We start from the raw sequence: 144,179 nt of genomic DNA, 5'->3' as shown, positions 1-144,179 counted from the left end.
AAAATGCTTTACTAACACTGCATCTATCTCCTCATGGGATTGATGAATTTGGCCATTCTCGTCCTTAATTGAAGAGATTCTGTTGTGAATTATGTTGGCGATGGTAGATCTGTGGAAAAATTTAGTATTTCGTTCTCCTTCTTTTAACCATTGAACCCTAGATTTTTGTTTCCAAAAAATTTCTTCTTGTTTACACATCATTTCCCATTCTTGGTGATATTTCTCTACTTGATCATTTTTGTCTTTATCAAAACCATTCTTGATCAAAGCTTGATTGAGCTCTAGGATTTTGTTTTCCACCATTTTTTTACTTATGAAAATATTGCCAAATTCCTTTTGGTTCCATTCCTTTAGCTTCTGCTTGATGTGTTTTAATCTTTTATGTAGCAGGAACATAGATGATCCCTGAATCTGCAGGTCTTTAGCCCACCATTTACCAATGTTGCTGATGAAATCCGGGTGTGAAAGCCATATGTTTTCAAACCTGAACGGTTTGTTTATTGGGTGCCAATGCCCTTGATCTCCATTTGAATCGGCCAGTGATCTGAGCCTCCAAAAGGAAGAATATCTGCTATTATTTCCTTATCTATAAGCATGAGCTCTTCAGAGATCATGAATCTGTTTAGCTTGGAAGCTACCTGGGAATCCCCTCCTCTTTTTTATTCCATGTGCAAAGACCATTGTTAGTCTCAATATCCACCAACTTCATGTTTTCAGAAAAACATTGGAAAGCTAAGGAATCTTTGTTTAGTGCTCTTGTACCCCTTTTTTTCTCCGAGAGAGATCTAATCATGTTGAAATCTCCTCCTATAACCCACGGTAGCCTTGCAAATGTGTTTTGAAGGTCCACTAAGGAGTCAATAAACTTGATTTTGTCATCTAACCTTTTAGGGCCATAAACATTCGTTACAAGATAAGTGTCCCTGTCTCCTACAGGCAGTATAACAACTGATAAATAATTTCTTGATGCCTTCGCATCAATAATACCTATTTTTTGGGGATTCTAGAGGATGAGGATACCCCCTGCTGTATTTTTTGCTTTGAATTCTATAAACTCAAATCTGCTGAGCCACTTACTGTGGATTTGTCTTATCTTTTGAATAGAGCATTTCGTTTCTTGGACAAAAATTATATCCGAAGCTACCTGTTTTTTTCTGTTATTCAAAATTCTCTGTTTTCTTTTGCTTCCTAGACCTCTGATGTTCCAAGTTGTAAACTTCATAATTATAGATTGGTAAAGGAGTAACTGGTTAGATCTTTCATCTTACCTGAGTCTATCATGAGCTTTCCACATTCCATTAATAGCTCATTTTGCTTTTTTCTGCCCCTTTTTTTCCCCGGGTTTCTTGGAGCTAATCTTGGAGCTGATTTTACTACTTTCATTCCATGGTTGCTCTGTTTTTCAATGCTGTTATCTTCTACCAAGCCCTTTTCCTGAGTTTTCCATAAGAATAACTGCTTTATTCTATTGCATTCTTCTTGTGGTAGAGATTCTACCCCACCCATTGCTCCCTTACTTAAGAACCCATCCAGATCTAGGTTTTCCCTGTCAAGAATCTCTTGTAACTCATTGTCTTCCATTTCCATCTCACTCTGGGTCATTTCCTGATCCATATCCATCTCTACTTCACTCATCATGATCCATTTCTGTTTTTCTTTTACCTGTTCCTTTACCTATTCTTCTTCCTTCTCCTGCTTATCATTTTCATCCTTCATTACTTGATTTTCAACTGTTGTATCTTCCTCCTCTTCGAGAACATGGAACTAATTCGGCCTCACTTTTTGGTCTCCACTTTGGTGTTGTTTTGGCCTTTTTTGGCCGTTTTTACCTTTGTGAGCTACTTTGTGAAAACCATTTGTTTCTTTCATTGTGTTAGGTTTGCTTTTGTTCTCTTCCTTACTGAGAGGGCAGTCTCGAAGAAGGTGCCCGTGTTCATGACATTTTCGACATCTAAATGGAATATGCTCGTAGTCAACCGTCTGCACCCATTCCTCATCATAAACCTCTAATATGACCTCATTTGGAAGTGCTCCAGATAGGTCCATCTCTACACAAATCCTAGCGAAGGAGGTGTATTTTCCCCTTCTTGTGGCTTCAGAAGTTTTGACATACCTCCCTAATTTATTGCCTATGGCTGTTAGTGATTCTATTTTCCAATAATCTAGAGGTAGTGAATAGAGTCTTACCCAAACCGGGACTGAGGTGAAGGTTTCTGCTCTGGCACAAAGTTCATCATCCACGGCCGCATATAGAGCCCTGCTGCTGCATAAAAGTAGGGTCCACCTTCAAACACTCTGTCTTTGTCCTCAATGCTTGCGAACACCACAGTGAAAAAAACCCTTGGATCCTAGATGAAGATCAATGTTTCCTTTAGGCTTCCAATGGTATCTGTGTTGGCATTATGATTCTGGTTTGGCTCTATGGTACAGGTGTTTTACTTGATGGCAACTCACTCAAGTGGCAAAACTCTTTTCAGGCTCTTAAAATGATGGAAAATAAGAGGTTCACAGGTGCATCGTTCAAAAGGTGCGGACCCGCAAGTTCACCGTCCAGGGAGTGCGGACATACCCATAGGTTCACCGTTCATAAGGTGCGGTCCCCCAGTTCACTCACTCCAATGCAGAGAAGCGCACTCACGTGGGGTATCCTATGTTTGGCCCTTGGTATTTAGCCCATCTTTTACGATCCTATGGTTTTGGCCCATGGTATAGGATCTAATTTATTGAACCCCGGTTTGGATCCCTTGTATTGGTTTTTGATGGTTTTGTCCCATGGTGTGGATAAGGGTTTGACTATAAAAAGGGGAAGGAGATCACTTGGCTGGTCACTTGTGAAAAATTGAATATCTTAAGATCTGAAATTTTGGGTGTTTGGTTTTACAAAGCTAAGATCTAAATCAAGGAGAAATCTTAAGGCAAATCTATTGATAAGTCGTGAACTCTTGGGCGCATGATCAGATCTGTGGATCTGACTGACTGTGGCACATTGGAGGACTGTTAATTTGGCCCTAATCAGAGGTTCGCAGGCGATCCACGGCGTAGGTGTGGGGGTACGCAGTGCAGGAGAAGATGCAGTGCGGGGGTACGCAGCGCATCAGAAGGCGCAGTGCGAGGTACGCAGCGCAGAAGAAAGCAAAGTGTGGAGATACGCAGAGGCACAGAAGGAACAGTGCGGAGGTACGCGGTCTGACACACAGTGCAGTGCGTATCTGAGTTGAGGTACGCAGTTCAGCAGAAGGGGAAGTTGCGGTGGTACGCAGAGCAGCAGAAGGATACAGTGCGGATCTGCGCAGTTCAGGCACAGAAAGGCTGCAGATACCCGCAGGTTTATATTGGTGAAGTTGCGGACCTGTCTTGAAACATTTATTGGCTGTCTTTTATCTATTGTTGCAGAGTTCTGGGTTTAGATTTCTGGTATTACTTTTCTGTTTACAACATTCTGAGTAGTTGGGTGATTCATTGGTTGTATAAGGAGATTGGGTGATTTGCATGTACTTGATGATTATTTGATCTTCTTGGATCCAGTCTGAAAATTAATGAAATGTGGTCCTTAAAGAAGTAGAAGAGAAAAGGGGGTTGTAGCTCCCTTCCAGGAGAGACTGGAAAACGAGAGAGAGTTGTAGCTCTCTGTAGGTAGTAGCCTGCGTACTGGTAAAAGACTGCAACAGTACAAAATCCTTGTAAAAGAAGTTTCTAAATTGAAAGAAGATAGAGACATATTGCAGCAGGTGGTTTTCACCCACATTGGGTTTCCACCTTATATCTGGTGTTCTTTGGTGTGCTTATCTATTTTTCTGGTTCTTGTTCATTATTATATGGTACTGACATACAAATTAATGATCAATATCTGAAGAATAAATTAAAGTATAAATCTGGAAGGCATATTGAAAAGAATTTAATAATACTGATTCACCCCTCCTCTCAGTATTATTTCCAACAATTGGTATCAGAGCAGGTTCTTCAGAAGAAGCTTGATCGCTTGAAGAAAGATCTTTCATCATGAGAAACTACAAGAGGGAAGCATCAATCAGGCCACCGATTTTTGATGGGACAAACTTCGTTTATTGGAAGGTAAGAGTTACTGCCTATCTTCAATCTCTTGGTACAAAAGTCTGGGATATCATAGATACAGGGTATACTTTTCCTTCAGCAACTCCTACAGATCTGGCTGAGAAGAAGAAATATGAAACAAATGCAAAGGTGGTCAATACTCTATTAGGATGCCTATCTTAATCAGAATTTGTCAAGGTAATGCAGTTTAAATCTGCAAAAGAGATATGGGACAAGATTGTTCTGAGCTATGAAGGAGATGATCAGGTAAAAAGAGCAAAACTTCAAACCCTCAGGATTCAGTATGAAAATCTCAGGATGTATAATGATGAAAGTGTGGCTAACTACTTTCTTCGTGTAGATGAGATTGTTAATTGTATGAAAAATTTGGGTGAAGAAATAAAAGAGGCTGTTGTGGTTGAAAAAGTTCTAAGATCTTTGTCCCCTAGGTTTGAATCTAAAGTTTTGGCAATAGAAGAAAAAAAGAATCTACAAAGCCTTCAAATGTCACAGCTGCACGGAATTCTAACTGCTTATGAAATGAGGAAAGGAGGTCCATCAGACAGGAGAGAAGCTGCCTTCAAGGCTTCAGGCAAAGGCGAGTACTACGAGTCAGGACACGTGTCAGAAGAAGAAGAAGAATCAAATTTTGTCTGAAATCTTCAACAGGGTATTGGACGGTTCCGAGGTAAGTTACCTTTCAAATGCTTTGCTTGTGGGAGAGTCGGTCACTATGCTGCCAAATGTCCTCACAAGGATAAGATTGACAAAGGAAAGGAACCTGTTAGATGGAACAAGAAACAGAATGCAACTAAGAAAAGTTACTACACTCATGAAGACAGTGATGGCCTATCAAATAGTGACGAAGATGAACGAGGTAATGATTATAAACTTTTAATGGCCTTTGAAGATGATGATTACATGGATGCTATAGATGTGGATGACTTTTATGTAGAGATTTCTAGACTCAAGACATGTTTAGAAGAAAAGAATGTGATCATTGATACTCTGCAATTTCAACTTGATGAAAAAGAAAAATCTCTTGAGAAGTTAGAATGTGAAATTGTTGGCCTTAGAAAAGAAATTGAGAAAACAAAGGTTCTTAATCTTAAGTTTGTTAAAGGATCTGAAACTCTGGATGAGATTATCAATGTACATCGTTCTCCACTAATCAAGACAAGTCTAGGTTATAATGGAGAAACATCTCAAGCATCCACCTCAAAGAGTTATCTTGATGCAGCAAGGAGGAATGAGAAAAAGCCCAATGGAGATCATCAGGTAAAGCAGGGTTGAATTACATCAAGAACAAATAGAGACTACCAGGTAAACCAGGGGCAATCCATCTTAAGGGTGAACAAAAGCTACAACCAGCTACAGGTAAAAACTTCTCAATTTGCTTCAAGAATGGATGACAATAGAAATTACAATCATTTGGCTGGTAGATTTGATAATCGCAGAAGTTTCTTCAATGGCCAATGTTTCTCTTGCCATAACTTTGGTCACAAAGCAGCTCAATGTGTTGCCTATAAGACAATCATGACTAGAAAAGCTCAAAAACAAAGAAGTATGACCGGGATTACGAAAAAGACCTATAACAATTTTTCGGCCCTTGAAAATGAAATTGAATGTTCTATTTGTAATAACTTTGGTCATGAAGATTCTGAATGCAGGAGCAGGTTTCGGCAGACAAAGGAACAAGCCTCAAGCACCCGAACATGGAGAATAAAGGAACCACAACCAGAAAGATGTGGGATAGCTTTTTATGCAGAAGGACAGGAAAATCTATGGTACATCGACAACGGATGTTCGAAGCATATGACAGGTGATAAAGAAAAACTTGAATCATATACTGCTTTAGAAAAGGGTAAGAAAGTTTCTTTTGGAAATGATACCCCTGCAACCATAAAAGGAAAAGGCACTGCTCACTTGAAAGAAAAGGTCAAAGCTGGAAATGTTTGTATGTTGATGGCTTGAAGCATAATCTACTGAGTGTTAGTCAGATGTGCAATCAAGGAACCGAGGTATTTCGATCAAATTGATGTAGCGTTCGTGATCTTGATATAGGAAAAACAGTGATCAAAGGCAGAAGAACTCCAAATAATCTATAAATATTTGAAGAAGGACAACAACAATGCTATTTGAGCAAAGATGATGAACATTGGTTATGGCACCGAAGGTTGGGGCATCTAAGCTTTTCAAAAATAAGGAAAGCATGCAAATACCAAGCAGTTCGTGGTCTTCCAGATATCAAAATTCTAGACAACACCATATGCAAATCATGTCAGTGTGGTAAGAAAACCAGAACTAACTTCCCTGAGAAGGAAGGATCAGCCAGCCGGCCTCTTGAACTAGTCCATACAGATGTATGTGGTCCATTTAGGATAAGGTCACCTCGAGGAGAAGAATACTTTATATTATTCATTGACGACTTCTCCAGGATGGTTTGGTTGGGACTTATGAAACACAATGATGAAGCATTCGAAAAATTCAAATCTTTCAAAGCCTTGGCTGAAAACGAATCAGATCACAAAATTAAGTGCCTCAGGTCCGACAGAGGTGGGGAGTTTACCTCAAATGAATTTTTTGATTTCTATGAAGAACATGGAATAAGAAGGGAATTCTCTACAGCTATGACTCCTCAGCAAAATGGAGTGGTGGAAAGGATGAACAGAATGGTCCAACAAATGGCTCGTGCTATGCTTGATGAGTCTGGGACTCCCGCAACCTTCTGGGGTGAAGCTGCATTTGCTGCGGTTGTTATTCTCAACAAAACAAATGTCCGAGTGAACATCACTCAAACTCCTCATGAGCTCTGGTATGGTGAGACTCCTTCAGTAAAGCATTTCAAAATTTTTGGGAGAAAATGCTATATCAAGAACACTGATGAACAGCTTGGAAAACTTGAACCTAGAGCAGATGAAGGCATTCTCCTTGGTTATTCTCCCCACAACAAAGCATATAAGTGTTACAATAAAAGACTTGGAAGAATTGTTGACAACATTGATGTAGTGGTTGATGAAAAGGATACATCCCTAGGCAAGTAAATACGAAAATATCGAAGAGGATGAAGACTACTCTCCAAATCAGACAAATGATGAAGAAGAACCTCAAGAGGCACCTGAGGAGCAAATAAGGATAGAAGAGAAGACTCCATCCAGGTACGTTCAAAAGAATCATCCAAAATCTCAAATTTTGGGGCAGAAAGAAGCAAGTGTACAAACAAGAAGAACAATTGCAGAAGCCTCAAGCTATTTGGCATTGCTCTTCTCCACTGAACCACAAAATGTAAGAGAGGCATGCAAAGATGAATGTTGGGTCAAGGCGATGGATGAAGAACTTGAGCAGATCGAAAAGAACAACACTTGGGAGTTGGTTCCTAGACCAAAAGATAAGAATGTCATAGGGACAAAATGGATCTTCAAAAATAAGTTGAATGAAAATGGAGAAGTAATTAGAAACAAGGCCAGACTTGTGTGTAAAGGGTATGCTCAACAAGAAGGAATAGACTTCGAAGAAAATTTTGCTCCCGTTGCTAGACTTGAGGCCATCCGAATGTTCCTTGCTCTCTCAAGCTTTCAGAAGTTCAAAGTTTTTCAAATGGATGTGAAATCAGCCTTTCTGAATGGGGACTTAGAAGAAGAAGTGTACATTGAGCAACCAGATGGTTTCATCCTTGGGAATGATCCAAATCTTGTATGCAGACTAAAGAAGGCTCTCTATGGTCTCTAACAGGCTCCAAGGGCTTGGTACTACCATTTGGACAAATATCTTCATCAACAAGGTTTTTCAAAGGGGTCAGCAGATAGCAATCTTTACATAAAAATTGAAAATGACAAATTACTAATACTTTTTGTGTATGTAGATGATATTATCTTTGGCAGCAATGAAGAAGCTATGAGTCAAAGCTTTGCCTTGGTAATGCAGAAAGAATTCGAAATGTCTTTGCTTGGAGAACTGACATATTTTCTTGGATTGCAAATCCAACAAAATGAAGGCGGGATCTTCTTGTCTCAAACCAAGTATCTCAAGCAGATTTTGAAGAAATATGGCATGGAAGATGCAAAACCAGTATGTACCCCCATGGTCACAGGATGTAGCCTCAGTGCAAATGATGAATCAGCAGCAGTGCATCAACCAACCTACAGATCTATGATTGGAAGTCTACTTTATTTGACAGGTACCCGACCAGACATCATGCATGCAGTGGGAATAGTTGGAAGATTTCAGGAAAATCCAAAGGAAACTCATCTTCAGACAGTGAAGAGAATTTTCAAGTACCTTCAAGGAACTCAAAACTATGGCTTATGGTATCCTAGAGATTCAGATCTCACACTTCATGCTTATACAGATGCAGATTGGGCGGAAGCGTGGATGACAGGAAGAGCACAAGTGGTGGTGCATTCTTTATGGGTTCCAGATTAGTATCTTGGTTCAGCAAGAAACAGAGTTCGATTGCTTTATCTACAGCTGAAGCGGAATATGTGGCTGCTGCATCTTGTTGCACTCAACTCCTTTGGATGATGCAGACCTTGCAGGATTTTCAGATCACTTGTACTCCACCTATCTCCATCTTATGTGATAATACAAGTGCAATCAGCATTTCAAAGAACCCCGTCATGCATTCAAAGACCAAGCAGATACCGATCAAGTATCACTTTCTCAGGGAACAAGTGCTTGAACAAAAGGTCAAGTTGGAGTATGTTCCTTCTAAGGAACAAGTTGCTGATATACTCACCAAACCATTGCCTAGGGAGACCTTTGAATACCTCAGGAAAAAGCTGGGGGTTGTTGATGCATCATCCTGTTGTTGAATCTCATATGTTTTAGAGATTTTTGGCTGTACGCAAGGTTCATATGGGGTATACGCGTACATTTGTTGGTTTATGGATTGGTCGAAGATCGCATAGCACTGGTTCAGGGGGAGCACATATAATGCATTGTTGGCATTATGGTAGCACAGAAAGCGAACATGGATGCTGATCTGAATATCATTGCAATATGTCTCTTTCATTCATGGTGTATGGTGGATTATGGTTTGCAGATCTGGTTTACAGTCAGGGGGAGCATGATCAGTAGAACAAAGACTTAAGCATGGTCTCAGGGGGAGCATAACCCTTTGCCCTTGATGTCAAAGGGGGAGAATGACGATGAGGATCTTGAATCTTGAGGTTGCCATCAAGTCCAAAGGGGGAGATTGTTGGCATTATAATTCTGGTTTGGCTCTATGGTACAGGTGTTATACTTGATGGCAACTCACTCAAGTGGCAAAACTCTTTTCAGGCTCTTAAAATGATGGAAAATAAGAGGTTCGCAGGTGCATCGTTCAAAAGGTGCAGACCCGCAGGTTCGCCGTCCAGGGAGTGCGGACATACCCACAGGTTCACCGTTCATAAGGTGCGGTCCCCCAGTTCACTCACTCCAATGCAGAGAAGCGCACTCATGTGGGATATCCTATGTTTGGCCCTTGGTATTTAGCCAGTCTTTTACGATCCTATGGTTTTGGCTCGTGGTATAGGATCTAATTTATTGAACCCCGGTTTGGATCCCTTGTATTGGTTTTTGATGGTTTTGTCCCATGGTGTGGATAAGGGTTTGACTATAAAAAGGGGAAGGAGATCACTTGGCTGGTCACTTGTGAAAAATTGAATATCTTAAGATCTGAAATTTTGGGTGTTTGGTTTTACAAAGCTAAGATCTAAATCAAGGAGAAATCTTAAGGCGAATCTATTGATAAGTCGTGAACTCTCGGGTGCATGATCAGATCTGTGGATCTGACTGACTGTGGCACATTGGAGGACTGTTAATTTGGCCCTAATCAGAGGTTCGTAGGCGATCCACGGCGTAGGTGCGGGGGTACGCAGTGCAGGAGAAGACGCAGTGCGGGGGTACGCAACGCATCAGAAGGCGCAGTGTGAGGTACGCAGTGCAGAAGAAAGCAAAGTGCAGAGATACGTAGAGGCACAGAAGGAACAATGCAGAGGTACGCGGTCTGACACACAGTGCAGTGCGTATCTGAGTTGAGGTACGCAGTTCAGCAGAAGGGGAAGTTGCGGTGGTACGCAGAGCAGTAGAAGGATACAGTGCGGATCTGCGCAGTTCAGGCACAGAAAGGCTGCGGATACCCGCAGGTTTATATTGGTGAAGTTGCGGACCTGTCTTGAAACATTTATTGGCTGTCTTTTATCTATTTTTGCAGAGTTCTGGGTTTAGATTTCTGGTATTACTTTTCTGTTTACAGCATTCTGAGTAGTTGGGTGATTCATTGGTTGTATAAGGAGATTGGGTGATTTGCATGTACTTGATGATTATTTGATCTTCTTGGATCCAGTCTGAAAATTAATGAAACGTGGTCCTTAAAGAAGTAGAAGAGCAAAGGGGGTTGTAGCTCCCTTCCAGGAGAGACTGGAAAATGAGAGAGAGTTGTAGCTCTCTGCAGGTTGTAGCCTGCGTACTGGTAAAGGACTGCACCAATACAAAATCCTTGTAAAAGAAGTTTCTAAATTGAAAGAAGATAGAGACATATTGCAGCAGGTGGTTTTCACCCACATTGGGTTTCCACCTTATATCTGGTGTTCTTTGGTGTGCTTATCTATTTTTCTGGTTCTTGTTCATTATTATATGGTACTGACATACAAATTAATGATCAATATCTGAAGAATAAATTAAAGTATAAATCTGGAAGGCATATTGAAAAGAATTTGATAATACTAATTCACCCCCCCTCTCAGTATTATTTCCAACAATTGGTATCAGAGCAGGTTCTTCAGAAGAAGCTTGATCATTTGAAGAAAGATCTTGCATCATGAGCAACTACGAGAGGGAAGCATCAATCAGGCCACCGATTTTTGATGGGACAAACTTCGTTTATTGGAAGGTAAGAGTTACTGCCTATCTTCAATCTCTTGGTACAGAAGTCTGGGATATCATAGATACAGGGTATACTTTTCCTTCAGCAACTCCTATAGATCCGGCTGAGAAGAAGAAATATGAAACAAATGCAAAGGTGGTCAATACTCTATTAGGATGCCTATCTCATTCAGAATTTGTCAAGGTAATGCAGTTTAAATCTGCAAAAGAGATATGGGACAAGATTTTTCTGAGCTATGAAGGAGATGATCAGGTAAAAAGAGCAAAACTTCAAACCCTTAGGATTCAGGATGTATAATGATGAAAGTGTGGCTAACTATTTTCTTCGTGTAGATGAGATTGTTAATTGTATGAAAAATTTGGGTGAAGAAATAAAAGAGGCTGTTGTGGTTGAAAAAGTTCTAAGATCTTTGTCCCCTAGGTTTGAATCTAAAGTTTTGGCTATAGAAGAAAAAGAGAATCTACAAAGCCTTAAAATGTCACAGCTGCCCGGAATTATAACTGCTTATGAAATGAGGAAAGGAGGTCCATCAGACAGGAGAGAAGCTGCCTTCAAGGCTTCAGGCAAAGGCGAGTACTACGAGTTAGGAAACGTGTCAGAAGAAGAAGAAGAATCAAATTTTGTCAGAAATCTTCAACGGGGTACTGGACGGTTCCGAGGTAAGTTACCTTTCAAATGCTTTGCTTGTGGGAGAGTTAGTCACTATGCTGCCAAATGTCCTCACAAGGATAAGATTGACAAAGGAAAGGATCCTGTTAGATGGAACAAGAAACAGAATGCAACTAAGAAAAGTTACTACACTCATGAAGACAGTGATGGCCTATCAAATAGTGACGAAGATGAACGAGGTAATGATTATAAACTTTTAATGGCCTTTGAAGATGATGATTACATGGATGCTATAGATGTGGATGACTTTTATGTAGAGATTTCTAGAATCAAGACATGTTTAGAAGAAAAGAATGTGATCATTGATACTTTGCAATTTCAACTTGATGAAAAAGAAAAATCTCTTGAGAAGTTAAGATGTGAAATTGTTGGCCTTAGAAAAGAAATTGAGAAAACAAAGGTTCTTAATCTTAAGTTTGTTAAAGGATCTAAAAATCTGGATGAGATTATCAATGTACAACGTTCTCCACTAATCAAGACAGGTCTAGGTTATAATGGAGAAACATCTCAAGCATCCACCTCAAAGAGTTATCTTGATGCAGCAAGGAGGAATGAGCAAAAGCCCAATGGAGATCATCAGGTAAAGCAGGGACGAATTACATCAAGAACAAATAGAGACTACCAGGGAAACCAGGAGCAATCCATCTTAAGGGTGAACAAAAGCTACAACCAGCCATAGGTAAAAACTTCTCAATTTGCTTCAAGAATGGATGACAATAGAAATTACAATCATTTTGCTGGTAGATTTGATAATCGCAGAAGTTTCTTCAATGGCCAATGTTTCTCTTGCCATAACTTTGGTCACAAAGTAGCTCAATGTGTTGCCTATAAGACAATCATGACTAGAGAAGCTCAAAAACAAAGAAGTATGACCGGGATTACGAAAAGGACCTATAACAATTTTTCGGCCCTTGAAAATGAAATTGAATGTTCTATTTGTAATAACTTTGGTCATGAAGATTCTGAATGCAGGAGTAGGTTTCGGCAGACAAAGGAACAAGCCTCAAGCACCCGAACATGGAGAATAAAGGAACCACAACCAGAAAGATGTGGGATAGCTTTTTATGCAGAAGGACAGGAAAATCTATGGTACATCGACAGCGGATGTTCGAAGCATATGACAGGTGATAAAGAAAAACTTGAATCATATACTGCTTTAGAAAAGGGTAAGAAAGTTTCTTTTGGAAATGATACCCCTGCAACCATAAAAGGAAAAGGCACTGCTCACTTGAAAGAAAAGGTCAAAGCTGGAAATGTTTTGTATGTTGATGGCTTGAAGCATAATCTACTGAGTGTCAGTCAGATGTGTGATCAAGGAACCGAGGTAATATTTCGATCAAATGGATGTAGCGTTCGTGATCTTGATACAGGAAAAACAGTGATCAAAGGCAGAAGAACTCCAAATAATCTATACATATTTGAAGAAGGACAACAACAATGCTATTTGAGCAAAGATGATGAACATTGGTTATGGCACCGGAGGTTGGGGCATCTAAGCTTTTCACAAATAAGGAAAGCATGCAAATACCAAGCAGTTCGTGGTCTTCTAGATATCAAAATTCCAGACAACACCATATGCAAATCATGTCAGTTTGGTAAGCAAACCAGAACTAACTTCCCTAAGAAGGAAGGATCAGCCAGCAGGCCTCTTGAACTAGTCCATACAGATGTATGTGGTCCATTTAGGACAAGGTCACCTCGAGGAGAAGAATACTTTATATTATTCATTGACGACTTCTCCAGGATGGTTTGGTTGGGACTTATGAAACACAAGGATGAAGCATTCGAAAAATTCAAATCTTTCAAAGCCTTGGCTAAAAACGAATCAGATCACAAAATTAAGTGCCTCAGGTCCGACAGAGGTGGGGAGTTTACCTCAAATGAATTTTTTGATTTCTGTGAAGAACATGGAATAAGAAGGGAATTCTCTACAGCTAGGACTCCTCAGCAAAATGGAGTGGTGGAAAGGATGAACAGAACGGTCCAACAAATGGCTCGTGCTATGCTTGATGAGTCTGGGACTCCCGCAACCTTCTGGGGTGAAGCTGCATTTGCTGCGGTTGTTATTCTCAACAAAACAAATGTCCGAGTGAACAACACTCAAACTCCTCATGAGCTCTGGTATGGTGAGACTCCTTCGGTAAAGCATTTCAAAATTTTTGGGAGAAAATGCTATATCAAGAACACTGATGAACAACTTGGCAAACTTGAACCTAGAGCAGATGAAGGCATTCTCCTTGGTTACATGACTTAGATCTGATCTACACAAAATTGAACGTATCAAAGAATGAAGGGATATATTCATAAGATATCAACTGCAAGATCTGGGAGAGATGATAAGAAGATAATCATCATTGTTCTAAATGCACTAACTGATGAACAAGGTAACAAATGTCCATGAGGATAAGAAAGTTGCCTCATTCAAAAACTTGTGGTTTCTATGCAAGATAGAAGAAGATAAGTTGAGGGAAAAAGTGTTGAAGATTAATGGATTCAAACATTTGCAGGAAGGAAAGGAAAGTTTGGTCCTTGGAAAAGAAAGAAGAGCATAGTTGAGATTCAATTCCACGGATGTAAAAAATTATGGACATTACAGGAAAGATTGTCTTAAAGGGACAATATCAAAACAAGAGAAGAAGTCCACATCATCGAAGAAGTGGAGGAAGCTAAAAAGAAGTCCAAGAAAAGAGGAAGTAAGAAATATCTACTATGACTAATATAGTCTCACTCACAAAAGGTCTGAGATAGCTTATAAATATTATGTTATAGGATATGGCTATAATAAATAATAATATGCATCGTGGCATCATGGAAGCATTAGAAATAAGAGTTCGTGACATCACCATAGGAAACATGAAGGATGTCAAGAAAAAAATCCATGGTAGTCAAATATGAAGGATATAGCTCTTGGGAACCTCATTGCAAACTTAAGGAAAGGAATAAGTCATCCAAGACAAGGCTCATGATACATCAAGTCAAAAGGAAACATCTTCCGGATAGGGATATGCAATATCCTCAAAATTCTCTGATGGAATCCTCATCAGAGGGTTCACCGATCTAGAGAGGAAGCAAGTGTTTCACCAAGGACTCCAACTTGTGGAGTTCATAGCATGATGGTATGATGACATAAGATATGAAGTAGATCAAGGGGTTGAAGATATTTTCAATCAAGGAAGCTGATGAAAGAAGCCTAGATGACCTAAAGGTAAATGAGATATGTATGCTTGTATTTAATATTGTAATGTCATATCATATGGTTGTAGATAACATGGATCAATACTTATATATTGAGAATCATGATCAAGGGACAATGATCTCCTCCTCTGAAAGGACGTAGGAAGGCATAAGTCACACTAGACGAAATCAACATAATATTTCCTCATATGAAATATGATGTGGTTGACTACAATTAAGGAAATCTGATTGGAAGATCCTGGGAATGGAAGGTGTGAAGAAAGGAAGGAAGAGATCACGAGATATGCAACCATGACAAAGGAAATCAACATCAAAAAGACCAAGAAGATTTGACTAGGAAATCTCTCGGAAAGATATGAAGACTCTGATGGAAGTCTGAAAAAGATGGAGACCCTTGACAATGGATATCTTTGCGAGATGTGTCTACATGTATGAAGGATGCTGATACCTACAAGAAGATGTCATGATGAAAGACCATCACAAAGGTAATTTTGATTTAAGTATTCATTTCTTATATTTGTCCAAATATTTGGATGGGCTTATGCATGATTGCCAAAGGGAAGAACTGTGGATGTCTTCCTAGAGGACCATGTAGAAAGATGTAATATATTTTTTAAGAATAAATCATGATGAATGTAGCATGACATGAAGCAAGAAAAAATGTAGACTGATCAATTACTTTCTGATGAAAGGAATGATGACATGACTAACTAATGGGTGAAAGTGATGGATGGTCTGTGCCCTATGAAGAAGTCCCAAAAATATGAAGACTCAGTGACAAAGAAATTCCTGACATCGAAGGAAGGAGTTCTTCAAAGCAGCTAGTTGTTCCATTATCTCCACCCAAGGAGCCGCCATAGGTTCCTAATTAAGAGGGAGCCTAGAAACAAGTTTCTTACTTAGAAAAAACTTGGAAATTCCTAAGCTGAGAGGGAGCTTAGTTACATTCCTTGTGTAGGAATGAGTACATTTATTTATTGGAATAAATATGTCCTCTCTAATTAAGAGGGAGAGATAGACACATCATTCTTATCTTCACTTGGGAATACAAAATGGAGGATTGGGTAATCATTTGGCATCCGATACTCTTTGAGGATGATATAGGGCATCCAAGATAAGAGTAGTCGTGGAGGACCAATATTATTTGAGGACTGGGAATCCAAGATAAAAATAGTCCTCATGGAACACACCCTGAGAACTCGGTAGGGTATGTTCCGGGAGAGACAATGATGAGAGTGTCTATAAATCATTGGTCTCGCCAGCATTGAGCTCAGATCTTGTGGAGAGATATATCTGTTAGTCAAGGCCTTGATATGTGAAAATGTTGGTTGATATGATGCTATACAAATGAGTTACCAATCCGACTATATTCTTATGAGAAGTTCTTAAGATTGAGAATGACCCAGTACCATTATGAATACCTCCTTATTTAAGAGGGAGTGTTGAAAAATGTAACTAGGTTTAGTATTCATAATGACATGTAATTGTGACTTTTGTAAATGATGTAATGAAGAAAATAAAATTGTTATTTTAAGCCTTGCTTCACGGGTTTCATGAGCAAGCGATTTTATTTTAGATGGATCCCATTAATAGCCTTGGGATTTATCATTAGAGTCATAGAATTAATGTCATGTATGAAGATCTCTTCTTGAGAATGTATATGAGTCAATAAAGGTGTCTAGAAGCTCTCCAACAACAAGAACTAGTTCCACTCTTCATGTTGGCCTTAAAATGAATAAGGATATCATGTAGGCTCACAATAAAGAGACACGTCCCTTCATACACTCAAGTTGGCTTATTTATGATGGACAACCACTATTATAGGAATCAATGTACTTCACATTTCTTAAGTTCATAAATTTGGATGGGTAATAATAATAAACAATTCAGATATCTAGAACAAAGACTAATTCAAATGAAAGGAGAAATGAGTAAAAATTATGATGGAACAACGAAAAGGTCTAAGGGCTAGCTACAAGTACAATGATTCAGATATCTCTCTCTGAAGTTCAGATGAGGCTACAATCATCAAAGTTCAGATCTTTGAATTCAGATAGACAGAGGTGAAATAAGGTTCAGATACATCTCTGTGTTTTCGGATGGTCAGTGGCAAGATATCTATGTGGAAACTACAATACAATGATGTCTCATAGTCAAGGGAATATGGATCCCTCTGAGATTCAGATCACAGAGAAGGGATAACAATTCAGATAAGTTAGCAAGGAATGATGAAGAGACAACAAAATTTTGGAGTTATTGTTCAGTGTTGTATCACTGTGTTTTAGTGCTACTGCAGAGGTCACATTTTGGTGACACTACATTGACATGCCTCGGCGCCATCTTTAGTGCATCAACAACTCATTGAAGAGATGATCTCAGTGTTAATTAAGTCGAAGAAGATGAGGAATTAAGAAGAAAAAAAGAGCAGAGAACTAATGTCTTGGTCTTGGAGTGGTTTATATGTTGAGGGTCTTGGTCTTGGCATTCGTCAATTGGAATCTCTATAAGAAGAATTTGTGCGGGTTTTCCTCTCAAAGAGTGAGAGGTTTTGGCCCTAGTTGATAGCTTACTTGTTTTGTCTCTTGTCTATTTTTTTCATGCATTCGTTACTATTTGATGAAGAAGAACACTAATAATCTAACATGAAGAAGATCCTAATCTAAACAAGTAAAAAACATTCACAAGCAATTGCTAATAGAAGAGAAATCATCTAATGCTAATGCCCTAGATTTATTGTTAGGATATTCCGACACATAGGAAATAGTTAAGTATAACTTGGTCTAATGTAGAGTTAGGTAAAGTGTGTTTCTTTACTATGTACATTTGTAACTTACAATCCGATGGTCATGATATGTTCTAGATATTAAGTGATCCGATGGTTCATTCTCTCCTCGGTATTACCGGCACTTGATCTGTGGCATAACACCCAATTGGTCCATGATCTCTATTTAAAGAGCATGGAGGGTCATTTGTAGGGTCACCGTTCATGAGAGAAGCTTATGTAATTTTTATTTTTTTTTAATAAATTATCTTAAGTGGCCGCGTTGGCTCAGGTCGTGGACTGTTTCCCTCTTTGAGGGTTTTAACCACGTCAAGAATACTAGTGTATTAATTTGTGATCTGTTTTTGAGTGGTGTCCTTTGGTCTTCTATTTGAGGAACTTAAACTATAAATTCATACATGGTATCAGAGCTATTTGAGGGCCGCATCCATTTGTGATCCAAATCCGAAGCCAGTGCAAGTGCATTCGACTGTCATTTCCTAAATCTATTGTTTCTGACTGTTTTCAGGCCGAGGACTGCTCTATTGTGTTAGGAGCATCTGTTCCAGTGAGGAACCCATTTCATTTTATGTGAAAAGGTTTCCGGTAGCCCTAGCTACATCATTTTTAAGATATGGATGTATACTTTATTTGCAGTTTTAGTTATTCATTTCTCTGTTTATTTCAGTTTATTTAGCTCCCTGTTTTTTATTACCGGATCTATACCTTTCATTTTTGCGTATGCTCTTTGCCCCGCGACTCTGTGTGACCTGGGAAAATAAGAAATGCTCTTTTCCGCTGTGCCTTAGTGTGATCTCGGAAAATCAGAAACATTGAGGAAAATATTTAGTTTTCGGTGAAAACTAACTTCAAGCCATAAGCTTTGGTTTTTTTTGCATGCCTGTGTTGGTTGTGTGGTTTTTTGTTTTGCAGGCAAAAATAGTTTTTTCAAGTAAGCACGCACCCTAAAGCTTCAATGAATAAAAAAAAAAAACCTTCATTTTTTCCAAAACTTACAAACCTTTTAAACTAGCTCACTTGGTCCAAAGTTGCTTTATGAAAATAGAGGTCCTGGGTTCAAGTCTTTCTTTTTGTCGAGTTAATTTTTCAAAAAACGCATGTAACTTATGTTTTAAAGTTACTTTATGTAAAAGTGTTGTCACCCATTATAAAAGGTGAGTCACTTATAATTCTAAAGTCTCTTTATCTTTTATTTAAGTTACAATTTAGTAAGTATCTCATAAAGTACCATTGTAAAAATGACTTTCACTTATTTATAAAAGTGGGTCACATAAAATATCTTTTTAAAGTGAGCTAATTAGATTAAGTTTGGAAAGGGGGAGGGGATTTTTTTTTTTTAATATAACATTATCATTCACTTCTGCACATTCATGCACTTCGTCGACATCTTCAACAAATTTTCTTCAAAAAGCCATAACTTCTTCATTCAGAAGCAATTTTCAGAGCTGTTTTTTTTTTAATCGTCCTAATTTTTTGAGATATTTCCATTAGAAAGCTTAATTTCAACATCTACAGCTTCAGTTCCTATTAAAATGGAAAGTCCATGCCACATTATTCTTGAGAGCATCAACTACTTCCAATGGTGGTCTTACATTGTGGATTTACTTAGAAGTAAAGGTCTTTACCGAATAGCCTCAGGTCAAGAAACCAAACCTAAAGATGAAGATAAGGCAGCCAAATGGGAAAATAGGAAAGATCAAACACGTGGGTTGGTAGGGATGTCTATTTCTCCAAACCTTAGATTCCATATCGCAGAACTTAATACCCCTAATGAAGAAATGAAACAACTCACTAAAGTTTTTGGAATTAAAAATGAAATTAGAGCCCATCAACTTGAAAATGAGTTGCTTACGTTGGACCCCAATAATTTTTCTTCCATTGAAGATTTTTTTTCCAAGTTCAAAACCCTTAGACTTCTCTTGGAAGGTGTTAAGGTTAAGAAAGAAGATGGTAGCCTTATCTATTCGATTCTTACTTTGTTGGGACCAACCTACTTCGTGTTCGTTTCCACCTTCCATTCTACTAGATAAGCCTTTATTTCTCAAGGACAAGACTACAAGTCCCCCTCTTTTGATGCCTTTTGTGATTCTTTAATAAGAGAACAAGAAAAACTCTTACATCTTGGTATTCTTAATCTTGGAAACTCTTCTAAGAAAGCCTTAGCCGCCTAGTAACAATCAAATTCAAAGAATCCTAAGAAGCAATATCCTAAAAAGAATGGTCCTAAGCCAAACAAGGGTCCTAAGTAATTTCAGTCTCAAAATGAAAAATCATTTCAACAAAATGATAAGGCAAATAATGACAAAGGGAAGAACACTGATAGACATTGCCACTTTTGTAATCGATATGGCCACTTAGAATCCAAATGCTTTAAGAAGATGGAAGCCTTGGAAGCAATAATGAAGAAGCATAACATCCATTTGGAGCACTCTTCAACTTCAACTTCATCTTCAGGAATAACACTTTATGCATGCGGTTGTCAAGCATCTTGGTCTGGTTATGCACTAAATGTATCTTCTTCTTCTCATTCTCATGAGTGGCTCATTGATTCTGGAGCTTATTATCACATAGCCAAAAGCAAAGCTATGTTTTCTTCTTTAAAGGTTTGTAACACCAAAAATATATATGTTGGTGATGATAGATCTCTTAGTGTTGTAGGGACTAGAACTGTTCATCTAGACAATGGTCAATTTAATGATCTATTATGGGTTCCAACCTTATCTTGCAACCTTCTATCTGTATATCAGATAACTCATTCAGGTGAAGATAAAACTGTTGAATTTTCACATCATGATGTTGTAATTAAGAACCTAAGAGATCCTAAACACATTTTAGCTACTGGCATTGCTGATGATTCTACATGGTTGTATAAGTTTAACAACTTTGGGTCATCAACTCTTCCCTCGGTATTTGTCGCTCATAATGATGAAGTGAGAAAACTTTGGCATGAGCGACTTGGTCACTTAAACTATCACTCCCTGCAAAATCTATGTAAAGAAAATATGGCGACAGGTCTCCCTATGGTATCTTGCAGAGATGGTGTTTGTTCTGGATGTGTACTTGGAAAGCATCATCAGGATAGTTTTGAAAAACGTGCCTCTTGGCACGCCTCAACCCCTTTACAACTTGTGCATAGTGATTTATGTGGTCCACTTCCAGTTGTTTCATTCTTTGGCTATAAGTATTTCTTGACTTTCATTGATGATTTCTCCAGATGCACTTGGGTATACTTCTTAAAACTCAAGAGTGAAGTCTTTTTCATGTTCTTGGCCTTTAAGGCCTTTGTTGAGAAACAATCTAGACATCAAATTCATCAACTTTTTCACTGAGCATGGAATTCAAATGCAACATACTGTTCCATATACTCCACAACAAAATGGTGTAGCTGAAAGGAAGGATCACACCTTAAAGGAAATGGCTAATTGTATGATTCAATCTAAAGGACTTAGTCTTAATTTTTGGGTAGAAGCAATTAACTGTGAAAATTACATGGTAAATCGCACTCCTACTAATGTTTTAAAGAATATCACTCTGGAAGAAGCATGGAGCTCAATTAAACCAGATGTAAGTCACTTTCGTGTTTTTGGAAGTGAAGCATGGGCCTATATTCTAGTTGAGAAACATAAAGCTTTAGAACCGAAGAGTGAAAAATGTATTTTTGTTGGATATTCTGAAGATGTCAAAGGATATATAATTATTTCACTTAAGTCCAAAATTGTTATCATTAGATGAGATGTAAAGTTCGTTGTAAATATATCGGCCTACGAGCCTAGTTTGATGGATGTGCCACCTCTCTCTATCCCTTATACTTCTAAAAATATTTCTTCTTTAGATGATGAGAGCGAGGATGACAATCCTCCCCACCTTCTCAGGATCCTCTTTCAACTCCTCAGCTTCCAAAATGGGTCCGTGCTACTTGGGATGTAGCAGGTGCTCTTGCAGGTGATCCTACATATCAGCAACATACACGTTCTCAGTTCAATAGAGCCTCTTCTTTACTGGCTCAATCTTCAACGAATTATGATCTTGACACCTTTGCAGAAGCTTCAAGCCATCCAGATTGGGACACAACTATGAATGAATAATATCATTCATTATTGGCAAATGATACATGGGATCTTGTTCCTCTTCCAAAGGGACAAAAACTTGTTAGATGAAAATGGGTTTACAGAACCAAGTTTGGACCAGATGGAAAAGTTGATAAACATAAAACTTGTCTTGTTGCTAAGGGTTTTTCACAAGTTGAAGGCATTGAATATACTGAAACCTTCTCCCCTGTTGCCAAAATGAACTCTATCCGCCTTGTTCTTTCCCTCGTTGCTTCTTTCAAATGGGAAGTCCATCAGATGGATGTTAAATCTGCCTTCTTGCATGGGGACTTGCATGAAGAAATCTATATGGAACAATCTCTTGGCTATATATAAACAGACTCTAGCCTTGTATGTCGGCTTAAGAAATCCCTTTATGGTCTCAAGCAAGCCCCTCGGGCTTGGTATGCCGAAATAGATAGCTTTATTTTAGATACTGGCTTTTCTAGGTGTCATTCTGACAACAATGTCTACACCAAGAAAGTGGGTAAGTCTCTTATCATTCTTGTTCTTTATGTTGATGGTATTATCCTTACTGGTAGTGATCCCAACCTTATAAACCATGTGAAGTCAAACCTTAAAAAGAAGTTTGAAATGACAGACTTACGACACTTGCATTATTTTCTTGGTCTTCAAGTCTTGCAATCCAAGGAAGGTATTTCCCTTTCCCAGTCCAAGTATGCCTATGATCTTCTATGCCACTTTCACATGGAAGACTGTAAGCCAACCTCTTCTCCCTTTCAGTCTGGAGCCAAAATTTCAGTCACTTGTACTTCTCCTGAAGTTGATTCTACCTTATACCGTCAGCTTGTAGGAAAACTTTTGTATCTGACCCATACCTGTCCTGACCTTTCCTTTACTGTTGGCCTTATTGCTCGGTTTATGCAAAACCCACATGAAAGTCATTGGAAAGCATCTAAAATAATACTTCATTATGTTCGAGGTACAATTTAGTTTGGGATTCATTACAATGCAGAAGCATCTACTCTATTGGTTGGTTTCACTGATTCCGATTGGGTTACTGACCCTGATGATTGGAAGTCTATTGCAGGTTATGTGTTCACTCTTGGTTCTGGACCTATTACATGGGCTTGCAAGAAACAAAGTGTCATTTCCCTTTCTTCAGCAGAAGCAGAGTATCGTGGCGCCATAGAAGCTAGTGAGGAAGCCCTGTGGCTTCATCAGATCCTGTCAGAGTTTGTCTTTTAGCAGCAACATCCGACTACACTTTGGTGTGATAATAAAAGTGCCATTCAACTATGCAAAGATCCAATCCAACATCAGCGTAGAAAACACATTGGACTACACATGCACTTCATCAGAAAGTTCATTCATGACCATGTTCTTGAAGTGTAATATTGTTCAATCGATGATCAAGTTGCAGACATCTTTACAAAGGCTTTCGCAGAGGCGAAGTTTACTAAACTTCGATTTATGGTTGGAGTTTAGGAAGTTGTCACTAAGGGGGGATAGGTTCTAATGCCTCCTTCCTTCTCATATTGTGTCATATTTTTACATCCTTCAATCCTATCCCAAGTTGTTCTTAAGGGGGGATGTTAGGATATTCCGACACATAAGAAATAGTTAAGTATAACTTGGTCTAGTGTAGAGTTAGGTAAAGTGTGTTTCTTTACCCTGTAAATTTGTAACTTACAATCTGATGGTCACGATATGTTCTAGACATGAAGTGATCCGACGGTTCATTCTCTCCTCGGTATTACCGACACTTGATCCGTGGATTAACACTCGATTGGTCCATGATCTCTATTTAAAGAGCATGGAAGGTCATTTGTAGGTTGACAATTCATGAGATAAGCTTATGTAATTTTTATTTATTTTATTAATAAATTGCCTGAAGTGGTCGCGTGGGTGTTGGGACTCAGAAATGTCATATTTTCATCCACCTTTTTCTTCACTATTCCTTACATTTCATCATCCCATTAACCTTTTATCATATCATTTTCATAAATACATTTGGGTTTCACCTTCTTATTTTCCATTTTATTCATTTTTGTATTACAAGTGAATTTATGATTAAATATTAGAAAATATACATATTTTTATATATATCTCAAGAATATGTGAGTTTTGTGATGTGTAGGAAATATGTGAAGAATTAATATCTCCTCCACCATATTAAGGAGATAATTATGCAAGCCTATTCCTAAGGAGAAAATCATGGAGAATTTGGTTGGCATATCTTATCCTATTCCTAAGGAGAAAATCATGGAGGATTTGGTTGGCATATCTTATCCAATTCCTAAGGAGAAGATCATGGAGGATTTGGTTGGCATATCTTATCCACGATATGTGAGAGATTTATGGAGGATTCAAAGGGATCATATTTTGTAATAATGGGAAAGTAGTTAAAAATGGTTGCAATATTTATGGAACTAAAGAGAGATTAGTGGATGATCATTATGAGTTTGTTACTCATCCCATTGTATAAATAGGAGTACAATCTCCTCCGTTTGTAATCTAGAAGTTTTTGTAGTCTTAGAATTTTGGAGCATGTAATCTTAGAAGCTTAGAGTTGTAATCTTAGAGTTGGTTTGTAATGGAGATTTTGAAATAAAGGATCATACTTCAATTTTGCTTCTACATCTGAGTCTCCATTGAAGTGGTGTGCTTGTGGAGTTATGGAGGGCCCCCATGGCCTCACTTGCATGCTTATTTGTTTATAATTTATTTTATGTTTTTGTTTGATTTCAGCTTTCAAGTTTTGTTAAATGTTCTAATATTGGAAGAGTCTTATTTGAAGGTGTTCTTGTAAGAGAACCGTAAGATCTCATACAATTATTAGATCTAGGTTTATTTCATTTCAGCTTTTAATTTCTTATTAGATGTTCTAATGTTGGAAGAGATCTTGTAGAATATGTTCTTGTAAGAGAATCATAGATCTCAAACAATTGTTAGATCTAAGTTTGATTAGTTATTGAAAGAGATCTTAATGAATATTTCCTTGTAAGGGGACTTTAAGATCTTGGACAAATTAGGAATCTTTCTAGATCTATATATTTTAGATAAGCACTTCTAAGTTTACCTTCTCGGGTTGACATTAAATTAAACTCTAATTTGCATCCGCATTTTAGACCACACAGTTGGCTCAGGCCGTGGATTGTTTCCCTCTTTGAGGTTTTTAACCACGTCAATAACACTGGTGTATTAATCCGTGATCTGTTTGTGAGTGGTGTCCTTTGGTGTTCTATCTAAGGAACTTACCCTGTAAATTCCTACATTTATCAACATAAAGAAACCTGATTTGATACCAAATGATCCATAAATTTCCGTGGATATTCCAATGGACAGTTCATCACAACAAATCTGATAATATTATATTACAATTTTGAATTTTTACACTATTACAGTTTTATTAAACTTCTAAATCTGTAAATTTAAAGTTAATTAGTGCATGCATGCAAATGGAAATTATGCAGAAAAGTAAAGAGCGAAAAATAATGTCACACACACACATAAGACATAATATATGCTCTGGGAACCCTTTCAGGAGAAAACCCAACTGGAAGGTGAGGCGCTTCACTCTCTTTATCTCTCAGGAAATGTGGTTGCAGGTACAAATAAGTAATGCATGTGGCCCGTAGGCTAATACAGTGCACAAATCCTCTCTGTGTGATCTACCTCCTATCTAGCTTTGATATATTTTCTCAAATATGGAACAAAATTCTCTCGAAAGAATGGAATTTGTCTTCCTCCTAGTGGCTCGGTTATCACACAACCTGATAGCCTACTTGTGGTTAAGTTTGCTACATCAAATCTTAACTAGAGTTACAATATAAACTATTCTAGAGTCTTTTACATAAAAAAAATGCTTATATCCCCTTTTCCATGAATAATGGCGGTTGACATGGCATCCCCCAAAACTATAGGTGTGAAAATAGGAAGGTCAACTTCTGAGTGGCATAAATTTTGCATACAGACTTCGATTAATGCACTTTTTTTGTAGCTGGAAATATATCTCTGTGTAGAATAGCATGGAAAGGTTCCATTCTAAAGCGGAAATTTTTATCCCCCAAAAATGTTGTTTGATGCCTCAAAACACTCCTAGAAGGTTATAGACCTTGTTTTTCCAATCTGGGTCCCACCGGTAAAAAATGGTCTTGTGAGCTGATTCCTCCACTTTTTCCACTCCAAATGCATAAAGATGGATGAAAAAAAAATATAATGATCCAATCCATATCAATATATTTGGCATTTTAGTTTGATATGGATGACATTAAGAGTTTTGAGACACTAAGCGTTGGCCATGACGTCTCAAGAATATTATAGGAACGAAAACTAGTGCCTTGAGGAATACACTGAATCTTCTCTAGCAGAAAAGCCATGAACAAGTCTTCAAACCGACATATGAGTCCTTTGCAAGAATTTAAGTAGAATATAGGAACCATGAGTAATTTTCCTTAGGATATTATCAAATAGTTTGGGATCAAGAGCCCTAAGAAAGGTCTTAAACTAATACAAAACTCCTTTCTAAGGGTTCTTTATAATCCTTCTGGCAGGATGCATGCCCCATGAGTAATTTTTATGCAATATAAATGGTTTTTAAGGTTCAAACATGGTCAAAGGGTAAAATTAAGACCACAAACCATAATTTAACCATCTCATTATCAAGAATCATGGAAAAAATTAGAAAACCCAACATGAGCTGTCACGAGGGGATCTTTAGCATATGAGTTGGATATATGCATCAAGATGCTTTGTGCACTATTGATGGGTCTTGGGTGTTTAACCATGACCATGGAATGTAAATACAAACATTATGCATATAACTTACCCAACTCCCTTGCTAAGTTATAACACTAAAAATATAGCTTTTATACCATTATGTAAATATGTATACTGTTTAAGGTTTCAATTTTTCCATTAATATGTAAAACTATAAATATGGTCATGATAATTTAGTAATTAATGGTATGTGGTAAGGTTACTTATTGAAATTGTTGCGAAGGGAAGGCATGTTTGTTGAAAATCTCAAGGATGTGGAAATGTTTTGAGGAAAAATTGTGTTCTTATTTGAATTGTTTTAGCGCTTCCCAAACCTTGAAGGATGGCCCATGCATGCCTCTAATGTGCCTTCCACAATGATTTTAATCAATGTTGACAAAGTGTGATTTCCATTAATATCATATCATGAACAACATGTGCAAACCATAATAAATGCACTCTCTAGTGGATCTTTGTGATTAGAATTGGATAAGGACACCATTAGAAGGCCATGTGCACCGATGATGGCTCATGGAAACCTAAGTAAGGTTAAGGAATGAAAAAATTTCCTTTGGATTTTAATAATTCTTCGTAAGATTAATAATAATGAATGAGTCCTCAAAACAATAGATGAGTTCTTTTTAGTGGTTCCTTGCAAATCTCAAACTAGGAGACATCCACGACATGCACCATGAATAGGTTTTGTGCATTGGAAATGAATGTCATGATTTAAACATGTTTTGGAGGGGAAAAAAGGGCCTTAAGCTTGAACTTAATATTCTTAAGCTAAATTCCATGAACAACACCTCGAAACCATGATAGAAGCCCTTTGTAAGCCGTCTTTGGAATTGAGTTGAATATGGATGCTATTACAAAGTATTGACTACTAGGGATGCGTCTTAGGTCCTTGACCATAATTAAGAATGGGAAATAAGTGCCTATAGCAATAAACCTTATTTATTAGGCCCAAAATACAAGGAACAAGCCTTGAACTTCCACATATGACCTCTATATGGAATCATTCACCTCCATGTGATGCCATGACTATATTATTTGTAACTAGGAATGGGTCTTAAGGTTTAATCAAACTTAAGGGAGGATAATAAGGGCCTTTCTTTATTGGTGAATTTTATCATGCTCAAGCAATGTAAATAACATCTACAATCCATGAACCATATTAGGCTATAGTTTCATGAATGCATTCTTGAATAACTACATGGTCCCCCTATACTGTATCTCTAACCCACTAGAGGGATATGAGTGCCATGTTTAAACCATAACATAGGCCCTAAACAAGAATGTGTCTTGGACCCACACTAGAATTGTTCTTAGGACCATGATTGGTGTTCTTTAGCATTTGAGTGGGACATAGATTACATTAATATGTTTTATGTAGTGAAAATGCGTCTCATGGCCTAAACATGGTTAAGGGGGAAAATAAGAGGCTTTATCCATAATTGAACCTTTTGAGCTTAAATTTCATGGTTAAGGGAGGAAATAACTTAGGCCATAGGTCCTAAACATAGCTTATTGTTCTTGGTTTCCATAAATTATACCTACAACCCATAATACAACCACTCTTAGGGGATCTTTAACATATGAGTTTAATAAAGATGATATTAAGAGTTTTTAGACACTAAGAATTGGCCATGAGGTATTAACAATATTATAGTAAGGAAAACTAACGCCTTGATGTATAATTTAATCTTCTCCAGTAGAAGAGCCATGAACAACTCCTTAAACCCCTACATAATTCCATTGTAAGCCTTTGAGTAGAATATAAGAACCATGAGAGTAGGGAGCTCTGCATCAAGCACGATGAACTAGGGTTTACAACAGGGTTTCAGAGCTGGTCACCATGGAGGGACAAGGAGGGGGGAGTTCCATTTCCTCCTATAGTCATGTAGTTTCGAACCGCTTCAAGAAGCCAATGGAGACAGGAACAGGGAGCATCAACATTGAGAAATAGGGAAACATCAGATCTCAGGATCAGGAACAGGAAGAGAATCACGAGGAAGGCAGAAGAGAAAAGAGAACAGGAGGAGGCAGTCAAAGAGTGGAGCACGAGAAAATGACAGGAATATGGAAACCTAGGTCAACCATCACACCCCGGGTTGTTTTAAGTGACCTAGTGCTTCAGTTGCAAAGAGATCACATGGCGACTTATGCAGTAATATGCAAATTTATGGGAATATGGTCAACTAAGAAGGCTTTGTATGATTGGATAAAGAACCACTAGAAACCTAAGGGAGAAATAAATCTTCACCTTGGGTCCAAGGGTTTCTTCACAGTTGTGTTCACAAACTTAGAGAACAAAGACAGAGTATTCGAAGGAGGACCATATGTTTACACGGTTGCAAGCCTCTATGTGCAATCATGGGTGATGAATTTTGTCCCGGAACGAGAGACATTCACATTAGTGTCGGTATGGATAAGACTCTACTCCCTACCTTTAGATTATTGGCTACAAGAATCCTTAAAAGCCATAGGCAATAAACTAGGTCATTTTTAAAAAATATCAGATGCGACTCTGTGAGGGAAATACACCTCCTTTGCCTGAATATGCGTAGAAATGGACCTATCTGGAGCACTTCTGGACGAAATCACTCTATAAGTTTATGATGAAGAATAGGTGCAGGCAGTGGACTATGAACATGTCCCATTCAGATGCCACAAATGTCATGAACACGGGCACCTCTTCAGAGACTACCCATTGAACAAGATGGAGAAAAATATTAAAACCAACACAAGCAAGGATACTGAAGGCTTTACCAAGGTGGGAGGAAGAGGGAAAGGAAGGAAAAAGAACCAAAAGAAAACCATTGAGGAGCAACAACCAAGTTATAACAACTTCAAAATATTAGAAGAAGAAGATGGGAATAATGGGACGAACTAGGTAATGGAGGATAGTCCTGCAGAAAAGGGAAAAGATGATAACATGGAGGATACACCTGAAAAAAATAAACAAAAGGAGGATTTGCCTAGCACTATGGGACTTGACAGGGACCATGAGATGACCCCAAGCGAGGTTGGAACAGAGGACCATGAGCTACAGGAAATTCTTGAAAGGGAGAATCTCGATCTAGAAAAGTTCCTGGAGCAGGGAATTACCAAAGGGGTTGATTCCCTACCACAAGAGGAGTATGATAGAGTACAACAGCTCTTCCTTTGGAGATCTCAAGAAAAGGGCTCTAGAGTCAAAAGAAACCATGATAGCTAGGAAAACAAAGGGGTTAAAACTATGGAGGCAACACTGGGACATGATACCAAGAATCCAGGTAGGAAAAGAGGAAGAAAAAGACAGAAAGAGCTACTAATAGAGTGTGGGAAAATCATGATCAACTTAGGTAAGATGAAAGATCTTACCAGTTACTCTTTTACAAACCTTTCTTAATGAAGCTCACCACATGGAATATTAGGGGACTGGGAAGTAAAAGGAAACAAAGAAATCTTAGTAATAGAATAAAAGAAGAAAAACCAAATATGATGTTTATCCAAGAAACAAAATGTTCAATAGATAGCATAAGAGAAATACACAACAAATGGCTCATCAAGTATGAATATCTAGAAGTTAAAGTAGACAACACAACAGGAGGAATTCTTACACTTTGGAAGCCCCAGAAGCTTGGAATCTCCTAGATGTTGAAGCATCTAGGAACTACCTATCGATGCTAATCCAACCTTTGGGTGACAAGGAAGTCTATTTGTTCACAAATGTCTATGGTCCTCAAAAACTTGAAGACAAACTCAAGCTTCTCATCTCTCTGGAGGAGCTAAGAGAAAGATATCCTGATATGCCCTGGATTCTGGGAGGGGAATTTAGTATGATCAGATCTCTTACGGAAAAAAAAGGTGGGACCAGAACACTAGGTAGAGACTCCATAGCCTTTCAGAACTTCCTAAATGACATGAGGCTAGTGGATACGGAGACAAAAAATGGCACCTTTACCTGGAATAACAAAAGGGGAGGGGCTTCTCAAGTTGCCTCTAAGATTGATAGATTTATAATCTCTGAGGACCTCATTCTCACAAGCCTTGACTTGTCTACTTTAATCCTCCCTTTTGGAGGCTCGGATCACTGGCCCATCCAACTAGAAGCTTCTTTTATAGGCACTTCGAGAAATAGACCTTTCAGGTTTGAGAATATTTGGCTCACACACCCTGACTTCATAAGCAATATTGAAAAATGGTGGACAGAAGACATGACCGTTCAGGGAACTACTATGTTCCTTCTACACCAGAGATTGAAACACATCAAACTCTAGCTAAAAGATTGGAACGAAAATGAGTTTGGCAATATATTCAAAGCCAAAAAAGAAGTTGAATAGAAACTATAGGGAAGTAACCAAGTCCTCATCTTAGATGGTTTTACCGAGGAAAGGAAAATACAAGCTAACTCTCTCCAATAGGAATGGGAGGAAAAATGCAAGCAAGAGGAGATATTTTGGAGACAGAAATTGAGAGTGCAATGGTTAAAAGAAGGAGAAAGAAACACAAAGTTTTTTCACAAGTCAAACATGGAACACAACTCTCATAAAAGGATTTCAAAACTCATAGATACTCAAGGAAAATAGCTCAACACCCACTAAGAAATAGAATCTTCTCTGGTTCAACGTTTCCAAAGCATAGCAGAGGAGCCTCTCATAGACAGATCACAATTTATCAAAAACTTCACAAAGCGCATTCCTAGGTTGGTAACTAGAGAAGACAATTGCAATCTTAACAAGCCAGTGACCGAAGAGGAGGTCAAAGAAGTTATCAAAGAGATGCAAAATGGGAAAGCTCCAGGCCCGGATGGGTTCAATGTAGACTTATTTAAAGCATGTTGGGAAACAGTCAAACATGATATCCTTGAGGTAGTGGAGGACTCGAGGAGGAATAAAATTGTCTTGAGGGAGCTTAATGCCTCTTTAATAACTTTGATTCCAAAGTAGGAAAAATCTATGACACCTGATAGATTTAGACCCATAACTTTATGCAATGTGGTGTACAAAATTATATCCAAAGTAAATGCAAACAGGCTCAAGCCCCTTCTACCAACTCTTGTGTCTGAGGAACAAACTGGATATGTGGAAGGAAGGAAAATTCTAAACAACATCATCCAAGCTCATGAGGTGGTAGATTCTCTCAAGAGCAATAAGCAAATAGGTATGATCATCCAACTTGACCTAGCAAAAGCTTATGATAAGCTAAGCTAGGCCTATATCAGGGAAGTACTAAAAGCGTATGGCTTTGACCACAACTGGATAAGATGGGTAATGGCCCTTGTTACCACAGTTAGTTTTTAAATCCTGCTTAATGGCTCTCCATCCAAAACTTTTAGGCCTTCGAGAGGCCTCAGACAAGGCGATCCGCTCTCCCCCTTCCTCTTTATTCTCATGATGGAAGGTTTAGGCTATGTGATCAAATCAGCCAAGGCAGAAGGAAAAATCCATGGTCTTAAACTCACCATGAATGGGGATGCCTTGACTCACCAACAATTTGTCGATGACGCTATGCTGCAGGGTACACCCACGGTCAAGGAAGCTAAAGCTTTCAAGCAAATACTGAACGACTTTGCTATGGCTGCTGGGACAGAGGTAAGTCTTACCAAGTCAAAGATTTTCTTTTTTAATATTGGCATTACTATTCAGAGAAACCTCACTAGAATTCTGGGCTTTCAAAGAGATCAGCTACCCTCTAAATATTTGGGTATTCCCCTAATGGACAAACTTTTGAGCAAGGCTGTTTGGGAGTCAATCACTAATAAACTCCAGGACAAAGTCTGAAAATGGACAAGTAGGTCTTTGAATCTAGCAGTTCGGCTAGTGCTAACTAAAGCTTTCCTACAAATTGTTCCTATCTTCATGTTTTCAGCCCTTCCTGCTCCTAAAGGAATTGTGCAACAGATCAAAAATATCCAAAGAGACTTTCTTTGGGGCAAAGGGGAAGAGAAAAATAAATGGGCTTTAGTTGCATGGGATAAGGTCTGTAAACATAAGACAAATGGAGTTTTGGGAGTTCATGACCCTGAAACCCTACGCAGAGTTTTGGGGGAAAAATTGTGGTGGAGATGGCTAAAGGAACCGGTACCCCCATGGGCCAAGATTTGGAAACATAAGTATGCAAATAGTTGGCAAGAAAGGGATCTCATTCGAATGTTTATGCTCATCGAAGGCTCCCACATTTGGAACAAAGCATGGGAGAATAGAGCCATTATACAGAAACACAGTTTCTGGGAGATCAGAGATGGAAACCTAGCTTGGGTTTGGGAGGACAACTGGCAACAAGAACCTATTCTGTTAAGAGAAGAACTAGCATATCTCAAGAATGACACTGATAATAAAGGCCTACTTAGGGTAAGTGACTTCTGGGATTAGGCCAGGAACAAGGGAAAATGGAGAACATAGAAGGAACTGGTTTATAGTGAAGAGACCCCTCTGAAGGCCCGGGTAGAAGCTCTTGCAATGATCTTGGAACAGAGAAATATTTTGACATCAACATCGTCAGACCAATTGAGATGGGGCAGAAACAACGAAGGCAACTTCAACCTTAAAGAAGCCAAGAGATTGACCCTATGGTTTGACTTACCAAACCCTGATAAGGTATGGAAGGACCTATGGCAGAACCCGCACTTGATGAAAATCAAAATGTTCATGTGGTCGGTGCATCATAAGAAAATTCTGACTTGGGATAACCTTCAGAGAAGAGGTGTAGCAGGCCCATCCAAATGCTAGCTATGTGAATTACAGGAAGAAACAATGGAACACCTTCTCAATCTTTTCCCTTTCACCTCCACCTTGTGGAATTGGGTGGCTTCAGTCTTTAGACAAACAGATAGGGAAATTTTCAGCATCACTGGAACTTTGAAGAATTGGAGGAGAAACTTCTCTCATTATGAAATAACCAACAAAGCTTGGAATTTGGTTCCAGGATTTCTAATATGGGATGTCTGGAAAGAACGCAAAAATAGGATTTTTAAGAATAGAATGGCTTCATCCCAGAGCATCATAGATCAGATCATTAGACAGCTCAAAGAGACTGTAGGCATCCTTATAAAGAAACACCCGAGAACCCACCTCAAGACCAGGATGTTCAAATACTTTTGCATCTAGATCTTTAGGTGTCTTTCACCTAGGGCATAAGCAAGATTGTTAGTCACATAACAGAAGATAAGGACTTCTGGCAACCTCCTCCACATGGATTTTTGAAATTCAATATAGATGGAGCCTCTAAAGGAAACCCTGGGGTGGCTGGTTATGGCAGAGTCATAAGAGATGAGCAGGGATACACAAAAATCATCTTTCATAGTTTTTTGGGGAAAGCCACTAATAATATGGTAGAACTCATGGCGCTAGAGAAATGCCTAGAAATATTAATTGAATCAAATTTGCATCACACCATCATCGAAGCTGACTCTGAATTCATAATCAATTCGGTCAAGAAAATATGCAATGGCACAGCACGAGAAAGAGTGTTGAAACACTAGCAGTTATTGCAGGTATATCAACGTATCCAATCCCACTTGAAAACACTGAGAACCCTCAATTTTGTTCATGTTCGTAGAACTGTTAATAGGCTAGCAGATCGGTTGGCGAATGAAGGGGTACTCTGTTCAAAAATTAATAGAAGATATAACTGGATGTCGACCCCCCAGGAAAAGTGCGCGAAGACTGTCAGCAACAAGCTAACATAGACCGAGAGTACTTTCAGAGCTTGAGAAATAAGCAAAGCAAAGACTAATGGAAACTGAAGAAAGAGGACCATTCACAGGGAAGAAGCAGAAGGTAAACATCAGGCAGGTTGGAAGGTTCCTGACCAAAGATGGCCCGGATCTCTATCATCCTATGGATTTTGGGTTGGAAAATACGTGTAGGTTAACTCTACAATTGGACCCGAAAAAATATAGATTGGTGGCCTATTCTTTCTTCGGGTCCGAAAGAAATGTTAAAGGGTGGGCTATTTGGTTTTAGGTGGGTCTTCAAGAACAAGTATAAACTAGATGGCTCACTTGACAAGCATAAATCAAGGCTTGTGGAAAATTATTTTTCACAAAAAAGTGTCAATTATGAAGAGACATTTTCCCCCACAATAAAATGAGCCACCATCCAGACTCTCTTTGCCTTGGTAGCTCAAAATGGATGGAAATTCCATTAAATGGATGTAAATACTGCTTCTTAAATGGAGACTTGAAAGAAAATGTATTTGTCTCAACCATAAGGTTTTGTTGTGTAGGGACAAGAACAAAGTATGCAAACTCATCAAATCCTTGTATAGCCTAAAATAAGCTCCATGAGCCTGGTATGAAAATTTGACTGAGCATCTTCTAAAATTAAATTTCAAACACTTTAATATTGATGATGCATATTTATTTATCAAGAAAGTTGGAAACCTTATTGTCTCTCTTGTGGTATATGTAGATCGTTTGATAATAAGGAACAATGACCATTATATTGCATCCATAAAGAAAGAATTGAAGAAAGGATTTGAGATGACATATTTGGGACAACTTCATTATTACTTGGACATTAAAGTGACCCAATATCCAAGATATATATTCCTCTCTAGAAAGAAGTACATTGGAGAATTGTTGAACAAGTTTGGCATGGATGAATGCAATCCTTTGTCTGCTCTAATGGAACAAAATATGAAACTACATCTAAAGAAGGAAATCAATTTGAGGATTCAACTAAGCATAGACAACTTGTGCGAAGTATTATCTACCTCACAACTACCAGACCATATATTTCATTTGTTTTTGGAATCCTTTCTAGGTTTATTCAAAAGCCTTGTGAAGGACATTGGTTTGTTGCAAAAAGAGCTCTAAAGTACTTGAAAATAACTCAATATTTTGGACTCAAATATTCACAGTGGATGACTTCAGCTTGACTAGATATTATGATTCAGACTTTGATGGAGATAAGGGGAATGGAGTGTCCGCTTTAGGTTATTTTATTAGTCTTGGATTAGGATTTGTCTCCTGAAGGTCATACAAATAGTCAATTCTAGTAGATTCACAATAGAGGAAGAATATGTGGCAGTCACATAAGCAACCAAGGAGATTGTGTGGCTCAGGAAAATTATTGAATATTTGCAGGAGAAATAGCTGAACTCTACTCCTCTTCTGATCAATAATAATTCTACAATTAAATTGGCCAAGAATCCAAAATTCCATGATTGAACCAATCATATCAACACAAATAATCATTTGATTCGACACCATGCAGTGACCAAGACTATTCACCTACAACATTGTTCCACAAATGAGAAAATTGTAGACGTATTCACCAAAGCACCTAGAAGAGAAAAGATTGAAAGATTCAGAATGATGCTTGGACTCACAAACATCCCTTCAGATTGGGGGGGGTGGGATCTTATATACGTAATCCTCATGGATTAGGCAAAACTGTGTAAATATGTAAACAAAGAAATTTAAGTAGTTAGAATGGGAAGAGACCTACGAATTTGAATTCCAAAGGTCACACCTCTTCATGTATATAATGATACTCACATTAATGCAAGATATAACTTTTAGAGCTATTTTCCTATGCCTGATAGTAATGTATAAAAAATAAATAAATAATCACAAGAATTTATGCAACATTAAACTCCATAACCTTACAAATTTATCTATTAGATTCCACGATTTTGTAACTCCATAAATGTATCTATTATATTTTATATTAAAACAATTAAAATATGTATTTACTTTAAACAAAATAATGATTTTAAATTACAAATCAAATTATAATAAAAATAATGTTAGATCATATTTCAATTCATAAATAATGTAAAACTTTCCTAATTTTTCACATGTTGGTAGCTCAGGACGACCACAATAGTCATTATATGTTCCACGACCATGAAAATCCCATGTGTATTCCTTGACATTTGAACATAATGCATTGAAATTCCTTAAAAAAACAAAAAGATGAAATGCACAAGTATAAATAGAAGTAACAAACAATTGAATAATTGATATATAAAAATATGCATATAATGGGACTACAAATATTCCATGACTTTATAATTTAATACCTTGAAATGAATGCAACATTTTACTCTGATTTGAGAGATGGGATAAACATAATTATATGATGCAATTACTACACCATGACTCCTATATTACAACATGAGCCAACAAATTCCAACTACAATTATGGATGATACAACAACTATGGATGGTCTATAATGAAGTAGATATTGTACCCCTGTACTATGCACCATAGACCCATGATGATAGTGCAAAACTTGCATGACACTGTAGAATCACCTTATTTCTTGAAGTAGTGGTGGTGATCCAGTGAGCCCTCTTAGAAACGATAAGCCTCATTAAATGGTGTTTTAGATAAGCCTCATAATAAGGTATTTTTATAAAACAACTCTACTTTTGTACTTTCAAAGATAATCATTAGTATCCATCCCAATACCCTAACCCCAAATTAGCTCATAAGTGTCACTCACAGATTGTCATCAATACCCATCATAGTACCCTCACCCTACATTAGCTTATGAGTACCACTCTATGAAGTTTCCTTCTTATCATCCAATACCACAGGGCCATTAAGAATTAGACTAGGATACTGATGTGTAGGTCCAATGTCTCCTAAAAAACTAGCACAAGAATCAATCAATAATATTATCTAATTCTAACTTATTTTAAGATAATTGGATGCCATTTTCTCTTCATTTTTACCATGATTGAAACATATCAACGTGCATGGATAGATTTGTTCACAAGGCTTGTAAAGCAAGTTATATGATCTTTGAGAAATTTAACAAAGATTTTTTTTCATTATTCAATAGTTTAATTTGTTTGAATCTTTATTGTTGTTGGCACATCAAAGATGTCTATATATTATTAATATATGAGAAATATTTTACATAGCTAAAGTGTTGAAATCTATTAACATTCATTATCTATTTTTAAAGTAAATATACTTCTAAATTATTATATGATAAAGATAAAGGTATAATCTTATTTAGATGCCTAAAATACAATCATGATAGTGTTCCACGATTACCATAGTTTTGATGAGGCTTTGGAGATTAGGAACATCAATATTGTAACTTATATTTTGAGTTTTGAATTTTGATCTTGACAATCTCCTTTTTGGCAACTTCTGGTGATAAAAACACTTCCTTTTTCAATTTTCGATCTGCATTGGTTGTCTCTAATTCTAATGATATCACTTGAATTTGATTTTTCAATTTCAAGACATTAGCCTCCAAATTATTCTATTAAGATAAGTGTTCTGCACTCCTATTCTTTCATAGAAGTTTTGATATTAAATCTTTCCTCGACTTTGAGCATGTCGCATTTAGGTGCCGCAAGTGCCATGAACATGGGCACCTATATAGAGATTGCCCATTAAACAAACTGGAAAGCAACAAAAAAACCACCACAAGCAAAGATCCCGAAGGTTTCATTAAGGTGGGGGGTAAGGGGAAAGGAGGAAAACGACACCAAAAGAAAGTCAATGAGGACGGACAACTGAGCCATAATAGTATAAAATCTTAGAAGAAAAAATGAGAAACAAATTGGAAAACTAGAAATCGGAGACTAAGACCAATGAGAAGGATAGGGATACTAGCATGGAGGACATACCAGAGAATAGCCAGAAATAGGATGATCTACCAAGCATTGTGGAGCTCAGTAGGGACCATGAGATGACCCCAAGTGAGGCGGAACAGAGCATCATGAACTACAAGAGATTCTTGAGAAGGAAAACTTGGATCTAGAAAAGTTTCTAGAATAGGGTATCACCAAAGGAGTTGACTCCCTACCAAAAGAGGAGTTTGATAGGGTTCAACAACTCTTCCTATGGAGATCCCAACTGAAAAGCTCTGGAGTCAAAAGAAACCATGAAAGCCAAGAAAATAGAGGGATGAAGACAATGGAGGAAACACCGGGGCACTCTTCCAAGAACCCAGGAAGGAAAAGAGGAAGGAAAGAATAGAATGAGCTGCTAACAGAATGTGGAAAACTCATGATCAACACAGGTAAGATGAAAGATCTAACCAGTTACTCTTTTAAAAATCTTTCTTAATGAAGTTTACAACCTAGAATATTAGGGGCCTAGGAAGTAAAAGGAAACAAAGATATCTCAGCATTAGAATAAAAGAAGGAAAACCAGACATGGTTTTCATTCAGGAAACAAAATGCTCGATGGATAAAATCAAAGAAATACACAGCAAATGGTTGAGTAGGTATGAGTATCTAGAGGTTAAGGCAGATAACTTGACAGGAGGGATTCTCACGCTCTGGGATCCCCAAAAACTTGGAATCCTTGACGCAGAAGCGTCCAAGAACTATCTTTCGCTGGTAATACAACCTATGGGTGATAAGGAGAGTTACATGATTACAAATGTCTATGGTCCTCAAAAACTAGAAGACAAAATCAAGCTTCTAACTTCCCTTGAGGAGCTAAGAGAGAGATATCCTAATATACCCTGGATTCTGGTAGGGGATTTCAATATGATCAAATCTCTTACAGAGAAAAAAGGGGGTACCAGAACACTAGGCAGAGACTCCATTGCCTTCCAGAACTTCATAAATAACATGATATTAGTGGATGCTGAAATAATAAATGGCACCTTCACCTGGAACAACAAGAGAGGAGGGGCTTCTCAAGTTGCCTCTAAACTAGACAGATTCATGATCTCAGAGGACCTATTTCTCACAGGCCCTGACATGTCAGCTTTAATCCTTCCTTTTGGAGGCTCAGACCACTGGCTAGTCCAACTTGAAGCCACTTTTATGGGCACACCGAGGAACAGACCTTTCAGGTTTGAAAATGTCTGGCTTTCTCACCCTGACTTCACCAACAATATTGATAAATGGTGGATGGAAGAGTTTCCCTTTCAAGGCACCAAAATGTTCATGCTACAAAAAAGACTTAAACACATTAAAGTCAGACTCAAAGATTGGAAAAAAAACAGTTTGGTAACATTTTCGAAGCCAAAAAAGAAGTTGAACAAAAACTTCAGGGGATTAATCAACTTATGATCACAGATGGCTTTAACAAGGAAAGGAAATCTCAAGAAGATGTTCTTAAGAAGGAATGGGATGACAGGTGCAGGAAAGAGGAGATTTTCTGGAGACAGAAATCGAGAGTACAGTGGATTAAAGAAGGGGAAAGAAACACAAAGTTTTTTCACAAGTAAACTTTGAGTCACAGGTCACACAACATAATTCTAAAACTCAAAGACTCTCAAGGGAAAGAGCTCGTCACCCACAAAGAAATGGAATATTTCCTAGTACAACATTTACATAGCATTGCAAAGGAGCCTTTCTTAGATAGGTCACAGTTCATTAACAAATTCACAAGGTACATTCCCAAGCTTGTCACAAGGGAAGACAATCATAATCTCAATAGGCCAGTATCCAAAGATGAGGTCAGTGAAGTTATCAATGAGATGAAAAATGGGAAAGCTCCTGGCCTAGATGGTTTCAATGTGGAAGTTTTTAAAGCATGCTGGAAAACAGTCAAACAAGACATCCTTGAGGTGGTGGAAGACTCAAGAAGATCCAGATCGGTCCTGAAGGCTCTTAATGCCTCTTTCATAACTTTGATTCCAAAGCAGGAGAAAGCCATCACACCGGATAGATTCAGATCCATCGCTTTATGTAATGTGGTGTACAAAATAATCTCAAAAGTGATTGCTAACAGATTCAAGCCCCTTCTTCCAACTCTCATCTCAGAGGAGAAAACTGGTTATGTGGAAGGAAGACAAATTCTCAACAATATCATACAAGCTCATGAGATGGTACACTCTCTGAAATGCAATAAGCAAGCTAGTATGATCATACAGCTTGACCTAGCGAAAGCTTATGACAATCTATGCTGGACTTATATCAGGGCAATGTTGAAAGCTTATGGTTTTGACCACAATTGGATCAGATGGGTTATGGCCCTTGCATCCATGGCCAGTTTCTCAATCTTGCTTAATGGCTCGCCCTCAAGAACCTTCATGCCCTCTAGGGGACTAAGACAAGGAGATCCGCTCTCCCCCTTCCTCTTTGTGCTCATGATGGAAGGGCTAGGCAGAGCAATAAAAATGACAAGTACTGAGGGAAGAATCAAGGGTTTGAAACTCACCACAGATGGAGCAACCTCAACTCACCAAAAATTTGTGAATGACACTATGCTACAGGGCATTCCCACAATCAAGGATGCCAAAGCTTTTAAACAAATCTTGAATGACTTTTCTATGGCCGCTGGTACAGAGGTAAGCCTGGACAAATCAAAAGTTTTCTTTTTTAACACTGACATTGCTATTCAGAGAAATCTTACCAGAATTCTAGGGTTCCAAAGGGATCAATTACCCTCTAAATACCTGGGAATGCCCCTTACAAACAAACCTCTAAGCAAGTGAGTGTGGGAGCCGGTCGTTAATAAACTTCAGGATAAGGTCAAGAAATGGACATGCAGATATTTAAACTTAGCAGGGCACCTTGTGCTCACAAAAGCTATCCTACAGGCCATACCCATTTTCATAATGTCTGCTCTTCTTGTTCCTAAAGGAGTTTTACAACAGATCAGGAACATTCAAAGAGATTTTCTTTGGGGTAGAGGGGAAGAGAAAAAGAAGTGGGCTTTGGTAGCTTGGGACAAGTTATGCAAACCTAAGGCCCATGGAGGATTAGGGCTTCATGACCTCAAAAGCCTCAGCAGAGTTTCAGGTGCAAAGCTTTGGTGGAGGTGGCTAAAGGAATCGACAACCCCATGGGCCAAGCTTTGGAAACAGAAATATGCAAGAAATTGGTAGGAAAGGGATCATATTCGAATGTTTGGGATTATCAAGGGCTCCCACATTTGGAATCTTGCTTGGGAAAATATAGGTATTGTCCAGCACAGCTTCTGGGAGATCCGAGATGGGAACTTGGCAAGATTCCGGGAGGACAACTGGCAGCAAGAACCAAACCTGGCTAGGGAAGAACTAACTGATCTCAAGAATGACACTGACAAAAAAGGTTTATGCATGGTAAGTGACTTCTGGGAGCAAGTAAGGAACAATGGCAAATGGAGAATATGGGAGGATCTAGGCTACAAGGAAGAGAGCCCTTTGAAAGCTCAGGCAAACTCTCTTGCTATGGACTTGGAACAAAGGAAAATTTTGGTATCATCCTCACCTGACCAACTAAGATGGGGAAGAAACACAGAAGGTAACTTTAACCTAAAAGAAGCCAAACAAATAGCTCTAGGATTCGATTATCAAAACCCTGATAAGGCATGGAAGAACCTCTGGCAAAACCAGCATTGGATGAAGATAAAGTTGTTCATGTGGTTAGTTCAACAAAAGAAAATTCTAACTTGGGAAAATCTTTTGAAGAAAGGTTTTTTTGGCCCATCCAAATACTATGTGTGTGGCACAAAAGAGGAGATGATGGAACACTTACTCAACCTTTGCCCCTTCACCTCAACATTGTGGGATTGGGTGGCCTCAGTCTTCAGGCAAACTAATAGAGATGGCCTCGGTGTTACTAACACTTAGAGGAATTGGAGAAGGAACTTCTTAGGTAATGAGATCATCAACAACACTTAGACTCTAGTTCCAGGCTTCTTAATCTGGGACGTCTGGAAAGAACGCAATGGCATGAATTTCAAGGGAAAAACTAGCTCAACCCAAAAAATTATTGCACAAATATTAAGATAACTCAAAGACACTGTTGGTGCCATGTTAGGGAGACCTCCTGAGAACTCGACTCAGCCCCAGGACACTCGTATATTGTTGCAGTTGGGTCTCCATTCGCTATTTCCCCATAGCATACACAAGGATGTGAGCTGGATAGACGTTGGTAAAGATTTTTGGCATCATCCTCATGGTTTCTTGAAAATTAACATAGATGGAGCCTTTAAAGGAAACCCAGGGATGGCTGGTTTTGGCAGGGTCATCAGAGATGAGCAGGGGTGCATAAAGGACATTTTTCATAATCATTTGGGAACTACCACAAATAACATGGCGAAGCTCATGGCCTTAGAGCAGTTCCTGGAAATACTAATTGAGTCAAATTATCATAATGTCATCATTGAAGGAGACTCGGAATTGGTTTTTAATGCGGCCAAGAAGATTTGCAATGGAAAAGCACCTGGAAAAATTTCAAAACATTGGTGACTCTTGCAGATATTTTAGTGTATTCATTCCCACCTTCAAACCCTAAGAACAACTAGATTTGTTCATGTGTGAAGAAAAGCCAATATGCTAGCTGATCGTTTGGCGAATGAAGGGGTGTTTTGCAAAGAAATTTACAGCAGGCATGCATGGGATTCGACACCCTCAGGAAAATTGCGTGAGGATTGTCAAAGACAAGCGGACAAAGACATGGAAAAATTCCAAACTATTAGGACTGAACAAGAAGGAAGACTAGTGGAAGCAAGAGAAAGAGGAAGTGGAAGTCATTTTTAACCGTTAATTTTCAAAGAAGAAGAAAAGGAAAAAAAGGGGGAAGATAAATGCTTAAAACAGAGCTTTACACAGGGGAGAAGCACTTAATAAACATCAGGTCTCTTCGTTGGTTATCAGCCACGAATCTTGACAGCCTGTGTAATCTAATGGCCATTGGGCGAAAAAAATCGAAGGTTAACCAACAAAGCGGACCTGATGCTCTTTAGTCTAATGGTTTATAATCCTCATGAGTCCGTAAAGGCAATTATAGACTGTGTAGGTTTTAGCTCTGATATCTCGGAGGACCGTCAGATCAATCGCTGATTTCTACAAGCAATTGGAGCTTAAGTTTCAAAATGGACCCGAACTTTTATAAACCAATGTCTCACAATCATTTCGGGTCTGTGAACCGGGTAAAAGGGGCGCAGGTTGCCGAGGTGAGAGTGTTTGTGATCGTTGGATCACACGAGATCTTAGATGGTTTCAGGTTTGTTTCGGGTTATGGATTTGGTTACCATTTATAGGGTTAGCCCTTGTTGATCCTTACTTTATAAAGCCATGTAACATATGTAATCTTTCTTGCAGTTAATAGAAGGCTCCACTCATCTTTGACAAAAGAAAAAAAAACTATTATAAATATATCTTCTTTCATTTCTCTCTACTTTTCTTAATTTTTGATAAAAAATTTATTCAACATGTACTATTTTTTTTTGAATGTACATAAAGAATAATATTTTAATTAGTTTTTTTCTCACTTATTTATATATATTTTATAATATTTAGTATTATAAAATTTGCATAACTAAAAAATATAATATTACCATTTATATTTCATTAAATGAAAAAATAAATTTTAAATTCTTATATTTATTTGAAATTCTCTTTTAAAACAATAATAAGAATCTCTAGAAAATTACTAATTTCAAAATATAAGTTACCACTATTACATTAGATACAACTTTTGGTAAATACCACTAATAAACCGACCATAACATATCTCTAAAAACTTAAATGCACACACTTGAGAAACAAATTATTCATCAAACTACTTAATCTAAAATCTTTTAACATTTTTTAAAAATAAATTTATATAATATTTTATAAACTATTTTTAATTAATTTAATTTAAACAATATATTTTTAATAATAAATAAAAAATTAAAATTAATTAAATAAAAAAATTATAATTAATATCATATAATCCATTAAGTATTCTATTCATCAACCATATAACATTTTATTCAATATTAACTCCATAACCTTACAACTTTATATATCCAATTCCACAATTTTGTAACTACATAATTGTATTTCTTATATTTTATATTAAAATACAATACATGTATACTTCAAACAAAATGATAACTTTAAATTACAAATCATATTGTAATTCATTAAAAGGAATGATACACCATATTTCAACTCATAAATAATGTAAAATATTCATAATATGTTCCATGACTACAAATTCCATGTATATTCCATCGTATTTGAGTGTAGACAAATCTCATCACAAGGCGTTTTAGAAAACAATTTTACTTTTGCAGTTTCACAAACAATTATGAGTACTCATCCCAATACCCCGACCCCAAATTAGCTCATGAGTAACCATGGAACAAGATTCTTATTCACAAAAATTTACCTCCACTTTACCATAGAGATTCTAGTTCATAAATAAAATTTATTACAATACTATGACTTATCAATATCGTATGCTCAAAAAATTATAACTCACTTCATAACACTATACTTATATCTTAATTTTTGATAAGTTAAAATTAAAGATGAGGGCTCCGTTCCTCTTCCATAAGTTATGTTTTTAGTCTTATAATAATGGATATAGATAACTCTAATTTGGTATTTCAATACGATGTAATGTTTTGTATAACACTCAATATTTTGGGCACTAGTGATATATGGTTTACATGAGACAATTTGTTTGCACTGTGACTGACATCAGGGATATATGGTTTACATGAAACAATTTGTTTTGAGTGTGATGGACATCGCTCTTATGCTGCGATCTATTTTGAACTATTTTGAACAATCTCTAATATATGTATTGGATGTTTTTTTCATAATATATCAATGTTTTTTTCCAAAGGGTTAAATCCCTACCATCCACCTAAGAATTATTGAAAATTATTAAAATTGTATTTGCATAATTAACATTCGTTATCTGTTTGTAAGGTGAATATATTTCTAATTGTTATATGCAAATAATTTTAATTAATCATTTTGAGATCATGTCCTAGTGAGTAGCTCAATTGGTGATCCAAGAAACATGAGTCTTGAGATAATTGAGAGATTCAAATCCCCGGATTGTGACTCCATTTTATGAAAAAAAAAGGCAAGTCATAAACCTTAGTTTCCAACTCCATAATACTTTACATCTTCATTTATCCTTTTTTAAATTTACATTTAAATTTTTTACTAACATTTTTATTTGAAAGCACTTCCTCCAAATTATTAGTCATATACAAAATAATCATAAATGATTAAATCTTTCTTTTGTTATCTAATTAATTTTTCCTATCTAATATCTTAGATATCTAATTTATCCATAGAAATATGAAAAATTAAAAAAATGAAACAACTTTACTTCATAACAATAATTATAATTAAAAAAATCAGAATCCCACAATATACCTCGGTATTCCTCATCCTTCTTTTCAAGTTCTTTTCTCAATTTTTTCTCAGCACCCTGCAATTGAGTGTTTGAGAAATCGCCGTCCTTCTTTCCAAGTTCTCTCAATTCTTTCTCAGCCTTCTTGAATTCTTCATTCATTTTCCTTGCAGATTCAATTTCTGATACCAACTGGGCCTTCAAAGATTCCGCTTCAGTCCTTAGCTCTCTGTTTGTCTCGCTCAGTGAGCCTTTCTCGCTGGACACCAACTCAAGGTTAGCTTCTAGCTCTGCAAACCTGCTCAGCATTTTCTCCTTCTCCAAATTCCAAGCATCCTCTGATATTTGGCTACTGCTGGTGATTTGGTCAGTCTCTTTTTTGGCTGCTATAATCTGGGATAAAAGCACTTCCTTTTCACATTTCGCATGTTTAGCGGTTACCTCTAAGTCTGCAGATATCTCTTCAATTTTATCTTTCAACTGCAAAACAGTTGCCTCCAGATTCTTTTGATCAATATTAACTGCTCTACACTCCTCTTCTTTCGCAGAAATTTCGGAATTCAATTGTTTCTCAGCTTCCTGCAGTTGCCTGTGTATTTGAGAAATCGCAGCTTCGTATTCGGCATCTTTCTTTGCAAGTTCTTTTCTCAATTCTTTCTCAACCTCCTTCCATTCTTCAGTCATTTTCCTTGTAGACTCAATTTCTAATCCTAATGCAGTGACATTTGTGGACAAAACAGCTTTTTCTTCTCTTAAGCCAGTGATTTCTTTCAGAAGGATTTGATTGAAGTCGGTCAACTTCGATACTTTATCATCTCCTCGCGTGGAAGAGGGATCATTTGCAGCTTTAACTTGTTGTTGCTCACATCTCTTCCTCCCGCCCTTCTTATTGCCCGCCATCTTGTTCGCTTGCGAGGTCGGCCTGCGTGCGCCAGGAATTAGGGATAGGGATTAGTGTAAATCGATTTTAAGTATCAAAATTCGGAATTAATGATAAAATTTGCTTTCATATTACTCAAACTCACAGAACCAGAACCAGAATACAAACATTAGGAATAATAGCTTAAAAACTGTCCAAATACAGAGTCGATACAGAGCAATTTAAGACAACGAAGTCCAAATTTTCGCAAATAACAAATCAAACTTTCGCAACTTCTAAATCTCTCAAAATTCCAAAACAAGTAAGAATCTAAAATTTCAAATTTAAATATAATTCTTTGATCTCTCTTCGTACAAAAGCAGAAAAAAGAAAAAGATATGGTATACTGAAATAAATACCTCTTTCGCGAAAAAGAATGGCTTCTACTCTTCAAGCCTCGACGACTTACTGCCGAAAAGCCTCTCGCCCTTCGCAAATTCTACTGTCACTCCCCTGCCAAATCGCCCTTTGCAGATTCAGTTGTTGCTCAACTAGCTCAAATTTTGGAATGGCTTCTTCTCTTCAAGCCTCGACGACACACTGCCAAAAAGCCTCTTGCCCTTGCAAATTCTAGTGTCACTTCCCCGCAAAATCACCCTTTGCAGATTCAACTGTCACTCACCTGCGAAATAGCCTTTTGGAAGTTTACTGCGGAAGCTTCAAGGTGAGACCTCCGAAGAAATAGAAGCCAATCACTCCGAAAGCTATTACTGTCTGGTGCATCACACGGACATCTGGCTTGTCTATATATATATGACTAATCGATCGTTTTAAGGTTAGAAAACGTATTAATTTTGTTTGGGGAGGGAAGTGTCGACCCAATGCAAGTATGCGATTCAAGCAAAGGCGAATTTAGGGGTTTTAACCTTTGGATTAAAAAAATGGTGAAGGTTATGAAGGTATATATATTTTAACCTCTTTTGGTTTTGAAATGGTGATTTTTTAGGAGGAAATCTATGCTCTTAACCATTAGGCCCTCTCATTAAGGGATATGGATAGTGATAATACAATAATTAAATTATATATATATATATATATAACATTTGATACTAAGTATATTTTAGGTCAATTTTTCAATTTATATATTTTTAAAATTTTCAATTTTAACAAATAAAATTATAAATATAGTCATGGTCATTTAGTAATTAATGATACGTGTATAAAGTCGCTTTTTGAAATTGTTGTAAAAGGAATGCATGTTTTTTGAAAATATCAAGAATATGCAAATGTTTTAGGAAAACCTTATTCCTATTTGAATTGCTTCAACGCTTCCTAATCTTGATGGATGACCTATACAGGTGTCTTTGTTAGCTTCCACATTAATTTCAATCCATGTTACAAAGTGTGCTTTCCATTAAAACCACATCATGAACAACATGTGCAAATCATAATAAACAATCTAGGGGATCTTTGCAATTAGACTTGGATATGGACACCATTACAAGGTTATGTGCATCAAGGATGGCTCATCGATCCATAAGCATGGTTACGGAAGTAAAAAAATGCTTTTTGATTTTATTATTCTTCCCAAGCTCAAGAGAAATGAATGAGTCCTCAAAGAAACAAATGATTTCTTTGTAGTGGTTCCTTGTAAATTTCCAACTAGGAGACATCCATCATGAGTAGGTTTTGTGAGTTGGAAATCGATGTCACAATTTAAACATGTTCTAGAGGGGAAATAAGGGCTTTAAGCCTAAAATCAATATTCTTAAGCTCAAATTCCATGAACAACATCTAAAAACCATGTCAGAAGCCCTCTCTAGGTAGTATTTGAGGTTTGAGTTGAATATGGATTCTATTACAAAGTCTTGACCATAAATAATGGGTCTTAAGTCCTTTGCCAAAGTTAAGAATGGGAAACAAGATCCTGAAGCCCTAAACCTTGCTTCATGCTTAGGATCCAAGGAATAATCCTTAAATAATCACATGGGACTTTATACAACATATTCACCTACATGTGACACCATGGATATATTATTTATGAACTAGGAGTGCTTCTCAAGGTTTAATCAAGTTGAAGGTAGGACAATAATTACCTTTCTTTTTCAGTGAAGCTTCTCATACTCAAGAGTTATGAACAACATCTACAACCCATCAACCATATTTTAGGCTATAGTTCCATTAATGCATCCTTTAATAACTACATGGAACCCTATTATCTCTAGCCCATTAGAGGGATATGAGTGCCATGATTAAACCACAACATAGGCCCTAAACAATAATGTGTCTTGGGTCCACACTAACAATGCCTCTTAAGACCATGGTTGGTGTTTTTTAGCATTTGAGTGGATGCACATGCCATGAATATGTTTTACATAGTGGAAATGTGTCTTATCACCTAAATATATGGTTAAGGGGGGGAAAGGTGCTTCATCCCTAATTGAACCTTATTGAGCTTAAATTCCATGGTTAGGGGAGGAAAACACTTGCACCATATGACCTAAACATATCTTCTTGTTCCTAATTTCGACACCTACAACCCATAACACAACCACTCTTAGGGGATCTTATCCATAAACTGTTGTGGAGATTCCACTAGACAGTTCGTCACAACAAATATGATAATATTATATTAAAATTCTGAATTTTTACACAGTTACAATTTTATTATACTTCTAGATATGTAAATCTAACTGTAATTAGTGCATGCATGAGAATTGAAATTATACATAAAAGTATAGAATGAAAAATAAGCTCACACACACACATAAGACACAAGATATGCTCTGGGAAATCCTTTCGGGAGAAAACCCAGCTAGAAGGTGAGGCTACTTCGCTCTCTTTCTCTGTTTGGAAATGTGGTTGCAGGTACAAAGAAGTAATGCCTGTGGCCCATGGGTTGTTACAATGTACAAATCCTCTCTATGTGCTCTACCTCCTCTCTCTCTTGGATATCTGTTTTTAACTATGGAACAAAATTCTCTCAAAAGAATGGAATGCCTCTTCCTCCTAGTGGATCAGTTATAAGACAACCCGATAGCCTACTAGTGGTTAAGTTTGACTACATCAACTCTTAAATAGAGTTACAACATAGACTCTTCTAGAGTATTTTACATCAAAAGCACGTGGCTAGCCCCTTTTCCATGATTAATGGGGGCTGACGCGACATCCTCTCGAACTATAGGTGTGAAAATAGGAAGGTCAACTTTTAAGTGAATAACTTTTGCATATGGACTCCGATTGACGTAATTCTTACGCCATTGGAAATATATCTATGTGTAGAATAGCATTGAAAGATGCTGCATTAAAGCAATAAAGTTTTACCCCCTCTAAAATTTCGTTTGATGCCTCAAAACGATCCCGTAAGGTTTCAAACCAAGTTTTTGCCAATCTCAGTCTTGCTGGTAAAAACGGTCACGTGAGCTGATTCCTCCACTTTTTCCACTCCGAATGCATCAATATGGATGAAAACAATATAATGATCAAATACAGATCACACCTCCCCATTTTGAGAGGATTTTTGTCCCAAAAAGATTTTACTAAATGAGGTGAGGAAATTTTTCCTCCACCTTCTCTCTAGTGTACCATTTAGCTTTGCTTGGAAGTTGTCCCTTTAACCCAATTTGCCAAAGGTCAGGTTGCTCCTGTCTTGTAGTTCTTGACCTCTTCTGCAAAAATATATCTTCTGTCAACTCTTCCTGAGTGTCTGGTACCAAATCCTCCACAGAAGGTGGGACCTGTTCCTCTTCCTAATCTAACATGGAAGGCTCATAGAGTTTCAAGTTATCCACATTCACAATTGAGAAAATGTGTATATACAGTGGTAAAATGAGTCGATAGGCATTATCACCCACCTTTTCCAGTATCTCAAAGGGACCATATCTAAGAGCCTTCATTTTCCTACCAGGCCCTTACAACCTCTCCTTGTTCAACTATAGCCATACTCTATCTCCCACCTTGAATGATTTATCTGTTTTGTGCTAATCATCCCTGGCCATATACTTCTCTTGTGACTTTTGTAGTGTTTCTTGTACTTGTAGATGGATCTTCTTGATCCTCTCTATAAAATTTTTAGCCCTCAAAGCATCTCTTGTAAGATCTTCCCTCACTCCTCCTTTTTGCCCATATTCAATATCCAAAGGTGAAGGTAGAAAATATCCTAAACAAGTTTCAAATGGGGACTTTCCTATAGAAGTGTGGATTTCTATGTCGTAAGAATGTTGTATATATACCAAATTTTCATCCCAAGTTTTCAGATGCTTCTGGTTGTATTCCCTCAGAAGCTGCACCAAAGTCCTATTGACTACTTTTATCTTCCCATCTGTTTGTGGATGGAATGTTGTAGATCTCTTCAATTTCGTGTCCATATATTCCCACAATGTAGTCCAAAATGCATTGAGAAATCTTGTATCCATGTTTGAAATGATGCGCCTTAGTATGCAAAAGTGCACCTAGACCTGTCCAAAGAACAAGTTTGATGCTTCTTGTCCGTTAATGGTATTTTCATAGGGCACCAGAACACACATCTTGTTGAACCTATCAACTACCACGAACATGTAGTCATGTCCCTTCCCAGTTTTCGGTAAACTTTCCACAAATTCCATGGAAATTATTTGATTCGGATTTAAACAGGAACGCAACAAATTACAGAGATAACCATAAATACAAAGATGCAACAGAAATAATACTTCATTTCATTAATGTAAAATACTGAAATATGCTTACAAACAGAAATGGAAATCAACCAGCTAGGGCGTTGGTAGCTTATCTCTGAGAAGAGATGTGGTGGCTACATGCCTCTAAACTGTGTTACAATGAGGCTCGAAGGCCCATTTATTATTGAGAAATGATGGAAAACCCTAAACATCCAAAAACCTAACCCTAGGAGATGAGGCACCAAACTATGGGCCCCGTTTTGGGTAAATTGGTACATCAACTTCCTAGGGTCGTAACTTTGGCATACAATCTTCGTTTGACGCGCACAATACCTCGTTAGAAATATCTATCCGAGGAATGACCAATGTTGCTCCCATTTTTCCCAAAAAATATTGTTTATGGCCTTAAAATGGCTTCGGAAGTTCAGGGCTCGAAAAATTGATAAAAATAGTAAATTGTGCTACAATTAAGGAAACTGGAAAATTGAAAGAGATAGTTGTGGGGGTCCATGTGGGATAGGTGGGTGGCCACCAACATACACCTGGATCATTCCTGCCCCCTTAGGAAGAAATGGTCCCCATTGCGTTGAGTTCCTCCATGAGATGAGGAAACTTCTACTAAAATTGGTCCCTGGTGAGCTGTTCTGCAACCTCTGATGTGTCCAGTAATGGTGGGAAGCTTGGCCGAGGGTGGTCCACTTTGAACACTCGGTGCAAGCGAAGGAATAGGGAATGCTATGCTCCAAAGCATTGTTTCCCATAGCCTTGGCACTATTGTAAGGACCATATCAGAGTGGTCTGAGCTTCTCATGGGCTCTGGTAAGGTGTTCCTTCTGCAGATGCAACTAGAATTTATCGCCCACCTGAAACTTGTGTGGTACCTGATGCTGATCATGTAGCTGCTTGTACTTGGCATTTTCCAGAATGGAGTGGTGATAGATCGGCCCGTTGGGTAGAGGTTCTTTGGAAGTCAGATCAAACGACTGCTTGACCTAACAGTGCAACGAGACCCCTATGGGTGAGGAGAAGATGTCCCTATCTTCTTTCATGATCGTATCCACCTGCTTCTGCTACGTGGAGGAACCCTTCCCGGGGGCCATGGATGTGGCTATGATCTTCCCCTTACTTTGAGAGCAAACCAGATAGAAAATAAAATTCCTAGTCTGGGAGATGATCTTATTTCCTTTCTTAGCAGAGATCAAAGAAGTGGCGGTAGGTGGGGCTACCTCCGGTATCTTATATAGTGTATTAAACAAATAAATAATAACAACGCAAGGCCTTAACTCCTACACAACATGTCGCTTCCACAAGTATGGTTGGCATAATAATACATCACAAACATCAAGCAGTGCAACATCACACAATACCTCATCTGTGAAGGGCTTGATACTGTAGGGAAGGCGGCACTGCTGGCAGACTCAGAGATCTCGTCCTTGGTGAAGCCACTTGATGCTGTATGGTTGCGGGTGTGGTATGGTTGGTAGTCCCAGCCGCTTCACGACCTCTGCTGAAATGAGGTTGTTTTGGCTCTCACTGTCAACAATGAACTGTAGCAGTGAACCATTCACCTACATCTGTGAGTGGAAAAGACACTCCCCCTCCTCTGGATCTTCGGGCTCATTATTTTGTACCTTGGCAGTGGCAACAATAGCGTTGGGCTCTGTATCAATGATTTTCTTCCCTTTGTCAGGTTCTAACTTAGGGTCGGAACATGCATCTGATTCTGAAGCCTTCAACTCGGCCACCAACGATTGCTTGGTCCGACACTCACTTGTGTTATAAGTGGGGCTCTTATGGAAATCACTCCACTTTCTTGTGTCCTTCTTTGACTTTGTGGTGTTGTTATTTTCTTGCGGCTTCGACGGGTTGTCTTAGGTTACCCCGCCTTGGCTTTGTCTTTTGTCCTTTAGATTCGCAGATCCAAAGTCTCGCTTCTTTTTTTTAAACTTCAGCTCGATCTTGATAGCGTATCTGTACGCCGTACAGAGCGAGGAGATGTTCAGGAACTCCATCTCATCCTGGATGTACCTGTGTAGGAAGCCGCAGTATTTGAGTACCAAATGCAGCTCATAATCCTTGATACCTAACTTTGTGCGAAGGATATGAAAAATATTTGTGAACTTCAGCACATCTTGGTCCCTTCCCTGCTGTAATGTGGTCCATTTGATGTATTTGTCCTCATAGCTCTTGACAAGGTAGTACTGCTCCTTGATGGCATCTCGGAATGCATTCCAAGTGGGTGCGGCTGAAAGTAGTGAGCCCATACTTTCATCCTTCTTCTCGCAATAGGTTTCCCACCAGTCTTTGACGTGGGGTGTTGCTTTGAGAAGTGCAAAAGTGATCTTTTCCCGTTTGGAAAAATCATGAACAAAAAAATAACCTTCTATCAGATTTAACTATTTATCTACGACATCTACATCTATTTGACCATCAAATATGGGGATTTCAAAGTTAAGTTTTACCTTAAAGGATGTGGCATTTCCAGAGTAGCTGTTGGAAGCAGATGTGTCACTCCTGGGTAGCCGTTGAAGGATCTGAGCAAGGTTTTCCATCATCCTGTTCTTTTGTCGCTCGAGGGCTTCTTCAAGCAAAATTTTGATAGGATCTCCTGCCCCCTCGTCTTTATTTTCATCCGCCATGGGAGGTCATCGGGATTTGCGAGGTTGGTCTTGCAAAGGTTCGACCAGTTCAAGCCCTAACTCCTTATATCTCGACCTCGCTGGGGACATGCAAAGAAAAACAGAGAAAGAGCAGACTGCTTGGATACCACTGATCCGGATTTGAATAGGAACACAACAAATTACAGAGATAACCATAAATAAAGACATGCAACAGAAATAATACTTCATTTCATTAATGTAAAATACTGAAATATGCTTACAAACAGAAATGGAAATCAACCAGCTAGGGCAACGTAGCTTATCTCTGAGAAGAGATGTGGCAGCTACATGCCTATGAACTATGTCACAATGAGGTTTGAAGGCTTATTTATTGTTGAGAAACAATGTAAAACCCTAAACATAAAAAAATCTGACCCTAGGAGATGAAGCGCCAAACTATGGGCCCCATTTTGGGTAAATTGGTACATCAACTTCTCGAGGTTGTAACTTTGGCATATGATCTTCGTTTGACATGCAGAATACCTCATTAGAAAGATCTATCCAAGGACTACAAATTTGGGAAGAGGAATATCAATCCATGGGCCCATGTTTCTCCTAGTTTTCCCAAAAAACGTGGTTTAGGGCCTCAAAACGGCTTCGGAAGTTCAGGGCCTGAAAAATTGCTAAAAATAGTAAATTGTGCTATAATTAAGGAAACTGAAAAATTGAAAGAGACAATTGTGGCCGTTCAAGTGGAATAGGTGGGTGGCCACAAACATCCACCTGGATCATTATTTCCCAAGGATGAGTAGGTACAAGAAAGGGATAATATAGACCTTGTTTCCCCTTGCTAGGCTTGCTGGTATAACAAAACATGCATCCTCTTATGAACCTAGCTACCTTCTCTTGCATCTTGGGCCAATACACATACCTCTGCAAGTTAGCCATAGTCTTCCCTACACCAAAGTCCCCTGCAACCTTGGAGGCGTGAGCCTCTCTCATAAGGTGCAGTCATTCACCTTTAGGAACACACAGTTTATCCAACCTGTAGAGTAACCCATCTTGGAGATGGTAGCCAATGGTGTTGTCACCATTGTGCACATGAATCTGCAACTGCTGATACACCTCCTTGAAGTCCCCATCCTTTGAATATGATTCTCTATATGCATCATGGGTGAATGTATCCATGTTCATAAGATTCCCCAAAGCTGTAATCTTTGATGTGGGTGACCTTGAGAGCATGTCGACCAACTTGTTTGTGCTTCCCTTCTTATACTTGATCACCAAATGAAACTGTTGTAAAAAATCCATCCACTTGTAGTTCCTAGTTTGTTGTAGCTTACTCTAGGCCTGCAAGTATTGTAACAACTGATGATCTATGTGGATTACTGTCTCCTTTCCCATCATATAGTGCTTCCACTTCTTCACTTCTTGCACCATGACATAGAGATCCTTGTTTTAGGTAGGGTAGTTAAGAACTACCCCATGAAATACATCAGAATGGTAGCAAATGGGCCTTCCTCCATGTATCAACACATCTCCCATAGAATACTCACTCACATCTGTCTCCACTTCAAGGGGCCACTGCAAGTTTGGTAATTCCAGAACTGGTGGTTGAGACCATGTCCCAGTGAGTAGCTCAATTGGTGATGCAAGAAACATGAGTCTTGAGATAATTGAGAGATTCAAATCCCCTAGTTGTGACTCCATTTTATGAAAAAAAAGACATGTCATAAACCCTAGTTTCCAACTCCATAAAATCTTTCTTTTGTCATCTAATTAATTTTTCCTATCTAATATTTTAATTTATCAATTAAAAATATAAAAAATTTTAAAAAATGAAACAACTTTACTTCATAACAATAATTATAACTAAAAAAATCAGAATCCCACAATAAATCAGAATCCCACAATATACATGTCAATTAAAATTCCAAAAAATAACAACTACAAAACACACTTCAGTAACACATTCAAAGTAAATATACATATAAATTGAAGTTCCAAAAAATAACAACTACATAACAAATTATATACAAATATACATTATATACATGTAAATTGAAATTCCAAAAGATAACAACTACATAACACATTTCAATAACACATTCAAAGTGAAACATCCTTACATAACACGCTTCATTATAACATTCAAAACTAAACATTCATCTTCACTAACACATTCAAAGTGAAACATCCATCTTCATTAACACACTTCATTATAACATTCAAAGCTAAACATTCATCTTCACTGGGACCAAAACTAGATTATGACTATAAATATCAGAAAGACTAAAAAAATATGAAATAACTTCACAACAATAATTATAATTATATAAATCATTTAATTGGAAAAATCAGATTCCCACGTTATAAATCTAAATTGAAATCCCACAAAAATAACAAAGTACATGACACACTTCAGTATAACCTTCAAAGTGAAACATTATTCACTTTTAGCAAAACTAGATAAGTAATCCTGGGAAGTTCTGAATTTTAAAACCATCGCACACGGCTGCAGCAGGCATAAACTAACACTTCCAGCATCACAACAAAAATAAAATTATTTACATAGTTGGAAAGAATATAACCGGAAAATTGCAGAAAGAAATTCAGTCCTTATGTGAGAACTTGGTTCTCACCTTCTCTTTCTCTGCGACTTCTTTGGCGTTTTTGTTTGATAACCACCATTGGGCTTTATATTTTCCTACATAATTTGCGTTTCAATCACATCCCTTGGGTTTGGCTTTTCATTGACATCGCTTGGGTTTAGATTTCCCTTCAAGTTGCTCTGTTTTGGCTTTTCATTCACATCTATACGGTTTGCAATATCAACCAACGCACTCCTTTCTTCCTCTGCTATAGTTGAATGCTCAATCTGTAAACATCTTTCTGCAAAATCTTCAAATATTTTGGTTGCCTCTTTGAGATTTCGAGAAAGCAAACTCTTTTCATTCATAAGAGAATTAATCTGTCCTCGCAATGAGTTAATTGTCTTCCCCTGTTCTTCTTTTTCGCTGAACAATTCAGAGTGTTTTTCTGTCATCTCTTCACATTTCCTGATAGCCTCTGCATGAAGTGTTTCAAATTCCTGCAACACCTTGACATGTGTTTCCTGCAACTCTACAATTCTTTTGCTCAACTCCTCCACATTGTACTCCTGAATTACATCAAAGTTTTGTTTGACATTTTCATCTACCTGCAAAGCCTCCAACCTCTCTGCAATGCTTACAGACGCAGCTTTCAAGCCCTGCTTTTCATCTTCCATACCAACCAATTTATCATTATAGTCATCCAACTGGGCCTTCAGAGACTCCGCTTCAGTCTTTAGCTCTCTATTGGTCTCGCTCAGGGACCCTTTCTCGCTAGCCACCAACTGAAGCTTTGTTTGTAGCTCTGCAAGTCTGCTCAACGGGATCTCCTTCTCAGCATTCCAATCTTCCTCTGCCATATGGTAACTTCTACTGATTTCGGCAGTCTCTTTTCTGGGAACTTCTAGTGAAAAAAACACTTCCTTTTCCAATTTCCGATCCTCATTGGTTGTCTCTAATTCTGATGACATCACTTGAATTTGATTTTTCAACTTCAAAACGGTAGCCTCCAGTTTCTTCTTATCAAGATGAAGTGTTCTACACTCCTCTTCTTTCATAGAAGTTTCAGTATGTAATCTTTTCTTGGCTTCCTGTAAATGTTTGAGTGCTCGAGAAATCGCACCTCGGTATTCCTCATCCTTCTTTTCAAGTTCTTTTCTCAATTTTTTCTCAGCCTCCTTCCATTCTTCGGTCATTTTCTTTGCAGACTCAACTTCTGATACCAACTGGGCCTTCGGAGGCTCCGCCTCCGTCTTTAGGTCGCTCAGCAACCCTTTCTCGCTAGCCACCAACTGAAGCTTTGCTTGTAGCTCTGCAAGCTTGCTCAGCAGGATCTCCTTCTCAGAATTCCAGTCTTCCTGTGCCATTTGGTAACTTCTGTTGATCTCGGCAGTCTCTTTTCTGGCAATATCTAGCGATAAAAACACTTCGGTTTCCAATTTCCGATTTTCATTGGCTGTCTCTAATTCTGACGATATCACATGAATTTGATTTTTCAACTTCAAAACAGTTGCGTCCAGATTCTTCTTATCAAGGTTAAGTCTTCTACACTCGTCTTCCTTCATAGAAATTTCGGCATTGAATCTTTCCTTGGCTTCCTGCAATTCTTTGACTGCTTGAGAAATCGCAGATTTGTATTCGTCATCCTTCTTTACAAGTTCTTCTCTCAATTTTTTCTCGGCCTCCTTCCATTCATCAGTCATTTTCCTTGCAGTCTCAATTTCTGATACGAACTGGGCCTTCAGAGACTCCTGATAGTTAATTATAACAACAATTCTGCGTGCGGAAAAAATTCAATGAATCATTGAAACTTAATGTCCAGGGATACGAATTACCTCCAGTCATTGGTGATGTTTTTGATGCAGGCCACAGTCCACTTGATTCTTCTTCAGCACTCCAGCTTCAATCCAAGCAAAAGGAAAAGAATACAAATATTCTGAAGGCACTTCCAACCTCTGCTCTCTCAGCTAGATGGTGTAAAAACTGAAGGAAAATTGAGATGCAAGCTTGGGGACAAAACAGATGAATTTATAGCCAAGCTTCCATCAAGCTTCTGATAGCTATGTGTCTCCCACAGATCAAGGCAGAGAACTCCAGATGGAGTAATGGACAACTTCAGTAGCTCCCAACAATAAATTTATTAACTGCAGTTGATTTCCTTAACTTAAGGAAACTACTGCAGTTTGTTTCCATAAGTTAAGGAAATACTGCAGTTTAAATTCCATAATTATAGGCAGCAATTATTCATAAATTAATGGAGCTTAACACCTCCGCCTCTGTCTTTAGCTCTCTATTTGTCTCGTTCAGTGACCCTTTCTCGCTAGCCATGAACGCAAGGTTCGTTTCTAGCTCTGCCAGCCTGCTCAACATTTTCTCCTTCTCCACATTCCAAGTTTCCTGTGCTATTTGGCTAATTCTAGTGATCTCGGCCGTCTCCGTTTTGACTGCTACGATCTGTGATAAAAGCACATCCTTTTCCAATATCCGACCTTTATTGGTTGCCTCTAATTCTGAAGATCTCTCTTGAATTTGATTCTTCAACTGCAAAACAGTATCCTCGAGATTCTTTTTATCAAGGTTAACTGCTCTACACTCCTCTTCTTTAGCGGAAATTTCGGTATTGAATCTTGCTTCAGCACCCTGCAATTGTTTGAGTGTTTGAGAAATCGCAACCTGGTAATCCCCGTCCTTCTTTCCAAGTTCTCTCAATTCTTTCTCAGCCTTCTTGAATTCTTCATTCATTTTCCTTGCAGATTCAATTTCTGATACCAACTGGGCCTTCAAAGATTCCGCTTCAGTCCTTAGCTCTCTGTTTGTCTCGCTCAGTGAGCCTTTCTCGCTGGACATCAACTCAAGGTTAGCTTCTAGCTCTGCAAACCTGATCAGCATTTTCTCCTTCTCCAAATTCCAAGCATCCTCTGCTATTTGGCTACTGCTGGTGATTTGGTCAGTCTCTTTTTTGGCTGCTATAATCTGGGATAAAAGCACTTCCTTTTCACATTTCGCATGTTTAGCGGTTACCTCTAAGTCTGCAGATATCTCTTCAATGTTATCTTTCAACTGCAAAACAGTTGCCTCCAAATTCTTTTGATCAAGATTAACTGCTCTACACTCCTCTTCTTTCGCAGAAATCTCGGAATTCAATTGTTTCTCAGCTTCCTGCAGTTGCCTGTGTATTTGAGAAATCGCAGCTTCGTATTCGGCATCTTTCTTTGCAAGTTCTTTTCTCAATTCTTCTCAACCTCCTTCCATTCTTCAGTCGTTTTCCTTGTAGATTCAATTTCTACTCCTAATGCAGTGACATTTGTGGACAAAACAGCTTTTTCTTCTCTTAAGCCAGTGATTTCTTTCATAAGGATTTGATTGAGGTCGGTCAACTTCGATACTTTATCATCTCCTCGCGTGGAAGAGGGATCATTTGCAGCTTTAGCTTGTTGTTCCTCACATCTCTTCCTCCCGCCCTTCTTATTGCCCGCCATCTTGTTTGCTTGCGAGGTCGGCCTGCGTGCGCCAGGAATTAGGGATAGGGATTAGTATAAATCGATTTTAAATATCAAAATTCGGAATTGGTGATAAAATTTGCTTTCATATTACTCAAACTCACAGAACCATAACCAGAATACAAACATTAGGAATAATGGCTTAAAAACTGTCCAAATACAGAGTCGATACAGAGCAATTTAAGACAACGAAGTCCAAATTTTCGCAAATAACAAATCAAACTTTCGCAACTTCTAAATCTCTCAAAATTCCAAAACAAGTAAGAATCTAAAATTTCAAATTTAAATATAATTCTTTGATCTCTCTTCGTACAAAAGCAGAATAAATAAAAATATATGGTATACTGAAATAAATAACTCTTTCGCGAAAAAGAATGGCTTCTACTCTTCAAGCCTCGACGACAGACTCTGCCGAAAAGCCTCTCGCCCTTCGCAAATTCCACTGTCACTCCCCAGCCAAATCGCCCTTTGCAGATTCAATTGCTGCTCAACTAGCTCAACTTTTGGAATGGCTTCTACTCTTCAAGCCTCGACGACACACTGCCAAAAAGCCTCTTGCCCTCTGCAAATTCTAGTGTCACTTCCCCGCAAAATCACCCTTTGCAGATTCAACTGTCACTCACCTGCGAAATAGCCTTTTGGAAATTTACTGCGAAAGCTATTACTGTCTGGTGCATCACACGGACATCTGGCTTGTCTCTATATATATGACTAATCGATCGTTTTAAGGTTAGAAAACGTATTAAATTATATATATATATATATATATCATTTGATACTAAGTATATTTTAGGTCAATTTTTCAATTTATATATTTTTAAAAATTTCAATTTTAAGAGATAAAATTATAAATATAGTCATGGTCATTTAGTAATTAATGATAGGTGTATAAAGTCCTTGAAATTGTTGTAAAAGGAAGGCATGTTTTTTGAAAATATCAAGAATGTGTGAATGTTTTAGGAAAACCTTATTCCTATTTGAATTGCTTCCATGCTTCCTAATCTTGATGGATGACCATACAGGGGTCTATGTTGGCTTCCACATTAATTTCAATCCATGTTTGCAAAGTGTGCTTTCCATTAAAACCACATCATGAACAACATGTGCAAATCATAATAAATAATCTAGGGTATCTTTGCAATTAGACTTGGATATGGACACCATTACAAGGTTATGTGCATCAAGGATGGCTCATGGAGCCACAAGCATGGCTAAGGAAGTAAAAAATGCTTTTTGATTTTATTATTCTTCCCAAGCTCAAGAGTAATGAATGAGTCCTCAAAGAAACATATGAGTTCTTTGTAGTGGTTCCTTGCAAATTTCGACTAGGAGACATGCACCATGAGTAGGTTTTGTTAAATGGAAATGGATTTCACGATTTAAACATGTTTTAGAGGGGAAATAAGGCCTTATACGTGAACTGAATATTCTTAAGCTCAAATTCCATGAACAACGCCTAAAAACCATGTCAGAAGCCCTCTCTAGGTAGTATTTGAGGTTTGAGTTGAATATGGATTCTATTACAAAGTCTTGACCATAAATAATGGGTCTTAAGTCCTTCGCCAAAGTTAAGAATGGAAAACAAGATCCTGAAGCCCTAAACCTTGCTTCATGCTTAGGATCCAAGGAACAATCCTTAAATAATCACATGGGACCTTTGTACAATATATTCACCTACATGTGACACCATGGATATATTATTTATGAACTAGGAGTGCTTCTCAAGGTTTAATCAAGTTGAAGGTAGGACAATAATTACCTTTCTTTTTCGGTGAAGCTTCTCATACTCAAGAGTTATGAACAACATCTACAACCTGTCAACCATATTTTAGGCTATAGTTCCATTAATGCATCCTTTAATAACTACATGGAACCCTATTATCTCTAGCCCATTAGAGGGATATGAGTGCCATGATTAAACCACAACATAGGCCCTAAACAATAATGTTTCTTGGGTCCACACTAACAATGCCTCTTAAGACCATGGTTGGTGTTTTTTAGCATTTGAGTGGATGCACATGCCATGAATATGTTTTACATTGTGGAAATGTGTCTTATCACCTAAATATATGGTTAAGGGGGGGAAAGGTGCTTCATCCCTAATTGAACCTTATTGAGCTTAAATTCCATGGTTAGGGGAGGAAAACACTTGCACCATATGACCTAAACATATCTTCTTGTTCCTAATTTCGACACCTACAACCCATAACATAACCACTCTTAGGGGATCTTATCCATAAATTGTTGTGGAGATTCCACTAGACAGTTCGTCATAACAAATATGATAATATTATATTAAAATTCTGAATTTTTACACAGTTACAATTTTATTATACTTCTAGATATGTAAATCTAGCTGTAATTAGTGCATGCATGAGAATTAAAATTATACATAAAAGTATAGAATGAAAAATAAGCTCACACACACACATAAGACACAAGATATGCTCTGGGAAATCCTTTCGAGAGAAAACCCAGCTAGAAGGTGAGGCCACTTCACTCTCTTTCTCTGTTTGGAAATGTGGTTACAGGTACAAAGAAGTAATGCCTGTGGCCCATGGGTTGCTACAATGTACAAATCCTCTCTATGTGCTCTACCTCCTCTCTCTCTTGGATATCTGTTCTTAACTATGGAACAAAATGCTTTCAAAAGAATGGAATGCCTCTTCCTCCTAGTGGCTCGGTTATAACACAACCCGATAGCCTACTAGTGGTTAAGTTTGACTACATCGACTCTTAAATAGAGTTACAACATAGACTCTTCTAGATTCTTTTACATCAAAATCACGTGGCTAGCCCCTTTTCCATGATTAATGGGGGCTAACGCGACATCCTCCTGAACTATAGGTGTGAAAATAGGAAGGTCAACTTCTAAGTGGAATAACTTTTGCATATGGACTCCGATTGACGTAATTCTTACGCCATTGGAAATATATCTATGTGTAGAATAGCATTGAAAGATGCTGCATTAAAGAGATAAGGTTTTACCCCCTCTAAAATTTCGTTTGATGCCTCAAAACGATCCCGTAAGGTTTCAGACCAAGTTTTTTCCAATCTCAGTCCTGCTTGTAAAAACGGTCGCGTGAGCTTATTCCTCCACTTTTCCCACTCCGAATGCATCAATATGGATGAAAACAATATAATGATCAAATACGGATCACACCTCCCCATTTTGAGAGAATTTTTGTCCCAAAAAGATTTTACTAAATGAGGTGAGGAAATTTTTCCTCCATCTTCTCTCTAGTGTACCATTTAGCTTTGCTTGGAAGTTGTCCCTTTAACCCAATTTGCGAAAGGTCATGTTGCTCCTGTCTTGTAGTTCTGGACCATTTCTGCAAAAATATATCTTCTGTCAACTCTTCCTGAGTGTCTGGTACCAAATCCTCCATAGAAGGTGGGACCTGTTCCTCTTCCTAATCTAACATGGAAGGCTCATAGAGTTTCAAGTTATCCACATTCACAATTGAGAAAATGTGTATATACAGTGGTAAAATGAGTTGATAGGCATTATCACCCACCTTTTCTAGTATCTCAAAGGGACCATATCTCAGAGCCTTGATTTTCCTACCAGGCCCCTACAACCTCTCCTTGTTCAACTATAGCCATACTCTATCTCCCACCTTGAATGAGTTATTTGTTTTGTGCTAATCATCCCTGGCCATATACTTCTATTGTGACTTTTGCAGTGTTTCTTGTACCTGTAGATGGATCTTCTTGATCCTCTCTATAAAATTTTCAGCCCTCAAAGCATCCCTTGTAAGATATTCCCTCACTCCTCCTTTTTGCCCATATTCAATATCCAAAGGTGAAGGTAGAAAATATCCTAAACAAGTTTCAAATGGGGACTTTCCTATAGAAGTGTGGATTTCTATGTCGTAAGAATGTTGTATATATACCAAATTTTCATCCCAAGTTTTCAGATGCTTCTAGTTGTATTCCCTCAGAAGCTGCACCAAAGTCCTGTTGACTACTTCTATCTTCCCATCTGTTTGTGGATGGAATGTTGTCGATCTCTTCAATTTTGTGTCCATATATTCCCACAATGTAGTTCAAAATGCACTGATAAATCTTGTATCCATGTTTGAAATGATGCGCCTTAGTATGCAAAAGTGCACCCATACCTGTCCAAAGAACAAGAACATGTAGTCATGTCCCTTCCTAGTTTTCGGTAAACTTTCCACAAATTCCATGGAAATTATTTGATCCGGATTTAAACAGGAACACAACAAATTACAGAGATAACCATAAATACAAAGATGCAACAGAAATAATACTTCATTTCATTAATGTAAAATACTGAAATATGCTTACAAACAGAAATGGAAATCAACCAGCTAGGGCGTTGGCAGCTTATCTCTGAGAAGAGATGTGGTGGCTACATGCCTATAAACTGTGTTACAATGAGGCTCGAAGGCCCATTTTTATTGAGAAATGATGGAAAACCCTAAACATCCAAAAACCTAACCCTAGGAGATGAAGTGCCAAACTATGGGCCCCGTTTTGGGTAAATTGGTACATCAACTTCTCGAGGTCGTAACTTTGGCATACGATCTTCGTTTGATGCGCACAATACCTCGTTAGAAATATCTATCCGAGGAATGACCAATGTTGCTCCCATTTTTCCCAAAAAATATCGTTTAGGGCCTCAAAACGACTCCGGAAGTTCAGGGCTCGAAAAATTTCTAAAAATATTAAATTGTGCTACAATTAAGGAAACTGGAAAACTAAAAGAGAGTTGTGGGGTTCCAAGTGGGATAGGTAGGTGGCCACCAACATACACCTGGATCATTCATGCCCCCTTAGGAAGAAATGGTCCCCATTGTGTTGAGTTCCTCCATGAGATGAGGAAGCTTTTGATAAACTTGGTCCCTAGTGAGCTGTTCTACAACCTCTGATGTGTCCAGTAATAGTGGGAAGCTTGGTTGAGGGTGGTCCACTTTGAACACTCGGTGCAAGCGAAGGAATGGGGGAATTCTGTGCTCCAAGCATTGTTTCCCATAGCCTTGGCACTGGTGTAAGGACCATATCAGAGTGGTTTGAGCTTCTCATGGGCTCTGGTAAGGAGTTCCTTCTACAGATGAAACCAGAATTTATCACCCACCTGAAACTTGTGTGGTACCTGATGCTAATCATGTCGCTGCTTGTACTTGGCATTTTCCAGAATTGAGTGGTGATAGATCGGCCCGTTGGGTAGAGGTGCTCTGGAAGTCAGATCAGATGACTACTTGACCTAACAATGCAACGAGACCCCTGTGGGTGAGGAGAAGATGTCCCTATCTTCTTTCATGATTGTATCCACATGCTTCTGCTACGTGGAGGAACCCTTCCCGGGGGCCATGGATGTGGCTATGATCTTCCCCTTACTTTGAGAGCAAACCAAATAGAAAATAAAATTCCTAGTCTGGGAGATGATCTTATTTCCTTTCTTAGCAGAGATCAAAGAAGTGGCGGTAGGTGGGGCTACCTCCGGTATCTTATATAGCGTATTACACAAATAAATAATAACAACGCGAGGCCTTGACTCATACACAACATGTCGCTTCCACAAGTATGGTTGGCCTAATAATACATCACAAACATCAAGCGGTGCAACATCACACAATACCTCATCTGTGAAGGGCTTGATACTGTAGGGAAGGCGGTACTGCTGGCGGACTCAGAGATCTCGTCCTTGGTGAAGCCACTCGATGTCGTATGGTTGCGGGTGTGGTGTGGTTGGTACTCCCAACCGCTTCACGAACTCTGCTGAAATGAGGTTATTTTGGCTCTTACTGTCAACAATGAACTGTAGCGGCGAACCCTTCACCTACATCTGTGAGTGGAAAAGACACCCCCCCTCCTCTGGATCTTCGGGCTCATTCTTTTGGACCTTGGCAGTGGCAAAAATAGCGTTGGGCTCCGCATCAATGATTTTCTTCCCTTTGTCATTCCCCTTGTCGGGTTCTAACTCAGGGTCAGAACATGCATCTGATTCTGAAGCCTTCAACTCGGCCACCAACGACTGCTTGGTCCGACACTCAGTTGTGTTATGAGTGGGGCTCTTATGGAAATCACACCACTTTCTTGTGTCCTGCTTTGACTTTGTGGTGTTGTTCTTTTCTTGCGGCTTCGATGGGTTGTCTTAGGTTACCCCGCCTTGGCTTTGTCTTTTGTCCTTCGGATTCATAGCTCCAAAGTCTCGCTTCTTTTTTTTTAAACTTCAACTTGATCTTGATAGTGTATCTGTACGCCGTACCGAGCGAGGAGATGTTTAGGAACTCCATCTTGTCCTGGATGTACCTGTGTAGGAAGCCGTGGTATTTGAGTACCAAATGCAGCTCATAATCCTTGATACCCAACTTTGTGCGAAGGGTATGAAAAATATTTGTGAACTTTAGCACATCTTGGTCCCTTCCCTGCCGTAACGTGGTCCATTTGATGTATTTGTCCTCATAGCTCTTGACAAGGTAGTACTGCTCCTTGATGGCATCTCGGAATGCATTCCAAGTGGGTGCGGCTGAAAGAGTGAGCCCATACTTTCATCCTTCTTCTCGCAATAGGTTTCCCACTAGTCTTTGATGTGGGGTGCTGCTTTGAGAAGTGCAAAAGTGATCTTTTCCAGTTTGGAAAAATCATGAACAAAAAAATAACCTTCTAGCAGATTTAACTATTTATCTATGGCATCTGCATTTATCTGAACCTCAAATATGGGGATTTCAAAGTTAACTTTTACCTTAAAGGGTGTGGCATTTCCAGAGTAGCTGTTGGAAGCAGATGTGTCACTCTTGGGTAGCTGCTGAAGGATCTGGGCAAGGTTTTCCATCATCGCGTTCCTTTGTTGCTCGAGGGATTCTTCGAGCAAAATTTTGATAGGATCTCCTGCCCCCTCGTCTTTATTTTCATCCGCCATGGGAGGTCATTGGGATTTGCGAGGCTAGTCTTGCAAAGGTTCGACCAATTCAAGCCCTAACTCCTTATATCCCAACCTCGTTGGGGACATGCAAAGAAAAACAGAGAAAGAGCAGACTGCTCGGATACCACTAGTCCGGATTTAAACAGGAATGCAAGAAATTACAGAGATAACCATAAATACAGAGATGCAACAAAAATAATACTTCATTTCATTAATGTAAAATACCGAAATATGCTTACAAACAGAAATGGAAATCAACCAGTTAGGGTGACGTAGCTTATCTCTGAGAAGAGATGTGGCGGATACATGCCTATGAACTGTGTTACAATGAAGTTCAAAGACTTATTTATTGTTGAGAAACAATGGAAAACCCTAAACATAAAAAAATATAACCCTATGAAATGAAGCGCCAAACTATGGGCCCCGTTTTGGGTAAATTGGTACATCAACTTCTTGGGTTGTAACTTTGGAATATGATCTCTGTTTGACATGCACAATACCTCGTTAGAAAGATCTATCCAAGGACTAAAAATTTGGGAAGAGGAATATCAATCCATGGGCCCATGTTGCTCCTAGTTTTCCCAAAAAACGTGGTTTAGGGCCTCAAAACGGCTCCGGAAGTTCAGGACCCGAAAAATTGTTAAAAATAGTAAATTGTGCTATAATTAAGGAAACTGAAAAACTGAAAGAGACAGTTGTGGTGGTTCAAGTGGGATAGGTGGGTGGCCACAAACATCCACCTGGATCATTATTTCCCAAGGATGAGTAGGTACAAGAAAGGGATAATATAGACCCCGTTTCTTGTTGCTAGGCTTGCTGGTATAACAAAACATGCATCCTCTTATGAACCTAGCTACCTTATCTTGCATCTTGGGCCAATACACATACCTCTGCAAGTTAGCCATAGTCTTCCCTACACCAAAGTCCCCTGCAACCTTAGAGGCGTGAGCCTCTCTCATAAGTTGCAGTCATTCACCTTTAGGAACACATAGCTTATCCAACCTGTAGAGTAACCCATCTTGGAGATGGTAGCCAATGGTGTTGTCACCATTGTGCACATGAATCTGCAACTTTTGATACACCTCCTTGAAGTCCCCATCCTCTGAATATGATTCTCTATATGCATCATGGGTGAATGTAACCATGTGCATAAGTTTCCCCAAAGCTGTGATCTTTGATGTGGGTGACCTTGAGAGCATGTCAACCAACTTGTTTGTGCTTCCCTTCTTATACTGGATCACCAAATGAAACTGTTGTAAAAACCTCATCCACTTGTAATTCCTAGTCTGCTGTAGCTTACTCTAGGCCTGCAAGTATTGTAACAACTGATGATCTATGCGGATTATTGTCTCCTTTCCCATCATATAGTGCTTCCACATATTCACTTCTTGCACCATGACATAGAGATCCTTGTTTTAGGTAGGGTAGTTAAGAACTGCCCCATGAAATACTTTAGAATGGTAGCAAATGGGCCTTCCTCCATGTGTCAAGACATCTCCCATAAAATACCCACTCACATCTGTCTCCACTTCAAGGGGCCTCTGCAAGTTTGGTAATTCCAGAACTGATGCTTGACTTGTATTCTTCTTTAGCTCCTCAAAAGCCTTCTTCTAACCTTTTCCCCACTGGAAACTCTTACCACTTGCTGTTATGGAATGGAGTGGTGCTGCTACCATTGAAAATGAGGCTATGAACTTTTTTAGGTACTATGCTTCACTAATGAAAATATTGACCTTAGAAACATTAGTAGGTACTGACCATTTCATGATGGCCTCTATTTTGGAAGCATAAATCTTTAGTTATCCTCTATTGATCACATACTCTAGATATATCAAAGACTATTGCGCAAAATCAAACTTCTTGATATTTTCTAGAATCTGGTTCTTCTTCAATGTTTCTAGCACCTGCATCAAATGTGAAATATGCTCTGCCCAAGTAGCATTATATACCAATATATCATCCAAATAGACAATAACAAATGAATCTATAAAAGGGTGCAATACATAATTCATTAATGTCATAAATGTAGCTGGTGCATTACATAGGCCAAATGGAATAACTAACCACGCATACAAACCTTCAACTATGCATCCTTATTTACCCATCCTAGTGGATATGGGTTTGGATGATCACGAACTTCCAGCCCCAACTTCTTGACCAACTCTGCTGCAATGATATTCACCTATGAACCTAAGTCAAACAAAGCATCAATCTTTGTCTTCTTGACCTATATCTTTATATGGAAGAGCTTGGTCATTTCTTTCTCTTCCTATTGCCGAAGGGAACTTAGATTCACCTCCTTCTGCACCGACGTACAAATTATCTTCTCATCCACGTTTGAGTTACTTTCAACTTGGTTGCTCAGATCCGTGGCCATGAGATTTTTCTTCTTGTTATCTTTCTTCTTGTTCTTCGAGTTTAGCTTTGGATGCAACTTCCAACATTTTTCCTTTGTATATCCATCAACATTGCAATGGTTTTTAGGATCTTTGCACTAGTGTGCTGCGGCTGCCATATTTTTATATTTTCCACTTTTTTGATTCTTCTTATCCCGCTTAGGAGTACATCTGGGCTCTTTGGATACCCAACATTATAGCCATCTTTCTAAATTCTGTGGTGTACTCTTGCACGCTTTTGTCCGACTTTTCTTGAAGTAATGCAACCAGATCCACTAGTCCTCCATGTACCCAATGGGATAAAACTGTGACTTAATGAGGGTTTTGAAATCTTCCCACTTAGTCACTGGAGGATCTCCCTCCAACCTCAGGGTTTCCGTGTGGATCTCCCAACAAGTCAGTGCATGGCCATCCAATTTCAACAATGCAAATGAGATTTTCTGTCCTTCCTCAATCCGATGGAAGCTGAAATAAACTTCGATTTGCTGCAACCAATGGTTTAGCTTAAGAGCATCGATCTCGTTGTGGTATGGCTTGATATCGACTTTGGCTTCCATTTTAAACAGGGATTGATTCACGACAACCGAACCTGGTTGATGATATTTTACACGTTCTTTCTTCGACTGGTTCTCCATTTCTCCCTCATATTCCAATCCCCGTTCAAATTTTCCCTCTGCATTTGAACCCCCATATTCTCCAAATATCCCCAGCTTGTTATTTAGGGGCGTCATGAGGAGGCTTACATTGTAGTTGATATTTGTGATTTGTTGTTCCAACCGCGAAAACCTCACCTCTACATGATCATGAGGTTTGTTTATAGATTCCTCGACCATGAATAGGGTTTTACAATTTTTGGCCATGCCGATCTAGATCCCTGTAATATCCACAAAATACCCAAAGTGTTGAAAAATGTAACTAGGTTTGGTGTTCATAATGACATGTAATTATGACTTTTGTAAATGATGTAATGAAGAAAATAAAACTATTATTGTAAGCCTTTCTTCATGGGTTCCATGGGCAAGTGATTTTATTTTAAATGGCTCCCATTGAGAGACTTATGATTTATCATTAGAGTCATAGAATTAATGTCATGTATGAAGAGCTCTTCTTAAGCATGTATATGAGTCAATAAAGGTGTCTAGAATCCCTCCAACAACAAGTGACTAGTTCCACTCTTCATTTCGGCCTTAAAATGAATAAGGATCTCATGTCGGCTCACAATATAGAGACATGTCTCTTCATACACTCAAGTCGGATTATTTATGATGGAAAACCACTATATATAATCATCAAGGTACTTCGCATTTCTTAAGTTCAGAAATTTGGATCATCCTCTGAATTCAGATGGGTAATAATAATATATAGTTAAGATCTCTAGAACATAGACTAATTCAGATGAAAGGAGTAGAAAGTAAAAATGGTGATGGAACAATGAAAAAGTGTAAGGGATAGATACATGTACAGTGACTCAAATATCTCTCTCTGAATTTTGGATGAGGCTACAGTCATTAAAGTTCAGATCTTTGAATTCGAATAGATAGAGGCAAAATGAGGTTTGGATACATCTTGTGTTTTTGGATGGGTAGTGGCAAGATATCTTTGTGGACACTACAATATAATGTTGTCTCATAGTAAAGGGAATTTGGATCCCTATGAGATTCATATCACAGAGAAGGGAGAACAATTCAGGTAGGTCAGCGAGGAGTGATGAAGAGACAACGAAATTTTGGAGCTATTGTTTAGTGTTGTATTATTGTGTCTTAGTGCTGTTGCAGAGGTCACATTTTGGAGACACTACATTGACATGTCTTGGTGCCATCTTTAGTGCATCTATAGATCGTTGAGGAGATGATATCAACGTTAAGTAGGTCGAAGAAGAAGAGGAATCAAGAATAAGAAAAGAGAAGAGAACTAGCGTCTTGGTCTTGGAGTGGCTTATAGGTCAAGGGTCTTGGTCTTGGCATTATTCAATTGGAATCTCTATAAGAAAAAAATGTGCAGGATTTCCTATCAAAGAGAGAGGTTTTGGCCCTGGCTAATAACCTGCTTGTTGTGTTCCTTGTCTATTTTGTTCATGCATTGGTTACTATTTGATGAAGAATAACACTAATAATCTAACATGAAGAAGATCTGAATCTAAACAAGTAAAAATCATTCACAAATAGTCACTAATCGAAGAGAAATCACCTAATGCCAATGCCCTAGATTTCTCAACATGGTATTAGATCTAAGGTTCTGTTGATGCCCCGAAAATCGTTGTATCAACATTGGGGGATAACCACCCGGTCCGGACCTTAATACAACTCCTTTCCTGTTTGGAATGGTGGCTCCGACTGGGGATAATGGGACCAGTTTCCCAGTAATAAATAAAAGGGGTGGATGAATTATTGATTGTCTAATCTAATGATAGGCGAATAACTTAATCTATCAATAAAATAAAAGAACTACTACTAATCCCGGGAACTATTGTACTTTGAAGTGTAGCGCTTGATGATCTATGTCTATTGACAGGCATATAGATGACTCCATCTAATAGACATGGACATTTATTCATTCAAGGATTACTTTGCTTAAATAGTTAAACAAAGTGATTAATGCAATATTGCTACACTTATCATTTATATCATCGATACATATATGATCAAAAGAAAAGCATACCATAAACGTCCAATAGTGGAGGGAATAAAGAAATGCTATTAAAACACATACATATATTCGATAATAGCAAAGGCGACCAAATGACAATTCATATAAAAAGAATGAATTCAGACATAGATAATAGTACCATATGAGCTGCTAGTCACTCCCAATAACAATCGCTATTTGAGATTCTTCTTCCAACGCAGAAATACTTTCAAACAAAGACAGTAGTGCACATTTGCATAAAAGATTCCTTGCCAAAATTAGAATAATTGGTCCAATTTTATAAAAGAATATGCCTGAAGTACAGTAGTGCAACTTCAGGCTTTAAGTCATGTACAAAACTTTACGACCCTTTCCAAAACAATGAAAGGGTTTATAAATACTTAATTAAGCTAACTATCTATGAAACTGAAATCCTACTTAATTGGTATCAATTGATCTAGAATATCTCCTTCACAGCAATCTGGCAGTCGGCGGCATGAATCATCATGTAGGCTGTTTGCCTTTAAACCTGAGCTGACATATCGCAAGCATTGGCTCCACTTCGGGCGGTCTGTTGAGGCGAGAGTTGAGCTGGGCGGCATAGGTAGCATCCTGAATATCGGGAATAATATACCCGATTTCATCTGTAAGGCATTTGAGGGCAGCTCTTTGGCTGTGTGGTTTGACTAAGAAGAACCAATAGGCATCCCATGTTAAACTGTTAATTCCAGCGATTAATCTCCCATTTTTCTCTAGTTCTGGATAACATGACTGCTCCAATGTTTTCGCCGCTGTCAATTTACCTGGAGTGCATTGGGAAATCATGTTAGACAAGTAGAGAGTATTATTAACCAATTCAACCAAGTTACTTGTGGTTGATTTGCATCTTGAAATTGCCCTCTCTGCTTTCATTAACTGGGACCGCCATTCTGTAAATAATATTTCCTTATGTGATTCTAAAATCTTTGGTAAATTAGCCGCCTGTCCCTAATCGGTATCTTGCCACTCAAGAAAATCAGTTAATGTTTCATCGGCTTGATCCAAGTCTGTTCTAGATTTTTCTGATTTTTTACTTATTGATGTCGTCAAATCGCATAATGGTTCCGCCTGGGCGATTTGTTGACATAAAAGCTTGATCTATGTTATTAATGCCTTATTTATCTGTAATGCTTCTGATTTGAATTCGGCTATCTGTGGAAGATTCTTTGTCTTCTCAAGCTGGGATGATAGTTGAGCAATCTGCTCATCTTTTAACTTCAACATTTGTTCATTTTCCACCTTTAGTTGTGCCAATGCCTCAGACAACTCTTTCTGCTTCTGGACTGCGTTGTGATCAATCCTCTGTTTCTCTTCCTGCAATTATTGAGTTAATTGATTATTTATTTGCTATTGTGTTAACAATTTCCGTTCTGCCTGCTCTGCCTTCTGCTGTACTTCTGATAGTTGCGCTTGCAATGAAAAGATCTCCTGGTCTTTTGTTTTTAATAGAAGACTCACCTCTGATGCCTTATCTATTGTTGCTGCCAAATAGGCTCCAGCATATTGTGATAGTTTTGTTAGGTCATCAGAGGGGTCAAATTCCTCCTTCCAAACCACATTGCCCGTGACCGCTTGTTCTGGGAATAGGGAAGGTTGATTAGTCCTTCTCCTCTTCCTCTGTCGTTTTACCACAACTTTGTGTCTTGGGCTATAGAAGACATCCAAGGGAGGAATTTCTTCTATCTGCAAAATAATTTGATCGGAAGGATCCTTTTGGATTATCTCTACTTCTTTTGAACTGGGTAGGCTGCTGGTTCCACTTGGAACCTGTTTTGAGGTGGTCTCTTGTGTATTTGCCGCTTTTGAAGTTTCGGTGTCCTTTGAGCACTCAAGATTACTGATAATTGAATCGAATTGCTGCCATTCCTGGAGCAATTTGGGATCAATTTGAGTATCTACATTTACCTCTATGCTGCTCTGTTCCTACTCTTTAGTCTGGGTTTCCTCTTGCACTTTCTTCTGTTCTTTTGGTGTAACTGGAGGTTCCTTAGTATGTCGTTGTTCAGGCTCGCTTGATTCTGTTACTGGGGTTGTCGCTAACAGATCTAGAGGCAGAGTTTACAACCTCTGTTCTCTAAGTCTGTTGAATTCAACTAACCCTTCATCTTTGTATTCCATTATGGCCAGCGATCTAACTTGATACATTGATTCAACTGAGGAGAACAGGTCATCAAACTTATCCTCTTTATGGTCAAACTTTGTCAATTTGGCCTGTTCAAGTGCATTATATGCGACTTTGTTGGGATCAAATCGCCTATTAGGGAGAGTTGCTAGAGTTAATGACTCCATCTTCATAGCTTCTTTCTCTGCATGTTTAAAATCATGCAAAGTGTAGACACCACATCTCAGGGGAAAAGAGGGCCAGACCTGCTTCTTATTTTTCTTTAGAGTTTGTGTAACTCCTTCGGAAATAATCTGATAGGCTATCTCCCTCGCCAGCAGTTTATCAGGTATGTACAAAGGAAGGACATGAGGTTCGGCTTGGTTGCCGAAAATTCTTATATAAGTAAAGTTTTCCTCTCTGAACCATCTTCCTATTGATGTCAAATCAATTCCTGCTTGGTAAGAAATTTTGGGAGCAGGTTTATTAAAAATAGAGTAATGAATGGGTAACATGAAGCCATTGCAGACTTGGTATAAATGGTGCTTATAGGAAGTTTTCCACAATTTTTGATGGTATATGTGAATAGGCGTGGGGTCTTGTGCAGTCCACCTCCAGCCGAGCACGAGAAATTTAGAATTAAAACACAGGGTATCTAGTATATAAGCACTGTAGTAGAATGGGGGAATAAGCCTTTCGGTGACGCGGATTTTAGTTCTAAAATCAAGAACTGTTGTTGCTAGCTTATCTAACAGTATAAGTGCCCAATCCATTATTTCACTATTACATGCTGCTTCCATCAAGGGAACCATTTCTATAGTGAAATTAGCGGAATCGTGCAACCCCCACAATCTACACATCATTATCCCAGCATAACAATAAGGAGAACATAAGGAATCAACAGAGTACTTACCGGAAGTTTCATGCTTGTGTTTCACCGGATTTTGCCTCCAATCCCAAATGGGTTCGGATTCAGTTTCGTTCTCACTTCGGAATTTCTCCAGAAATGCCTTGTTGTACTTCTTCTCTGGCTCAGGAAAATGATACATTTGCCTCAAATCTTTAGCCTGAAATGAACCGAAGATTCTCCCATCTCTGGTGCAGAAGGTTCTGTTTGTGATTGGGATTTCCTCAATTGCCCACCTCACTACATCCGTATATGGGAGAATTTGTTCCCGAGCCGCTATCCGATGAAGGAAAGAGTCGGCTAAGTCCTTTAAAGTACCATCATATTTTCGATTGGTATCCGCTGTGGCTTGTACCGTTGTCACCTTTGGTTCTTCGGCCTCAATCAAATTATAGGTACTTTTCCAAGTAGTTCTGCCGAGTCCTGAACATGTATTATCGGATATCAATCCTTTCTTTTTAGTTCCTGGATCAACGACGACTTGTCCTGTGGCTGGTGAAGCGGAAGCGATTGCAGTTTTCTTAGACTTCTTCCCCATTTTGCTTGAATCTATTACTTCGGAAGAATTCTGCACAGGAGTGAAAATAAGCGTAACACAGAGAATTGGTAGCGAAAACCAAATACGAGCGAGATATATTGATCAATGCACGATGAAGGATTAACTTAAAGTGGCTGCGGATACAATTTGTGAAAAGATTTTTAAGCTTACTATTTCATTAAATGGCCGTTAAAACCTGCCAATCCTTTAAATGCCCATCATATCGTTTATCGGCCGAATGATTTGTTTAAGCGTGCCTTGGATGTTTTGGTGGTTGAGCGCAGGTGAATCACTGTTTGAAAGATAAGGCTTTTAATACGAATTAATCGTAATATCCCTGCTTTAACACTTTTTGAAGTTTGCGCTTTTGGCTTTATCGCAATCAAGCGTCAGGGGAAAACTTAAATCTTTATATTGGCAACTTTTGGAATCCCCGATCGCCGATAGTGATATCGCATCGCATCGGGAGTATTAACTGGGGCACTTTAAAAAGCATGCATGGTATATCCTCGATCGTCGATAGCGATATCGCATCGCATCGGGGCGGATGGGACTTTATCGCATCGCATCGGAGCGAAAGGCACTTTTGTTATGGGAACTTATGATTGTCAATATCCGATAGCCTATTGCATGTTATCGCGTCAGAGCAAACCAATGGGTTTTTAAGTTATCCCTCCTTTGTCATTGCGATATGCGATTTTTCCTTGCGATCGCTTTATTGCAATGATAAAAGATTAATCATTTATATTATAAGACCAAATAATTGGTTTGTCAAAAAGGTTTTTGTAATGTTTTCATTTTGTTTTCGGGCCTTTTTGAATAATACAAAGTTGATACCAATTAAAATAAAAAGGGACCCATTTCATATTATAGTTTTGTGAATAAAAATGATATGAAATGGGGGGTTGTTGTAGAGCACAACAATTGGCGATTCGCTGGAAGAAACAGTTATCTCTGAAAAGTATGGAAATACTTAAACTTTTTCAAAATAGAGTTCTAATCAAAGGGGAAAATTCTAATATAACTAGGTATATATGCATTCCGAGTAAAATGAAACTATCTTTGCTAATTTCCTCTCTTGTTTAAAATTAGATACATTCTAAGTTTTAAATTGGCCTCTATTGGTTGATAATGATAAAATAGAAAACCTTTCCAAATCAGCTTTTAGAATTGACTCCTTTGTCATAGGTAGAGCCTCTGCTGCCAGCAAACATTCATAGTTTCGACCAAGCTATTGTCCATTGTCCCATTCATTTCAGAGTATGATTAATAGAATGAATTCAAAATATGCTTTTCATATTTTGCGTTTCTTTTCTACTTCTCTGTTATTTTGTAAGATAAAAAGCCATTGTCCTGGTTTGGTGACCAGCTAAGTGACAATGCCATTCACTGGTAGTAATTTAACCGAACAAACTGGCTCGTGATGAGACCCCTTGTCTTATAATTCTAAGCCATTACCCTGTTTTGGTATGCAGTATTGGTAATGTCGGTTAAACTATTTCCCTATGATCATGGTAAGCAGGCTTGTAATAAGACGTCTTATCTTTTATATCAAATGTTTTAGAATTACACTCTGAGTAATCATAAGCTTTGGTGAGTGGGATGGACAATTTTCTCCTTAAGAGTAAATGGATGACAAGGTAAGAGTTGAAGATGCTGAAGTTGGATTAGTTCCTATTTTGATATTGATAACCCTTTTTGTGACCAATCTGAAAACATAAAATGATTTACAATATTTCTAAACTTTGAGAAGCGTTCACAAAAATTGAAGTGTGGTTTTAGAATGCAATTACACCTAGTTTCCTAGAAATTATCCCTTTCGTTTAAGACTTCTATTATTTTAAAAGTAAATATCAACCCTACTTATTTTGAGCAACTTTCAAGTACAGCAAAGGTCAATGGAAGATACTTCACAACTTTATTTTCTAATGATCCTACAAACTATAAAATTCTAAAAAAAGGAGAAGGGGTTACCTTCTCAATTGAAGAATTTCTTTAAGATAAGGCCATTAACAGGGAGAGAATCTCTCAAACCTGATAAATCTTGTAATATGAAGGTCGAATGGCCTATCTTTTCACAGATCTGAAATGGCCCAAGCCACATCTTCTGGAACTTGGTGTGTTTTCCCTTGTCCTCATGGGCTTTGTCCCATTTCAGAACTAAATCACCGACTTGAAATTGTTTTGAACTGGATGAGACTGAATCAAAGGATGGCTTGATGCTTTGCTGATGTTTTGCATGAATAACCTTGGCTTTTTCTCTTTCCTCTTCTAATTTTAAAATTTGGTCATGTCTAAGTTGAATAGAAGAAGAAGGGTTTTCCTCAGTAAACTGAACTAGGGCTAGAGAAGGAAGGACAAGATTTGTTGGTAGCACTGCTTCTTTTCCATACACAAGGTTGAACGGAGAAGAACCTATGGAAGCCTTCTGCGTTATCCTATCAGCCCATAGTGCAAATATTAAGGATTTATGCCATTTTTTATGATTCTGTTCGATAGTTCGCTTAATAATTTTAATCAGATTTTTATTTGTAGAATTTGCTAAACCATTGCCCTGGGGATAGTAATTAGCATAATATTTTAATTTAAATCCTCTTTTAATAGCGAAATCAAACATAGCATTGCTTGAGAAGTAAGATGCATTATTAAAAACAAGAGCATTTGGGACACCAAACTTGGTAATGATGAATTGATCTATGAATTCAATAATTGCCTCAGCATTTGTTGTCTTCAAAGGGATTGCTTCAACCCACTTAGTAAAATAATCAGTAGTATTAAGGATATACTTATGCTATTTGGAAGAATGTGGAGTGATTTCTCCAATGATATCCAATCCCCATTGCTCAAATGGTTGTTCAATGTTGACTGGTTGCAAAGGGAAAGCTGGTTTTCTTTGTCTTCCACTAGAAGTTTGACAATTTCGGCATTTCCTTACATATTCATGAGCATATCTAAACAGGGTGGGCCAGTAATATCCAGCATGAATGATTTTGTGGGCTGTTGTATCAGCTCCAAAATGTCCTCCTGCTGGTCCATCATGTAATTCCTGCAAGACCTTTTGTGCTTTAGGTTTTTCTAGGCATCTTAATAAGATTGAATCATAATTTTGCCTAAAAAGCACATCATCAATAATTGTGAAATTTTTTGCTTTTAATCTAATGGCCCTTTTGTTTTTGTAAGATAGGTTAGGAGGTGCATATCCATTTTTCAAATAAAAGATTAAGTCAACATATTGTGATTCAGAATCAGTAATACTTATCTGGTTTATTTCTTCGGTTTGATCTGTATCACCTGATTCTGGAATGTTGGATGCTCCTGCCAACAACCTGCAAAAACCTTGGCCTCTAAAAATCTTTGCTGGTTTAATTTCTAAATCATATTCTTGAAGCGCTGTAACCCAATTTGCCCTTTTTTCACCTAGTTCCCTTTCAATTAATAGTTTCCTTACTGCAGGAAAAGGAACTATAACTTTTGTATGGGCTTTTAAAAGGAAGGGTCTGTAATGTTTGACAGCTTTATATACAGCAAAGGCTTATTTTTCTACTTCGGAATAATTCAATTCAGCACCCTGAAGATTTGAACTATAGAATGAAATGGGTGCTTCCGAATTGTGATCGTTAATCTGTGTGAGTACTGCTGCATAAGACAAATCGGATGCGATAGTATACAATGTGAAATGATTAGAAAAATTAGGGGTATTTAAGGTGGGGGCATTAATTATTGATTGTTTGATTAAATCAAACGCTTCCTTTTCTGCTGATCCCCACTTAAAGACTGAATTTTTCTTAATCATAGTTTGAAGTGGCAAAATGATTTGAGAAAAGTCTGGAACGAATCTTTTGACAAAATTGATTTGGCCTAAAAATGACTGCATGGATTTTTTATTATGAGGGAAAGGGATTTCAGAGATTTCTTTGATCCTATCGGGATCAATATAAATGCCATCTTTAGAAACAATAAAGCCTAAGAGCTTCCCTTGGTCAAGAGCGAAGAAGGATTTTTTAGGGTTAAGTGAAATACCATACCTTTTGCAGAGTTGAAAGATTTGATTTAAATCATGCAAATGATTGGATTTCTCTTTAGAAAATACAGTAATACCGTCTAAGTAGATGACTACTGTTTTGTTAATCAACCCTTTAAAAGCTATATCCATCGCTCTTTGGAACATGGCTCCTGCATTAATAAGTCCGAAAGGCATTTTCTGATACGCATATGTTCCCCATTTTGTTCTGAATGTGGTTTTGAGTTGGTCATTAGGATGGACCAAGACTTGGTTATATCCTGAAAAACCGTCTAGAAAGGACATTAACTCAGAGCCTGCCACTGATTGGAGTATCTGCTCCATAGTAGGTAATGGGAAATTATCTTTTATGCTCGCCTTGTTCAAATTTCTGAAATCTATACAAATCCTGATGTCGCCATTTTTCTTTATGACTGGCACCATATTGGAGACCCAGTTTGAGTGCCGAACGGGAAAAATAATCTTAGCTTTCAAGAGTTTATTAAGTTCAGATTTTATTTGACTCTCTAAGTTCGGATATACTTTTCTCAACTTTTGCTGAATTGGTTTCTGTTCAGGAAGCATTGGAATGGTATGCTGGATGATGGATGTATCATACGTCTTTAAATCATCATATTTCCAAGCAAAAACATGTTTATTTTTTCGTAACAGTCTAATGAATGCTTCCTTCTCTTCCGTGGAAAGTCCTAATCTGAAATTAATGTTTTGAGGAGTTTGCTCAGTGCCAAGGTTTATCAATTCAAACCTTAAGGTAGAACTTTGGAGCTTTGTATTGGTCACAGGTTTAAACCTGTCTTTAATATCATATAGATCCTCAAGCTTCACCACAGGCTTTGGGATTGAATTCTCCTCGAGTTTACCTCTCATTTGAAGGTCATGCTCGTTTTCCTCAATGATTTGATCATCATAGGACTTTTCGGAAGTTAAAAACTGTAAAATGTCTTCATCGTGGTTGAATACTCTCCAATTAGTGACATTGTCAGGAATTGATGGCCTAAAAAGTAATTCTACTGAAAATCTATCTGGGCTATAGTCTTCAGAAGGTAGGAGCTTGGAAGCAACATTGGCTAGCAGGTCGGCTGCCGAATTTTGAGACCTGGGAATGGAAGAAATATTGAATGCCGAAAAGTGGGAGGTGAGTTCCTGTACCAGCGACTGATAATGTTTGAGATGGCTAGAAAGACAATGAATTGTATTCCTTACCTGTTTAATAATGATTTCAGAATCTCCAAACAATTTCAAATATTGGACCTTGAGGCCAATAGCTTTATATAGTCCTTGGACTAACGCTTCGTATTCTGCTATATTATTCATGCATTCAAACTCTAACCTACAGGACAGCATTGTTTTTTCTCCTTGCGGGCTAATCAAAATACATCTTGCTCCTGAGCCCTCACTAGACTTGGACCCATCGAAATATAATGACCAAAATAAAGAAGTATTAACAATTTTATTTACAGTTTCTTCAGTATCATTAAAACATCTTGACCTATCAGTTTGTGAATAATTTTCGATCTGAGATGTAGAATGGTTTACTGAGAAAGGAGATGGTTGGGCAGCGAAATTGCCAAAGAATGACTCTGATGAATAATTCCCCAAAATGTTGTTATTAAATGCTATTGGTTGGTTTTCTTGTTCAAATTATGTAACTGTATGGGTCATATGCTTTTCCCGATCGATTTTTATTTGATTTGGTTTACCCTTATAGGGAAGCCACATATGGGACCAATCGGTAGAAATATACCCATGTAGTTTTTCAGACCAATCCCTACTCAAGATCAAACCATAAAATTCAGGTATATCGGCGATCAAGATATCAATTCTTTGTACTACTCTAGGATCAGCAGATAGCCTGATAGTTACGGAGTTGATTTCTCCCAAAACCTGTACTTTAGTCCTGTCCAACTGCACAATATGAATAGCGGACTTTTGGGGTTCAATGTTCAGTTTGGAACAAACTGAAGCTGGCATTATATTAGAGGATGCCCCTGAGTCAATCAAACAGTTGTGCAGGTTTCTATTGTAGATCTCATAGGTTAGAAGGAAAGGTGGAGTATGAGAATTTGATCTATCTCCTATCAGAACTGCATCAGTAGCTTCGACCATACCAGAAGGTGGTTGACCTGTATCATTTGTAGCTTTAGCACTAGGAAGGGGTGAAGTAGGAACAACATTTAATTCTTTGAGAAGCAATTTTTGCTGATGTTTCAATTTACTAAGTTCAAACATGGTGATGTTTGCCTTAGTCTTTTTCATGTCATCAACAATATTGTAATCCATTGAATCAGACACTACCAATGTCTTAGATGTTGATGGGATTGTTGAGGTTGAAGGTTGGTTTTGTGGAACTGTTACAGGTGGCTTTTTCAGGGGTACCTTTTCCTTTGTTGTAGCAGCACCTGCACTTCTTTTCTTCGAAGTTGTCTGAACAGGTTCGGAGGTACCTTTACTCCTGGTAGTGACAGGAAACGCTTCTTCTTCGTTTTCTGTATCGGAGTTAGGAAATATAAAATCCCACATTCCATGACATTCAACAACTTCCTCTTCTTCATCAGTTGGTGAAGCTGTTTCTTCTTCTCCTTCTTCAAGATCTGAATCTGCATTAGATATAACATTCGGTGGTTTTGATTCAGTTTTCTTGTAATTCCTAAAGGGTCTTTTGGTTGAGGTTTCAACTACCTGTTTTTTGATTTCAACCATTTCATTTGACATAGTTTTGAGGACTTTTTGTAGACCCTCCATGTCATATGGATCTTTAGGGGTTTTCTTCTTTGAATCATCTTTAAACGAAACTTTTTTGGTTTTTCTATCTTCAAGAGCAGCTTTCTTCTCTAGAGCATTAATACGTTTCTCCACAACAAGTGCTTCTTTCATGTTTTTAGCTAAAGTTGGTTTTTCAGCCCTGTCTACAAAAATAGCTATATTGGCAGGTAGGGCAGTTATATACCACCCACTTCGGATTTTCTCACTTGGTTTGGAGGCCGTTGGGATTTTATTCAAGAGTTTATTGAATCGTGCATTAAATTCTTTAATTGGTTCCCTATGCTCTATCCTAAGATTGGAGAGATCATTTATTAGTGTAGCCAAAGACCTATCATCACCATACTTAGTAAGAAACTATTCTTGGCAAGTCGTCCAACTGGTAATGGAACCAGAAGGTAAAGAAAAATACCAGGATCCTGCTGATCCTTGCAAGGTATAAGGGAAAAGCCTAACGACAACATCTTGCTCTGTTACTCCCTTCAAATTAACTGCCAACATGAAGTTATTAATATGTTCCTTAGCTTGTGTTCCATCATCTGGGTTAAACTTGGGTAGCCATTTTTCAGGTGCATCAGGTAATGCATGCAATGGAGCAAGCATATTGACTGCACCAGGCCTGGTCCATGGATCTGCCATTGTAACCGCAGTAGTGGATGATATTACCGTTGAACTTACAAAAGTTTGGGAAGGAGTTGATATTAAGGATTGCGTAGTTTGGGATGTTGCAGTTGCTAATCCCTGATGAACAACAATGTGTGATGAGGAAGTGGATGGTTGACTTCGCACGAGGGAAGGTGAGATGGAGGATGTGGATGAAATTTCTTCAGTGTCAGATCCTTCAGTGTTTTTCTTCGCCTTTTTCCTTTTGGGTAAAGGGAACTCAGTAGGTTCAATACCGAGCTTTCCACTCTGAAGTCTGGTGAGAGGGTGAGGTAAATTAAACTGCGAAGTCACACTGCTTTGAGATACTTCAGATTTCTGTGGTGATATCGAGAAGCTCTGAAGTTTGTGGATAAGAGACTGGACTTCAGGAGATTCAAGACTTAGTTGTTTTGGAGTATGATGAGTTTGAGCAGTGGTAGTTGATTCCTCTTCTTCTTGTTTGGATACTGGAGAACCAGCATGCAATTGGGAAGTACGAGGTGATGCAGAGGGAGAATTACTCTTAGAATGGTTTGTAGATTTGGGTTTGCCTGCCATTCACAGTTGATGCCCTCCTTCTAGCGCTAAAAATGTTGATGCTCCGAAAATCGTTGTATCAACATTGGGGGATAACCACCCGGTCCGGACCTTAATACAACTCCTTTTCCGTTTGGAATGGTGGCTCCGACTGGGGATAATGGGACCAGTTTCCCAGTAATAAATAAAAGGGGTGGATGAATGATTGATTGTCTAATCTAATGATAGGCGAATAACTTAATTTATCAGCAAAATAAAAGAACTACTACTAATCCCGGGAACTATTGTACTTTGAAGTGTAGCGCTTGATGATCTATGTCTATTGACAGGCATATAGATGACTCCATCTAATAGACATGGACATTTATTCATTTAAGGATTACTTTGCTTAAATAGTTAAACAAAGTGATTAACGCAATATTGGTACACTTATCATTTATATCATCGATACATATATGATCAAAAGAAAAGCATACCATAAACATCCAATAGTGGAGGGAATAAAGAAATGCTATTAAAACACATACATATATTCGATAATAGCAAAGGCGACAAAATGACAATTCATCTAAAAAGAATGAATTCAGACATAGATAATAGTACCATATGAGCTGCTAGTCACTCCCAATATCAATCGTTATTAGAGATTCTTCTTCCAACGCAGAAATACTTTCAAAAAAAGACAGTAGTGCACATTTCCATAAAAGCTTCCTTGCCAAAATTAGAATAATTGGTCCAGTTTTATAAAAGAATATGCCTGAAGTACAGTAGTGCAACTTCAGGCTTTAAGTCATGTACAAAACTTTACGACCCTTTCCAAAATAATGAAAGGGTCTATAAATACTTAATTAAGCTAACTATCTGTGAAACTGAAATCCTACTTAATTGGTATCAATTGATCTCTAATATCTCCTTCACAGCAATCTGGCAGTCGGCGGCATGAATCATCATGTAGGCTGTTTGCCTTTAAACCTGAGCTGACATATCGCAAGCATTGGCTCCACTTCGGGCGGTCTGTTGAGGCGAGAGTTGAGCTGGGCGGCATAGGTGGCATCCTCAATATCGGGAATAATATACCCGATTGCATCTGTAAGGCATTTGAGGGCAACTCTTTGGCTGTGTGGCTTGACTAAGAAGAACCAATAGGCATCCCATGTTAAACTGTTAATTCCGGCGATTAATCTCCCATTTTTCTCTAGTTCTGGATAACATGACTGCTCCAATGTTTTCGCCGCTGTCAATTTACCTGGAGTGCATTGGGAAATCATGTTAGACAAGTAGAGAGTATTATTAACCAATTCAACCAAGTTACTTGTGGTTGATTTGCATCTTGAAATTTCCCTCTCTGCTTTCATTAACTGGGACTGCCATTCTGTAAATAATATTTCCTTATGTGATTCTAAAATCTTTGGTAAATTAGCCGCCTGTCCCTGATCGGTATCTTGCCACTCAAGAAAATCAATTAATGTTTCATTGGCTTGATCCAAGTCTGTTCTAGATTTTTCTGATTTTTTACTTATTGATGTCGTCAAATCGCATAATGGTTCTGCCTGGGCGATTTGTTGACATAAAAGCTTGATCTGTGTTATTAATGCCTTATTTATCTGTAATGCTTCTGATTTGAATTCGGCTATCTGTGGAAGATTCTTTGTCTTCTCAAGCTGGGCTGATAGTTGAGCAATCTGCTCATCTTTTAACTTCAACATTTGTTCATTTGCCGCCTTCAGTTGTGCCAATGCCTCAGACAACTCTTTCTGCTTCTGGACTGCGCTGTGATCAATCCTCTGTTTCTCTTCCTGCAATTGTTGAGTTAATTGATTATTTATTTGCTGTTGTGTTAACAATTTCCGTTCTGCCTGCTCTGCCTTCTGCTGTACTTCTGATAGTTGCGCTTGCAATGAAAAGATCTCCTGGTCTTTTGTTTTTAATAGAAGACTCACCTCTGATGCCTTATCTATTGTTGCTGCCGAATAGGCTCCAGCATATTGTGATAGTTTTGTTAGGTCATCAGAGGGGTCAAATTCCTCCTTCCAAACCACATTGCCCGTGACCGTTTGTTCTGGGAATAGGGAAGGTTGATCAGTCCTTCTCCTCTTCCTCTGTCGTTTTACCACAACTTTGTGTCTTGGGTTATAGAAGACATCCAAGGGAGGAATTTCTTCTATCTGCAAAATAATTTGATCGGAGGGATCCTTTGGGATTATCTCTACTTCTTTTGAACTGGGTAGGCCGCTGGTTCCACTTGGAACCTGTTTTGAAGTGGTCTCTTGTGTATCTGCCGCTTTTGAAGTTTCGATGTCCTTTGAGCACTCAAGATTACTGATAATTGAATCGAATTTCTACCATTCCTGGAGCAATTTGGGATCAATTTGAGTATCTACATTTACCTCTATGCTGCTCTGTTCCTGCTCTTTAGTCTGGGTTTCCTCTTGCACTTTCTCCTGTTCTTTTGTTGTAACCGGAGGTTCCTTAGTATGTCACTGTTCAGGCTCGCTTGATTCTGTTGCTGGGGTTGTCACTAACAGATCTAGAGGCATAGTTTGCAACCTCTGTTCTCTAAGTCTGTTGAATTCAACTAACCCTTCATCTTTGTATTACATTGTGGCCAGCGATCTAACTTGATACATTGATTCAGCTGAGGAGAACAGGTCATCAAACTTATCCTCTTTATGGTCAAACTTTGTCAATTTGGCCTGTTCAAGTGCATTATAGGCGACTTTGTTGGGATCAAATCACCTATTAGGGAGAGTTGCTAGAGTTAATGACTTCATCTTCGTAGCTTCTTTCTCTGCATGTTTAAAATCATGCAAAGTGTAGACACCACATCTCAGGGAAAAGAGGGCCAGACCTGCTTCTTATTTTTCTTTAGAGTTTGTGTAACTCCTTCGGAAATAATCTGATAGGCTATCTCCCTCGCCAGCAGTTTATCAGGTATGTACAAAGGAAGGACATGAGGTCTGGCTTGGCTGCCGAAAATTATTATATAAGTAAATTTTTCCTCTCCGAACCATCTTCCTATTGATGTCAAATCAATTCCTGCTTGGTAAGAAATTTTGGGAGCAGGTTTATTAAAAATAGAGTAATGAATGGGTAACATGAAGCCATTGCAGACTTGGTATAAATGGTGCTTATAGGAAGTTTTCCACAATTTCTGATGGTATATGTGAATAGGAGTGGGGTATTGTACAGTCCACCTCTAGCCGAGCACGGGAAATTCAGAATTAAAACACAGGGTATCCAGTATATAAGCACTGTAGTAGAATGGGGGAATAAGCCTTTCGGTGACGCGGGTTTTAGTTCTAAAATCAAGAACTGCTGTTGCTAGCTTATCTGACAGTATAAGTGCCCAATCCATTATTTCACTATTACACGCCGCTTCCATCAAGGGAACCATTTCTATAGTGAAATTAGCGGAATCATGCAACCCCCACAATCTACACATCATTATCCCAGCATAACAATAAGGAGAACATAGGGAATCAACAGAGTACTTACCGGAAGTTTCATGCTTGTGTTTCGCCGGATTTTGCCTCCAATCCCGAATGGGTTCGGATTCAGTTTCGTTCTCACTTCGGAATTTCTCCAGAAATGCCTTGTTGTACTTCTTCTCTGGCTCAGGCAAATGATACATTTGCCTCAAATCTTTAGCCTGAAATGAACCGAAATTCTCCCATCTCTGGTGCAGAAGGTTCTGTCTGTGATTGGGATTTCCTTAATTGCCCACCTCACTACATCTATATATGGGAGAATTTGTTCCCGAGCCGCTATCCGATGAAGGAAAGAGTCGGCTAAGTCCTTTAAAGTACCATCAGATTTTCGATTGGTATCCGTTGTGGCTTGTACTGCTGTCACCTTTGGTTCTTCGGCCTCAATCAAATTATAGGTACTTTGCCAAGTAGTTCTGCCGAGTCCTGAACATGTAGTATCAGATATCAATCCTTTCTTTTTAGTTCTTGGATCAGCGACGGCTTGTCTTGTGGCTGGTGAAGCGGAAGCGATTGCAGTTTTCTTAGACTTCTTCCCCATTCTACTTGAATATATTACTTTGGAAGAATTCTGCACAGGAGTGAAAATAAGCGTAACACAGAGAATTGGTAGCAAAAACCAAATACGAGCGAGATATATTGATCAATGCACGATGAAGGATTAACTTAAAGTGGCTGTGGATACAATCTGTGAAAAGATTTTTAAGCTTACTATTTCATTAAATGGACGTTAAAACCTGCCAATCCTTTAAATGCCCATCATATCTTTTATCGGCCGAATGATTTGTTTAAGCATGCCTTGGATGTTTTGGCGGTTGAGCGCAGGTGAATCACTGTTTGAAAGATAAGGCTTTTAATACGAATTAATCGTAATATCCCTGCTTTAACACTTTTTGAAGTTTGCGCTTTTGGCTTTATCGCAATCGAGCATCGGGGGAAAGCTTAAATCTTTATATTGGCACCTTTTGGAATCCCCGATCGCCGATAGCGATATCGCATCGCATCGGGAGTATTAACTGGGGCACTTTAAAAAGCATGCATGGTATATCCTCGATCGCCGATAGCGATATCGCATTGCATCGGGGCAGACGGGACTTTATCGCATCGCATCGGAGCGAAAGGCACTTTTGTTATGGGAACTTATGATTGTCGATATCCGGTAGCCTATTGCATGTTATCGCGTCGGAGCAAACCAATGGGTTTTTAAGTTATGTCTCCTTTGTCATTGCGATATGCGATCTTGCGATCTTTTTATCGCAATGATAAAAGATTAATCATTTATATTATAAGACCAAATAATTGGTTTGTCAAAAAGGTTTTTGTAATGTTTTCATTTTGTTTTCGGACCTTTTTGAATAATACAAATTTGATACCAATTAAAATAAAAAGGGACCCATTTCATATTATAGTTTTGTGAATAAAAATGATATGAAATGGGGGGTTGTTGTAGAGCACAACAGGTTCTAAAGTCAAAGGAAGGGCATATAATCAAAGAGACACTCAAGGATCAAGTTTCAAGAAAGACATCTAAGCAAGTTGAAGGTTATCAAAGAAAAATATCAAGATCTACATTGAATAATAAAACCCTAAATCGAAGATGCAGTCTACAACAACAAAAGTTTTGGATCCTCTAGTCATCTTAAAATGACCACAAAAACCCTTACCAAGTTATCTACAAATCAAGGTAGCTCGAAGGATTTTAAATACGAAGATCACATCATCTTGGAGAAAGTTGAAACCCTAGAAGCAATTATGATTTGCACTCATTCACTTCCAAATTAGTTGAAGTATCTTGAAAGCAAGAAGGCATTATCATGAGGAAATTTCCCTCTCATTGAAGCAAGGATCCTCTCCTTTCCCTTGAATAAGATCATCCAAGGAAGCAACAAAGACATCCTCATCACTCATCATCATCAAAAGGAGCTAGATCAAAAGGCGTTGTAATAAAAGGAGCAATCTCCTTTATTGAAGAAAGGTCTTTTCATTTGGAAGAATATCATCTAAGAGGGAGCACTAATACATCTTCTTCAACCATCGTCAAAGTAATCAAGTTGAAGATTTCATCTTCACTTTTCAAGTAAGTATCTTTCATTCTTTAATCATATTTGGCAAAATGACTTCATGTTTGTAAGGAGATCTATAAGCTAGTTCGGTCATCGAAATTCCTTGCATGAAAATGGAGGATAGACCTAGTCCTTGAAGAAAGTGAAGTCATTGAACACATCAATGAAAAAGGTCTACTTTGAATTCATGGAAAGGGATTCTTATGAAAAGTCCCCTCATATAACAGTATTGGAGACATCAAAGAGATGTATATGATAAGCTCGTAAGAATATTCTCTGAAGATGCGATAAAGAAGGTCACATGACTTAGATCTGATCTACACAAAATTGAACGTATCAAAGAATGAAGGGATATATTCATAAGATATCAACTGCAAGATCTGGGAGAGATGATAAGAAGATAATCATCATTGTTCTAAATGCACTAACTGATGAACAAGGTAAAAAATGTCCATGAGTATAAGAAAGTTGCCTCATTCAAAAACTTGTGGTTTCTATGCAAGATAGAAGAAGATAAGTTGAGGGAAAAAGTGTTGAAGATTAATGGACTCAAACATTTGCAGGAAAGAAAGGGAAGTTTGGTCCTTGGAAAAGAAAGAAGAGCATAGTTGAGATTCAATTCCACGGATGTAGAAAATTATGGACATTACAGGAAAGATTGTCTTAAAGGGACAATATCAAAACAAGAGAAGAAGTCCATATCATAGAAGAAGTGGAGGAAGCTAAAAAGAAGTCCAAGAAAAGAGGAAGTAAGAAATATCTACTATGAATAATATAGTCTCACTCACAAAAGGTCTGAGATAGCTTATAAATATTATGTTATAGGTTATGGCTATAATAAATAATAATATGCATCGTGGCATCATGGAAGCATTAGAAATAAGAGTTCGTGACATCACCATAGGAAACATGAAGGATGTCAAGAAAAAAATCCATGGTAGTCAAATATGAAGGATATAGCTCTTGGGAACCTCATTGCAAACTTAAGGAAAGGAATAAGTCATCCAAGACAAGGCTCATTATACATCAAGTCAAAAGGAAACATCTTCCGAATAGGGATATGCAATATCCTCAAAATTCTCTGATAGCATCCTCATCATAGGGTTCATTGATTTAGAGAGGAAGCAAGTGTTTCACCAGGGACTCCAACTTGTGGAGTTCATATCATGATGGTATGATGACATAAGATATGAAGTAGATCAAGGGGTTGAAGATATTTTCAATCAAGGAAGTTGATGAAAGAAGCCTAGATGACCTAAAGGTAAATGAGGTATGTATGCTTGTATTTAATATTGTAATGTCATATCATATGGTTGTAGATAACATGGATCACTACTTATATATTGAGAATCATGATCAAGGGAAAATGATCTCCTCCTCTGAAAGGATGCATGAAGTCATAAGTCACACTAGATGAAATCAACATAATATGTCCTCATATGAAGTATGAGGTGGTTGACTACAATTAAGGAAATCTGATTGGAAGATCCTGGGAATGGAAGGTGTGAAGAAAGGAAGGAAGAGATCATGAGATATGTAGCCATGAAAAAGGAAATCAACATCAAAAAGACCAAGCAGATTTGACTAGGAAATCTCCCGGAAAGATATGAAGACTCTGATGGAAGTCTGAAAAAGATGGAGACCCTTGACAATGGATATCTTTGTGAGATGTGTCAACATGTGTTGGGTCCCTATAATACTAGTGATTACCCCATTACTATTATAGTTGTACCCCTTATTAATATTGTTGTGCCCCTATTATCCCCATATTGTTATTACTGTGCCCCATAGAATCCCTCTATTGTTATTTTTGTGGCTTTATATTATTATTGTTAGGTCGGCTGGGTTATATTGTGACTCCTTAGACTCCTGTATATAGAAAGGAGGTTTTGTCATTTGAATCATCGAAGAATTGTTCATTTATGTAATGTAAATGAGGTTTCCCCCTCAAAGAGGCTGAATTCTAAGGTGTTGATCTATCTTTTCTATCTTTTCTTGAGCTGGTTTCATAACATTTGGTATCAGAGCTTTGGATTCTAGGGTTTCGCTGCTCCAAATAGGTCATCGTGGAATTTTCGCTATAACTTTTTTTCTGCGACGTTTCAGAAGTTGCAAAAAAAACCCATTTGAGAAGAAATCACGCTGAACCTCGGGTCCGAATTTCAGAGCTGTTCGCGCTATATTTGCGGAGATATGATCTGAGGAAGTTGGTCTTTTTGCAGACTCCTGAATTACATTCCAAACAGGTGACCTGGGGAAAAGCATCATAACTTTCTCTCTGGGGATCAGATTGAAATTTCGTAAGAAGGTATAGAAAGAGGATGGATTGTAGTTTCTTGTATGCATTTTTTAGATCCAAAGGTCGAAACAGTGACTTGTGGCAAGTCATACAATTTCGCTCTACTGAACTAGTCTATAATCAAGTCACTGTGGGAGATTTCACATAATTCTTCCTTGGAGAATCCAATTTGGGTCAGACTTGTGGCATTGGAAAGAGGACACAGAGGGCTACTACAGGTCACAAATTTAGATCTAGATGATTGGAAATTACAGAGATACATCAGAGGAAATATCGAGCTCCTACAAAGTGAAAAAAGGTGTGTAGATTTTCTTAAATTTTTGCTTAAGCTTGGTTTGAAAATTTATTGTGAAGGAATTCAAAGGGAATAATAGAGAATTATTATCGGTAACTGATGCCCCGAGGAAAGAAAATGGAAACACCTAGTAAGGAACCTGAAAGATCTAGCATGACTCATGAAGAAGAGGAAGAAATGCAACATGATATATCAAAATTACAAGACCAAGTGCAACAACTGTCCCTTGCACAAAAAGGAACAGAATCTAAGATGGATGGTCTAAAGAAAGGCATAGAAGCTAATATGGATTGTTTAAAGAAAGGTGTAGAAGCTAAGATGAATGACGTGGAAGCTAAGATGGATGATTTGAAGACAGACATGGAAGAATTGAAGATAAATATGAATAAGTTGCTACAAGAAAGAGTCACTAATGGTGAAAGGGTAGTAAAGGAAACTCATGATGAGAACAAAAGAAATGTTAATCACAATTCCATAGACTCTAATGTTGGATCAAAGACCCACCATATTCCAAAAATCGATATGAGGAAGTTTGATGGCAAGGATCCCGCAACATGGATATTACAGATGGAGCAATTTTTTGATCTCAATAATGTGCAAAACACACAAAAGGTACGTATGGCAACTTTATATTTGGAACCAAATCAGTTTGTATGGTATCAATGGCTTTGCTCTCGTAAACAATTTATCACTTGGGCAATTTTTACGGAAGAATTGATAGCACATTATGAGGATACAAAAAGCAACACTTTTTTTAGCCAATTGATAAGTCTCAAACAAAAGGGTTCAATAATGGAGCACATTGAGGAGTTCCAAAAATTGAACATAAGGGTAAAAGATATTTCAGAGGAGCATAGGATTGATGTGTTCATAGGGTCTTTAAAGGATAATATCCAACATGATGTTCACCTTTGGGAACCTGATTCATTAGAGAAGGCATTTAGGTTAGCAAGAAAAATGGAAAGCAAAATTATGGCAACCAGGAAGCATACCACTCACAACTATAAAGACAGAAGTGTTGTTGCCGCTAGTCTTCCACAACCTATAAGGTTGACACCACAACAATTGGAAGAAAAAAGAGCAAAAGGGCTTTGTTATAGTTGTGATAGAAAATACACTAAAGGTCATAAGTGTGCTGAGAAGAAATTATTCTACATAGATTGTGAAGAGGAAGAAGAAAAGGAGCAAGAAAGGTCAAAAGAAGAGGATATACTCCAGGAACAAAGCCTAGATAAAGAAGAAATGAATCCGACCATATCTTGTAATGCATTGGCGAGAATTACCACTCCTCAAACCATCAAGATAGAAGGACAAATCAAGAAGAAAAAGGTAATAATGTTGATTGATTCAGGAAGTACCCACAATTTTATTCATTGTAAGGTAGCAAGAGAATTGAATTGCTTCTTATATCCAGCACCATAGTGTCAAGTGATGGTTGCAAATGGAGGAACAATAAATTGCTCTGGAAAGTGCCATAATATCAAGCTATCCATGGGAGAATATGTATTGACTAGCCCAATGCTTTCCATTCCAATGGGAGGTGCTGATGTTGTACTAGGAGTCCAATGGCTACAATCCTTGGGTACAATAGCTTTTAATTTTCAAGAACTTTTCATGAAATTTTCTGTGGAAGGAAAGGAAGTTGAATTAAGGGGTATTGCAGGGAAACCGGGAAAGATAATAAGCTCTAACGGTATGACAAAGCTTCTAAAAAAGGAAAAAGAGGTGTAATTGCACAATTATGTTCGCTAGATGTTTCCACATTGGAATCATCTATTTCTCCAGATCTCCAAAAAGTCTTGGACAATCATTCCAAGGTATTTGAGACTCCCAAAGGTCTCCCACCTATTCGTGATCATGATCATGATCATGCTATTCATCTGATTCCAGGAAGTGTTCCTCCAAACATCAGGCTGTACAGATATCCCTATGCCCAAAAGAGTGAAATTGAACATATGGTTGCAGAAATGCTAGAGGCTGGTATAATTCAACCAAGTCAAAGTTCTTTCTCTGCTCCAGTCGTATTGGTGCACAAGAAGGATGGATCATGGCACATGTGTCCGCATTATAGGGAGCTCAACAAGCTCACTATTAAAGATAAGTTTCCCATTCCTGTCATTGATGAATTACTGGATGAATTGCATGGATCAATTTACTTCACCAAGTTGGATCTTTGTTCAGGATATCATCAAATCAGAATGAAGATTGAAGACATTCCGAAAACAACATTTAGAACTCATGAGGGTCATTATGAATTTTTGGTCATGCCTTTTGGCCTTACCAATGCACCTTCAACATTTCAAGGTTTGATGAATTCAATTTTCAAACCATTCCTTAGAAAATTTGTGTTAGTATTTTTTGATGATATACTAATCTACAACAAGTCTTGGAAGGATCATGTTGAACATGTTGACAGGGTGCTACAACTATTGGAGGAGAAACAATTATATGCAAAAAGATCCAAATGTTTCTTTGGAGTACAAGAGGTGGAATATCTGGGTCATATTGTATCTCATGAAGGAGTTAAGGTAGACCCTAGCAAAATTAAAGCCATTAAGGAATGGAAAATTCCCACATCCATAAAGCATCTGTGAGGATTTCTTGGGTTGACAGGGTATTATCGCAAGTTTGTTAAGAATTATGGGAGAATAGCAGCACCTCTAACAACATTATTGAAGAAAGATGCATTTTCATGGACTCCAGAAGCAACAAAGGCCTTTGAACATCTTAAAGAGGCAATGTGCCAAGCACCGGTCTTAGCTACACCGGACTTCACAAAAACCTTTATTGTGGAATGTGATGCTTCAGGAAATGGAATTGGTGCTGTTTTAATGCAAGATGAAAGACCCATTGCTTTTGAAAGTCGTCCAATCAAGGGAAAGTTTTTACACAAAGCTATTTATGAGAAGGAAATGTTGGCAATACTCCATGCACTTAAGAAATGGCGACCCTACCTAATGGGAAGACACTTCAAGGTAAAAACGGATCATGATAGCCTTAAATACTTTTTAGAACAAAGATTATCCTCTGAAGAGCAACAAAAGTGGGTCACAAAGATGTTGGGTTATGACTTTGAAATCATCTACAAAAAAGGGAAGCAAAATGTGGTGGCAGATGCACTCTCAAGAAAGGATGAGGATGTGGAAGCATTGTTGTGCGCCATTTCTATTATCCAACCAGATTGGATAAACGAAGCAAGGGAGGAATGGAAGAATGACGAAGAAGTGTGGGCACTTATTCGAAAGTTACAACAAGATTCCAGTATGTCTGATACATTTAGCTGGCAAAATGATTCGTTATGGTACAAAGATCGCTTATACCTCTGTAAGAATTCCTAATGAAAACAAAAGATTCTTATGGAATTGCACACTTCTCCCTTAGGAGGGCACTCAGGATTTTTAAAAACTTACCACAGGGTTAAGAAGGAATTTTTTTGGGATGGCCTTAAATCAGATATTCAAAATTTTGTGGCGGAATGTTTGGTTTGCCAACAAAATAAAGTTGAAACAATTAAGACACCGTGTCTATTACAACCTTTATCCATTCCAAGCCAACGTTGGGAGGAGGTTTCAATGGATTTTATCACAGGTTTACCCAAGTCTGAGGGAAAGAGTGTCATCATGGTGGTAGTTGACAGACTTACCAAGTATGCACACTTTTGTGCATTATCACATCCATTTAAAGCCAGTACAATTTCTACTGCATTTATGGAAACAATTCAAAAGCTACATGGAAACCCAAAGATTATTGTAAGTGACAGAGATCCCATTTTCACTGGAAATTTTTGGACAGAATTATTTTCTTGTCTTGGTACTCAGTTAGCTCATAGCTCATCTTATCATCCTCAATCTGATGGGAAAACTGAGATAGTAAACAAATGTTTGGAAGGATATCTTTGTTGCTTTGTATCTGATAAACAAACACAATGGGTCAAATGGTTGCCTCTGGCTGAATGGTGGTATAACACTTCCTTCCATACAGCAACAAAAATGACCCCATTTATGGCACTTTATGGGTATCAGCCACCATCCATCACATCATATTTAAGAGAAAATTCTAAGGTTCAAGCAGTGGAACATCACATTGAACATCAACAACAAGTCCTCCAACTCTTAAAGGATAACCTCGTGTTGGCACAAAATAGAATGAAACAACAGGCAGATCAACATCATAGCGAAAGAAGTTTTGATGTAGGTGATTGGGTATTCCTACGACTACAACCATATAAGCAAATGTCTCTCAAGCAAGCTAAGAAGGATAATAAATTATCACCAAAGTATTATGGTCCATACAAGGTGTTGCAAAAGATTGGTACTATGGCATACAAATTGGAGCTTCCTGCAGCTTCTCGATTGCACCCATTTTTCCATGTTTCATGTTTAAAGAAGGTTATAGGCGACAAGCTCCCAGTTCAAACAATATTGCCAGAACTTGACGAGGAAGGAAAAATTATATTGGAACTGGAAGTAGTCACAGAAACAAGAACTCGACAGCTACGAAATCGATCAATTTCGGAGTATCTTATCAAGTGGAAGAACTTATCCGCTGATGATTCCACATGGGAGGATGAGAATTTTATACAGAAGCATCCAAAACTTCTCAAGCGTTGAGGACAACACTTTTTGAAGGAGAGGGGCATGTTGGGTCCCTATAATACTAGTGATTACCCCATTACTATTGTAGTTGTACCCCTTATTAATATTTTTGTGCCCCTATTATCCCCATATTGTTATTACTGTGCCCCATAGAATCCCTCTATTGTTATTTTTGTGGCTTTATAATATTATTGTTAGGTCGGCTGGGTTATATTGTGACTCCTTAGACTCCTGTATATAGAAAGGAGGTTTTGTCATTTGAATCATCGAAAAATTGTTCATTTATGTAATGTAAAGGAGGTTGCCCCCTCGAAGAGGCTGAATTCTAAGGCGTTGATCTATCTTTTCTATCTTTTCTTGAGCTGGTTTCATAACAACATGTATGAAGGATGCTGATACCTACAAGAAGATGTCATGATGAAAGAACATCACAAAGGTAATTTTGATTTAAGTATTCATTTCTTATATTTGTCCAAATATTTGGATGGGCTTATGCATGATTGCCAAAGGGAAGAACTGTGGATGTCTTCCTAGAGGACCATGTAGAAAGATGTAAGATATTTTTTAAGAATAAATCATGATGAATGTAGCATGACATGAAGCAAGAACAAATGTAGACTGATCGATCACTTTCTGATGAAAGGAATGATGACATGACTAACTCATGGGTGAAAGTGATGGATGGTCTGTGCCCTATGAAGAAGTCCCAAAAAGATGAAGACTCAGTGACAAAGAAATTCCTAACATCGAAGGAAGGAGTTCTTCAAAGCAGCTAGTTGTTCCATTATCTCCACCCAAGGAGCTGCCGTAGGTTCCTAATTAAGAGGGAGCCTAGAAACAAGTTTCTTACTTAGAAGAAACTTGGAAATTCCTAAGCCGAGAGGGAGCTTAGTTACATTCCTTGTGTAGGAATGAGTACATTCCTTTATTGGAATAAATATGTCCTCTCTAATTAAGAGGGAGAGATAGACACATCATTCTTATCTTCACTTGGGAATACAAAATGGAGGATTGGGTAATCATTTGGCATTTTATACTCTTTGAGGATGATATAGGGCATCCAAGATAAGAGTAGTCGTGGAGGACCAATATTATTTGAGGACTGGGAATCCAAGATAAAAATAGTCCTCATGGAACACACCATGAGAACTCGGGTAGGGTATGTTCCGGGAGAGACAATGATGAGAGTGTCTATAAATCATTGGTATTGCCAGCATTGAGCTCAGATCTTGTGGAGAGATAGAGCTGTTAGTCAAGGCCTTGATATGTGAAAATGTTGGTTGATATGATGCTATACAAATGAGTTACCAATCCGACTATATTCTTATGAGAAATTCTTAAGATTGAGAATGACCAAGTACCATTATGAATACCTCCTTATTTAAGAGGGAGTCTTGAAAAATGTAACTAGGTTCAGTATTCATAATGACATGTAATTGTGACTTTTGTAAATGATGTAATGAAGAAAATAAAATTGTTATTTTAAGCCTTGCTTCATGGGTTTCATGAGAAAGCAATTTTATTTTAGATGGATCCCATTAACAGCCTTGGGATTTATCATTAGAGTCATAGAATTAATGTCATGTATGAAGATATCTTCTTGAGCATGTATATGAGTCAATAAAGGTGTTTAGAAGCTCTCCAACAACAAGCACTAGTTCCACTCTTCATGTTGGCCTTAAAATGAATAAGGATATCATGTAGGCTCACAATAAAGAGACACATCCCTTCATACACTCAAGTTGGCTTATTTACGATGGACAACAACTATTATAGGAATCAATGTACTTCACATTTCTTAAGTCCATAAATTTGGATGGGTAATAATAATATATAATTCAGATATCTAGAACAAAGACTAATTCGAATGAAAGGAGAAATGAGTAAAAATTATGATGGAACAACGAAAAGGTCTAAGGGCTAGCTACAAGTACAATGATTCAGATATCTCTCTCTGAAGTTCAGATGAGGCTACAATCATCAAAGTTCAGATCCCTCAATTCAGATAGACAAAGGTAAAATGAGGTTCAGATACATCTCTGTGTTTTTGGATGGTCATTGGCAAGATATCTACGTGGAAACTACAATACAATGATGTCTCATGGTCAAGGGAATATGGATCCCTCTGAGATTTAGATCACAGAGAAGGGATAACAATTCAGATAAGTTAGCGAGGAATGATGAAGAGACAACAAAATTTTTGAGTTATTGTTCAGTGTTGTATCACTGTGTTTTAGTGCTACTACAGAGGTCACATTTTGGTGACACTACATTGACATGCCTCGGTGACATCTTTAGTGCATCTACAACTCATTGAGGAGATGCTCAGTGTTAATTAAGTCGAAGAAGAAGAGGAATTAAGAAGAACAAAAGAGCAGAGAACTAGTGTCTTGGTCTTGGAGTGGCTTATAAGTTGAGGGTCTTGGTCTTGGAATTCATCAATTGGAATCTCTATAAGAAGAATTTGTGTGGGTTTTCCTCTCAAAGAGTGAGAGGTTTTGGCCCTAGTTGATAGCTTACTTGTTTTGTCTCTTGTCTATTTTTTTCATGCATTCGTTACTATTTGATGAAGAAGAACACTAATAAGCTAACATGAAGAAGATCCTAATCTAAACAAGTAAAAAACATTCACAAGCAATCACTAATAGAAGAGAAATCACCTAATGCTAATGCCCTAGATTTATTGTTAGGATATTCCGACAGATAGGAAATAGTTAAGTATAACTTGGTCTAGTGTAGAGTTAGGTAAAGTGTGTTTCTTTACTATGTACATTTGTAACTTACAATTCGACGGTCACGATATGCTCTAGAAATTAAGTGATCCGACGGTTCATTCTCTCCCCGGTATTACTGACACTTGATCCGTGGCGTAACACCCGATTGGTCCATGATCTCTATTTAAAGAGGATGGAGGGTCATTTGTAGGGTCACTGTTCATGAGAGAAGCTTATGTAAATTTTATTTTTTTTATTAATAAATTATCTGAAGTGGTCGCGTTGGCTCAAGTCGTGGACTATTTCCCTCTTTGAGGGTTTTAACCACATCAAGAATACTAGTGTATTAATCTGTGATCTGTTTTTGAGCAGTGTCCTTTGGTCTTCTATTTGAGGAACTTATATTGTAAATTCCTACATGGTATCAGAGCTATTTGATGGTTGCATCCATTGGTGATCCAAATCCGAAGCCAGTGCAACTGCATTCGATTGTCATTTCCTAAATCTACTGTTTCTAACTGTTTTCTGGCCGAGGACTGCTCTATTGTGTTAGAAGCATCTTTTCCAGTGAGGAACCCATTTCGTTTCACGTGAAAAGGTTTCTGGTAGCCCTAGCTATGTCATTTTTAAGATATGGATGTATACAGTTTTTATTTGCAGTTTTAGCTATTCATTTCTCTATTTATTTCAGTTTATTTATCTCTCTGTTTTTTATTACCAGATCTATACCTTTCATTTATGCGTATGCTATTTTCCCCACGACTCTGTGCGGTCTGGGCAAATTAGAAATGCTCTTTTCCGCTGTGCCTTAGTGTGATCTCGGAAAATCAAAAACATTGAGGAAAATATTTAGTTTTTGGTGAAAACTAACTTCAAGCTATAAGGTTTGGTTTTTTTTGCATGCCTGTGTTGGTTGTGTGGTTTTTTGTTTTGTAGGCAAAAATAGTTTTTTCAAGTAAGCACACACCCCAAAGCTTCAATGACTAAAAAAAAAAACCTTCATTTTTTCCAAAACTTACAAACCTTTTAAACTAGCTCACTTGGTCCAAAGTTGCTTTATGAAAATAGACGTCTTGGGTTCAAGTCTTTCTTTTTGTTGAGTTATTTTTTCAAAAAACGCATGTAACTTATGTTTTAAAGTTACTTTATGTAAAAGTGTTGTCACCCATTATAAAAAGTGAGTCACTTATAATTCTAAAGTCTCTTTATCTTTTATTTAAGTTACAATTTAGTAAGTATCTCATAAAGTACCATTGTAAAAGTGACTTTCACTTATTTATAAAAGTGGGTCACATAAAATCTTTTTTTTAAAGTGAGCTAATTAGATTAAGTTTGGAAAGGGGGAGGGGATTTTTTTTTAAATATAACATTATCATTCACTTCTACACATTCACGCACTTCGTCGACATCTTCAACAACTTTTCTTCAAAAAGCGACAACTTTTTTCATTCGGAAGCAATTTTCAGAGCTGTTTTTTTGAATCGGCCCAATTTTTTGAGATATTTCCATTAGAACACTTATTTTCAACATCTACAGTTTCAGTTCCTGTTAAAATGGAAAGTCCATGCCACATTATTCTTGACAGCACCAACTACTTCCAATGGTGGTCCTACATTGTGGATTTACTTAGAAGTAAAGGTCTTTACCGAATAGCCTCAGGACAAGAAACTAAACCTAAAGATGAAGATAAGGCAGCCAAATGGGAAAATAGGAAAGATCAAACATGTGGGTTGATAGGGATGTCTATTTCTCTAGACTTTAGATTCCATATCGTAGAACTTAATACCCCTAATGAAGAAATGAAACAACTCACTAAAGTTTTTAGAATTAAAAATGAAATTAGAGCCCATCAACTTGAAAATGAGTTGGTTACGTTGGACCCCAATAATTTTTCTTCCATTGAATATTTTTGTCCAAGTTCAAAACCCTTAGACTTCTCTTGGAAGGTGTTAAGGTTAAGAAAGAAGATGGTAGCCTTATCTATTCGATTCTTACTTTGTGGGACCAACCTACTCCGTGTTTGTTTCCACCTTCCATTCTACTAGAGAAGCCTTTATTTCTCAAGGACAATACTACAAGTCCCCCTCTTTTGATGCCTTTTGTGATTCTTTAATAAGAGAACAAGAAAAACTCTTACATCTTGGTCTTCTTAATCTTGGAAACTCTTCTAAGAAAGCCTTAGCCGCCCAACAACAATCAAATTCAAAGAATCCTAAGAAGCAATATCCTAAAAAGAATGGTCCTAAGCCAAACAAGGGTCCTAAGCAATTTCAGTCTCAAAATGAAAAATCATTTCAACAAAATGATAAGGCAAATAAAGACAAAGGGAAGAAGACTGATAGACATTGCCACTTTTGTAATCGAGATGGCCACTTAGAATCCACATGCTTTAAGAAGATGGAAGCCTTGGAAGCAGTAATGAAGAAGCATAACATCCGTTTGGAGCACTCTTCAACTTCAACTTCATCTTCAGGAGTAACACTTTCTGCATGCGGTTGTCAAGCATCTTGGTCTGGTTATGTACTAAATGTATCTTCTTCTTCTCATTCTCATGAGTGGCTCATTGATTTTGGAGCTTATTATCACATAGCCAAAATCAAAGCCATGTTTTGTTCTTTAAAGGTTTGTAACACCAAAAATATATATGTTGGTGATGATAGATCTCTTAGTGTTGAAGGGATTGGAACTGTTCATCTAGACAATGGTTAATTCAATGATGTATTATGGGTTCCAACCTTATCCTGCAACGTTCTATTTGTATATCAGATAACTCATTTAGGTGAAGGTAAAACTGTTGAATTTTCGCATCATGATATTGTAATTAAGGACCTAAGAGATCCTAAACACATTTTAGCTACTGGCATTGCTGATGATTCTACAAGGTTGTATAAGTTTAACAACTTTGGGTCATCAACTCTTCCCTCGGTATTTGTCACTCATAATGATGAAGTGAGAAAACTTTGGCATGAGCGACTTGGTCACTTAAACTATCACTCCCTTCAAAATCTATGTAAATAAAATATGGTGATAGGTCTCCCTATGGTATCTTGCAGAGATGGTGTTTGTTCTGGATGTGTACTTGGAAAACATCATTAGGATAGTTTTGAAAAATGTGCCTCTTGGCACGCCTCAACCCCTTTACAACTTGTGCATAGTGATTTATGTGGTCCACTTCCAGTTGTTTCATTCTCTGGCTATAAGTATTTCTTAACTTTCATTGATGATTTCTCCAGATGCACTTGGGTATACTTCTTAAAACTCAAGAGTGAAGTCTTTAACATGTTCTTGGCCTTTAAGGCCTTTGTTGAGAAACAATCTGGACATCAAATTCATCAACTTTTTCACTGAGCATGGAATTCAAATGAAACATATTATTCCATATACTCCACAACAAAATGGTGTAGTTGAAAGGAAGAATCGCACCTTAAAGGAAATGGCTAATTGTATGCTTCAATCTAAAGGACTTAGTCTTAATTTTTGGGCATAAGCAATTAACTATTCAAATTACATGGTAAATTGCACTCCTACTAACATTTTAAAGAATATCACTCCGGAAGAAGCATGGAGCTCAATTAAACCAGATGTAAGTCACTTTCATGTTTTTGGAAGTGGAGCATGGGCTTATATTCCAGTTGAGAAACATAAAGCTTTAGAACCGAAGAGTGAAAAATGTATTTTTGTTGGATATTCTGAAGATGTCAAAGGATATAGAATTATTCCACTTAAGTCCAAATTTTTTATCATTTGATGAGATGTAAAGTTTGCTGTAAATATATCGGCCTACGAGCCTAGTTCAACGGATGTGCCACCTCTCTCTATCCCTTATACTTCTGAAAATATTTCTTCTTTAGATGATGAGGGTGAGGATGACAATCCTCCCCCACCTTCTCAGGATCCTCCTTCAGCTCCTTAGCTTCCAAAATGGGCCCGTGCTGCTCAGGATGCAACAGGTGATCCTACATATCAACAACGTACACGTTCCCAGTTCAACAGAGCCTCTTCTTTACTGGCTCAAGCTTCAGCGAATTATGATCTTAACACCTTTGCAGAAGCTTCAAGCCATCCAGATTGGGACGCAACTATGAATGAAGAATATCATTCATTATTGGAAAATGATACATGGGATCTTGTTCCTCTTCCAAAGGGACAAAAACTTGTTAGATGCAAATGGGTTTATAGAACCAAATTTGGACCAGATGGAAAAGTTGATAAACATAAAACTTGTCTTGTTGCTAAGGGTTTTTCACAAGTTGAAGGCATTGACTATACTGAAACCTTCTCCCCTGTTGCCAAAATGAACTCTATCCACCTTGTTCTTTCCCTCGTTGCTTCTTTCAAATGGGAAGTCCATTAGATGGATGTTAAATCTGCCTTCTTGCATGTTGACTTGCATGAAGAAATCCATATGGAACAACCTCTTGGCTATATATAAATAGACTCTAGCCTTGTATGTCAGCTTAAGAAATCCCTTTATGGTCTCAAGCAAGCCCCTCATGCTTGGTATGCCAAAATAGATAGCTTTATTTTAGATACTGGCCTTTCTAAGTGTCATTCTGACAACATTGTCTACACCAAGAAAGTGGGTAAGTCTCTTATCATTCTTATTCTTTATGTTGATGATATCATCCTTACTGGTAGTGATCCCATCCTTATAAACCATGTGAAGTCCAACCTTAAAAAGAAGTTTGAAATGACAGACTTATGACACTTGCATTATTTTCTTGGTCTTCAAGTCTTGCAATCCAAGGAAGGTATTTCCCTTTCCCAGTCCAAGTATGCCTGTGATATTGTATGCCACTTTCACATGGAAGACTGTAAGCCAGCCCCTTCTCCCTTTCAGTCTGGAGCCAAACTTTCAACCACTTGTACTTCCCGTGAAGTTGATGCTACCTTATATCGTCATATTGTAGGAAAACTTTTGTATCTGACCCATACCCATCCTGACCTTTCCTTTATTGTTGGCCTTATTGCTTGGTTTATACAAAACCCACATGAAAGTCATTGGAAAGCACCTGAAATAATACTTCATTATGTTCGAGGTACAATTTAGTTTGGCATTAATTATAGCGCAGAAGCATCTACTCTATTGGTTGGTTTCACTGATTCTGATTGGGTTGGTGACCCTGATGATTGGAAGTCTATTGCAAGTTATGTGTTCACTCTTGGTTCTGGACCTATTACATGGGCTTGAAAGAAACAAAGTTTCATTTCTCTTTCTTCAGCAGAAGCAGAGTATCGTGGTGCTGTAGAAGCTAGTAAGGAAGCCCCGTGGCTTCGTCAGATCCTGTCAGAGTTTGGCTTTTAGCAGTAGCATCCGACTACACTTTGGTGTGGTAATCAAAGTGCCATTCAACTATGCAAAGATCTAGTCCAACATCAGTGTAGCAAACACATTGAACTACACATGCACTTCATCAGAAAGTTCATTCATGACCATGTTCTTGAAGTGCAATATTGTTCAACCGATGATCAAGTTGCAGACATCTTTACAAAGGCTCTCACAGAGGTGAAGTTTACTAAACTTCGATTGATGGTTGGAGTTTAGGAAGTTGTCACTAAGGGGGGATAGGTTCTAATGCCTCCTTCCTTCTCATATTGTGTCATATTTTTACATCCTTCAATCCTATCCCAAGTTGTTCTTAAGGGGGGATGTTAGGATATTCCGACACATAAGAAATAGTTAAGTATAACTTGGTCTAGTGTAGAGTTAGGTAAAGTGTGTTTCTTTATTATGTAAATTTGTAACTTACAATCTGATTGTCACGATATGTTCTAGACATGAAGTGATCCGACAGTTCATTCTCTCCTCGGTATTACCAACACTTGATCCGTGGCTTAACACCCGATTGGTCCATGATCTCTATTTAAAGAGCATGGAAGGTCATTTGTAGGTTGACCATTCATGAGAGAAGCTTATGTAATTTTTATTTCTTTTATTAATAAATTGCCTAAAGTGGCCGCGTTGGCTCAGGCCGTGGACTATTTCCCTCTTTGAGGTTTTTAACCATGTCAATAACATTGGTGTATTAATCTGTGATGTATTTGTGAGTGGTGTCCTTTGGTGTTCTATCTGAGGAACTTACCCTGTAAATTCCTACATTTATCAACATAAAGAAACCTGATTTGATACCAAATGATCCATAAATTTCCGTGGATATTCCAATGGACAGTTCATCACAGTAAATCTGATAACATTATATTACAATTTTGAATTTTTACACTATTATAGTTTTATTAAACTTCTAAATCTGTAAATTTAAAGTTAATTAGTGCATGCATGCAAATGGAAATTATGCAGAAAATTAAAGAGTGACAAATAATGTCACACACACACATAAGACATAATATATGCTTTGGGAAACCCTTTCAGGAGAAAACCCAATTGGAAGGTGAGGTGCTTCACTCTCTTTATCTATCTGGAAATGTGGTTGCAGGTACAAATAAGTAATGCCCGTGGCCCGTAGGCTAATACAGTGCACAAATCCTCTCTGTGTGATCTACCTCCTATCTCTCTTTGATATATTTTCTCAAATATGGAACAAAATCCTCTCGAAAGAATGGAATTTGTCTTCCTCCTAGTGGCTCGGTTATCACACAACCTGATAGCCTACTTGTGGTTAAGTTTTGCTACATCAACTCTTAACTAGAGTTACAATATAAACTATTCTAGAGTCTTTTACATCAAAAACATGTTTATATCCCCTTTTCCATGAATAATGGGGGCTGACACGACATCCCCCAAAACTATAGGTGTGAAAATAGGAAGGTCAACTTCTGAGTGGCATAAATTTTGCATACAGACTTCGATTGATGCACTTCTTTTGCAGTTGGAAATATATCTCTGTGTAGAATAGCATGGAAAGGTTCCATGATAAAGCAGAAAATTTTTATCCCCAAAAAATGTTGTTTTATGCCTCAACACACTCCTAGAAGGTTTTAGACCTTTTTTTTTCCAATCTGGGTCCCACCAGTAAAAAATGGTCCCGTGAGCTGATTCCTCCACTTTTTCCACTCCAAATGCATAAAGATGGATGAAAAAAAATATAATGATCCAATCCATATCAATATATTTGGCATTTTAGTTTGATATGGATGACATTAAGAGTTTTGAAAACACTAAGGGTTGCCCATGACGTCTCAAGAATATTATAGGAACGAAAACTAGTGCCTTGAGGAATACACTGAATCTTCTTAGCAGAAAAGCCATGAACAAGTCTTCAAACCGATATATGAGTCCTTTGCAAGAATTTAAGTAGAATATAGGAACCATGAGTAATTTTCCTTAGGATATTATCAAATATTTTGGGATTAAGAGCCCTAAAAAAGGTCTTAAACTAATACACAACTCCTTTCTAAGGGTTCTTTATAATCCTTCTGGCAGGATGCATGCCCCATGAGTAATTTTTATGCAATATAAATGGTTTTTAAGGTTCAAACATGGTAAAAGGGTAAAATTAAGACCACACACCATAATTTAACCATCTCATTATCAAGAATCATGGAAAAAATTAGAAAACCCAACATGACCTGTCACAAGGGGATCTTTAGCATATGAGTTGGATATAAGCATCAAGATGCTTTGTGCACTATTGATGGGTCTTGGGGTTTTAACCATGACCATGGCATGAAAATACCAACCTTATGCCTATAACATACCCAACTCCCTTGCTAAGCCATAACACTAAAAATATAGCTTTTATACCATTATGTAAATATGTATACTGTTTAAGGTTTCAATTTTTCCATTAATATGTAAGACTATAAATATGGTCATGGGAAAGCATGTTTGTTGAAAATCTCAAGGATGTGGAAATGTTTTGAGGAAAAATTGTGTTATTTGAATTGTTTTAGCGCTTCCCAAACCTTGAAGGATGGCCCATGCATGCCTCTAATGTGCCTTCCACAATGATTTTAATCCATGTTGACAAAGTGTGATTTCCATTAATATCATATCATGAACAACATGTGCAAACCATAATAAATGCACTCTCTAGTGGATATTTGTGATTAGAATTGGATAAGGACACCATTAGAAGGCCATGTGCACCGATGATGGCTCATGGACACCTAAGTAAGGTTAAGGAATGAAAAAATTTCCTTTGGATTTTAATAGTTCTTCGTAAGATTAATAATAAAGAATGAGTCCTCAAAACAATAGATGAGTTCTTTTTAGTGGTTCCTTGCAAATCTCAAACTAGGAGACATCCACGACATGCACCATGAATAGGTTTTGTGCATTGGAAATGAATGTCATGATTTAAACATGTTTTGGAGGGGAAAAAGGGCCTTAAGCTTGAACTTAATATTCTTAAGCTAAATTCCATGAACAACACCTTGAAACAATGATAGAAGCCCTTTGTAGGCCGTCTCTGGAATTGAGTTGAATATGGATGCTATTACAAAGTATTGACTACTAGGGATGGGTCTTAGGTCCTTGATCATAATTAAGAGTGGGAAATAAGTGCCTATAGCAATAAACGTTATTTATTAGGCCCAAAATACAAGGAACAAGCCTTGAACTTCCACATATGACCTCTATATGGAATCATTCACCTCCATGTGATGCCATGACTATATTATTTGTAACCAGGAATGGGTCTTAAGGTTTAATCAAACTTAAGGGAGGATAATAAGGGCCTTTCTTTATTGGTGAATTTTATCATGCTCAAGCAATGTGAATAACATCTACAATCCATGAACCATATTAGGCTATAGTTTCATGAATGCATTCTTGAATAACTACATGGTCCCCCTATACTGTATCTCTAACCCACTAGAGGGATATGAGTGCCATGTTTAAACCATAACATAGGCCCTAAACACGAATGTGTCTTGGACCCACACTAGAATTGTTCTTAGGACCATGATTGGTGTTTTTTAGCATTTGAGTGGGACATAGATTACATGAATATGTTTTATGTAGTGAAAATGCGTCTCATGGCCTAAACATGGTTAAGGGGGAAAATAAGAGGCTTTATCCATAATTGAACCTTTTGAGCTTAAATTTCATGGTTAAGGGAGGAAATAACTTAGGCCATATGACCTAAACATAGCTTATTGTTCTTGATTTCCATAAATTATACCTACAACCCATAATACAACCACTCTTAGGGGATCTTTAACATATGAGTTTAATAAAGATGAGATTAAGAGTTTTCAGACACTAAGAATTGGCCATGAAGTATTAACAATATTATAGTAAGGAAAACTAATGCCTTGATGTATACTTTAATCTTATCCAGTAGAAGAGCCATGAACAACTCCTTAAACCCCTACATAATTCCATTGTAAGCCTTTGAGTAGACTATAAGAACCATGAGAGTAGGGAGATCTGCATCGATGAACTAGGGTTTACAATAGGGTTTCAGAGCTGGTCACCATGGAGGGACGAGGAGGGGGGAGTTCCACTTCCTCCTATAGTCATGTAGTTTCGAACCGCTTCAAGAAGCCAATGGAGACAGGAACGGGGAGCATCAACACTGAGAAATAGGGAAACATCAGATCTCAGGATCAGGAACAGGAAGAGAATCACAAGGAAGGCAAAAGAGAAAAGAGAACAGGAGGAGGCAGTCAGAGAGTGGAGCACAAGAAAATGACAGGAATCTGCAAACCTAGGTCAACCATCACACCCCGGGTTGTTTTAAGTGACCTAGTGCTTCAGTTGCACAGAGATCACATGGAAACTTATGCAGTAATATGCAAATTTATGGGAATATGGCCAACTGAGAAGGATTTGTATGATTGGATAAAGAACCACTGGAAACCTAAGGGAGAAATAAATCTTCACCTTGGGTCCAAAGGTTTCTTCACAGTTTGATGTTTATCCAAGAAACAAAATGTTCAATAGATAACATAAGAGAAATACACAACAAATGGCTCATCAAGTATGAATATCTAGAAGTTAAAGTAGACAACACAACAGGAGGAATTCTTACACTTTGGAAGCCCCAGAAGCTTGGAATCCTAGATGTTGAAGCATCTAGGAACTACCTATCGATGGTAATCCAACCTTTGGGTGACAAGGAAGTCTATTTGTTCACAAATGTCTATGGTCCTCAAAAACTTGAAGACAAGCTCAAGCTTCTCATCTCTCTGGAGGAGCTAAGAGAAAGATATCCTGATATGCCCTGGATTCTAGGAGGGGACTTCAATATGATCAGATCTCTTACGGAAAAAAAAGGTGGGACCAGAACACTAGGCAGAGACTCCATAGCCTTTCAGAACTTCCTAAATGACATGAGGCTAGTGGATACGGAGACAAAAAATGGCACCTTTACCTGGAATAACAAAAGGGGAGGGGCTTCTCAAGTTGCCTCTAAGATTGATAGATTTATAATCTCTAAGGACCTCATTCTCACAGGCCTTGACTTGTCTACTTTAATCCTCCCTTTTGGAGGCTCAGATCACTGGCCCATCCAACTAGAAGCTTCTTTTATAGGCACTCCGAGAAATAGACCTTTCAGGTTTGAGAATATTTGGCTCACACACCCTGACTTCATCAACAATATTGAAAAATGGTGGACAGAAGACATGCCCGTTCAGGGAACTACTATGTTCCTTCTACACTAGAGATTGAAACACATCAAACTCTGGCTAAAATATTGGAACAAAAATGAGTTTGGCAATATATTCAAAGCCAAAAAAGAAGTTGAACCGAAACTATAGGGAATTAACCAAGTCCTCATGTTAGATTGTTTTACCGAGGAAAGGAAAATACAAGCTGACTCTCTCCAACAGGAATGGGAGGAAAAATGCAAGCAAGAGGGGATATTTTGGAGACAGAAATTGAGAGTGCAATGGTTAAAAGAAGGAGAAAGAAACAAAAAGTTTTTTGAAAAGTCAACCATGGAACACAAGTCTCATAACAGGATTTCAAAACTCAGAGATACTCAAGGAAAACAACTCAGCACCCACAAAGAAATAGAATCTGCTCTGGTTCAATGTTTCCAAAGCATAGCAGAGGAGCCTCTCATAGACAGATCACAATTTATCAATAACTTCACAAAGCACATTCCTAGGTTGGTAACTAGAGAAGACAATTACAATCTTAACAAGCCAGTGACTGAAGAGGAGGTCAGCGAAGTTATCAAAGAGATGCAAAATGGGAAAGCTCTAGGCCCGGATGGGTTCAATGTAGACTTATTTAAAACATGTTGGGAAACAGTCAAACATGATATCCTTGAGGTAGTGGAGGACTCGAGGAGGAATAAAATTGTCTTGAGGGTGCTCAATGCCTCTTTAATAACTTTGATTCCAAAGTAGGAAAAATCTATGACACCTGATAGATTTAGACCCATAACTTTATGCAATGTGGTGTACAAAATTATATCCAAAGTAAATGCAAACAGGCTCAAGCCCCTTCTACCAACTCTTGTGTCTGAGGAACAAACTGGATATGTGGAAGGAAGGCAAATTCTAAACAACATCATCCAAGCTCACGAGGTGGTACATTCTCTCAAGAGCAATAAGCAAGTAGGTATGATCATCCAACTTGACCTAGAAAAAGCTTATGATAAGCTAAGCTGGGCTTATATCAGGGAAGTACTAAAAGCGTATGGCTTTGACCACAACTGGATAAGATGGGTAATGGCCCTTGTTACCACAGTTATTTTTTCAATCCTGCTTAATGGCTCTCCATCCAAAACTTTTAGGCCTTTGAGAGGCCTCAGACAAGGTGATCCGCTCTCCCCCTTCCTCTTTATTCTCATGATGGAAGGTTTAGGCTATGCGATCAAATCAGTGAAAGAAGAAGGAAAAATCCATGGTCTTAAACTCACCACGAATGGGGATGCCTTGACTCACCAACAATTTGTGGATGACACTATGCTGCAGGGTACACCCACAGTCAAGGAAGCTAAAGCTTTCAAGCAAATACTGAACAACTTTGCTATGGCTGCTGGGACAGAGGTAAGTCTTACCAAGTCAAAGATTTTATTTTTTAATATTGACATTACTATTCAGAGAAACCTCACTAGAATTCTGGGCTTTCAAAGAGATCAGCTACCCTCCAAATATCTGGGTATTCCCCTAATGGACAAACCTCTGAGCAAGGCTGTTTGGGAGTCAGTCACTAATAAAATCCAGGACAAAGTCTGAAAATGGACAAGTAGGTCTTTGAATCTAGCAGGTCGGCTAGTGCTAACTAAAGCTGTCCTACAAATTGTTCCTATCTTCATGTTTTCAACCCTTCCTGCTCCTAAAGGAGTTGTGCAACAGATTAGAAATATCCAAAGAGACTTTCTTTGGGGCAAAGGGGAAGAGAAAAAGAAATGGGCTTTAGTTGCATGGGATAAGGTCTGTAAACATAAAACAAATGGAGGTTTGGGACTTCATGACCCTGAAACCCTAAGCAAAGTTTTGGGGGCAAAACTGTGGTGGAGATGGCTAAAGGAAACGATATCCCCGTGGGCCAAGATTTGGAAACATGAGTATGCAAATAGTTGGCAAGAAAGGGATCTCATTCGAATGTTCATTCTCATCGAAGGCTCCCACATTTGGAACAAAGCATGGGAGAATAGAGCCATTGTATAGAAACACAGTTTCTAGGAGATCAGAGATGGAAACCTAGTTTGGTTTTGGGAGGACAACTGGCGACAAGAACCTATTCTGTTAAGAGAAGAACTAGCCTATCTCAAGAATGAAACTGATAATAAAGGCCTACTTAGGGTAAGTGACTTCTGGGATTAGGCCAGGAACAAGGGAAAATGGAGAACATGGAAGGAACTGGTTTATAGTGAAGAGACCCCTTTGAAGGCCCAGGTAGAAGCTCTTGCAATGATCTTGGAACAGAGAAATATTTTGACATCAATATCGTTAGACCAATTGAGATGGGGCAGAAACAAGGAAGGCAACTTCAACCTTAAAGAAGCCAAGAGATTGACCTTATGGTTTGACTTACCAAACGCTGATAAAGTATGGAAGGACCTATGGCAGAACCCGCACTGGATGAAAATCAAAATGTTCATGTGGTTGGTGCATCATAAGAAAATTCTGACTTGGGATAACCTTCAGAGAAGAGGTGTAGCAGGCCCATCCAAATGCCAGCTATGTGAATTACAGGAAGAAACAATGGAACACCTTCTCAATCTTTTCCCTTTCACCTCCACCTTGTGGAATTGGGTGGCTTCAGTCTTCAGACAAACAGATAGGGACATTTTCAGCATCACTTGAACTTTGAAGAATTGGAGGAGAAACTTCTCTGATTATGAAATAACCAACAAAGCTTGGACTTTGGCTCCAGGATTTCTAATATGGGATGTCTGGAAAGAACGAAACAATAGGATTTTCAAGAACAGAATGGCCTCATCCCAGAGCATCATAACTCAGATCATTAGACACCTTAAAGGGACTGTAGGCATCCTTATAAAGAAACCCCCCGAGAACCCACCTCAAGACCAGGATGTTCAAATACTTTTGCATCTGGATCTTCAGGTGTGTTTCACCCAGGGCATAAGCAAGATTGTTAGTCAAATAACAACAGATAAGGACTTCTGGCAACCTCCTCCACATGGATTTTTGAAATTCAATATAGATGGAGCCTCTAAAGGAAACCCTGGGGTGGCTGGTTATGGCGGAGTCATAAGAGATGGGAAGGGATACATAAAAATCATCTTTCATAGTTTTTTGGGGAAAGCCACTAATAATATGGCGGAATTCATGGCCCTAGAGCATGCCTAGTAATATTAATTGAATCAAATTTGAATCACACCATCATCGAAGCTGACTCTGAATTCATAATCAATTCGGTCAAGAAAATATGCAATGGCACAGCACGAGAAAGAGTGTCGAAACACTGGCGGTTATTGCAGGTATATCAACGTATCCAAGCCCACCTGAAAACACTGAGAACCCTCAATTTTGTTCATGTTCGTAGAACTGTTAACAGGCTAGCAGATCGGTTGATGAATGAAGGGGTACTCTGTTAAAAAATTAATAGAAGATATAACTGGATGTCGACCCCCCAGGAAAAGTGCGCGAAGACTGTCAGTAACAGGCTAACATAGACCGGGAGTACTTTCAGAGCTTGAGAAATAAGCAAAGCAAAGACTAATGGAAACTGAAGAAAGAGGACCATTCACAGGGAAGAAGCAGAAGGTAAACATCAGGCAGGTTGGAAGGTTCCTGACCAAAGATGGCCCAGATCTCTATCATCCTATGGATTTCGGGCTGGAAAATACGTGTAGGTTAACTCTACAATCGGACCCGAAAAAATATAGATTGGTGTCCTATTCTTTCTTCAAGTCCGAAAGAAATGTTAAAGGGTGGGCTATTTGGTTTCAAGTGGGTCTTCAAGAACAAGTATAAATTAGATGGCTCACTTGAAAAGCATAAATCAAGGCTTGTGGAAAATTACTTTTCACAAAAAAGTGTTAATTATGAAGAGACATTTTCCCCCACAATAAAATGAGCCACCATCCAGACTCTCTTTGCCTTAGTAGCTCAAAATGGATGGAAATTCCATTAAATGGATGTAAATATTGCTTCTTAAATGGAGACTTGAAAGAAAATGTATTTGTCTCAACCATAAGGTTTTGTTGTGAAGGGACAAGAACAAAGTATGCAAACACATCAAATCCTTGTATAGCCTAAAATAAGCACCATGAGTCTGGTATGAAAATTTGACTAGGCATCTTATGAAATTAAATTTCAAACACTTTAATATTGATGATGCATATTTATTTATCAAGAAAGTTGGCAACCCTGTTGTCTCTCTTGTGGTATATGTAGATCTTTTGATAATAAGGAACAATGACCATTATATTGCATCCATAAAGAAAGAATTGAAGAAAGGATTTGAGATGACATATTTTGGACACTTCATTATTACTTGGGCATTAAAGTGACCCAATATCCAAGATATATATTCCTCTCTAGAAAGAAGTACATTGGAGAATTGTTGAACAAGTTTGGCATGGATGAATGCAATCCTTTGTCTGCTCTAATGGAACACAATATGAAACTAGATCTAAAGAAGGAAATCAATTTGAGGATGCAACTAATCATAGACAACTTGTGGGAAGTATTATCTACCTCACAACTACCATACCATATATTTCATTTGTTGTTGGAATCCTTTCTAGGTTGATTCAAAAGCCTTGTGAAGGACATTGGTTTGCTGCAAAAAGAGCTCTAAAGTACTTGAAAATAACTCAATATTTTGGACTCAAATATTCACGGTGGATGACTTCAGCTTGATTAGATATTATGATTCAGACTTTGATGGAGATAAGGGGAATGGAGTGTCCACTTTAGGTTATTTTATGAGTCTTGGATTAGAAGTTGTCTCCTGAAGGTCATACAAATAGTCAATTCTAGTAGATTCACAATAGAGGAAGAATATGTCGCAATTACATAAGCAACCAAGGAGATTGTGTGGCTCAGGAAAATTATTGAATATTTGCAGGAGAAATAGCTGAACTCTACTCCTCTTCTGATCAATAATAATTCTACAATTAAATTGGCCAAGAATCCAAAATTCCATGATTGAACCAATCATATCAACACAAATAATCATTTGATTCGACATCATGTAGTGACCAAGACTATTCACCTACAACATTGTTCCACAAATGAGAAAATTGTAGACATATTCACCAAAGCACCTAGAAGAGAAAAGATTGAAAGATTCAGAATGATGCTTGGACTCACAAATACCCCTTTAGATTGTTTGTTTGTGGGGGGGGGGGGGGGGGGGGGGGGGGGATCTTATATACCTAATCTTCATGGATTAGGCAAAAATGTGTAAATATGTAAACAAAGAAATTTAAGTAGTTAGAATGGGAAGAGACCTACAAATTTGAATTCCAAAGGTCACACCTCTTCATGTATATAATGATACTCACATTAATGCAAGATATAACTTTTAGAGCTATTTTCCTATGCTTGATAGTAATGTATAAAAAATAAATAAATAATCACAAGAATTTATGCAACATTAAACTCCATAACCTTACAACTTTATCTATTATATTCCACAATTTTGTAACTCCATAAATGTATCTATTATATTTTATATTAAAACAATTAAAACATGTCTTTACTTTAAAAAAATAATGATTTTAAATTACAAATCAAATTATAATAAAAATAATGTTAGATCATATTTCAATTCATAAATAATGTAAAACTTTCCTAATTTTTCACATGTTGGTAGCTCAGGACGACCACAATAGTCATTATATGTTCCACGACCATGAAAATCCCATGTGTATTGTTTGGTCAATTTAGTGTGTTCTAAATTGCTATTTAAAATGTCAATCCGGGGTTCGTAAACTGGCGAAGTGAAGTGTACTATATGTACTAGATAACCATTTCCTCAGTCTTTTGTCGTTTTTGAGTTTGTTTTTGGATTCATCTTTCCTAATGTGTGATGGCGAAAATGAAAGTTAAGTATGGGTGGTGATGGTGATTTCTACATTGATTTTCCAAAACTTAAAAGTGCTCAAAAAGAAAGCTTTAAAACAACTGTAATGAAATCAATTCTTAAGAGGAAATCAATGTATTAAACAGTGAACTAATGACAATGGCCCAGTATCCTTGCTGCTGAATGAAAAAGAAAGTAAAAACTGAACTTAAAGCAACTCAAACTAAAAGCAAAGCAACTAATTCACACTGCTTCAACTCTTCAGATCCTTTACCCTTCAGCTCAATCTACCTTGTGGGAAGCAATCATGAACAAGTCAAGCAATATGATATCTAGATGGCAAGAAATTAAATTGCAGAAAGGAAACTAATCACACTACTTCAACTCTTCTGATCCTTTACCCTTCAGCTCAATCTACCTTGTGGGAAGCAATCATGAAAAATTCAAGCAATATGATATCTTAGATGGCAAGAAATTAAATTGCAGAAAAGGAAACTAATCACACTACTTCAACTCTTCTGATCCTTTACCCTTCAGCTCAATCTACCTTGTGGGAAGCAATCATGAATTAGTTTAAGCAATATGATAACTAAATCACACTACAATAAGTAATATTCTGATTTCTTACTAATAGAGTCACTTGACTATAGAAAGAAACCATAAACTGATGAGTAGTATGATGTCCAAGTAACAGAAAAATAAATAAGCAAATCACAACTTGAAAAAAAAAGAACATTGTAGGAATTAAACTTCAGAAAATGAAAGTTAGCAAGAAGGACAAGATGATCTCATATGTCAATAGTTATCAAAAAGATGAAAATTTGTCCGGGCTGCCTAAGAAAACCTGCAGAAAAACATTGATCAGTTGACAGCTATAAAAACGGAAGTGAGCATGTAAACAGTAGTGAATTTAAAAACATCTAAACAGCGTGTTATATACAAGCTAATGATTATGAAGACAAAAACATAATGAAAACAACCATACAGGGCTTTAGTGCACAGGGGCCCTCTGCCACCTCAGCCAGTCAACGAATAGTCACAATAACGAGCTCAGCAAAGTAGTCTTCTCATGTATTAAAGCAGCAGTAACATATATAAAACAAAGTACAGTGGGGTGCTAATAGAAACAGTTCCAAAAATTACATCGCAAAAAATTCTACACAGCGTTCATCAACGCGTTATTTATAATGAAAAAGTACTGAAACTAACTAACTGAATCCTATGCTATTAACTGTGTTGCCAAGGACACGTAGATCTCTTCAGCCGAGATCTAGCGTAACTGTCATCATGTCTATTAAAGCTTCAAAGTGGTAGCAGGTTACGGGGATGATCTCCAGGTATGCCGGTGTCTTCGTGGGCTGAGGACTGTGCTACGTAAACGTTCACATGCTCAAAACAGAGACGTGCCACCGCTAAAATCCTTGGTTGGCTTTGCCTTTGACCCTTGTTGACCGTGACCTTCTATGGATGATTTGGCTGATTTGAAGGGACACGTTCCATGTACCCATCACCTGTAGCTTGCCCATGTGGCTCATTTCTTCATAGGACACCTATAGCATAGCTTTTAACAAAATAGCTGCGGAATCCTGTGCTGGCTGCGGAAACCTGTGCTGGCTGCGGAAACTGACAAGTTTCCGTAGCTGTCTGAACAAAAATCTAAACCAAACAACAGTCATAAGCATAGTTAGAAAACCATGTAAAAATCTCTTTTTAGACTATAATGCAATGATTTTAACAGCTTGGTGGATGAAGTGGAAAAAGAAGGCTGAGAGGGTGTATAGGAAGGTGCAGGTTTGAGGCTCAACATGTATTCCTTGACATTTGAATATAATGCATTGAAATTCCTTAAAAAAAAAAAAGTTGAAATGCACAAGTATAAATAGAAGTAACAAACAATTGAATAATTGATATATAAAAATATGCATATAATGGGACTACAAATATTCCATGACTTTATAATTTAATACCTTGAAATGAATGCAACATTTTACTCTGATTTGAGAGATGGGATAAACATAATTATATAATGCAAGTACTACACCATGACTCCTATATTACAACATGAGCCAACAAATTCCAACTACAATTATGGATGATACAATAACTATGGATGGTCTATAATGAAGTAGATATTGTACCCCTGTACTATGCACCATAGACCCATGATGATAGTGCAAAACTTGCATGATATTGTAGAATCACCTTATTTCTTGAAGTAGTGGTGATGATCCAGTGAGCCCTCTTAGAAACGATAAGCCTCATTAAACAATGTTTTAGATAAGCCTCATAATAAGGTATTTTTATAAAACAACTCTACTTTTGTACTTTCAAAGATAATCATTAGTATCCATCCCAGTACCCTAACCCCAAATTAGCTCATAAGTGTCGCTCACAGATTGTCATCAATACCCATCATAGTACCCTCACCCTACATTAGCTTATGAGTACCACTCTATGAAGTTTCCTTCTTATCATCCAATACCACAGGGCCATTAAGAATTAGACTAGGATACTAATGTGTAGGTCCAATGTCTCCTAACAAACTAGCACAAGAATCAATCAATAATATTATCTAATTCTAACTTATTTTAAGATAATTTGATGTCATTTTCTCTTCTTTTTTACCATGGTTGAAACATATCAACGTGTATGGATAGATTTGTTCACAAGGCTTGTAAAGCAAGTTATATGCTCTTTGAGAAATTTAACAAAGATTTTTTTTTTTCATTATTCAATAGTTTAATTTGTTTGAATCTTTATTGTTGTTGGCACCTCAAAGATGTCTATATATTATTAATATATTAGAAATATTTTACATAACTAAAGTGTTGATATCTATTAACATTCATTATCTATTTTTAAAGTAAATATACTTCTAAATTATTATATGATAAAGATAAAGGTATAATCTTATTTAGATGTCTAAAATACAATCATGATAGTGTTCCAAGATTACCATAGTTTTGATGAGGCTTTGGAGATTAGGAACATCAATATTGTAACTTATATTTTGAGTTTTGAGTTTTGATCTTGACAATCTCCTTTTTGGCAACTTCTAGTGATAAAAACACTTCCTTTTTCAATTTTCGATCTGCATTGGTTTTCTCTAATTCTAATGATATCACTTGAATTTGATTTTTCAATTTCAAGACATTAGCCTCCAAATTATTCTATCAAGATAAGTGTTCTACACTCCTCTTCTTTCATAGAAGTTTTGATATCAAATCTTTCCTCGACTTTCTGTAATTGTTTTCTTACTTGAGAAATCATAGCTTGGTATTCCTCATCCTCCTTTATAAGTTCTTTTCTAATTTCTTTAGGTTAATTCATGTTAAGATAAACTATAACAACCATAATAATGACATGGTAAAACTTGAATCTCAAAAAAGTCAAGAATATTTATAAATGAAGATCTCATTGCAAAGACAAAGCTAAAATAGAGAAGGAAGTTCAATGTAATAGCCAAATACGGCTTACCAATAAAGTATAAAAATCACTCGAAATATAAAGATATCCATTAGGATAAAATGATAATATATATATATATATATATATATATATATATATATATATAGATATATAGATATAAATGCACGTGTATGAATTATATGCTACTACAAGAGAGGAAAAAGTGGGAGGGGTTATTTGAAAAAATAGAGATTAAATATGCATGGGGTCTGGGTTTTCCACCAATAACCAGGTGGAAGCACTAGCTTCGTGGTGGTCTAAATCCAACCATAGATAGAGGTATACATTAGATAATTGTCATGGGAGACTCGATGCTAAACATTCAAAAGATCTATAAAAATATGGAGCCAAGTGAAAAATACTGGCTTCCCCTAGATCTAAGAGTAAGAGAGAAAATACAAAAGTTTGATACTATTAGTTTCTATCATACAAGAAGGGAATACAATACTATTAAAGGTGAGCAAGCAAACATTGGAGCTAGTTATGAACAAGGTGATTTGGTACTCAACCAAGGAGATAAAACTTATTTTTGTTTACCATGATAAATAAAATAGACGAGAAAGATGGGATGAGATTCATTAAACATGGAAGAACGAGAGGGATTGGGAAAGACCCGAGTTCTGAGCGGGCATTTAAGATTGGTACATTAGTGAAATTAGAGGAAGCAGAGAAGTGATGACTCTTGAAGAGTGGAAACAAAGGAAAATAGATCGTCCAGGCAGAGAATGATGACGACACTTGTCATCTCAAGGGATATATGTAAATATTCCCCTCATGGCTCATCATTGAAATATAACATTTCTCATACCAGTTCCTTAATTCTGAGGAGAAGAAATAAATGCGGTAAGGTTGCAAGTTGGATAATGGGAAGTATGTAGTACAACCACGGTATAACCATGCGAAAGGAAAACACAACCATTAAATGCATAACAATGAAGGCAAATCATGATATGAGTAAGTCGAATTGCTATAAATTGAGAGCAACTGCAAAGGAATTGCGTCGAGTATCAATTAAAGTTCATCTGAAGGCAAGAATGGCATTCCTAGGTGAGGTAATTGAAGAGTGGTTGGGAGAAGTACATGATATTGTCTCATTGGAGGAGAAGTTGGTCAAAATGGAGCGTATCGGGGAGAAGTTACTGGAGGAGGCATGAACCCACTTCTCATTGCAGATGCGTGAAGTTGAGTTGATGAAAGATGTAGAGAGACTAAGGCTTATAGTGGAAAATGTGGCTACAAAAACTGATAACCTCTCAGCCAAGGTGGAGGGGATAGAAGTAACAGTGGAAGCAACGACCATGGGGGTTCTTAAAGAAGTATTTGTCTTGTAGGATCCTTCACCTCCCACCATGGATAATTCGAGCAAGCTTGAGGAGCTTGCAGAAACAAAGGTCCCGATGTAGGAGGAGGCAACAAATGAAAATTCCATGGAAAATGGAAAATTTCTAGGAATATAGTTTATTTCAGTCTTCTCTCTTTTTTTGAACAATGTTTTGTAAATCAATGTTATATAATGGCCTAAAATAAACTTAGTTAGAGGCAAGATAGGATATAGGAAAAATAGAGACAAAATCCATTTTGACAAATTTTGGTTTGCAATAGTTGAAGAATAGCCTGTGAAAGTAAGGGTTCTGACGAGTGTTCCATTTTGATAATATATAAAGCTTCCTGTTTCTTTAAAAAAATGATATGCTACTACAAATGAGAATCTTGTTATAAATATTATAATTATTAGGTGAGAGTACCCTTTAATAACAAATCATGTATTTTCACAAAGACATGTCCGTTAACATGTATCTTCATTAACTATTAATTAATTAGTTATTAATTATGATATATTAATTTATATATATTTGTGTTCATAACATTGCCTTCCCCTTAGAAATGCTTTGTCGTCGAAACATATTGATGAAAAGGCTTTATGTCTTTACTTCTACTTGCAATAGTTTCACTTGATTCTTTGTTTTTTGATGTTGTCATTATTGATCAAACAAAATGTATGAAATTTTAATTTCTAAGCAAAATTGTCAAACTATAACATGATTTGACCATCCTAATTTGATATTCTGTGGAACACTATGCTTATAGGCTTCCCTAGGTGAATTGTTATCGCGAGACTAAATGATATTGGTATCAATATTCTTGGGAAGATTAATTAATTATTTCCTTTCTGGTTGACGCTTCTATATTGACTAGTTAATGTACTTGCTCCTATGATTAGGATGTTGATTAACTAACTTTGCAACATTTTTTTGATTTTATTTTAAAGGTTTATTTTTTCATGCAACAATGCTACATTATTAATGTATGTGCTTCTATTAATAAGTACACTTAGAATTTATATCTTTTGTACTCCAACATTTGAGTATATTTTTACTTCAATTGGTTTGCCATCTTCTTGAGTTATGATATTAAGTGTATCTATATTTGTTCCTTGTTCCTCAACTTTGCATTTTCACATCTAAATATTTTGATGGTTTCTTTTCAGTAAGTTGTTCTACTATGTTTTGTAATGAATTCTTATAAGTTTCTTAATTTATGTAAGCAATTTTTCACTATGGTTCCTAGGGCAAAAACATTCTTCATTTTTTCCTACAATAATTATGTCAACTTGTTTTTGTATGTTTTCAATTGACTTCTATTTTCTTGAATGATCACCTTCAATATATATTTTAGGTATTTTGATAAAGATACTATTGAATGACTTCATTGTAATGTCTTGAAGTGTGACCTTCTTTTATGTGTTTAATATGAAGTAACTCAGTGTTCCAAACCATGTTAATTCAACAATTATGTTGATCTTTTTTATACACAGTCATAACAATAAATTGAGATATGCATTCATAATCATCAATTGTCACTTGCAAATCCTTGATTTCATATTGTTTCATGCAAAAAATATTTTCCTTTTCACCTATATTTGAGTCTAGATTTGATAATTGATTTGCCAAATCAATATTAATACAATGTTCATTATCATTAATGTTGATAATGATTTTAATCCCTTGGCTTCAATATTCCCTTTTAGATTAAATAATCCGCAAAAATTATCTAGATAACTATTATAAATAGATCAGAGCATCGAGGGGGTAACAAGTGTGGTTACAAAGGTCACCGTTGTATTTGGGTTTGAGTCAGGGTTTGTAGCTGGTGACCATGGTGGGTCGTGGAAGAGGGAGTTCTGCTCCCTCCTACAATCACATAGTAGCGAACGGAAACAAGGAATATGATCTGCATCACTTCAAGGAACCAACAGAGGGGATCACTGAGGACACTAACTCAGGAAAAATCAAATCTCACAAACAAAGAGAAAATCATGAGGAAGATAGTAGGGAGAAGAGGAAAGAGGGCAGCAGTCAGAAAGTTGCACCTTTGAGGGTGACAGGGGGCTGCAAACCCAAGTCGACCATCACTCCCTGGGTCGTTTTAAGTGACCCAGCGCTACAGGTGCACAAAGATCACATGGCGGAACACGTGATCATATGCAAATTTATGGGGACTTGGCCGACGGAGAAGGCCTTACATGCATGGATAAGGTACCACTGGAAACTAAAAGGAGAAATAAACCTTCACCTTGGATCCAAGGGTTTCTTCACGGTGGTGTTCATGAGCTTAAAAGATAAAGACATAGTGTTCGAGGGAGGACCCTATTTTTACGCTGCTGCAGGACTGTACATGCGACCATGGGTGATGAACTTTGTCCCAGAACGAGAAACATTCACTTCAGTACCGGTATGAATATGGATAAGACTTTACTCCCTTCCTTTAGATTATTAGATGTTGGAGTCTCTAAAGGCTATTGGTAATAAACTAGGGCATTTTATAAAGATATCAGATGCGACATTAAGAGGCAAATACACTTCCTTCGCCCAGCTCTGTGTGGAAATGGACCTATCTGGGGCACTCCCAGACGAGATCATTTTAGAAGTTTATGATGAGGAATGGGTGCAGGTGGTGGACTATGAGCATGTCCCATTTAGGTGCCGCAAGTGCCATGAACATGGGCACCTATACAGAGATTGCCCATTAAACAAATTGGAAAGCAACAAAAAAACCACCACAAGCAAAGATCCCGAGGGTTTCACTAAGGTGGGGGGTAAGGGGAAAGGAGGAAAGCGACACCAAAAGAAAGTCAACGAGGATAGACAACTGAGCCATAATAGTGTAAAATCTTAGAAGAAGAAATGGGAAACAAAGTGGAAAACTAGAAATCGGAGACTAAGACCAATGAGAAGGATAGGGATACTAGCATGGAGGACATACCAGAGAATAGCCAGCAACAGGATGATCTACCGAGCATTGTGGAGCTCAGCAGGGACCATTAGATGACCCCAATTGAGGTGGGAACAGAGCATCATGAACTACAGGAGATTCTTGAGAAGGAAAACTTGGATCTAGAAAAGTTTCTGGAGCAGGGTATCACCAAAGGAGTTGACTCCCTACCAAAAGAGGAGTTTGATAGGGTTCAACAACTCTTCCTATGGAGATCCCAATCAAAAAGCTCTGGAGTCAAAAGAAACCATGAAAGCCAAGAAAATAGGGGGATGAAGCCAATGGAGGAAACACTGGGGCACTCTTCCAAGAACCTAAGAAGGAAAAGAGGAAGGAAAAGATAGAATGAGCTGATAACAGAATGTGGAAAACTCATGACCAACACAGGTAAGATGAAAGATCTAACCAGTTACTCTTTTAAAAATCTTTCTTAATGAAGTTTACAACCTGGAATATTAGGGGCCTAGGAAGTAAAAGGAAACAAAGAAATCTCAGCAGTAGAATAAAAGAAGGAAAACCAGACATGGTTTTCATTCAGGAAACAAAATGCTCGATGGATAAAATCAAAGAAACACATAGCAAATGGTTGAGTAGGTATGAGTATCTAGAGGTTAAGGTAGATAACTCGACAGGAGGGATTCTTACGCTCTGGGATACCCAAAAACTTGGAATCCTTAACGCGGAAGTGTCTAGGAACTATCTTTCGCTCGTAATACAACCTATGGGTGATAAGGCGAGTTACATGATTACAAATGTCTATGGTCCTCAAAAACTAGAAGACACAATCAAGCTTCTAACTTCCCTTGAGGAGCTAAGAGAGAGATATCCTAATATACCCTGGATTCTGGTAGGGGATTTCAATATGATCAAATCTCTTACAGAGAAAAAAGGGGGTACCAGAACACTAGGTAGAGACTCCATTGCCTTCCAGAACTTCATAAATAACATGAGATTAGTGGAAGCTGAAAAAATAAATGGAACCTTCACCTGGAACAACAAGAGAGGAGGGGCTTCTCAAGTTGCCTCTAAACTAGAGAGATTTATGATCTCAGAGGACCTATTTCTCACATGCCCTGACATGTCAGCTTTAATCCTTCCTTTTGGAGGCTCGGACCACTGGCCAATCCAACTTGAAGCCACTTTTATGGGCAGACCGAGGAACAGACCTTTCAAGTTTGAAAATGTCTGGCTTTCTCACCCTGACTTCACCAACAAAATTGATAAATGGTGGATGGAAGAGTTTCCCTTTCAAGGCACCAAAATGTTCATGCTACAACAAAGACTTAAACACATTAAAGTAAGACTCAAAGATTGAAACAAAAACAGTTTGGTAACATTTTTGAAGCCAAAAAAGAAGTTGAACAAAAACTTTAGGGGATTAATCAACTTATGATCACAGATGGCTTTAACAAGGAAAGGAAATCTCAAGAAGATGTTCTTAAGAAGAAATGGGATGATAGGTGCAGGCAAGAGGAGATTTTCTAGAGACAGAAATCGAGAGTACAGTGGATTAAAGAAGGGGAAAGAAACACAAAGTTTTTTCACAAGTAAACTTTGAGTCACAGGTCACACAACAGAATTCTAAAACTCAAAGACTCTCAAGGGAAAGAGCTCGTCACCCACAAAGAAATGGAATATGTCCTAGTACAACACTTACTTAGCATTGCAAAGAAGCCTCCCTTAGATAGGTCACAGTTCATTAACAAATTCACAAGGTACATTCCCAAGCTTGTCACAAGGGAAGACAATCATAATCTCAATAGGCTAGTATCCAAAGACGAGGTCAGTGAAGTTATCAATGAGATGAAAAATGGGAAAGCTCCTGGCCCAGATGGTTTCAATGTGGACTTTTTTAAAGCATGCTAGAAAACAGTCAAACAAGACATCCTTGAGGTGGTGGAAGACTCAAGAAGATCCAGATCGGTCCTGAAGGCTCTCAATGCCTCTTTCATAGCTTTGATTCCAAAGTAGGAGAAATCCATCACACCGGATATGTTCAGACCCATCGCTTTATGTAATGTGGTGTACAAAATAATCTCTAAAGTGATTGCTAACAGATTCAAGCCCCTTCTTCCAGCTCTCATCTCAGAGGGGCAAACTGGTTATGTGGAAGGAAGACAGATTATCAACAATATCATACAAGCTCATGGGATGGTACACTCTCTGAAATGCAACAAGCAAGCTGGTATGATCATACAGCTTGACCTAGCGAAAGCTTATGACAATCTATGCTGGACTTACATAAGGGAAATGTTGAAAGCTTATGGTTTTGACCACAATTGGATCATATGGGTTATGGCCCTTGCATCCATGGCCAGTTTCTTAATCCTGCTTAATAGCTCGCCCTCAAGAACCTTCATACCCTCTAGGGGACTAAGACAAGGAGATCCGCTCTCCTCCTTCCTCTTTGTGCTCATGATGCAAGGGCTAGGCAGAACAATAAAAATGGCAAGTACTGATGGAAGAATCAAGGGTTTGAAACTCACCATAGATGGAGCGACCTCAACTCACCATAGATGGAGCGAACTCAACTCACCAAAAATTTGTGGATGACACTATGCTGCAGGGCATTCCCACAGTCAAGGAAGCCAAAGCTTTTAAACAAATCTTGAATGACTTTGCTATGGCCGCTGGTACAGAGGTAAGCCTAGACAAATCAAAAGTTTTCTTTTTTAACACTGACATTGCTATTCAGAGAAATCTTACCAGAATTCTAGGATTCCAAAGGGATCAATTACCCTCTAAATACCTGGGAATGCCCCTTACAGAAAAACCTCTAAACAAGGGAGTGTGGGAGCTGGTCATTAATAAACTTCAAGATAAGGTCAAGAAATGGACATGTAGATATTTAAACTTAGCAACGCACCTTGTGCTCACAAAAGCTATCCTACAGGCCATACCCATTTTCATAATGTCTGCTCTTCCTGTTCCTAAAGGAGTTTTACAACAGATCAGGAACATTCAAAGAGATTTTCTTTGGGGTAGAGGGGAAGAGAAAAAGAAGTGGGCTTTGGTAGCTTGGGACAAGCTATGCAAACCTAAGGCCCATGGAGGATTGGGGCTTCATGACCTCAAAAGCCTCAACAAAGTTTCAGGCGCAAAGCTTTGGTGGAGTTGGCTAAAGGAATCGGCAACCCCATGGGCCAAGCTTTGGAAACAGAAATATGCAAGAAATTGGCAGGAAAGGGATCATATTCAAATGTTTGGTCTTATCAAGGGCTCCCACATTTGGAATCTTGCTTGGGAAAATAGAGGTATTGTCCAGTAGCACAGCTTCAGGGAGATCCGAGATGGGAACCTGGCAAGATTCTGGGAGGACAACTGGCAGTAAGAACGAAACCTGGCTAGGGAAGAACTGACTGATCTCAAGAATGACATTGACAACAAAGGTTTATGCATGGTAAGTGACTTCTGGGAGTAGGTAAGGAACAATGGAAAATGGAGAATATGGAAGGATCTAGGCTACAAGGAAGAGAGCCCTTTGAAAGCTCAGGCAAACTCTCTTGCTATGGACTTGGAACAAAGGAAAATTTTGGTATCATCCTCGCCTGACCAACTAAGATGGGGAAGAAACACAGAAGGTAACTTTAACCTAAAAGAAGCCAAACAAATAGCTCTAGGATTCGATTATCAAAACCTTGATGAGGCATGGAAGAACCTCTGGCAACACCCGCATTGGATGAAGATAAAGCTGTTCATGTGGTTAGTTCAACAAAAGAAAATTCTAACTTGGGAAAATCTTCTGAAGAAAGGTTTTGTTGGCCCATCCAAATGCTGTTTGTGTGGCACAAAAGAGGAGACAATGGAACTCTTACTCAACCTTTGCCCCTTCACCTCAACATTGTGGGAATGGGTGGCCTCAATCTTCAGGAAAACTGATAGGGATGGCCTCAATATTACTAACACTTAGAGGAATTGGAGAAGGAACTTCTTAGGCAATGAGATCATCAACAACGCTTGGACTCTGGTTCCAAGCTTCTTAATTTGGGACGTCTGGAAAGAATGCAATGGCATGATTTTCAAGGGAAAAACTGGCTCAACCCAGAAAATTATTGCACAGATATTAAGACAGCTCAAAGACACTGTTGGTGCCATGTTAGGGAGACCTCCTGAGAACCCGACTCAGCCCTAGGACACTCGTATACTGCTGCAGTTGGGTCTCCATTCGCTATTTCCCCATAGCATACACAAGGATGTGAGCTGGATAAACGTTGGTAAAGATTTTTGGCAACCTCCTCCTCATGGTTTCTTGAAAATTAACATAGATGGAGCCTCTAAAGGAAACCCAGGGATGGCTGGTTTTGGCGGGGTCATCAGAGATGAGTAGGGGTGCATAAAGGACATTTTTCATAGCCATATGGGAACTGCCACAAATAACATGGCAGAGCTCATGGCCTTAGAGCAGTGCCTGGAAATACTAATTGAGTCAAATTCTCATAATGTCATCATTGAAGCAGACTCAGAATTGGTTATTAATGCGGCCAAGAAGATTTGCAATGGAAAAGCACCTGGAAAAGTATCAAAACATTGGTGACTTTTGTAGGTCTTTCAGCGTATTCATTCCCACCTTCAAACCCTAAGAACGACCAGCTTTGTTCATGTGCGAAGAAAAGCCAATATGCTAGCTGATCGTCTGGCGAATGAAGGAGTGTTTTGCAAAGAAATTTACAGTAGGCATGCATGGGACTCGACACCCTCGGGGAAATTGCGTGAGGATTGTCAAAGACAAGCAGACAAAGACATGGAAAACTTCCAAACTATTAGGACTGAACAAGAAGGAAGACTAGTGGAAGCAGGAGAAAGCGGAAGTGGAAGTCATTTTTAACCGTTAATTTTCAAAGAAGAAGAAAAGGAAAAAAGGGGAAGATAAATGCTTAAAACAGAGCTTTACACAAGGGAGAAGCACTTAGTAAACATCAGGTCTCTTTGTTGGTTGTCGGCCACGAATCTTGACAGCCTGTGTAATCTAATGGCCATTGGGCGGAAAAGCAATCGAAGGTTAACCAAAAAAGCGGACCCGATGCTCTTTAGTCTAACGGTTTATAATCGTCATCGAGTCCGAAAAGGCAGTTATAGACTGTGTAGGTTTTAGCTCCGATATCTCGGAAGACCGTCAGATCAATCGCCGAGTTCTATAAGCAATTGGAGCTTAAGTTTCAAAATGGACCTAAACTTTTATAAACCGATATCTCACAATCATTTCGGGTCTATGAACCGGGTAAAAGGGGCGCAGGTTACTGAGGCAAGAGTGTTTGTGATCGTCGATCACACGAGATCTTAGATGGTTTCGGGTTTGTTTCGGGTTATGGATTTGGTTACCATTCATAGGGTTAGCCCTTGTTGATTCTTACTTTATAAAGCCATGTAACATATGTAATCTTTCTTGCGGTTAATAGAAGGCTCCACTCTTATTTGACAAAAAAAAAAAAAAAACTATATCTTCTTTCATTTCTCTCTACTTTTCTTAATTTTTGATAATTTTTTTATTCAACATGTATTATTTTTTTTGAATGTAGATAGAGAATAATATTTTAATTAGTTTTTTTCTCACTTATTTATATATATTTTATAATATTTAGTATTATAAAATTTGCATAACTAAAAAATATAAGATTACCATTTATATTTCATTAAATGAAAAAATAAATTTTAAATTCCTATATTTATTTGAAATTCTGTTTTAAAACAATAATAAGAATCTCTAAAAAATTACTAATTTCAAAATATAAGTTACCACTATTACATTAGATACAACTTTGGTAAATACCACTAATAAACCTACCATAACATATCTCTAAAAACTCAAATGCACACACTTGAGAAACAAATTATTCATCAAACTCTTAATCTAAATCTTTTAACATTTAAAAAAAATAAATTTATATAATATTTTATAAAATATTTTTAATTAATTTAATTTAAACAAATATATTTTTAATAATAAATAATAAATTTAAAATTAATTAAATAAAAATTTAAAATTAATATCATATAATCGATTAAGTATTCTATTCATCAACCATATAACATTTTATTTAATATTAACTCCATAACCTTACAACTTTATTATCTGATTCCACAATCTTAGTAACCACATAATTGTATTTTTTATATTTTATATTAAAATACAATACATGTGTACTTCAAACAAAATGATAATTTTAAATTACAAATCATATTGTAATTCATTAAAAGAATGATACACCATATTTCAACTCATAAATAATGTAAAATATTCATAATATGTTCTATGACTACAAATTCCATGTATATTCCATGGTATTTGAGTTTAAGCATTGAATATTTGAGTTTAGATAAATCTCATAACAAGGTGTTTTAGAAAACAATTCTACTTTTACAGTTTCACAAACAATTATGAGTATCCATCCCAATACCCTAACCCCAGATTAGCTCATGAGTGTCACTCATAAATTATCATCAGTACCCATCAGAGTACCCTAACCCTACATTGACTCACGAATGCCACTCTCAGAATTTGCGTTCTCACCATCAAACACCACAAGGCCATCAAGAATTCAAGTGGGAGATCGATGTGTACCAATGTCTACCAACAAATTAGTACAAGAATTACCCTATTGTATTATCCAATTCTAATTTATTTTAAGATAATTTGATGTATTTGATGTATTTATGCTGATAATATTTTTATTTTTTTAAGTAGTTTTTTAAATAAATAGTTTGATGTTTTTTTTTCTAGTTAAGACTAACCTAAGTACCCATGGGGATTTGAACGAGTGACCTATCGCAAGGAGTGCCTTAATAGCGCACCCATTCACCGTCAATCCAAAACCCCATGGGCATAAATAGTTTGATGTTTTAAATGTTAAATGTTTTTGATATATTAAAGATGTTTATATCATTAAATGAATGAGGAATATTTTTCATAATTTACAAATTTTGTTTTTTATTGGGAAAATTATATAAATTAAATGGTTCATAAATGTTAATAGGCATCTATTTATAATAAACATCTCAAGTTATTAAAATTAAAATCATAAAATTAACTAAATTATATATACATTTGAAAAAACATGCAACAAGATTCTTATTCACAAATATTTACTTCCACTTTACCATGGAGATTCTAGTTAATAAATAAAATTTATTAAAATACTATGACTTATCAATACCATATGACTTATATCTTAATCTTTGATAAGTTAACATTAAAAATGAAGGCTCCATTCCTCTCCCATAAGCTATGTTTTGTCTTATAATATGGATATAGATAACTCTCATTTGGTATTTCAATATGATGTAATGTTTTGTATAGCACTCAATATTCAGGGCACTAGGGATATACGGTTTACATGAGACAACTTGGGTTATATGGTTTACATGAGACAATTTGTTTGGACTATGACTGACATCAGGGATATATGGTTTACATGAAACAATTTGTTTGTTTTGAGTGCGATGGACATCGCCTTTATGCTGCGATCTATTTTGAACAATCTCTAACATATGTATTGGATATTATTTTCATAATATATCAGTGTTTTTTTCCAAAGGGTTAAATCCCTACTATCCACTTAAGAATTATTGATAATTATTAAAATTTTATTTGCATAATTAACATTCGTTATCTATTTGTAAGGTGAATATATTTCTAATTGTTATATGCAAATAATTTTAATTAGTCATTTTGAGACCATGTCGCAGTGAGTAGCTCAATTGGTGATCCAAGAAACATGAGTCTTGAGATAATTGAGTGATTCAAATCCCTCGATTGTGACTCCATTTTATGAAAAAAAGACAGGTCATAAACCCTAGTTTCCAACTCCATAAAATCTTTCTTTTGTCATCTAATTAATTTTTCCTATCTAATATTTTAATTTATCAATAAAAATAAAAAAAATAAAAAAAATGAAACAACTTTACTTCAGAGCAATAAATATAATTAAAAAAAATCAGAATCCCACAATATACGTGTAAATTAAAATTCCAAAAAATAACAATTACAAAACACACTTCAGTAACACATTCAAAGTAAATATACATATAAATTAAAATTCCAAAAAATAACAACTACATAACACATTATATACAAATATACATTAAAATTCCAAAAAATAACAATTACAAAACACACTTCAGTAACACATTCAAAGTAAATATACATATAAATTAAAATTCCAAAAAATAACAACTACATAACACATTATATACAAATATACATTATATACATGTAAATTGAAATTCCAAAAAATAACAACTACATAACACATTCAAAGTGAAACATCCCTACATAACACACTTCATTATAACATTCATCTTCACTAACACATTCAAAGTGAAACATCCCTGTATAACACACTTCATTAACACATTCAAAGTGAAACATCCCTGCATAACACACTTCATTATAACATTCAAAGCTAAACATTCATCACCAAAATGAGATTATGAATATAAATATCAGATTATGAATATAAATATCAGAAAGACTTAAAAAAAAAATGAAATAACTTCACCAGAATAATTATAATTATATAAATCATTTAATTGGAAAAATCAGATTCCCACACTATAAATCTAAATTGAAATTCCACAAAAATAACAAATTACATGACACAGTTCAGTATAACCTTCAAAGTGAAACATTATTCAATTTGAGCAAAACTGGGTAAGTAATCCTGGAAAGTTCTGAATTTTAAAACCATCATAACAAAGTACATGACACACTTCAGTATAACCTTCAAAGTGAAACATTATTCACTTTGAGCAAAACTAGATAAGTAATCCTGGGAAGTTCTGAATTTTAAAACCATCGCACATGGCTGCAGCAGGCATAAACTAACACTTACAGCATCACAACAAAAATAAAATTCTTTACATAGTTGGAAAGAATATAACTGGAAAATTGCAGAAAGACATTCAGTCCTTATGTGAGAACTTGGTTCTCACCTTCTCTTTCTCTGCGACTTCTTTGGCGTTTTTGTTTGATAACCACCATTGGGCTTTATATTTTCCTGCATACTTTGTGTTTCAATCACATCCCTTGGGTTTGGCTTTCCATTGACATCGCTTGGGTTTAGATTTCCCTTCAAGTTGCTCTGTTTTGGCTTTTCATGCACATCTATACGGTTTGCAATATCAACCAACGCACTCCTTTCTTCCTCTGCTATAGTTGAATGCTCAATCTGTAAACATCTTTCTGCAAAATCTTCAAATTTTTTGGTTGCCTCTTTGAGATTTCGAGAAAGCAAACTCTTTTCGTTCATAAGAGAATTAATCTGTCCTCGCAATGAGTTAATTGTCTTCCCCTGTTCTTTTTCGCTGAACAATTCAGAGTGTTTTTCTGTCATCTCTTCACATTTCCTGGTAGCCTCTGCATGAAGTGTTTCAAATTCCTGCAATACCTTGACATGTGTTTCCTGCAACTCTACAATTCTTTTGCTCAACTCCTCCACATTGTACTCCTGAATTACATCAGAGTTTTGTTTGACATTTTCATCTACCTGCAAAGCCTCCAACCTCTCTGCAATGCTTACAGACGCAGCTTTCAAGTCCTGCCTTTCATCTTCCATACCAACCAATTTATCATTATAGTCATCCAACTGGGCCTTCAAAGACTCCGCTTCAGTCTTTAGCTCTCTATTGGTCTCGCTCAGGGACCCTTTCTCGCTAGCCACCAACTGAAGCTTTGTTTGTAGCTCTGCAAGTCTGCTCAGCAGGATCTCCTTCTCAGCATTCCAATCTTCCTCTGCCATATGGTAACTTCTACTGATCTCGGCAGTCTCTTTTCTGGCAACTTCCAGTAAAAAAAATACTTCCTTTTCCAATTTCCGATCCTCATTGGTTGTCTCTAATTCTGATGATATCACTTGAATTTGATTTTTCAACTTCAAAATGGTAGCCTCCAGATTCTTCTTATCAAGATGAAGTGTTCTACACTCCTCTTCTTTCATAGAAGTTTCAGTATGTAATCTTTTCTTGGCTTCCTGTAAATGTTTGAGTGCTCGAGAAATCGCACCTCGGTATTCCTCGTCCTTCTTTTCAAGTTCTTTTCTCAATTTTTTCTCAGCCTCCTTCCATTCTTCGGTCATTTTCCTTGCAGACTCAACTTCTGATACCAACTGGGCCTTCCAAGGCTCCGCCTCCGTCTTTAGGTCTTTATCCGTCTCGCTCAGCAACCCTTTCTCGCTAGCCAACAACTGAAGCTTTGCTTGTAGCTCTGCAAGCTTGCTCAGCAGGATCTCCTTCTCAGCATTCCAGTCTTCCTGTGCCATTTGGTAACTTCTGTTGATCTCGGCAGTCTCTTTTCTGGCAACTTCTAGCGATAAAAACACTTCCGTTTCCAATTTCCGATCTTCATTGGCTGTCTCTAATTCTGACGATATCACTTGAATTTGATTTTTCAACTTCAAAACAGTTGCCTCCAGATTCTTCTTATCAAGGTTAAGTCTTCTACACTCGTCTTCTTTCATAGAAATTTCGGCATTGAATCTTTCCTCAGCTTCCTGCAATTCTTTGACTGCTTGAGAAATCGCAGCTTTGTATTCCTCATCCTTCTTTACAAGTTCTTCTCTCAATTCTTTCTCAGCCTCCTTCCATTCATCAGTCATTTTCCTTGCAGACTCAATTTCTGATACGAACTGGGCCTTCAAAGACTCCGCCTCTGTCTTTAGCTCTCTATTTGTCTCGCTCAGTGACCCTTTCTCGCTAGCCATGAACTCAAGGTTCGTTTCTAGCTCTGCAAGCCTGCTCAACATTTTCTCCTTTTCCCCATTCCAAGTTTCCTGTGCCATTTGGCTAATTCTAGTGATCTCGGCTGTCTCCTTTTTGGCTGCTACGATCTGTGATAAAAGCACATCCTTTTCCAATTTCCGACCTTTATTGGTTGCCTCTAATTCTGAAGATCTCGCTTGAATTTGATTTTTCAACTGCAAAACAGTACCCTCCAGATTCTTTTTATCAAGGTTAACTGCTCTGCACTCCTCTTCTTTAGCAGAAATTTCGGTATTGAATCTTTCCTCAGCATCCTGCAATTGTTTGCGTGCTTCAGAAATCGCAACCTGGTAATCTTCGTCCTTCTTTCCAAGTTCTCTCAATTCTTTCTCACCCTTCTTGAATTCTTCATTCATTTTCCTTGCAGATTCAATTTCTGATACCAATTGGGCCTTCAAAGATTCCGCTTCAGTCCTTAGCTCTCTGTTTGTCTCGCTCAGTGACCCTTTCTCGCTGGACATCAACTCAAGCTTAGTTTCTAGCTCTGCAAATCTGCTCAGCATTTTCTCCTTCTCCAAATTCCAAGCATTCTCTGCTATTTGGCTACTGCTGGTGATTTGGTCAGTCTCTTTTTTGGCTGCTATAATCTGGGATAAAAGCACTTCCTTTTCACATTTCGCATATTTAGCGGTTACCTCCAAGTCTGCAGATATCTCTTCAATTTTATCTTTCAACTGCAAAACAGTTGCCTCCAGATTCTTTTGATCAAGATTAACTGCTCTACACTCCTCTTCTTTCGCAGAAATTTCGGAATTCAATTGTTTCTCAGCTTCCTGCAGTTGCCTGTGTATTTGAGAAATCGCAGCTTCGTATTCGGCATCTTTCTTTGCAAGTTCTTTTCTCAATTCTTTCTCAACCTCCTTCCATTCTTCAGTCATTTTCCTTGTAGATTCAATTTCTAATCCTAATGCAGTGACATTTGTGGACAAAACAGCTTTTTCTTCTCTTAAGCCAGTGATTTCTTTCACAAGGATTTGATTGAGGTCTGTCAACTTCGATACTTTATCATCTCCTCGCGTGGAAGAGGGATCATTTGCAGCTTTAGCTTGTTGCTCACATCTCTTCCTCCCGCCCTTCTTATTGCCTGCCATCTTGTTCGCTTGCGAGGCCGGCCTGCGTGCGCCAGGAATTAGGGATAGGGATTACTGTAATTCGGAATGGGTGATAAAATTTGCTTTCATATTACTCAAACTCACAGAACCAGAACCAGAATACAAACATTAGGAATAATAGCTTAAAAACTGTCCAAATACAGAGTCGATACAGAGCAATTTAAGACAACGAAGTCCAAATTTTCGCAAATAACAAATCAAACTTGCGCAACTTCTAAATCTCTCAAAATTCCAAAACAAATAAGAGTCTAAAATTTCAAATTTAAATATAATTCTTTGATCTCTCTTCATACAAATATGAAAGCAGAATATTTTGTATATGAAAGCAGAATAAAAAAAAAGAAGAGTTTTTTTGTCAGAGAGAAAATCCATATATTGCCGAAGCCCTCATGATTACACTATGGCCGAAGCCAGAATACGGCCGAAGCCGACAATATGGCCGAAGCCAGTCAGAATACGGCCGAAGCCGGCAAATATCACCGAAAGGGGCCTCCGCAGGGTTCGAACTCGGCTGGGGGAGCGAAAGCCATCCGCCCCAGCCGTCTAATCATGCACGCTGGGTGCTAAAGAAAAAGATATGGTATACTGAAATAAATACCTCTTTCGAGAAAAAGAATGGCTTCTCTTCAAGCCTCGACGACAGACTCTGCCGAAAAGCCTCTCGCCCTTCGCAAATTCTACTGTAACTCCCTTGCCAAATCGCCCTTTAAAGATTCAATTAGCTCAAATTTTGGAATGGCTTCTACTCTTCAAGCCTCGACGACACACTCTGCCAAAATGGCTCTTGCCCTCTGCAAATTCTACTGTCACTTCCCCGCAAAATCACCCTTTGCAGATTCAACTGTCACTCACCTGCGCAATAGCCTTTTGGAAATTTACTGCGGAAGCTTCAAGGTGAGACCTGCGAAGAAATAGAAGACAATCACTTCGAAAGCTATTGCTGTCTGGTGCATCACAAGGACATCTGGCTTGTCTATATATATATGACTAATCGATCGTTTTAAGGTTAGAAAACGTATTAATTTTGTTTGGGTAGGGAAGTGTAGACCCAATGCAAGTATGCGATTCAAGCAAAGGCGAATTTAGGGGGTTTCAACCTTTCGATTAAGAAAATGGTCAAAGGTGAATTTTTTTAATTGAGAGGTCATTCATTTTTCAATACATTAGGGTTATGATCATGCGAAGAAGTTCTTGATAATTTTTATGTTTAATTTGTTTTTGGTTGACTAGAAAATATAATTATATGACATCCCCTTGTTTGTAGGACAAGGGACTCACTTCCACACAACGAAGTCACCAAATTGGTGTATAAGACTCTCTTGTTTGTAGGATAAGGGACCCACCTCCACACAACGATTTCACTGCTAAGTTTACAAAGGCATACTTACTCTAACTCCCTTTGGTTTTGAACCAGTGACCTCTTAAGAGGAAACACATGCTCTTAACCATTAGGCCCACTCATTAAGGGATATGGATAGGCATAATATAATAATTAAATAAAAAAAGTGTATATATAACATTTGATACTAAGTATATTTTAGGTCAATTTTTATATATATATATATATATATTTAAAACTTTCAATTTTAACATATAAAATTATAAATGTAGACATGGTCATTTAGTAATTAATGATAGTTGTATAAGGTTGCTTCTTGAAATTGTTGTAAAAGGAATGCATGTTTTCTGAAAATATCAAGAATGCAAAAATGTTTTAGGAAAAACCCTATTCCTATTTGAATTGCTTCGATGCTTCCTAATCTTGATGGATGACCTATACAAGTGTCTATGTTGGCTTCCACATTAATTTCAATCAATTAGAATTGGATATGGACACCATTACAAGGTTATGTGCATCAAGGATGGCGCATGGAGCCATAAGCATGGGTAAGGAAGTAAAAAAATGTTTTTTGATTTTATTGATTTTTCCCAAGCTCAAGAGTAATGAATGAGTCCTCAAAGCAACATATGAGTTCTTTGTAGTGGTTCCTTGCAAATTTCAACTAGGAGACATGCACCATGAGTAGGTTTTGTTAAATGGAAATGGATGTCACGATTTAAACATGTTTTAGAGGGGAAATAGGGCCTTACACATGAACTGAATACTCTTAAGCTCAAATTCCATGAACAACACCTAAAAACCATGTCAGAATCCCTCTCTAGGTAGTATTTGCGATTTGAGTTGAATATGGATTCTATTACAAAGTCTTGACCATAAATAATGGGTCTTAAGTCCTTGGCCAAAGTTAAGAATGGGAAACAAGATCCTGAAGCCCTAAACCTTGCTTCATGCACAGGATCCAAGGCACAACCCTTAAATAACCACATGGGACCTCTATACAACATATTCACCTCCATGTGACGCCATGGATATATTATTTATGAACTAGGAGTGCTTCCCAAGGTTTAATCAAGTTGAAGGTAGGATAATAAATACCTTTCTTTATCAGTGAAGCTTCTCATCCTCAAGAGTTATGAACAACATCTACAACCCATGAACCATATTTTAGGCTATAGCTCCATTAATGCATCCTTTAATAACTACATGGACCCCCTATTATCTCTAGCCCATTAGAGAGATATGAGTGCCATGATTAAACCACAACATAGGCCCTAAACAATAATGTGTCTCAGGTCAACACTAACAATGGCTCTTAAGACCATGGTTGGTGTTTTTTAGCATTTGAGTGGATGCACATGCCATGAATATGTTTTGCATAGTGGAAATGTGTCTTATCACCTAAATATATGGTTGGGGGCGGGGGCGGGAGGGGGAAGGTGCTTCATCCCTAATTGAACCTTATTGAGATTAAATGCCATGGTTAAGGGAGGAAAACACTTGCGCCATATGACTTAAACATAGCTTCTTTGTAGGTTTTAACCCCGTACAAAAATTACCTGCATACGAATTCTAAAACACATAAAATAAACAATGTGAGAGCATAACACATAAAACACATATACACAAAGATTTTCCCCTCAATCCCAAAACCAGGACTACCAGCTTGATTTTTCATTATATTCTTTTCAATGTTACAATACATATTTATAGATGCCGAAGCATCCAATACCATGGAACGAAAACCATCACGTCCAAAACCATGGACCGAAAACCATCATGTCCAAAACCATGTGTGAAAACCATGCACAAAACCATAGGTAGGTCCGCCCAACCTAATATACATCGGCTAGACATGGAAAGAATATAACACAACCCAACATTCTCCCACTTGTTGTTTTCTTTCCATAGGGGGCCATAGGAGAGCTTAGTCATTTATCCAGCCCTGTAACGCCCATTGTTTCTATACACCAAGAGAACTTCTCAGAGCTCACAGATTTTGTCAATGCATCTGCAGTATTCTTCAAAGTGTCCACCTTTACTAGCAACACCCTTTTGTCTTCTATCATATCCCTCACAAAGTGATACTAAACATCAATGTGCTTTGTCTTTGAATGATAAACAAGGTTCTTTGCCAAGAAAATTGCACTTTGGCTGTCACAGTCTATCCTTATAGCTCCTTGTACTAACCCCATACTTGAACACAATATCTGCAACCAAATTGCTTCCTTGCTTACATAAGTGGTTGCCATGTATTCTGCCTCTGTACTTGATAGTGCCACTACAGATTGTTTCTTACTCATCCAACTGACTGCACCTCCAAATAGGTTAAACACATACTCACTTGTAGATCTTCTCTGATCCAGATCTCCAGCCCAGTCTGCATCAACAAAACCACAAATATCTAACACTCTGTCCAATCCTGGTCTTCCTTGGTAGCACAAACCATAATCACTAGTGCCACACAAATACCTAAAAACCTGCTTCTCTGCTGTCCAATGCTCCTTCCCTGGTTTTGACATAAACTTGCTCAATAATCCCACTGCATGTGCAATGTCTGGTCTAGTGCAGACCATCGCATACATCGGGCTACTGATTACACTTGCATATGGAACACGAGACATGTCCTCTTCGTCTTATTGTGTCTTGGGACATTGTTCAACAGATAATTTTACACCTACAGGAATAGGAACCTTCACCGGTTTACTATCCTACATATTAAACCTTTGCAGTATTGTCTCGACATACTTTCTCTGGTTTAACCAAAGCTTCCTATGTGCCCGATCTCTTTTAATTTCCATGCCCAAAATATAGTTTGCAGCACCAAGATTTTTCATGTCGAATTTGGAGGACAATTGGGTCTTCAAATCCTGGATAATTTCTTTGTCATTTCCAACCAGCAACATATCATCCACATACAAGACCAGATAAATAGCACGGTCACCAATTAATTTAAAATAGACACAGTGATCTGCTTTGCTTCTGGTGAAGCCAAGACCCCATATAAATGTATCAAATTTCTGATACCACATCCTTGGTGACTGTTTTAACCCATACAAAGACTTCTTTAACTTGCATACCAGTTCTTTCTTACCCTTCACTGCAAAGCCTTCAGGTTTCTTCATGTAGATCTCCTCTTCCAGATCCCCGTGAAGAAATGTTGTCTTCACATCCCTCTGTTCTACCTCAAAATCAAAAGCAACAACAAGAGATAAAAGTAATCTAATAGAAGCTACCTTGGCAACAGGAGAAAAAATATCACCAAAATCAATTCCCAACACCTGGGAATAACCTTTTGCTACCTATTGTACCTTTGAGATAATAGTGGTCAGCTATCAATGCCAGAGCATCTAAGATAAATGTTTTGGGGGTTTTTGTTTTGATTTGGTAGACCAATGAATAAAACAAATATAGAACTGATATACCTAACCCTTTGAATAATATCAATATCTTAGTAAAGGGCTGCTATAAAATTTCACACAACGATAAAGCTTGAATAGTGGTAAGCAGAAAACAAAAAATAATATGATTATCACAATTCTCAGATAGACAATTACATAGTCATAAGTATGAAAACCTCTGACCGAAGTTCAGAAGGTTCGATAGAATATGCTTATGCTTACAACAAGATGCTGATGATTTATTGATTTAGAGGGAATTAATTAAACATACAATCCATTCTCTTTAATGATTATCACTTCAGAAAGTTTATAGGAATAGATTGAAACACAATTATTCCTACCTAGTTATCTTTGTAAAGTCATAAGAATATGAAGAAAAACATAATGAGTAATACTGGAAAAACTTACATGAAACACAAACTGTGCAAAACAAAATTCAGAATCCTTTGCTTCGTATTGAGGTTCCAGAAAAGTCAAGTACATCAAATGTCTAGAAATGCTTCATCAAGGGTGCAACCAGGTTCAAAGCTGAATAGTGAGTAATGACCAACGAACAATGAACCCCTTGATAACTTGAGAAGAGAGTTATTTATACAAAAATAAGAAAATATCCTAAACTGTTTAAGGATTTATTCTAGGAAAAGGAAGAATCTTCATGCAAGAAGATAGAGACAACTATTGAACTGCTTCTTGCTGTCCCTGTTATTTAGGTTCTGCTGGCTTTGGTTTTTGATATTTTTCCTTTTAAGTTGCTTGTCTGTTTGATCTTTACGTTGGATGTGATGTTCACTTATGATCTTTCATCTGATACACTTTGACCTCTGTGAATATCCTTTACTGTGTCCTTTTACCTTTACTGTACATTTCAAGTTTTTACTGTATATTTCAACAGTAAATCATTTAACTTTTATGTCTCAGCATCAGGTAATTTGGATTTTGATCGTCTCGTTTGTCCTTAACTATATGCAGGATTTTGAATTCATTTTCTTGTAAACCTAGAACAATAGGTTTTGTATGATCACCTGCAAAACACAACAAATGTTAAGAAAAACATATGTTGGCAGGGAGGGCCAAAATGACTTCATTTTGAGATGAAATGTGTATGGAAGGAGTCCGGAGCATTATCGAAAGGTAAACAATGGTTATATGGGTTGCAGAGGCTTAGGGTGGCGCAGGAGGGTTTATATAGGTTTTTATGTGTAAACGAGTGAAAAGAGCGAAGGTGAGGGTTTAACGTTTAAATGGGTAAACGTTCAACTTTTCAAAATTTTGGTGCAAAGCAGAGTGAATAAGGAATACCACGTTCGAGAGTACGGTGGAGTGGTAAGCGGAGCCATCGCACCACTTTTGTGGCGAAGGTGGTTTTTAGAGGGGGTCACCCGATCTACTCCATTGGCTGACACGTAGCACTAGGGGGTCGGCGCAAAACCACCTTATCGGGCGGGTAAGGTTCAATCATCGAGCCAACCCGATATGGATGTGGTGCGTTGGATGAGAGCGCCTTTGATCTAACGGTGGTCGGGCGATAAAGCAGCGCGGAGGAAAAAGGGAAGAGAAATGGAGGGGCTCGGTGGGTTAATTACGACGGTATCACGCTTAATTATAGGTTTAAACTCAGATTAGGCGATCAAGATGATTAACAGAGGTTTTATTAACTTTATCGTGAATCAATAAGTTAATGGGTTTTGGGTGAAATACATATTTTTATAGTTAAAACAAGGTTTCATGATATTTACGTAAAAGGACTTAATAATATACGGGAATGGGTATTTTAGGGATTTAATATATTAAATTAAAAGTTAATATGAATATGAGCGGAAGGAGGTATGCTAAGTATAATGTAATTTAGGAATTATATGCTCGTCATCCACATACATTAGTACTTAGGATAAAACTCATTTTGTGGGTTTTTGGGGTATTTGTGAGTAAAAGGGGAATTAACATGGGATTTCCATTTTCCTAGGCAAATGGTGTTTAGCCTTTAGGAAAAGGGGTTTTTTAGGGAAATGAAAAAAAATGACTTTTGCGAAGGGAATTCCAATATTTAATACTTATAAGTCATTAAGCCGAGGGTCCGGTCCCACTAGAAGTCAGAGAAATGCTCCGAGCCTTTATGACTGAAGGTTTTAGTATTGAAGAACATTTGGGAAGGGGAAATTAATAAGTATGTAGTGGAAGATGAGATGAAATGAGGGGGAAGTTAACTAATCAATTGTGAACTTCAACAACCTTTCTTCTACTTACCCTTTGCTTATCCTAACAATTTTCTTCACTTAATGGGTGCATTTAAGCTAGCAAACCCTTTTTTTTCCCTTTTTCTTTTGAAAAGCAAACTATCTGATTCTAACCTTATAACATCCAAGGGCTCAGATTAAACTAATCAGCTTCTTATTATTCTCTACCTAACTACTGATCTACTAAGATTAAATAGTTTGGCTAGATATTTATTCTCTAACTATAAACATGAAATTTAAATCATGAAGTAGTCAAGATTAAACTATTTGACTGTCATGGGTTGTGGCATTTATGACAAGCTGCACACAACCACTATTTTGCAGAAAAAGGTAAAATAGTAGTGGCATTTGAACTTGCACACTTTCAGAGTTTATTTCTTTTTCTTTTCTCTCTAACCTAACATTTTGTTTTTTGCCTTGATTTTTTAGAGCATTTATCCTAACATTTTCTTTGATATGGACAAATTTATGAAAATATTTCCTAACATTTTTATTTGATATTCTTTTTGTCCATATCCTATCTTAACATTTTGTAAACATATTTTTCATTTTTTGACTAATTTATTCTATCTTATCAAACCAAAAAATGCTACAACATCGGCTCCAACTGGGGACTAATTTCTTCTGTAGAATGCAGAGAAGCTGCAGATCCATGTGCCTTCTCCTCGGGCTCTAGAGTCTTTGCTGTAAAAAAATCTCACTGACAACGTAAAAAGAAACCAGAATATTTACAATGAAATGTATCCCAACTTCTTAGTATTGAATGAAATGTTTGAGAAACCTTCCATTTACAGGATAAGTGGAATATTGTCCCTTAAGATTTTGTAGCACAAAGGTGTTGTTACCCTTTACTTCAACAATTGCTAATGGACCAAACCATAGATTATCAAACTTGCCATGCTTTCCCTTTTCCTCCCTCCTGGAGTCCCATCTTAGAACTAGGTCACCTTCTTTGAAGTCCCTTTCCCTGGCTCTTCTGTCAAACAGGCTTTTCATCTTATTCTGATATTTCTTCAATTTGTATTGAACTTCATCTCTGTTTTCATTTAGTTCAATAATCTGATTTATCCTCCTTGAAAAATCATCAGGTTCATCTGTTGAATCCTATAGGAATTTTAAAATAGAGAAGGCCAAATTGGTAGGGAAGATTGCATCTTCCCCATAGACTAACTGAAAAGGAGATTTCCCAGTAGATCTTTTTGGAGTTATTTTGTTTGCCCATACTGCATAAACTAAATGAGAGTCCCAACTCTTTTTATGATCTGCTAGGGTCTTTTTGATTACCTTTACCAGACTTTTATTTGAGGATTCTACGAGGCCATTACCTTGAGGGTAGTATGGAGTTGAATGATGTAACAGAATCTAATATTTCTGGCAAAACTCAATCATTTTAACACTAGAGAATGCTGTTGCATTATTTGTGACAATTTGAGTTGGGCAACCAAACCTAGATAAGATGTTTTCTTCAATGAATTTAATTACTATTGAATCAATAGCATTTGTTACGGGAATTGCTTCTACCCATTTAGTGAAGTAGTCTGTTGCTGTGAGAATCCATCTGTATTGATTACTTGAAGTGGGATGGATTTCTCCAATAAAATATAATCCCCATTGAAGGAAAGGTGCTGAGATTATTAATGGTACTAGTGGAAGAGCTGCTAGTTTCTGCTTACCAGCAAACATCTGACAAGGAACACAACCTCTGACCTTTGCCCCTACTTGCAAGAACAATGTTGGCCAATAAAATCCTCCCCTTAATATCTTGTATGCTATTGCTCTCCAAGCATAATGTCCTCCACAAAATCCTGCATGAAATTGATCAATGATTCCTTCAGTTTCTGATTCTGTTAAACATAATAACGAAATATTCAGTGGATCTTTCCAATACAAATTTGAATTTATGATGTAGTACTTGACTGCTTTCAATTTAAGACTTTTACACTGGGATTTGGAAAATGATGCTAGACACTCAAAATGGAGGAGAATTACAATGTATTTATACCAATCTGACAATAGAAATTTGTCATCAATATGTAAAGGTCTAATCTGATCTGAAGGTAAAGGTTCTTGTGGATTTTTTTCTTCAGGTTGAAGAGAAGGTTCTTGTGGATTCTCCCCTTGTAGAATTAGGAAAGGTTCTTGTGGATTCTTTCCTTGTGCAAGGACATAAGGTTCTTGTGGATTCTTCCCTTGTACTTCTAAAATAGAATTGATTCCAAGCACTTTGCAATTGGATTCTGCTAGAAGCTTGGCTAATCCCCGACCTTTTAATAGCTTTGTAGTTTTTATTGTTAGATCAATCTCAAGTATTTGAGTGATCCAACTACCTCTTTTCCCATCAGTGTCAGGTTGAGTTAAAACAATTTTTACAACACCATTAGGAACATAAGCAGTAATAGGTGAATGTAGGACATACATCCTAAAAGATTTCAGGGCTTGAATGAGGGCATAGGCTTGCTTCTCGATTATGTCATATTTAAGCGCGACATATCTCATAACCTTATTGAAAAAGGCTATGGGTTGGTCACGGGAATCTTCATTCTTTTGTAATAGGACAATAGTAAGGGTTGTTTCTTAGGCAAAAGATAAGATATTGAATGGTTTATTATAATCAGGGCTGGCCAAGGTGGGAGCTTCAGAGATAGCTTTCTTGATTTGATCAAATATTTTCCTGGAAGAGTCAATCCATTTAACTTCATGATCCTTTCGGATCATGTTGGTTATATCTTTTACAATCTCTGCATAATTCGGGA

Source organism: Pinus tabuliformis, chromosome 2_1 (genome assembly GCF_031772625.1).
Source record: "Pinus tabuliformis cultivar Carrire ecotype Pingquan chromosome 2_1, CPIR1, whole genome shotgun sequence".
Taxonomy (NCBI): Eukaryota; Viridiplantae; Streptophyta; class Pinopsida; order Pinales; family Pinaceae; genus Pinus; species Pinus tabuliformis.
The sequence above is the reverse complement of the archived record's forward strand: the minus strand, read 5'-3'. Positions refer to the sequence as shown.